Source organism: Bufo bufo, chromosome 6 (assembly GCF_905171765.1).
Source record: "Bufo bufo chromosome 6, aBufBuf1.1, whole genome shotgun sequence".
Lineage (NCBI taxonomy): Eukaryota > Metazoa > Chordata > Amphibia > Anura > Bufonidae > Bufo > Bufo bufo.
This window is the reverse complement of record NC_053394.1, coordinates 150,914,879-151,059,057: the sequence shown is the minus strand read 5'-3', so window position 1 is coordinate 151,059,057 and position 144,179 is coordinate 150,914,879. Positions and strand designations below refer to the sequence as shown.

The 144,179-nt window shown below is 44.3% G+C and overlaps 1 protein-coding gene across 1 annotated transcript; it reads left to right on the top strand.

The window, feature by feature from the left end:
* The first annotated feature begins 29,172 nt into the window (after positions 1 to 29,172).
* LOC121003497 (opsin-5-like) lies at positions 29,173 to 112,622 on the top strand. The gene is made up of 5 exons (XM_040435393.1): positions 29,173 to 29,260; positions 36,513 to 36,675; positions 57,463 to 57,590; positions 80,866 to 81,200; positions 112,008 to 112,622. The coding sequence occupies exons 1-5, from the start codon at positions 29,173 to 29,175 to the stop codon at positions 112,572 to 112,574; spliced, it is 1,281 nt and encodes a 426-aa protein (XP_040291327.1). The 3' UTR covers positions 112,575 to 112,622.
* Positions 112,623 to 144,179: the final 31,557 nt, after the last annotated feature.

Below are 144,179 nucleotides of genomic sequence, written 5' to 3'. Positions count from 1 at the left end.
TGTAATTTTGGTCCCTAATATAGATGGTATAAATTCTGTGGGCGCAGATGCAGCTGGCAGTGTTTGGGTGATATGAGTAGTAGTAGTATTACGTGGGTTGGCTGGTGGGGGTTGTTATTCTTGGTCTGTCTTGGAAACCAATAGATCTCGTCTTGACCCTGCACAGTATATAGCTTGCTGTTTTGGGAAGCCTGTGCTCTTCTAACGTTGTCAGACTGTATTCTGATGATGGCCTCCCTGTGTACCAGCTGCTGCTTCATGGCTGGATAGATCTAACTCGGGGTGGAAAAATCCAACAGAAAATACTCCACATAAAGTCTTCCCCATTTTATCATATGGAGTTAACAAGTGTTAATCCCTGCCCTGTGTTCTGCTGTGAAATGTCCAAACCAGTCTCTCCCAGAAAAAGAGAACCGTCTCGTTACCATCACCTTTTGGACGTGACTCCCTATGAATCAGAGTCCTACTTTTTAACAAGCCTTGGGACATATCAAGGGAAACTAGCAGCTTCTCTAATGCAAAATGTTTCTGTGCATTTCAATGGGGATGTAATCTGCACAGAAATCAACACGTACAAATCTGCTGCTGTGTGAAAATCCGCACCTATTTTCTGACGGATTTTACTGCCACGTGTTAAGGCACCCGAATAAATGGAGTGATTCTGATAGAAGAGGTATATTTTTGTGACTTCTCTGGTAGGTCACGTCCTGTGCATGGGGGTGTAGTGATATCAATAAGTCATCAAACATTATCTACAGCAGTTGGTAGGAGAAAGGTTAAAGGGAACCTGTCATGTTGAAGATGGTGTCTGAGCTACAGGCAGCATGTTATAGAGCAGGAGGAGCTGAGCAGATTGATATATAGTTTTGTGGGGAAATATTCATTCATTTAAATTCCTGCTCCTTCTGGGCTTTGAAGTCCAGGAGTCGGTCCTATCAGTGATTGACAGCTATCTCTGTATACACAGTCATAGGGGGAGCTGTCAATCACTGATAGGACCGCCTCCTGGACTTCAAAGCCCAGAATGAGCAGGATTTTAAAAGTATAAATTACAGGTTTTACTGAATCTTTTCCAATAAAACTACAGTATATATCAATCTGCTCAGCTCCTCCTGCTCTATAACATGCTGCCTGCAGCTTAGGGCTCATGCACACGAATGTTTTTTTGCATTCAGTATACTGGCCGTTTTTTTTAATTCAGTATGCGTTACTTATACTGAACCATTCATTTCAATGGGTCAGCAAAAAAACTGGTGTCTCCATATGCATTCCGTTTCCGTATTTCTGTTCCGTTCAAAGATAGAACATGTCCGATTATTGCCTGCAAATCACATTCCGTGGCTCTATTCAAGTCAATGGGTCCGCAAAAAAAAAAACTAACACATACGGAAGGACTCCGTATCCGTTCCGTTTTTGCAGAACCATCTATTGGAAATTTTATGCCCAGCCCAATTTTTTCTATGTAATTACTAAATACTGTATATGCCATACGGAAAAACGGAACAGAACCGGAAACGCTACTGAAACAAAAAACTGATCCGTTAAAAATGGCCCACAAAACACTGAAAAAGCCATACGGTCCTGTGCATGAGCTCTTACACTGCATTTTCATGGTGACAGGTTCCCTTTAAACAGTAAAAGGACCCGTTATATAATGTGTCTTCAGGAACCCTCTGTACAGGGGTGCAGAAATTCCACACGAATTTCCGTGCGGATTTCTTTGTTTATCAGCACCAAAAACAGCTTGTGTTAATTTTGGGCGCAGATCCCACCCTTGCATTGAAAAAGGAAAAATCCGCACAAAGAATTGACATGATGCAGATTTAAAAATCCGTACGGCAGGTAAGTTTTGGCGCTGAATACAAAAGCAAAGTGTACACGAGATTTGTTAAACCTCATACATTATGCTAGTACTGTAATACATTGCGGTTTTCCTGCATGATAATTCGCACGTAATTCGCAACGTGGACAGGAAACCTTACTGCTCTGTCTTGGTTGGGACCCCGAACTTTGCCTGCTGTGTGCTGACTGGGCAAGTGAAAGAGTTAATATGGGTTATACAGTATATATTGGTCGGTGATTGTTTATGATGTGTCCTGTGCAGTCAAACGTCTAGTGATGTACTTTCCTGCTGTCTGGATTTCTCCCCTGTAATCTTAGCCCTGGGCTGTGGGAATAAACTGATGAAGATTTCTTGTGATTGGAGCCATTGTCTGACAGAGACTGAGGTCTTTATAGTATAAATCCCAGTGCCACATGATTGCTCCTGTCCATAAGGCGGCATCCTGGCACATGGTGGAGCAGCCTCCCAGGGGACTCCTGCTCTCCTCCAGTTCTCTCTGTAGTCCTGCAATGCATGTGAGAGAGCTGCATTATTAGCAGGTTCTGCAATAATCTATAGTACTACCAGATGGAGCGACCCCCCTATATAAATGTATAGGTGTTCTAATGTATGTAGAGTCTAAGCAGACCGCCATCATGTAAAGTCACTGGAACTACCAGGTCAGTCAAGGTGATTAATGAGCGCCCCTCCAGTCCATGGTTGTGTCTGGCATTGCAGTTGGGCTTTAATCACTTGAATACCAGTTACATCTCTTGGACAGAAGGGGCAACGAAGTAGATACCACCTTCTTATTTTGGACAACCTCTTTTATTGCTCCTCTGCTTTCGCCTATATTTAGGGGTAATGACCACTGTTATGAATATAATCTTGGTGCTAATATCATGTGTTCTGTGGTCAGATATAATTCCCCGTGTCCTGTGATTGGTATGATCCAGTCATTACATCAGCTGTGGGTCTAACCAGAATTTGTGGTACAGTCCTTCCATATTAATCATTATCTCACCTCAGAAGGGAAGCACAGCGACAAACCTATCCGCCTACAATATACAATCGTTACATATACAATAGTCCTCTTACAACTCTATGATCTGCCTTATCTGGGAAAGACCTGTTCATCATCCTAAGCCGCCTGGATCATGACTAGCATACTAAAATTACAGTGAAGACTGACACATAAGGAAGGAGAATGGAGAGAACAATTAAGGAATGTAACTCTGCATAAGGCCTCTTTCACACTACCGTTTTTTTTCCCGTCTTGCGGGCCGTTTTTTGCGTTCCGTATACGGTCCGTATACAGAACCATTCATTTCAATGGTTCCGCAAAAAAAAGGAATGTACTCCGTATGTATTCCGTTTCCGTGTTTCCGTATCTCTGTTCCGTGCAAAGATAGAACATGTCCTATATTTGGCCGCAAATCACGTTCCGTGGCTCCATTAGGCTCCATTCACACGTCCGTGGTGTGTTGCGGACCCGCAAATTGCCCGGCACCCCTATAGAAATGCTTATTCTTGTCCGCAAGCTGCGGACAAGAATAGGACATGTTCTATCTTTTGCAGAGCTGCGGACCTGAAGATCGGGGCCGCGCTCCGCAAATGCGGATGCTGACAGCACACTGTGTGCAGTCCGCATCCATTCCTTCCCCATAGAAAATGAATGGGTCCGCACCCGTTCCGCAAAATTGCGGAACGGATGCGGACCCATTTGCAGACGTGTGAATGGAGCCTTAAAGTCAATTGGTCCGCAAAAAAACGGAATGCATCTGGAAATGCATCCGTATGTCTTCCGTATCCGTTCCGTTTTTTGCGGAACCATCTATTGAAAATGTTATGCCCAATCCAATTTGTTCTATGTAATTACTGTATACTGTGTATGCCATACGGAAAAACGGAACCGAAAAACGGAACCAAAACGGAAACACAACGAAAACAAAAAAACGGAACAACGGATCCATGAAAAACGGACTGAAATAGCCATACGGTAGTGTGAAAGAGGCCTAACAAAGATTATTGATATGTCTCAGGGAGTGTGGGTGAGATGATGGAGATCCTGTGGATAGAGGATTGTATATCCAGTACAGACTTCTGTGGGGGACAATTACTAAGCATGTTGCACTAGAATTATGGCATAAAATGCTTTGTTTTGTTTTGATTTGCACCAAATATATCAACAGTTTTTTTCCCGAATTTTCACCATAAAAATTGCATCACGCCAGAAATTAATTATTAATGTCAAAGTGGACGGGGCTATAAAATTGGGGTATATTACTCCTCATTTATGATTCTGTTATCGACAGAAATTGCTCAAATTGTTGCTGACAATAAAGCCAGCTTATGTGGTGGTGTTTTTGGTCAAAAAATAAATTAAATAAAAAAATCGCATTTATGGAATAAAGATGTGACTTTTTGTCAAAAAGTCGCATTTATGAAAAGAAAAACCAACTCATCGTGGGAACAAGTGATAGGTAAGTATTAAAACAGGATGCGTATATTTTGTCTAATATAAATTAACTAAACAAGTGTTTTCTCAGTAAATTGACTTTCAACAAAACAATAGCAAAAACGTCCCGAGTCTGAGAAAAAAGTTGAAATGTCGCAAAATATGTTTCAAAAGTCACAAATATGTTTCAAAAGTCGCAAGTGTGGTCTGGCAGAGTTGGCTGAAATGGCGGATTTTGGTTTTAAAAAGTCGCATTTTACTGCTATTGGTGTTAAAATTTCGCAAATCAAGTTTATATTAAAAAAAAATCTTATTTTATAGTGGCGTGCACCTTTTGATATATGAAGCAGGGCTTTTTTTCTGGCGGAACGCACCGGAACGGCGTTCCGCCACCTTTTGACATCGCAGGCTGCGATGTATCAGCGGGGAGGGACTGGGAGGAGGAGCTGGGGGCCGGTACGTTCACTGTGCTCCGGCCCCTCAGCTCCAGTAGAGACTTATAAAATGTGTAATTAAATGAATAATGATTCATGCTGCCCCCTCAGTAGTATAACTTTCAATATATTGTACTCACAGGGCTACTGTTATCGTAATGCAGGCGGCGCAGGCACGTGACGTCAGTCAGTGACGCTGCCGCTCGTCTGCCCGGCCGGCCTGCATTACGATAACAGTAGCCCTGTGAGTACAATATATTGAATGTTATACTACAGAGGGGGCAGCATGAATCATTATTATTTAATTACACATTTTATAACTGTACTGGAGCGGCAATGGGGGGGGGGGGGTCTGTGGATGACACTGTTATGGGGTGGGGGGGTCTGTGGATGGCACTGTTATGGGGTGGGGGGGTCTGTGGTTGGCACTGTTATAGGATGGGGGGGTCTGTGGATGGCACTGTTATGGGGTGGAGGGGGGTCTGTGGATGGCACTGTTATGGGGTGGGGGGGTCTGTGGATGGCACTGTTATAGGATGGGGGGGTCTTTGGATGGCACTGTTATGGGGTGGAGGGGGGTCTGTGGATGGCACTGTTATGGGGTGGAGGGGGGTCTGTGGATGGCACTGTTATGGGGTGGAGGGGGGTCTGTGGATGGCACTGTTATGGGGTGGGGAGGTCTGTGGATGGCACTGTTATGGGGTGGGGGGGTCTGTGGATGGCACTGTTATGGGGTGGGGGGGTCCTGTGGATGGCACTGTTATAGGATGGGGGGGGGGTCTGTGGATAGCACTGTTATAGGATGGGGGATCTGTGGATGCCATCCCCAGATCCCCCATAACAGTGCCATCCCCAGATCCTCCACCCCATAACAGTGCCATCCCCAGATCCCCCATTAACAGTGCCATCCCCAGATCCCCATTAACAGTGCCATCCCCAGATCCCCCATTAACAGTGCCATCCCCAGATCCCCCATTAACAGTGCCATCCCCAGATCCCCCATTAACAGTGCCATCCCCAGATCCCCCATTAACAGTGCCATCCCCAGATCCCCCATTAACAGTGCCATCCCCAGATTCCCCATTAACAGTGCCATCGCCAGATCCCCCATTAACAGTGCCATCGCCAGATCCCCCATTAACAGTGCCATCCCCATCTGGGGGGTTTCTTTGCAGGGCTGGACTTTTATAGCCCCCCCAAATTATACTTGCATCCCTGTTCTCTAAAGAGGCGGTTTTAGCGGGCGGTCCTAGGGGTGGGTAGGGGCGTGGCCAGGGGAGGGGGGTGAGTTCCACCACCTTTTCTCTGAGAAAAAAAGCCCTGATATGAAGTGAAACAAGTCACCACATTTGATTCGTAATGTTAGTATTGTACGCTTTCAGATGCACAATGTCTGTGTACTGCGGCTCCTTTCATGATTTATATATTAGAATGTACAGATGGAGCATCTTGTGAAGTCTCCTGGGAAAGCACTGGCTCTTCTGGTGGGGGTGGGAGTTTCTATCATTCAGAACTTTGTGGAAATATCATTGTCACTGATATTACTGGTGGTACATCACAGCTGGGAACTGAGCCCCCTGTAACATTTGCAGTAAAGTATGTCACTGGCACTATGACTCACATGATATCTAGCACCAAGGGTAATACTACAATGTATTGTTTGGATTCCCCTATTTTTGTCTTTACTTCTGGATTTTGAGTCATAGTAATTCAAGATAGAGCCCTAACTTTCTAGCATCCTGAATGTCTGACCTGCCTAAATAAGTAGTAAATAGTGTTGGGCGAGCATGCTCGGCCAAACACCATTTAGACTCGAGTCTCCTCTATGCAAGTTTGTTGGCTGCTACGCAGCCAATAAACATGCGGGGACATACTGGCACTCACTGTAATGCCGTAGCCATGTTGGTTACCGGCATTACAGTGATTGGCTGGCCGAAACGCGTCATTGCGTGCAATTGTTTGGCTGCTGCAGACAGTGACACAAGCTCTGCTGCATCTGTTGTGTTACATTTGCGCATCCTAAATATCTGTGACATTCAGCGCAATTGTTTGCCCGCTGCTGACAGCGACATTACCTATGTTACATCTCCTGTATAACGCTTACGCATCCTAAATATCTGTGACATTCAGTGTAATTTTTTCACCTCTGGTGACAGCGACATTACCTGCGCTACATCTCCTGTATAACGTTTGCGCATCCTAAATATCTGTGACATTCAGTGTAATTTTTTCACCTCTAGTGACAGCGACATTACCTGCGCTACATCTCCTGTATAACGTTTGCGCATCCTAAATATCTGTAACATTCAGTATTATTTTTTCACCTCTGGTGACAGCGACATTACCTGCGCTACATCTCCTGTATAACGTTTGCGCCTCCTAAATATCTGTAACATTCAGTATAAGTTTTTTGCCGCTGGTGACAGCAATATTACCTGCACTACATCTCCTGTATAACGTTTGCGCATTATAAATATCTGTGAAATTCAGTTTAATTTTTTCGCCGCTGGTGACAGCGACATTACTTGCGCTAAATCTCCTGTGTAACGTTTGCACATCCTAAATATCTGTGACATTCAGTTAAATTTTTTGGCCGCTGGTGACAGCAACATTACCTGCGCTACATCTCCTTTATAACGTTTGCACATCCTAAATATCTTTTCATTCAGTGTAATTTTTTCGCCCCTGGTGACAGCGACATTACCTGCGTTACATCTCCTGTATAACGTTTGCGCATGCTAAATATCTGTGAAATTCAGTGTAATTTTTTCGCCGCTGGTGACAGCGACATTACCTGCGTTACATCTCCTTTATAACATTTGCGCATCCTAAATATCTTTGCATTCAGTGTAATTTTTTCGCCGCTGGTGACATCAACATTACCTGCGCTACATCTCCTGTGTAACATTTGCGCATCCTAAATATCTGTGACATTCAATGTAATTTATTTATCATACACTTACAAAACCTGCGCTTCTGTACGTGTGACATACTTGCAAGCATATATACCATTTAATATGCTGAAGGCGAGCACTAAGGGACGGGGAAGTGGCCGTGCTGCTGATGGTGCATACAGAGGCCGTGACCCTGGGCGCGGTGAAACTTTGCCTGCTGCCAGAGCACAAGAAATACACTCATCCACAATACGTAGCTTCATGTCCCAGTTTGCAGGGCGGCGCAGGACACCACTCTCGAAGTCAGACCAGTGCGACCAGGTGGTCAGTTGGATTGCAGCAGATAATGCTTCCAGTTGGTTAAGCACCACCCTGTCTTCCACAAAGTCCAGTCTCAGTAGCCAAGAGTCTGGTCAACAGAATACTCACCCTGATCCTCCTTCCTCCCACCATGGGGAGTCTTGGCAAACAAGTGATCCCACACTCAGATATTCCGAGGAGCTCTTTTCATCGCCATTCCTCTTGAAGAGGGACATGAGGAGATCTTGTGCACTGATGCCCAAACTCTTGAGCATCCACAGTCAGAAAAATATGACGGTGGGGAACGGCAATTAGTGTTTAACAAGGTGGACGATGAGACACAGTTGCTAATAAGTCAACGGCAATTAGTGTCTCAAGAGGTTCATGATGAGGATGAGACACAGTGTTCAATAAGTGAGGTTCTTGTTAGGTCGACAAATCAGGAGGGTGACAAGAGTGAGGAAGTGGAAGAGGAGGTGGTGGATGATGAAATCACTGACCCAATCTGGGAAGGTGGCAAGCCGAGCGAGGACAGCAGTACAGAGGGGGACAGATCCGCAACAGGCTGGAAGAGGCAGTGGGGTGGCAAAAGGGAGAAAGCGGGCCACACAAAACAGGCCCGCAACTGTTCCTCCGAGCACCCCCTTGCGGCAATTTTCCCTTGCCAAGGGGTAGGTGTTCCGCAGTCTGGCGCTTTTTGAGGAAAGTGCGGACGATAAAAGAATTGTCATTTACAACCTGTGCCGTACCAAAATGAGCAGGGGCAACCTCACCACCACCAGCATGATTCGCCACATTGCATCAAAGCACCCAAATAGGGGGGCCAAACATCTGGGTCCACAATCAGTGTCTGCAGGTCACACCACTGCCTCCTCTTCCCCTGTGTTACGTGCTGGCCAATCCTCTGTCCAAGACGCAGGCCCGGATGCCTCCCACCCTGCACCTGGACCTTCGCAAGCACCATCAGCTAGCACATCCACTTGTGTGTTCCAGCGCAGCGTACAGATGTCCATACCCCAGGCCTTTGAATGAAAGTGCGAATACCCAGACACCCACCCACAGGCCATAGCACTAAATGCTCATTTCTCAGTCCCCAGCCGCCACTATTTTTCCCAGTGTGCCGTCCCCGCCTTACACCAGCATGTGTCCCGTAACATCACCCATGCCCTGACCAACGTAGTTATTGGGAAGGTCCACTTAACGACTGACACATGGACAAGTGCTTTTGGCCAGGGATGCTACATTTCCCTGACGGCACACTGGGTGAACGTTGTGGAGACTGGGAGCGAGCCGTACACTGGGATGGCACAGGTGCTACTGACGCCAAGGATTGCGGGCCCTACTTCAATCAGGGTTTCCGCCACCACATACATTGGTGGCTGCAACCCCCCTTCTCCACCTCCTCCTCCACTTCCACCTTTGAATTCTCATCTTGCAGCACCAGTCAGCCATCAGTCAGTAGCTGTAAGCAGTTTAGCACTGCAGTGGGGAAACGGCAACAGGCCGTGCTTAAACTGATCTGCTTAGGTGACAAATAGCACACTGCCGCAGAGCTGTGGCAGGGTATAAGGGAACAGACTGAGCTATGGCTCTCGCCACTCAACCTACAACCAGGCATGGTTGTGTCTGATAATGGCCGTAACTTAGTGACGGCTTTGGAGCTCGGCAAGCTCACACACTTACCATGCCTAGCCCACGTGTTAAAACTTAGTGGTTCAGCGGCTTCTCAAAACCTACCCCAATTTGCCTGAGCAGGCCCTCTCCCTAATGTTTTAGATGGTCAGATCAGCAGCAGACCCTCACCCCTAATGTTTTAGAGGGTCACCAGCAGGCCATCAATCATAATTTTTCAAGGGTGTGTATGATGCCCTCCTTTATGTGTAATAAAGGGTGTATTGGAGTGTCGGTTCCTTGTAATTTTTGGCAGCCCTTTCTCTTAGTGCATAAGCTTTATGAGTGTAGGAGTCCCACTGCCTGAACAATTGTACCACAATGTGAATGATATACAGGTTGTATCGGAGTGTCTCTTCCTTGTAATTTTTGGCAGCACTTGAACTTTATATACAAGTAAATATACAGGAAAGAATGTTTCCTAACAATTTTTCCTCTAAAATCGATTTTATCTTTGGTCTGTAAAAGTGGCGTACTACTCGGACAACATTGTTCCTGTCACGCCCATGTTTATGGTCGTGACTCCTGATCCGCATGCTGTTGCCTGCGGTTTGGTTTTATTGTCAACCACATGGTGAGGGCTGCTTGTATGTTGCCTCACGTGTGGTTGCCGCTGGCAACATGATTGTACTTGCCAGTATAGCAGCCTGAGCTGTTGCTAGGTAGCTTGCTGTCAAGTGCATGCGGTTACACCTGGTTGGGTGTGTGTGTGCGTATGTCTGCACTTTCTATGTCTGGTGTGCACGAGGTTTATGTATGTGTGCACTGTGACACTTCCCTTCACTTGTGGCTGCCCGTGGCAACGTGTGGTATTGTGTACATGTGGTGGCAGTGTCTCGGCCTTCTGGCTGACTCCCAGGACATGGTTGCCACGCATGTCGTTGCCTGCGGTAACAGCTGCAGTGTAATTGTTTATTGTACACTTCCGCTTTAAGTGGCTTTTTCCCTTGCCTGGTGTAGAAAGGGTTAACTCCCTTCTTAGTGTGTGAACATTGGGTGTGTATGTGGGTGTGGCCACTTGGGGCTATTTAGCTCCTGCTGGATGCCAGACTCTGAGGGGTACTTCAGCCATGGTTAGCTGATGTCATCATCCTGGTTTATACCATCTGCCAGTGAGGGCCACCCTTGTGGTCATAAACTTTATGTCTCATGTTAGATGATGTCTTTATGGTCTATCTGTTTATTGCAGCTATGGTTTCCTGGGTTCCTGTGTGATGTGTGGTGTGTGCTGTGTCCGTTTGTATTGTTGTGGACAGCAGCACTTGTACATGGGTTCCAGGCTGTGTGTCTGTGGCAGGTAGGTGTTGTACTAGTTGCATTTACCTGCCATTGCCATAAGCTGTTTATGTTCCCCTTTCTTTGCAGCTTGGCCAGTGAGACTCCTGTTCCTCCGTATCTAGGAGGAACAGGTCGTCTTACCCTGCTCCTAGTTCAGGGCCACCCTGAGGGCTAGTAGGGACCCCAAGGTTTCCGGTGTATGAGCCCTCCCACCATCAGGGTTGGCTCATACGGCTAGGAGTCAGGGTCAGTATTAGGGACGCGATAGGAGGTGACCTGCTCCCTGATCCTGTGGTCCTGGCCGAGCAGCGACCAAACATCTTCTGGCATCGCACGGCTGAGGGTTTTACCCATTCTCAGCCGTGACAGTTCCCAGCAGCAACCTGGGAGTCCAAGATGCATCCAGACATCCTCTTCATGCTGTTCCCGAACCATTTCAGTGGTGTTTCCATAAATTTCTGACCTTTTCCTATAAACCAGACATTCTCCCCTCTTCAGAGCAGGGGGTGCCTGGTTTAATGCTTGGGTTCTCCCATTGACTTCCATTGTGCTCGGGTGCTCTGTAGAGCACCCGAGCATCCCAAAGTGTTCTACTCGAGCACCCGAGCACTTTGGTACTCGATCAACACTAGTAGTAATACATCCAGGCCTCCTGCAGCTAGAGAAATGTGGGATTCAAGAAGCTGGGTGTCATGGAAGCTATTTTGATGTCACCCAGCATCTGAAAAGAAGTCCTATATCACACAGAGGATTTTTGGGGGAATTTGGTTGGTTTCAATTTGCTGTTTGTATAGACAGAGTTACATTTGCCTCCTGTATATTTTGTGTCACAGGTGTCTGGCACATTAAAGGGGTATTCCGGTTATAAAAAGTTATCTGAGAAGAGAAGACAGCCAGGACATGGAGAGTGGCAGCAGGAGAGGTAAGTATTACAGTCTGATCTGAGGTCTGATATGGAGGTCTAATGGCAGTTTGGAGATGTCTAATGGGGATCTGGAGTTGTCTATGGGGGGTCGGGAGGTCTGATTGGGGGTCGGGAGGTCTGACTGGGGGGGTCTGGAGGTCTAATGGGGGTCTGGAAGTCTGATATGGGTGTCTAGTCTGAGGTCTGATATGTGGGTCTGGAGGTCTATTGGGGGTCTTATATGGGGGTCTGAAGGTCTAACGGGGGTCAGATATGGGGGTCAGGAGGTCTAATGGGGGTCTGGAGGTCTGATATGGGGGTCTGGTCTGAGGTCTAATCGGGGTCCTATATGGGGGTCTGGAGGTCTAATGGGGGTCTTATATGGGGGTCTGGAGGTCTAATGGGGGTCTTATCTGAGGTCTGATATTGGGTCGGGGTCTAATCTGAGGTTTAAAACTGGGGTCTTATATGGGGTCTGACATAGAGGTCTAAAGGGTTTGGTCTGAGATGGGGGGATCTCATTTAGGGTTTTACATGGGGGTCTGATCTGAAAGGAAGGGGGGATTTTTTTTGTTGGTTGGTTTCAATCAGCTGTTTGTATAGACAGAGTTACATTTGCCTCCTGTAGATTTTGTGTCACAGGTGTCTGGCACATTAAAGGGGTATTCCGGTTATAAACAGTTATTCTCCAGCTGGGACTCCAATGATCTAATAGTTATCCCATATCCATATTTTTTTTAGTAAATACAATTGTTTGTTCTTCCCCCCCTCTTATATGTTTCCATTAGAAGTGATAGTCAGATGGCTGTTTACATGAAGGTCAGCCATTTATGCTGATTTTTAGGTCAGCATAAACCTTGTTTACATTTCCGTGTCCATTTGACGTCTGTGAAAAAGTAAGCCTGTGGTTTATCCGTGAAGGATCCGTGTTTGGTCCGGGTGTGTGTTTTCTGTCCCCCGTGAGTCATCCATATTCTACAGACAAAGCTCAGTTGAAAATTCATTTCAAGCGCATTTCTTAGCAACAATCCATGAATAGGGATGGGCAAACTTGTGTTTTACAAGTTTAAGTTCGGGGTTTAGGTTTTATTACAATTCCGATATGGATTCCGTTACCATGGGCCATAATGGAATTCTATGACGGAATGCACCACAGAAGCATGCAGCGACCGGGCCGCAAGGGGCAGTATGAATGCTATGGTGGGCCAATGGGGGTAGTAGTAGTTTTACTCACAGTTCTGTAGAGCTCCCTGGACAGGCGTGCAGTGTAGGGAAGGGCAGCACCAGTTCCTTCGGGGCACACTCTGGTGTACAGGGATTCCCACCAGATGGTGGTTGAGGTGCCCTTGGTGGTGTGGTTTTTAGGTGCTGTGGAGGCAGGGTGCCTATTGTCCGTGACACCAGCACCGTAAAGTTGCAATTGGAGACAGTGGCATGGAGAGGGGGGGCCAGAAGCAATGAGCGCTTCCATCGATACAGATGGAAGTGCTCATTGCTTTTTCCTTTATAAGATGCAGTGCATCTTATAAAGGGAATACTAGTAGTGAGCGCTTCCATAATGGATGCGCTCACTAGTCTGAAGGAGGAGGGGGAGAGAAGCGCTGTACAGTACTTACCCCTCCTCCTGCTTGCTCTTCTCAGGGTCCGCACTGCTGTGTCCTAGCTGACTGCACCGTCAGGACGTACAGAACGCACTCTGATCTGACGCTGCAGGGGGTCAGGTGACTGCAGCGTCGGCCCTGAGAAGAGAAGACAGCCAGGACATGGAGAGTGGCAGCAGGAGAGGTAAGTATTACAGTCTGATCTGAGGTCTGATATGGAGGTCTAATGGCAGTCTGGAGAGGTCTAAAGGGGATCTGGAGTGGTCTATGGGGGTCGGAAGGTCTAATGGGGGTCTGGAAGTCTGATATAGGGGTCTAGTCTGAGGTCTGATATGTGGGTCTAGAGGTCTATTGGGGGTCTTATATGGGGGTCTGAAGGTCTAACAGGGGTCAGATATGGGGGTCAGGAGGTCTAATGGGGGTCTGGAGGTCTGATATGGGGGTCTGGTCTGAGGTCTAATGGGGGTCCTATATGGAGGTCTGGAGGTCTAATGAGGTCTTATCTGAGGTCTGATATTGGGTCGGGGTCTGATCTAAGGTTTAAAACTGGGGTCTTATATGGGGTCTGACAGAGGTCTAAAGGGTTTGGTCTGAGATGGGGGGATCTCATTTAGGGTTTTACATGGGGGTCTGATCTGAAAGGAAGGGGGAATTTTTTTGTACTAACGCACAAAATAAAGGGTTGTTTTTGTACTGACTCACTATCTGTGTGGTAACAGTATTTTTAGGGGGACTGTTTCTGCAGGAAAGTATTGGGGAGCACAGTGAACACAGTATTGGGGGTGGCAGGATGGGGCGTTGAGAAGGTAGGAGGATGATGGACAAGTAAGAAAATAAGATGTCTGTTTGTTAAACTCTGCAGAGACGAGTCACCATGGCAGTCTGGTCTAAGAAGAGGAAAGAGAATATCTACATCAGAGAAGAGAAGTCACTGGATGTAAGAGGTATGTGGCGCTGTATTACCCTGTATGTTCTGTATCGCTGTATGTAATGTTTTCCAAGTATGTCTTTAACCACCTCAGCTCCCCTAGCTTAAACACCCTTAATGACCAGACCACTTTTTACAATTCTGCACTACACTACTTTCACGGTTTATTGCGCGGTCATACAACTTACCACCCAAATGAATTTTACCTCCTTTTCTTCTCACTAATAGAGCTTTCATTTGGTGGTATTTAATTGCTGCTGACATTTTAACTTTTTTTGTTATTAATCAAAATTGACCGAATTGTTTGCAAAAAAATGACATTTTTCACTTTCTGTTGTAATTTTTTTTTTTAAAAAACTACATTTCTATATAAATTTTTCTCTAAATGTATTGTTCTACATGTCTTTGATAAAAAAAAATGCAATAAGTGTATATTTATTGGTTTGCGCAAAAGTTATAGCGTTTACAAACTATGGTACAAAAATGCGAATTTCCGCATTTTGAAGCAGCTCTGACTTTCTGAGCACCTGTCATGTTTTCTGAGGTTCTACAATGCCCAGACAGTAAAAACACCCCACAAATGACCCCATTTCGGAAAGTAGACACCCTAAGGTATTCGATGATGGGCATAGTGAGTTCATAGAAGTTTTTATTTTTTGTCAAAAGTTAGGTGAAAATGATGATTTTTTATTTTTATTTTTCTTACAAAGTCTCATATTCCACTAACTTGTGACAAAAAATAAAAACTTCCATGAACTCACTATGCCCATCACGAAATACCTTGGGGTGTCTTCTTTCCAAAATGGGGTCACTTGTGGGGTATTTATACTGCCCTGGCATTTTAGGGGACCTAAAGCGTGAGAAGAAGTCTGGAATCCAAATGCCTAAAAAATGCCCTGTGAAATCCTAAAGGAGGATATTTATCTCACCCAGCATGGGTATATGTAAAAATACACCCCAAAACACATTGCCCAACTTCTCCTGAGTACGGCGATACCACGTGTGACACTTTTTTGCAGCCTAGGTGCGGAAAGGGGCCCAAATTCTAAAGAGCACCTTTAGGATTTCACAGGGCATTTTCTACGCATTTGGATTCCAAATTACATCTTACGCTTTAGGTCCCCTAAAATGCCAGGGCAGTATAAATACCCTACAAGTGACCCCATTTTGGAAAGAAGACACCCCAAGGTATTCCATGAGGGGCATGGCGAGTTCCTAGAATTTTTTATTTTGTTTGCACAAGTTAGCGGAAAATTATGATTTTTTTTTTTTTTTCTTACAAAGTCTCATATTCCACTAACTTGTGACAAAAAATAAAATTTTACATGAACTCACCTTACTCCTCACGGAATACCTTGGGGTGTCTTCTTTCCAAAATGGGGTCACTTGTGGGGTATTTATACTGCCTTGACATTTTAGGGGCCCTAAAGCGTGAGAAGAAGTCTGGAATCCAAATGCGTAAAAAATGCCCTGTGAAATCCTAAAGATACTCTTTGTAATTTGGGCCCCTTGGCCCACCTAGGCTGCAAAAAAGTGTCACACATGTGGTATCGCCGTACTCAGAAGAAGTAGGGCAATGTGTTTTGGGGTGTATTTTTACATATGCCCATGCTAGGTGAGATAAATATCTCTCTAAAAGTCAACTTTTCCCTTTTTTTTTATACAAAGTTGTCATTTTAGAGAGATATTTCTCTCACCCAGCATGGGTATATGTAAAAAGACACCCCAAAACACATTGCCCAACTTCTCCTGAGTACGGCGATACCACATGTGTGACACTTTTTTGCAGCCTAGGTGCGCAAAGGGGCACAAATTCCAATGAGTACCTTTTAGGAGGGCATTTTTAGGCATTTGGATTCCAGACTTCTTCTCACGCTTTAGGGCCCCTAAAATGCCAGGGCAGTATAAATACCCCACAAGTGACCCCATTTTGGAAAGAAGACACCCCAAGGTATTCCGTGAGGGGCATGGCGAGTTCCTAGAATTTATTTATTTTTGGCACAAGTTAGCGGAAAATGATTATTTTTTATTTTATTTTTTTCTCTTACAAAGTCTCATATTCCACTAACTTGTGACAGAAAATAAAAATTTTTATGAACTCGCCATGCCCCTCACGAAATACCTTGGGGTGTCTTCTTTCCAAAATGGGGTCACATGTGGGGTATTTATACTGCCCTGGCATTTTAGGGGCTCTAAAGCGTGAGAAGAAGTCTGGAATATAAATGTCTAAAAATCTTTATGCATCTGGATTCCGTGAGGGGTATGGTGAGTTCATGTGAGATTTTATTTTTTGTCACAAGTTAGTGGAATATGAGACTTTGTAAGAAAAAACAAAAAAACTATAAAAAAAAAAAACAATTTCCGCTAAGGCCTCTTTCACACTTGCATTGTCCGGATCCGTTGTGTACTCCATTTGCCGGAGGTGCCCGCCGGATCCGTAACAACGCAAGTGAACTGAAAGCATTTGAAGACGGATCCGTCTTCAAAATGCGTTCAGTGTTACTATGGCAGCCAGGACGCTATTAAAGTCCTGGTTGCCGTAGTAGTAGTGGGGAGCGGGGGAGCAGTATACTTACAGTCCGTGCGGCTCCCGGGGCGCTCCAGAATGACGTCAGAGCGCCCCATGCGCATGGATGACGTGATCCATGCGATCATGTCATCCATGCGCGTGGGGCACCCTGACGTCACTCTGAAGCGCCTCGGGAGCCGCACGGACGGTAAGTATACTGCTCCCCCGCTCCCCACTACACTTTACCATGGCAAACAGGACTTTAGCGTCCTTGCAGCCATGGTAACCATTCAGAAAAAGCTAAACGTCGGATCCGGTAATGCGCCGAAACGACGTTTAGCTTAAGGCCGGATCCGGATTAATGCCTTTCAATGGGCATTAATTCCGGATCCGGCCTTGCAGCAAGTGTTCAGGATTTTTGGCCGGAGCAAAAAGCGCAGCATGCTGCGGTATTTTCTCTGGCCAAAAAACGTTCCGGTCCGGAACTGAAGGCATCCTGATGCATCCTGAACGGATTTCTCTCCATTCAGAATGCATGGGGATAATCCTGATCAGGATTCTTCCGGCATAGAGCCCCGACGACGGAACTCTATGCCGGAACAAAACAACGCAGGTGTGAAAGAGCCCTAACTTGTGACAAAAAAAATAAAAATCTTTCTGAACTCGCCATGCCCCTCAAAAGTGATCTTTTTATAGCGCCGCAGCGATTTTACAGTGTTTTTGCAGTGATCAGAAAAAAAATAATTCTGTCACTGCGGTGGGGCGGACTTAACGCAAGTGTGCGCACAAGATCAAGCCTGATCGGGCGAACACTGCGTTTTTTGTAGAGCCTATAGAACATGTCCTATTCTTGTCCGCAATTGCGGACAAGAAAAGGCATTTTCTGCATAGTTCTGGCAATGTGCGGATCCGCAAAATGCGGAAAGCACATTGCCGGTGTCCGTGTTTTGCGGATCCGTGGATCCGCAAAACACATACGGGCGTCTGAATGGAGCCTTACAGGGGGGTGATCAATGACAGGGGGGTGATCAGGGAGTCTATATGGGTTGATCACCCCCCTGTAAGGCTCCATTCAGACGTCTGTATGTGTTTTGCGGATCCGCAAAACACATACGGACGTCTGAATGGAGCCTTACAGGGGGGGTGATCAATGACCGGGGGGTGATCAGGGAGTCTATATGGGGTGATCACCCCCTTTGATCACCCCCCTGTCATTGCGGATACACGGATCCGCAAAACACATACGGATGTCTGAATGGAGCCTGACAGGGGGGTGATCAGGGAGTCTATTATGGGGTGATCAGGGGTTAATAAGTGACAGGGGGGGGGGTGTAGTGTAGTGGTGTTTGGTGCTACTTTACAGAGCTGCCTGTGTCCTCTGGTGGTCGATCCAAGCAAAAGGGACCACCAGAGGACCAGGTAGCAGGTATATTAGACGCTGTTAACAAAACAGCGTCTAATATACCTTTCAGGGGTTAAAAAAAATCGGATCTACAGCCTGCTAGCGAATGATCGCCGCTGGCAGGCTGTAGATCGGCTCGTTTACCTGCAGTTCCTGTGAACGCGCGCTCCTGTGTGCACGCGTTCACAGGAAATCTCGCGTCTCGCGAGATGGCGCGTATATGCGTCTAGGAGGAATGAATCGACCGCCTCCGGACCGCAATCCTGCGTTAGGCGGTCCGGAGGCGGTTAAAGGGGTTGTCCGCTTTTTTTTTGTATGAGCATTGCCTTCTCTGCTCTGTTTACCTGCTCATCACTGCAAATTCTACGGCGAGCAGGTGAACAGAACAGAGAAAGCAGCTCTCATATGAGCGCTGCCCTCTCTTCAAACAGCTGGGGGCACAGAGGGCATTACTACTATGGAGGGGGCACAATGGGCATTTCTACTATGGAGGGGGCACAGAGCCAAATGGCATTGTTACTGTGAAGGGGGCACAGTGGGCATAATTACTGTGAAGTGGGCACAGTGGGCATTATTACTGTGAAGGGGGCACAGTGGGCATTATTACTGTGAAGGGGCAAAATGGGGATTTCTATGGAGCGGGCATTACTAGCACAGTAGGCATTACTGTGAAGGGGCACAATGGGCATTATTACTATGAAGGGGGCACGGTGGGCATTATTACTATAAAGGGGGCACAATGGGCATTATTACTATAAAGGGGACACAATGGGGATTATTACTGTGAAGGGGCACAGAGGGCATTACAACTGTGAAAGGGGCACAGAGAGGGCATAACTACTGTGAGGGGAACACAATGTGGGCATAACTACTGTGAGGGGGCACACATCTGTACAAAACTACTGTGAAGGTTGTACAATGAGGGTAATACTACTGTGAGGGAGTACAATTTTTTTTTTAAGTATGGGGGGGGGGGGGGGGCGCCAGAGAAAGGACCCGCCCCGGGTGCCAAACACCCTAGGCACGCCACTGATTGGAGGATGGCAAAGAATGAGAGGAGAGTCAGTGAGTTGCTGAACCAAACTAGAACTTTACTTACTAAGTTGTCTTGAGGTAGATATCCAATATCAGTTTGCTTTCATATAGAAGAAGAATCCAGTCACTTTAGCTTTGGTCTCTACATGTCCTCCCTTCTCCTCCACTAACCTCTAATCTGACTTCCTGTTGACTGAGCCTGCTAATTTATAGGTGGTGAGATATCACCACCTAGTGACGTGTGGATGAAAAGCAATAACCAGCCTGTTGAAAGGAATTTGCAACTATTACAGAGATAGTTGACATTATTAGGACATGGAATATACAAAAGCTTATAAGTTTCCACTTTCAACCCCTTAAGGATCGGGCTCATTTTCACCTTAAGGACCAGGCCATTTTTTGCAAATCTGACAGGTGTCACTTTATGTCGAGATAACTTTTAAACTCTTTTACTTATCCATGCCATTCTGATACTGTTTTCTCGTCACATATTGTACTTTTATGACAGTGCTAAAATGAAGTTAAAAAAAATCATTTTTATTTATAAAAAAATACCAAATTTACCAAAAGTTTGGAAAAATGTGCAAATTTCCAAATTTCTATTTCTCTACTTTTATAATAGATAATAATACCTCCAAAAATAGTTATTACTTTACATTCCCCATATGTCTACTTCATGTTTGGATCATTTTGTAAATTACATTTTATTTTTTGGGGACGTTAGAAGGCTTAGAAGTTTAGAAGCAAATCTGAAAATTTTTCTGAAAATTTCCAAAACCCACTTTTTAAGGAGCAGTTCAGGTATGTAAGCCTCACAAAGGGACTTCAGAATAGAAACCACCCAAAAATGGCCCCATTTTAGAAACTACACCCCTCAAGGTATTCAAAACTGATTTTACAAACGTTGTTAACCCTTTAGGTGTTCCACAAGAATTAATGGAAAATGGAGATTCAATTTCAGAATTTCACTTTTTTGGCAGATTTTCCATTTTTTTTTTTGATTAATCAAATTTTATTAAAGTTTTCAGATTAAACTTTACAAAATAACAAAACCCCAAGTAGGAGCGCCATGACAATTTATGACAGTATTGGTACAATATGTCAAGACATCAAGAACATACATAAAGTGCACAATCTTATCAAATTTATACCATCCTGTCAGATTTTCCATTTTAATCATTTTTATTTCCCGCTAACAAAGCAAGGGTTAACAGCCAAACAAAACTTAACATTTATTGCCCTGATTCTGTAGTTTACAGAAACACCCCATATGTGGTCATAAACTGCTGTACGGGCACACGGCAGGGCGCAGAAAGGAAGGAACGCCATAAGGTTTTTGGAAGGCAAGAGTTTGCTGGACTGGTTTTTTGACACCATGTCCCATTTAAAGCCCCCGTAATGCACCCCTAGAGTAGAAACTCGAAAAAGTGACCCCATTTTGGAAAGGTGGCAGTTTTGTTGGTACTATTTTTGGGTACATATGATTTTTGGTTGCTCTATATTACACTTTTTGTGAGGCAAAGTAACAAAAAATAGAAATTCTGAAATTGTGGAACACCTAAAGGGTTAACAAAGTTTGTAAAATCAGTTTTGAATACCTTGAGGGGTGTATCACTTTTTTGGAGTTTTTACTCTAGGGGCTTCAAATGGGACATGGAGTAAAAAAAACAGTCCGGCAAAAACTACCTTCCAAAAACCATATGGCGTTCCTTTCCTTCTGCGCCCTGCCGTGTGGCCATACAGCAGTTTATGACCACATATGGGGCGTTTCTGTAAACAACAGAATCAGGGCAATAAATATAGAGTTTTTTTGGCTGTTAACCCTTGCCTTTAATAGATTAAAATTTAAAATTTGCCAAAAAATAGCTGTTTTGGCACCGTTTTTATTTTTTATTATTTACAACATTCATCTGACAGCTTAGATCATGTGCTATTTTTATAGAGCAGGTTCTTCCTGACGCAAGGATACCTAATTAAATGTATTTAAGTTTTACACAATAATATCATTTTTGAAAATAATTTTAGTGTCTCCATAGTCTGAGAGCCATAGTTTTTTTTATTTTTTGGGCGATTGTCTTAGGTAGGGGCTCATTATTTGTGGGACGAGATGACGGTTAGATTGGTACTATTTTAGGGTGCATACGCCTTTTTGATCGCTTGCTATTACACTTTTTGTGATGTAAGATTACAAAAAATTGCTTTTTTTACACCTTTTTTATTTTATTTTTTTAACGGTATTTACCTGAAGGGTTAGGTCATGTGTTATTTTTATAGAGCAGGTTCTTACGGATGTGGCGGTACCTAATATGTCTACTTTTTTTTATTTTTTTTTATGTTTAACATAAAAAGCATTTTTGAAACAAAAAAAATCATGTTTTAGTCCGAGAGCCATATTTTTTGGGCAATTGTCTTAGGTAGGGGCTCATTTTTTGCGAGATGAGGTGACGGTTAGATTGGCACTATTTTGGGAGGCATACGCCTTTCTGATCGCTTGTGGTTGCACTTTTAGTGATGTAAGGTGACAAAAAAATGGTTTATTTAGCACAGTTTTTATTTTATTTTTTTGATGGTGTTCATCTGAGGGGTTAGGTCATGTGATATGTTTATATAGCCGGTCTATACAGACACGGCGATACCTAATATGTCTACTTTTCTTTTTTTCCCTATTTTTTTCAATTTTTTTTTAACTTTATTTTGGGAAAAGGACTTTTCATTATTTACATTATTTATTTTGTAAAACTTTATTTAATTTTTTTATTTAACTTTTTTTTTTACACTTAATTTTTTGGCCCACTCTGGGACTTCAACTTTTGGGGTCTGATCCCCTTTACAATGCATTTCAATACTTCTGTATTGGAATGCATTGGCTGTATGAGTAAGGCTGGGTTCACACGAGCGTGTCCGGATTAGGTCCGGATGCGTCCCGGTGTGTTGCGGCAAACCCACGCGAGTAGGAATGCAATTGCAGTCAGTCTGTGGTACCCAGACCCGAACTTCTTCACAGAAGTTCGGGCTTGGGATCGGTGTTCTGTAGATTGTATTATTTTCCCTTATAACATGGTTATAAGGGAAAATAATAGCATTCTGAATACAGAATGCATAGTAGGTGATCAATTGAGGGTTAAAAAAAAATAAAAAAATTAACTCACCTCCTCCGCATAGTTCCCGGTCTCTTCTTTACTTCTTTAATGATGAGCTGTCGGCTTAAGGACCTTTGGTGACGTCAGATCACATGCTCCAATCACATGGTACATCACCACGGTGATGGACCATGTGATTGGAGCATGTGATCTGACGTCACCAAAGGTCCTTTAGCCGACAGCTCATCAGAAGAGACTGGGAACTACGCGATCAAGAGGAGAAGGTGAGTTAATTTGTTTATTTTTTTTAACCCCTCCAGCGCTATTTTACTAAGCATTCTGTATTCAGAATGCTATTATTTTCCCTTATAACCATGTTATAAGGGAAAATAATACAGTGAATAGACTGTCACCTAGCAACCATGCGTGAAAATCGCACCGCATCCGCACTTGCTTGCGGATGCTTGCGATTTTCACGCAACCCCATTCACTTCTATGGGGCCAAGTGATGCGTGAAAATCATCGCTCATCTGAACAGCCCCATTGAAATGAATGGGTCCGGATTCAGTGCGGGTGCAATGCGTTCACCTACCGCATTGCACCCGCGCGGAAATCTCGCCCGTGTGAACGCAGCCTAATACAGTGTGTATTACTCATATAGCTTCCTGCCTGTGAGATCCAGGGGGCTGGATCTCACAGGCTCTCCACCGGGAGGGAAGCCACGATGCCTAAGGAAGACATCGCGCTGCCATCCTTGCCATTGGGTCCCCATTACAGCAGCACGGGGACCCGATGGCTTCCACAATCGCCGCCGAAATGACCAGTAAACGCTGCAAACCGCAGGTCTGAATTGACCTGCGGTTTGCAGCGATCGCTGATACGGGGGGGGGGGGGGGGGGGCACAGGACCCCCCCTCGGCATTGTCACAGGGTGCCTGCTGAATGATTTCAACAGGCACTCTGTTCCGATCACCACCCGCCGCGCGGCGGTGATCGGAAATACACAGGGCGTACAGGTACGCCCTGTGTCCTTAAGGACTCGGACATCAGGGCGTACTTGTACGCCCTGTGTCCGCAAGAGGTTAACACGTAGTGGGACACTAAAAGCATTTAAGAGGAATTCCGTTTTGCATTCCATCATAATAGAAGTCTGTAGGCCGCATAACGGATCCATCTGGTTTCCTTTATGCAGGAGTCCTCTTAAAGGCATTCTGTTATGGATTCCGTCATAGACTTCCATATCGGAATTCTAATAAAACCCAAACTCGAACTTGTAAAGCACAAGTTCGCTCATCCTTATCAGATGTTAAAAATCGGATGGTACGTGTGTAGTCCACAGATGTGCACAGCACACGTCAGTGAAAAATGGAAATGTGAACAAGGTCTAACGGATGCAATCATTGACCGATGAGCAAATTATCTTTAGCTTTCACACTGGACAATAACAGGGAAAGGATAGGTGGCAAGATAGGACAAGGAACATCCCCTAGTGCTTACTCAGCTCTATCTATGGCAGTCCCATTGAATGGAATAGAGCAGTGGTCACATGTGCACAACTATTTCATGAATACAGGGGACCCTCATTGCTAATAGGTAGGGTCCCAGCTGTCAGGCCCCCAGCGACCCTATATTTATAATCATCCTGTGGATAAGTGATACCGTAAATTATTTTTGTGGGACAGTCCCTTTAAGTTCTACTGTATACAGCTGTATCTATAATCAGTAATAATATATAGGCCTGTCTTGTTGACTGCGGTGATGATGATGATTTTCTTCTGTAATCAGCCATGACGAGCTTAGACTGGATTGTGCAGATAATTTGCTGCCAGAAGATGCCACAAGCAGCCCTCAGTGGTGACAATTCCATGGGTAAGGGCTCCTGCACACGACTGTGTTTTGAGGTCCGGATCCTGGCTGAGTTTATGCCACCGTTCATTTTTTAACTTCTGTAGGAATGTCCTATCCTTGTTCACAAAGCAGACCTTTTTGCAGGGCTGCGGAATGGCTGTGTGGATGAGGACAGCACATGGTGTTCTGTCTGCATCTTTTTTGGCCACATTGAAATGAATGGGTCCGAATCCAATCCGCAAAAAATGTGGATTGGATGCAGAAAAAAATAAGGTTGTGTCTGAGCCCTAGGTTTCTGCTTCTCTCACTAGAACGCAGGAGACCATCTGCAGCGTACTCAAGTTGTGTGCAGTAGGTGTTTCTGGGTGATGTAGTGCAATATACACTAACCTGGTACGGCTGACTCTCTGCAAGGGCAGGTGATGGTATAAATTGTTCGTGACGCCAGTGCCAAGTAAACGGTGGCACGCCGTTTGCGGATGCAGGAATAAATTGAGGAAACGTAGTATTAAAACAGAACTCCAACTTTAGTAGTTTTCAAGCAGAGACAATATTGGAATCGCAGTTCCTTGGCATACAGTCGATTTTGCAATTCGGTCGATGCAGGCAATTCAGTTACAGCAAGGTGATTACAGAGTGTTGAACACAGGACTTGCAGCACAGGAGCTTGCACTCTAATTCTGTCTGATCCTGGAATATAGCATATCTTCACCAAGGCCCATTAACCTAGTTCTGGCTTTATATCCTTGGCTATAGCTTTAATCAGTACCTCCTCTGTCTTTCTGAGTACCTCTTGCTTTCCTGATCTTTGCCTCTCTGTCTCTCTCAGCTTCTGGAAACTTCCTCAGGCTCTTGATCTAACATATTCCTGTTTCTGCATATGGGAATTCAGGAGGGAATCTTCTCCTGGACAGCAGGCTTCAGGCCTGGACTTGTCTCAGACATTGTCTAATCTCCAACTGTAGATTACAGACACTAGACTCCGTCTGACTTCTACTTCCCTGTCTGGGCCTTATATAAACTAGGGCTCTCTAGCTCCCTCTATTGACTAGAAGCTGGAATGACACCCCTAGCAGGCCTGTACATGCAAGTGTCATAGTAACAGGGAAACACACAGCATTGCATTACATGACATTTTATAAAACTGACATATACCAACTTCTCCATAATTAAGGAGGGACGACAGCACACCAAGTGACACTTTGGTAGTGACGGGTATTACAGTTCCCGTACACTACATACCCCACTGCTTTAAGCTGAGTACGACCTCGTACTCCATCATGGGTCGCCCAACTGGAATCTCTACCTGAAATAGAAAATAGAGACATGCAGGCATACATACATGTAATTCATCTGCATTTACATTTACATCAGGTCCAATTGGCAAAAGTGAAGGGTAGTGACAAGGGGCGTCGTTCTCTTCTCTCAGGATAGTGAATGGAACGGGGGCGCTGACCTGGCACAGCGTAACATTATAACCAGGATAGTCCATGACAATGAATAAGTCCATGATAGAACAGCAAAATAGATAAAACAGCATAAAAGTTCTTGGAAGCTCAAAGAACAAACATGAGTCCGTACCCAGGTCATTTTCATATTAAATCACAGAGGCTCTCATGCGGTGGAGTCCATCTCTGGGCACAATACTTTTAAAAGAATAAGAATCTCAGAGGCTCAGGTACTTTTGAGTCTGTCTCCGGGCACGGTTCCTTAGTATGAAGTTGCACAATAAAAGGACAGCAAAGACAAGTGCTGTAAGACCCCTGATCAATCTGAAAAGGGGGTGAAGGGTAAAAGGTGCAACTAAAGGAACAGGCACAACTTGGCGTGGGGTAGCAAAAGCAGGCAGGAGGTCCTGGAAACAAACGTGGCCTTGCTGACTTTGTGATTTCAGTGGTCAACACCTACCACTGAGCCGTGGACAAACTGGCAGCCGCAACAAAGGGCCAGAAACATAGGACTCCTGTCCTGGAAGGGTTAACATCAAACTTCTGCAGTGAAACAAATCAAAGGCCTAGCAGGCTGATTACAGTGGCATATCATATCCACTTGGCTCCGCTGGCAGGTATCGTCTGTAGTAGTCCTCTACAGGAGGATGTGCCCACATAACTGTATCAGGGGGCAGCTGTAGGGTAAAGGGGCCCCTAATAGGTATTGGCCCCATAGGCCTAGGGGTGAACCCTCTGGTGGACCGTGCCGGTCCTTGCATGATCACTGCAGGGTGTAATGGGCTTGGCACCGCCGCAGCAAGCGGTCCGGTGCTCTGTGTGCAGCAGTTTACGGCAATCGCGGGTCCGGTCTGGGGCACTGACGGAGCGGTGGCAACAGAAGGCGGTCTACGGGTGGTGACAGGCACCCTTACCTCATCCTTCCTCGGCGGTGTCTGGATCCTGGCGGTGTATGTCTTGCGCAACTCCCGCAACTTCTCCTCCAGCCGGACGATCTGCTCACCGATGCTCTCTGTGTCGGAGTCGCTGTCATCTGCTGGCGGCGCAGGTACAGTCACCGATGACGCGGACTCGGCCTCTGCAGGTTCTGGCAATGCGTCTGGTCTCCGTCCCATCCGGATGTTCTGAAAGGCAGCACTAAGTCCTTTTAACTGTTCCAGCTCTGATATGGTCTTATCCCGACGAGGCAGCTCGGGGGAAGGATAGGGGCTCACCCATTTCTCCAACACGGTTGGCTGCCAGAAGACATTAGGCCCAATGAAGGAGCTCCGCTCCTGAAAGGCGTTATGGGCCGGCTCTGGAGAGCGTTCCGGTTCCCGCTCGCAGCCAGAGTAGTCTTCTCCTTCTTCTGCCTCCCAGTCCTCAGGAGCTCGCTTGGGACGGGTCACGGCAGTTGCATAAGGGCCTCGTAGGCTCTCGGCAGGGGTGTACTCCACTTCCTCTCCCTCGCGGAGGCTGTGCTGGTACGAAGGGAGGTAGTCTCTTTTGACAGACCTTCAATTAACATAGAGGTCTCTGCCAGTTAGATAGTCCGGAATAAACCCGTAGCCACGGGATTTGTCAAATGACAGCACCACTCCCTTTCTCCTTTCCAGGCGGGGTTGGGTGTGCGTATGCTTCTCATGTATGGTCTTGGTTAGTTCCTCATAGACGATTTTAGTCTTTGTATTCCGCTTTATAGCGGCCTTTCGGATCTCCGCCATCAGGGAGGACCATTTGAAAGATGGTTGGAAAAAGTCCCTCCACGAGCCATAGCAGGGCTCGGGTTCTTTCTCCCTTGGGCGGCAGGCGGGTTGCTCCGGTCCCGGAGAGTAGGCCGGTGGAGCCTCCTCTGGCTCTACACCAACATTAGACATCTTTGCAATTTCAGGTGCGGACATTGCAGCAACGCTCTGTTCACTTTTCAACATGCTCGATCCTTCTGAGGAGAGCGATAGGGTCGCGTCAATTAGAGTAGCCAGCTCCTCCCACTGCACTGGGGAGCCGCCCCCCAGGTATTCCAGTATATGGAAGGCGGTGTCCATGCTGGCAGACATGCAAATGTCCAGATAAGCCGTGGCGCCTGCCCTTGACCTTCTTCCCGCTTTTTCCTCAGAAAGGCGCCAATCTTTCCCGCCTTTTCGGGATGAAGGTGACGCAGCAGTAAATTCAGCAAGCCCGGCAGCCATCTTTGGGTATAAACGCTGTCTATTCACTGACAGCAAGCAGGATTGCAAAAAGTCCACAAAACCACACTCCAATGCGGCGGTTTTCTTCCTCTGTGCAGCGCAACACTGCACAGCGCTTTTTAGAAGTTTTGGGTACACTTTGGGTATGATTTTCAGTCCACAAAGTCCACTTGCAATAAACAGGCAAATTGTCACTTTGGTCACAGGGCAACTGTATAAGGCACAAAGTTCACGCTTCTTGCACTAGAAAGCGTGCGAATCCTGTTCGTGGAACGCCAAAAGAGAGGTGCAGCGTACTCAAGTTGTGTGCAGTAGGTGTTTCTGGGTGATGTAGTGCAATATACACTAACCTGGTACGGCTGACTCTCTGCAAGGGCAGGTGATGGTATAAATTGTTCGTGACGCCAGTGCCAAGTAAACGGTGGCACGCCGTTTGCGGATGCAGGAATAAATTGAGGAAACGTAGTATTAAAACAGAACTCCAACTTTAGTAGTTTTCAAGCAGAGACAATATTGGAATCGCAGTTCCTTGGCATACAGTCGATTTTGCAATTCGGTCGATGCAGGCAATTCAGTTACCGCATGGTGATTACAGAGTGTTGAACACAGGACTTGCAGCACAGGAGCTTGCACTCTAATTCTGTCTGATCCTGGAATATAGCATATCTTCACCAAGGCCCATTAACCTAGTTCTGGCTTTATATCCTTGGCTATAGCTTTAATCAGTACCTCCTCTGTCTTTCTGAGTACCTCTTGCTTTCCTGATCTTTACCTCTGTCTCTCTCAGCTTCTGGAAACTTCCTCAGGCTCTTGAGCTAACATATTCCTGTTTCTGCATATGGGAATTCAGGAGGGAATCTTCTCCTGGACAGCAGGCTTCAGGCCTGGACTTGTCTCAGACATTGTCTAATCTCCAACTGTAGATTACAGACACTAGACTCCGTCTGACTTCTACTTCCCTGTCTGGGCCTTATATAAACTAGGGCTCTCTAGCTCCCTCTATTGACTAGAAGCTGGAATGACACCCCTAGCAGGCCTGTACATGCAAGTGTCATAGTAACAGGGAAACACACAGCATTGCATTACATGACATTTTATAAAACTGACATATACCAACTTCTCCATAATTAAGGAGGGACGACAGCACACCAAGTGACACTTTGGTAGTGACGGGTATTACAGTTCCCGTACACTACATATCTCTGCATATAAACCTTGCTGGAATTCATTTGCATTTGCCGTGCTGTTCAATTAAAGCCTTTGCTCCCTGTTATCAGCAGTTTCGGGCCGAGCAGAGGATGCTTAAACACCCAGTGATTCTTCTTATATCATGGAGCTCAGCTGCCCGTCATTTATCATTTCTGTCTAATTCTTGCTTTCTTCTACTTTGCAGATGGAAAATGGATCCGACGCATCAGAATTTCATTCTTCAATATCAAAAAACAGCGACCACATTTTGGGAGTCGTGTACTCGCTGTTTGGTAAAGTATCCTCTGCTCCTTGCTTTATTTCCTTCTTATTTTGTGGTTGGGGAGCCTGTAAACAATTTTTGCAGCTTTTTGGTTTTGCTGCTTTTTTTTTTTTAAATTGACACAATTTTCAAGGTTAAAGGGGTTTTCCAGGACTTTAATACTGCTGACCTATCCTCAGGATAGGTCATCAGTATCTGATCGGTGGGGGTCCAACACCTGGGACCTCCCCCAATCAGCTGTTTGAGAAGGCGTCAGCAGTCCTGTGAGCACCACAGCCTTCTCCGTGCTTACATTGTATAGCGGCTGTGCTTGGTATCGCACTCAGCCTCATTCATTATGTACGGTGCTGTGCTTGGTAAGCTGGGAGAAGGCCGCTGCCCGTAAGTCCATTCGGCAGCCCCATGGACAAGAATAGGACTTTTCGCTAGATGGGGAAAAAAAGGCAGCATGCTCACAGCTGTGATGAACAATTTGCAGACTGCAAAGCACTGACGGCCATGTGCATGAGGCTTAAGGCTGGGTTCACACTTGAGCGTTTTACAGCGCGTTCAAACGCACTGTAAAACGCTCAACACATGAAAACCAATGCTTCCCTATGGCCCTGGTTCTCACTTGAGCGTTTTACAGCGCGCTGAAAAACGCCCTACGCTCAAAAAAGTACTTGAGCTTCTTTGGGGCGTTTTTTCGCGCGTTTGCAGCCATAGGACACTGCTGTTAATCACACAAACGCGCGTAATACGCGCGTTAACTGTGGACAAAAACGCGCGACAAAAACGCGCTACACAAACACGCGTTAAACGCGCATATCAAATACGCTCAGGTCTTTTTTATGCGCGTTTTATGCGCGTTTTTTGCAATAGTAAACGCGCGTTTGACGCGCGTTTGTGTGATTGACTACAGTGTCCTATGGCCACAAACGCGCGTCAAAACGCCCCAAAGAAGCTCAAGAACTTGTTTGAGGCTGGGTTCACACTTGAGCGTTTTACAGCGCGTTCAAACGCGCTGTAAAACGCTCAACACATGAAAACCAATGCTTCCCTATGGCCCTGGTTCTCACTTGAGCGTTTTACAGCGCTGAAAAACGCGCTGTAAAACGCCCTACGCTCAAACAAGTACTTGAGCTTCTTTGGGGCGTTTTGACGCGCGTTTGTGGCCATAGGACATTGCAGTCAATCACACAAACGCGCGTCAAACGCGCGTTTACTATTGCAAAAAACGCTTGTCAAAAACGCTCGTCAAAAACGCGCGTCAAAAACGCGCGTTAAACGCGCATATCAAAGACGCTCAGGTCTGAACCCAGCCTAAGCGTAGGGCGTTTTTCAGCGCGTTCAAACGCGCTGTAAAACGCTCAAGTGAGAACCAGGGCCATAGGGAAGCATTGGTTTTCATGTGTTGAGCGTTTTACAGCGCGTTTGAACGCGCTGTAAAACGCTCAAGTGTGAACCCAGCCTAAGGCTGGGTTCAGACCTGAGCGTCTTTGATATGCGCGTTTAACGCGCGTTTTTGACGCGCGTTTTTGACGAGCGTTTTTTGCAATAGTAAACGCGCGTTTGACGCGCGTTTGTGTGATTGACTGCAATGTCCTATGGCCACAAACGCGCGTCAAAACGCCCCAAAGAAGCTCAAGTACTTGTTTGAGCGTAGGGCGTTTTACAGCGCGTTTTTCAGCGCTGTAAAACGCTCAAGTGAGAACCAGGGCCATAGGGAAGCATTGGTTTTCATGTGTTGAGCGTTTTACAGCGCGTTTGAACGTGCTGTAAAACGCTCAAGTGTGAACCCAGCCTTAGGCCAAGTTCACATTTCAGTTTTTGGTCAGTTAGGCCTACTCAGAGATAAGGTATAAGGCTGGGTTCACACTTGAGCGTTTTACAGCGCGTTCAAACGCGCTGTAAAACGCTCAACACATGAAAACCAATGCTTCCCTATGGCCCTGGTTCTCACTTGAGCGTTTTACAGCGCGTTTGAACGCGCTGAAAAACGCCCTACGCTCAAACAAGTTCTTGTGCTTCTTTGGGGCGTTTTGACGCGCGTTTGTGGCCATAGGACACTGCAGTCAATCACACAAACGCGCGTTTAGGCTGGGTTCACACTTGAGCGTTTTACAGCGCGTTCAAACGCGCTGTAAAACGCTCAACACATGAAAACCAATGCTTCCCTATGGCCCTGGTTCTCACTTGAGCGTTTTACAGCGCTGAAAAACGCGCTGTAAAACGCCCTACGCTCAAACAAGTACTTGAGCTTCTTTGGGGCGTTTTGACGCGCGTTTGTGGCCATAGGACATTGCAGTCAATCACACAAACGCGCGTCAAACGCGCGTTTACTATTGCAAAAAACGCTCGTCAAAAACGCGCGTCAAAAACGCGCGTTAAACGCGCATATCAAAGACGCTCAGGTCTGAACCCAGCCTAACTATTGCAAAAAACGTGCATAAAAACGCACGTTAAACGCGCATATCAAATACGCTCAGGTCTGAACCCAGCCTAATGGAAAGACCTGCACCTCTTCTGTGTTTTTGACCCGCACCTGGTTTTGGCTCTCAATAAGGCCCCATTCACACGTCCGCAATTTCATTCCGCATTTTGCATAACGGAATTGTGGACCCATTAATTTCTATGGGGCCGCACGATGTGCAGCCCGGCTCCGGAAATGCGGACCCGCACTTCCGGGTCCGCATTTCCGAAAAAAATAGAATATGTCCTATTCTTGTCCGCAATTGCGGACAAGAATAGGCATATTCTATTAGTGCTGGTCGATGTGCGGTCTGCAAAATGCGGACGGACGTGTGAATGGACCCTAACTGATGTAAATAACTGAAGTGTGAACCTGGCCTAAGGGTGCCTTCAACTTAGGCCTCATGCACACAACCGTTGTGTGCTTTGCGTTCCGCAAATTGCGGATCCGCAATACACGGATTGCGTCCGTGTGCGTTCCGCATCTTTCAGTTGTTGACCTCTGAGCATTCACCATGCATTGCTTAAACAATCAACATTATCACTTCTCACACAAGACTGGTGATTAGAGATGAGCGAATTTCAGATTTTGAAATTCGTTTGCGATTTGTTTACTTGTAAAAGCAGAATTGCGTTATGGATTCCGTTACCACGGACCATAACACAATTCTATGACGGAATGCATAACGGAATAACGGAATGCCTTTAGAGGCATTCCGTTATTCGTTCCGTCATAGTAGAAGTCTTTGGGCTGCATAACGGATCCGTCCTGTTTTCATTATGCAGGAGACGACTCCCCTGCATACCGTTATGCATTCCGTCATAGAATTGCGTTATGGTCCATGGCAACAGGATCAATAACGCAATTCTGCTTTTACCAGTAAACGAATCGCAAACAAGTTTCATAAGCGAAAATTCGCTCATCTCTACTGGTGATGACTGATAGCTGGAGTCCAAACTGATCACCAGAACAGGAGCCCCGTTTTAATTGAGTGGTGGTCAAACATGCACTGTGCCTCTCCATTCAAAGTCTATAAGGGCTCATGCACACGACCGTGCCGCTTTTTGCGGTCTGCAAATTGCGGATCTGCAAAAAAACGGATGCCGCCCGTGTGCCTTCCGCAATTTGCGGAACAGAACAGGCGGCCCATTGTAGAAATGCCTATTCTTGTCCGCAAAACGGACAAGAATAGGACATGTCTCAGAATTTTTGCGGGGTCACGGAACGGAGCAACGGTTCCGTATACGGAATCAAAGTACGGTCCGTATACGGAACGCAAAAAACTTTCGTGTGCATGAGCCCTTAGATTGATGGAGATAATTAGGATGAGTTTTCACTTCAGTTATTTGGTCAGTTATTTCCATCACTTAGGCCTCTTGCACACGACCGTATGGCTTTTTCAGTATTTTACGATCTGCAAAAACCGGATCCGCCAAAAATATGTCTGTGTGCATTCCATTTTTTGCAGAACGGTACAGCTGGCCCCTGATAGAACAGTACTATCCTTGTCCGTTTTGCGGAAAAGAATAGGACATGCTCTATCTTTGAACGGAACGGAAAAACGGAGTACCATCCATTTTTTTGGCGGATCAGGTCTTGGGTTCAGGTCTGGAGACTGGTTAGGCCACTCCAGGACCTTGAAATACTTCTTAGGCCTCCTGCACACGAACGTGTGGGCCCCGTGGTCGTGCTGTGGCCCGCAAAATGCGGGCCGCAATGCACGAACACCCGCTGTGGGGCATCCGCAACGGATCGCGGACCCATTCACTTTAATGGGTCCGCGATCCTTCCGTTCCGCAAAAAGATAGGACATGTTCTATCTTTTTGCGGAACGAAAGTAAGGGACGAAACCCCACTGAAGCACTTCGTAGTGGTTCCGCAGGGTTCCGTTCCGTGCTTCCGTTCCGCACCATTCCGCATCTTCGGATTTGCGCACCCATTGAAGTGAATAACGGTGCCCGTGTATTGCGGATCCGCAAATGCGGTTCGCAATACGGCAACGGGACACCTACGGTTGTGTGCAGGAGGCCTTACAGAGCCACTCCTTAGTTACCCCGGCTGTGTGTTTCGGGTCAGTAATTTTCCTCACTCAGGCTGGGTTCACACCAGAGCGTTCTGAAAGGAGCGCTCTGTATGCGCGATTGTACGGGCGTTTACAAGCGCGCATACAGAGACAAGCAAACACACATTGTCGCGCGTTCCCGAAAGTCTATGTACGGGAACGCGCTACAAACGCCCGAAAAAACGCTCATGCACTTGTTTGAGCGTCGGGCGTTTTACAGCGCGATCGTACGCGCTGTAAAACGCCCAGGTGAGAACCATTCCCATAGGGAAGCATTGGTTTCTCCTTGTTGAGCGTTTTACAGCGCGTAGGAACGCGCTGTAAAATGCTCAGGTGTGAACTGAACGTTAAGGGGAAAAAATTCCTTCCCGACTCCAATCAGGCAATCAGAATAAGGGCTTGTTCACATGACTATATGGCTTTTTCAGTGTTTTGCGGGACGTTTTTAACAGATCCGTTTTTTGTTTCAGTAGTGTTTCCAGTTCCATTCTGTTTTTCCTTTCCGTTTTTCCGTATGGCATATACAGTATCCAGTAATTACATAGAAAAAAATGGGCTGGGCATAACATTTTCAATAGATGGTTCCTCAAAAATGGAACGGATACGTAAGACATAAGGAGTACATTCCATATGTGTTCCGTTTTTTTTTGCGGAACCATTGACTTGAATGGAGCCACGGAACATGATTTGCGGGCAATAATAGGACATGTTCTAAACTAAAAAATGGAAACGGAATACATACGGAATACATTCAGTTTTTTTGCGGAACCTTTGAAATGAATGGTTCCGTATACGGAACTAAAAAAATGGCCCGTATACGGAACGCAAAAAACGTTCGTATGAACGAGCCCTAACTCCCTGGATTAACGACCCCTCTCTAGTAACTGTAGCCTGTAATATTATTACACTCCAGAAATACACTCTTGAATTCCTTTATTGTACTCACCATCACCACCTCCTCAGGCAGAGAGTTCCATATTCTCACTGCTCTTACCGTAAAGAATCCTCTTCTATGTTTGTGTACAAACCTTCTTTCCTCCAGACGCAGAGGATGTCCCCTCGTCACAGTCACAGTCCTGGGAATAAATAGATGATGGGAGAGATCTCTGTACTGACCCCTGATATATTTATACATAGTAATTAGATCTCCCCTCAGTCGTCTTTTTTCTAAAATGAATAACCTTTTTTTTTATAATCTTTCTGGGTCCTGTAGTCCACCTATTCCAGTTATTACTATAGTTGACCCTCCTCTGTACCCTCTCCAGTTCTGCTATGTCTGCCTTGTTCACAGGAGCCCAGAACTGTACACAGTACTCCATGTGTGGTCTGACCAGTGATTTGTAAAGTGGTAGGACTATGTTCTCATCACGGGCATCTATGCCCCTTTTGATGCAACCCATTATCTTATTGGCCTTGGCAGCAGCTGCCTGACACTGGTTTCTACAGCTTAGGCTTATTGCACACGACCGTATGGCTTTTTCAGTGTTTTGCGGTCCGTTTTAAACGGATCCGTTGTTCCGTTTTTTGTTTCCGTTGTGTTTCCGTTTCCGTTCCGTTTTTCCGTTCCGTTTTTCCGTATGGCAAATACAGTATACAGTAATTTCATAGAAAAAAATGGGCTGGGCATAACATTTTCAATAGATGGATCCGCAAAAAACGGAACGGATACGGAAGACATACGGATGCACTTCCGTATGCATTCCGTTTTTTTGCGGACCCATAGACTTTAATGGAGCCACGGAACGTGATTTGCGGCCAAATATAGGACATGTTCTATGTTAAAACGGAACGGAAAAACGGAAAAACGGAAACGGAATGCATACGGAGTACATTCCGTTTTTTTTGCGGACCCATTGAAATCAATGGTTCCGTATACGGACCGTATACGGACCGCAAAAAACGGCCAGTAAACGGGAAAAAAAAACGGCCGTGTGAAAGAGGCCTTAGTTTGCTGTTCACTAAAATTCCTAGGTCCTTTTCCATGTCAGTGTTACCCAGTGTTTTACCATTTAGTATGTACGGGTGACTTGCATTATTCCTTCCCATGTGCATAACATTACATTTATCAGTGTTAAACCTCATCTGCCACTTATCTGCCCAAGCATCCAGTCTATCCAGATCCCTCTGTAGTAGTATACTGTCCTCTTCAGTGTAAATTACTTTACACAGTTTAGTGTCATCTGCAAAAATTTATATTTTACTGTGCAAGCCTTCTACAAGATCATTAATACATATATTGAAGAGAATAGGGCCCAATACTGACCCCTGTGGTACTCCACTAGTGACAGTGACCCAATCTGAGTGTGTACCGTTAATAACCACCCTCTGTTTTCTATCACAGTGTGCTCAGCTATCTCAGTCAGTCCTATAGACTTTGAATGAAGCATACTTTACTCCTGCTCCATTCAAACTCCACTGCAATCATGCAGTAAGGAGGAATGGGGACTCAGAACACCCATTCTTGTTTTTGTGGAGGTCCTCGTGATCATACATTTATTACTTATCCTTTAGCAAAACTGCTTTAGGTCATTTTTAACATGGAGTGGATAAGATGCAGATTTTTCATTTGGATTTTGCAGAAAGTCTGCAGCACAATGCATCAGCAGCAAAGAAAAAAACCCTCCGGAACTGGATTTGAAATTCACATCATTTCAATTTATATTTCACTGTTTGGAAAATCCATGGCAAATGCAACTCATGAAGATGGTGCAGGAATTTCGTTGATTCTTCCATGTCTCCTCTTTGTAGGATTCTTCTCCCTCTCTGGGAACTCGGTGCTGCTGGTGGTGGCTTATCGGAAACGTTCCATGCTTAAGCCGGCTGAATTCTTCATTGTAAACCTTGCGATTAGTGATCTGTGCATGACAGGGACACTCTTCCCTTTGGCCATCCCATCACTGTTTGCTCACAGGTAAGATGTGTTATTTGTCTTTGAATACAGCGACACAAAAATAAATAAATTTAAAAAATCTGTATTTTTAACCCTTTCAAGACCAAGCCATTTTTCCCCTTCGTGACCAGGCTTGATTTTGCAAATATGACGTGTCACTTTATGCGCTAATAACTTTGGAATGCTTTTATTTATCCAAGCCATTCTGAGATTGTTTTCTCGTGACATCTCGTACTTAATGTTAGGGGTAAATTTGGGTCAATAAATTTTACCTTTATATTATAAAAAATCCCAAATTTACTGAAAATTTTGGGAAATTTTTTTTTTTCTAAATTTAAATTTCTACGCATTAAAATCAGATAGTGATACCTCATTAGATAGTTTTTACTTAAGATTCCCTATATGTCTACTTTATGTTGGCATCATTTTGAAAATCACATTTAATTTTTTTAGGACGTTAGAAGGCTTTGAATTTAAGAAGCAATTTTTCAACTTTTCTATAAAATTTTCAAAACCAGCTTTTTCAAGGACCAATTCAGTTCTGAAGTCACTTTGAGGTCCTTACATAATAGAAACCACCCATAAATGACCGCATTTTAGAAACTACACCCCTCAACTTACTTAAAACTGGTTTTACAAACTATGTTAACCCTTTAGGTGTCCCACAAGAATTAAAGGAAAATGGAGGTGAAATTGACAATTTTCAGTTTTTGTGCAGATTTTTAATTTTAATCCAATTTTTTTGTTCGATAACACATCAAGTGTTAACAGCAAAATGAACCTTAATATTTATTACCCTGATTCTGCAGTTTAAAGAAACACCCTATTCATGTTCGTAAACAGATTTAGGCCTCATGCACACGGCCGTTGTTTGGGTCCGCATCCGAGCCGCCGTTTTTGCTGCTCGGATGCGGACCCATTCAGTTCAATAGGGCCACAAAAGATTCGGACAGCACTCTGTGTGCTGTCCGCATCCGTTGCACCGTTCCGTGGCCCCGCAAAAAAAATATAGCATGTCCTATTCTTGTCCGTTTTGCGGACAAGAATAGGCATGTCTACAATGGGCCGCCTGTTCCGTTCCGCAAATTGCGGAAGGCACACGGACGGCTTCCGTTTTTTGCGGATCCGCGGTTTGCGGACCGCAAAAAACGGCACGGTCGTGTGCATGTAGCCTTATGGGCACACAGCAGGGTTCAGAAGGAAAGGAGCAACATATGGATTTTTGGAGAGCAGATTTGCTGGAATAGCTTTTGAGTGTCGTGTCATATTTAAAGGCACAATAAGGCACCTCTACAGTAGAAAGCGTCCAAAAGTGACTCCATTTTGGAAACTACACCCCTCAAATAACTCATTGAGGGGTTTACTGACAACTTTGCCTCAGAAGCATTTCATAATATTTAGAAACACATGGCTGTAAAAACGAAAAATTATATTTTTTACAAGAAAAATTCACCAAAAAGCCCAATTTGTTCACATTAACAAGGGATAACATGAGAAAATGCACCCCATAATTTGTTACCCATTTTCTGCTGAATACGATAACACCCCATATGTGGTTGTAAATTGCTGTATTAGCAGACGGCAGAAGTCAAAAGGAAAAGAGTGGCATCTGCATTTTCTAACATAAAATTTGCTGAAATAGATTTTAAGGGCCATAACTTTTTTTATTTTTTGTTGACTGAGCTGTGTGGGGACTAAGTTTTTACGGGGTGAGCTTTAGTTTTTAATGGTAACATTTTTGGGTACATATGACTTTTTGATCGCTTTTTATTTAATTTTTTATGAGGTGAAGTGGCTGATATTGCAATTCTGCCAGTGTTTTTTATTTTTAGTTTTTATGGGGTTCTCCATGTGGTATATTTGATAAGATGGTTGTATTCTGTGGGTTGATATGGTTCTGGCGATACCAAATTTATATTGTTTTATTCATGTTCTACCACTTTTATATCATAAAAATCACTTTTTCAAAAAAAAAAAATTTGTTTTGCATCACCAAATTGAAGGCCCATAACTTTTTGATTTTTCCATCAATGTAGCTGCGTGAGAGCTTGTTTTTTTTTCAGGATAGGCTGTAATTTTTATTGGTACAATTTTGCTGTATATATGGCTTTTTGAGTGCTTTTTTTTTTTGGTGAAGCGGGCAAAAATTAATTAAAGAGCTGCCATGACATTTAAATACGTGCTATCTGCACGGGGTATGTGCAGATAACACGTATAAGGCCGTATGGCAGCCGGGAAGGGCTTAAGAGAGAGATTTTACTGTGTAAAAGTAAAGAAAAAATACATTAAAGGGATTTTACGAGACTTTTTAACTGGATATGTCAGTATCGGATCGGTGGGGAACTGACACCCGGGACCACCGCCAATCAGCTGTTTGAGAAGGCACTGGCGCTCCTGTAAGCACCTCAGCCTTATTGCAGCTTTCCCTAGGCCATATGACATCATGTTTATCGGTCATATGGCCTAGGCGCAGCTCAGCCCGATTCAAGTGAATAGGGCTGAGCTGCAATACCAAGCACTGCTGCTATACAATCTGCTTGGTAAGCTGCGAAAAGGGCACAGTGCTTGCAGGAGTGCCGGTGCCTTCTCAAACAGCTGAGTGGTGGGGGTCCCAGTGTTGGATCCCCACCAATCAGATACTGATGACCTATCCAGTGGATAGGTCATCAGTTAAAAAGTTTTTAGAAAACCCCTTTAAATAAAAACTAAATGCATTTGGTAATGGCATACTGATCCACAGAATAAGGCCTCATGCACATGACAGTTGTTTTTTGCGTCCGCAAATTGTGCGTCCGCAAAAAAACGGATGCGGCATCCGTTTTTTTTGGAGGATCCAGTTTTTTTCACAGATCCCTTGTAATAAATGCCTATCCTTGTCGGCAAATGTGAAAAAAGTAGGACATGCACAATTTTTTTTGCTGAAGGGAAACACGGACAAGGAACACAAACGGATGAACTATCAGCATTTTTTTGCTGACCCATTGAAATGAATGGGTCCCCATCCTATCCGTCGTGTGCATGAGGCCTAAAATGAACACACCACATGGTGAATGCCAGAAAAAAAAAAAAAAGACTGAATAGCTGTTTTTTTTTTTTCATGCTGTCAACTACAAAGATTTTTTTTAAAGTTACACAATACATCAGATGTGCCCCAAAATGGTACCATTAAAAAATGCAACTCTATGGCAAGAAAAACAAGCCCTCATATGGCTATGTTGCCAGAAAAACAATGAAATGCGCAGATGAAAAAGCAACAAAAAATAAATAAAAATGTATTAAAGTGGTTGTGCCAACATTAAAATTTATTTTAACATAATTCTGCATGTTAGTTACTTTTTACAAACATCACTTCAGCTGTGAGCTATCCTCTTTACTTCATTATAATGCCGCCCTCTGGTGTTTAATCCAACCTACTGAGCTGGATGAGCATGGTTTCACGTGCTCATTTCCATCCTTGAACTTCCACCAGCCATATCTACTGTTATATAAAAGCTGTGGTAGTTACAGGGAATAGCTGCAGCAGAAAGGACATGTCCCTTGTGCTGTTATAGGGAGAGCTGCAGCAGAAAGGACATGCCCCCCGAGCTGTGATAGGGAGAGAGCTGCAGGAGAAAGGACACACCTCCTGAGCTGTCAGCTTGAAAAATTACTAGCAGAGCAATTAGAGCAATGAATGGAGTTATTGTACACACAGTAATCACTCAATATTTCTGCACATTGTTAATGCACTGGATGCAGAAGGGCCATGCCCGCACATGGGCAGTGCTGGCATAGTGTTCCTTCCCTGTGCTGGCATCACCTCAGGGAAGGAACTGCGCATGCGTGAGCTCGCGCACCGCAAGATTACGGCGATCAGACTTCGTAAGCAAGAAGGAGATTCGTGGATACAGGCGGTGCTGGGCTCCTTCACAGGGGGGCATAGCTAGGCTCCAGAACGGTTAGTACAGCCCCTTGGGCTCCTTATCAGGCTGATATATATATATATATATAAAATCATTTTTTACACTCAATAAAACCACACAGAGATATGGGACAGGTATATTGCGGACATGCTAGCAGCAATCTAGCCGTGCATGTCCGCATCTCTATAGGGTAAAAAGAGGTGACAGAATCCCTTTAATATAGAGAGAGAAAAAAAAAGAATCAGCACGAAAGTATCAAATAAAATGGCTGTATCATTATTCTAAAAATTAAAAAAGCACAACTTCTGACACAAATAAATTGTATTTATCCAAATTATATTTTTTTACAATGTACAACCCCTCCATCCACCCCTACATACAGGGTAATACAGCGCCACATACCTCTTACATCCAGTGACTTCTCTTTGATGTAGATGTTTAATATCGCACACAGGGGAACCCTGCCTGGGAAGGATTTACAATATATATAAACACACAGCCTTATTTGGCTTATAATCTCTCTTGTCCCAGACACTAAAACGTAACCTTTAATCCATTTGTTAAAATAATTTGAAAACATGAGCAAACTTAAAGGGTTAAAACTATCTGATACCCTATGAGTGCTGTAATCCAGGGAAGCACCTACACGGATACAGGCGGGGGTGCATCTCCCCGCACTGCGTTCCCTGAGGGACACTAGCTGTCCTCATTATTGTATAAACAGTACATTGTTGCAATTAGTCACAAACTGCTAGAAGGCCCCTTTCACACGGGCATTGCGGATTGGAGCCGGATGGGTTCAGGGTACGTTCAGGGAAAATGCTGCGATTTTGACACTAAAACAAGTCAGTTTTCACTGCGATTGCGTTCCATGTTTGCGTTTTTTCCGCGCGGGTGCAAAACATTGTAATGCGTTTTGCACGCACGTGAGAAAAATCGGCATGTTTGGTACCCAGACCCGAACCCGGACTTCTTCACAGAAGTTCGGGTTTGGGTTAGGTGTTGTGTAGATTTTATTATTTTCCCTTATAACATGGTTATAAGGGAAAATAATAGCGCAACCCGGCTTCTCTTCTGTCTTCTTCTTTGAGTAATAGGACCTTTGATGACGTCACTGCACTCATCACATGGTCCATCACATGATCTTTTACCATGGTGATAGATCATATGATGGACCATGTGATGAGCGCAGTGACGTCACCACAGGTCCTTTTCCTGTGCACAGCAAAGAAGAAGACAGAAGAGAAGCCGGGCTGCGCGATCAAGTGGATTAAGGTGAGTTATATTATTTTAATTTATTTTTTAACCCCTCCAGCCCTATTCTACTATGCATTCTGTATTAAGAATGCTATTATTTTCCCTTATAACCATGTTATAAGGGAAAATACACTGCGTGCAGAATTATTAGGCAAATGAGTATTTTGACCACATCATCCTCTTTATGCATGTTGTCTTACTCCAAGCTGTATAGGCTCGAAAGCCTACTACCAATTAAGCATATTAGGTGATGTGCATCTCTGTAATGAGAAGGGGTGTGGTCTAATGACATCAACACCCTATATTAGGTGTGCATAATTATTAGGCAACTTCCTTTCCTTTGGCAAAATGGGTCAAAAGAAGGACTTGACAGGCTCAGAAAAGTCAAAAATAGTGAGATATCTTGCAGAGGGATGCAGCACTCTTAAAATTGCAAAGCTTCTGAAGCGTGATCATCGAACAATCAAGCGTTTCATTCAAAATAGTCAACATGGTCGCAAGAAGCGTGTGGAAAAACCAAGGCGCAAAATAACTGCCCATGAACTGAGAAAAGTCAAGCGTGCAGCTGCCAAGATGCCACTTGCCACCAGTTTGGCCATATTTCAGAGCTGCAACATCACTGGAGTGCCCAAAAGCACAAGGTGTGCAATACTCAGAGACATGGCCAAGGTAAGAAAGGCTGAAAGACGACCACCACTGAACAAGACACACAAGCTGAAACGTCAAGACTGGACGACCACCACTGAACAAGACACACAAGCTGAAACGTCAAGACTGGGCCAAGAAATATCTCAAGACTGATTTTTCTAAGGTTTTATGGACTGATGAAATGAGAGTGAGTCTTGATGGGCCAGATGGATGGGCCCGTGGCTGGATTGGTAAAGGGCAGAGAGCTCCAGTCCGACTCAGACGCCAGCAAGGTGCAGGTGGAGTACTGGTTTGGGCTGGTATCATCAAAGATGAGCTTGTGGGCTTTTCGGGTTGAGGATGGAGTCAAGCTCAACTCCCAGTCCTACTGCCAGTTTCTGGAAGACACCTTCTTCAAGCAGTGGTACAGGAAGAAGTCTGCATCCTTCAAGAAAAACATGATTTTCATGCAGGACAATGCTCCATCACAAGCGTCCAAGTACTCCACAGCGTGGCTGGCAAGAAAGGGTATAAAAGAAGAAAATCTAATGACATGGCCTCCTTGTTCACCTGGTCTGAACCCCATTGAGAACCTGTGGTCCATCATCAAATGTGAGATTTACAAGGAGGGAAAACAGTACACCTCTCTGAACAGTGTCTGGGAGGCTGTGGTTGCTGCTGCACGCAATGTTGATAGTGAACAGATCAAAACACTGACAGAATCCATGGATGGCAGGCTTTTGAGTGTCCTTGCAAAGAAAGGTGGCTATATTGGTCACTGCTTTGTTTTTGTTTTTGAATGTCAGAAATGTATATTTGTGAATGTTGAGATGTTATATTGGTTTCACTGGTAAAAATAAATAATTGAAATGGGTATATATTTGTTTTTTGTTACTGTGCATAATTATTAGGCAACTTAATAGTCACCTGCACACACAGATATCCCCCTAAAATAGCTAAAACTAAAAACAAACTAAAAACTACTTCCAAAAATATTCAGCTTTGATATTAATGAGTTTTTTGGGTTCATTGAGAACATGGTTGTTGTTCAATAATAAAATTAATCCTCAAAAATACAACTTGCCTAATAATTCTGCACTCCCTGTAGTAATGATCGGGTCTCCATCCCGATAGTCTCCTAGCAACCGTGCGTGAAAATCGCACCGCATCCGCACTTGCTTGTGGATGCTTGCGATTTTCACGCAGCCCCATTCATTTCTATGGGGCCTGCGTTGTGTGATAAACGCACAATATAGAGCACGCTGAGATTTTCACGCAACGCACAAGTGATGCGTGAAAATCACCGCTCATGTGCACAGCCCCATAGAAGTGAATGGGTCCGTATTCAGTGCGGGTCCAATGCGTTCACCTCACGCATTGCACCCACGAGGAAAACTCGCCCGTGTGAAAAGGGCCTAATGTGATTCTTGTGAGGCACCACTATCCTCAGTTAGATTGTGTTGGAACTACTGTAATAGCTTGCACTGATAACGGTATACAGAGTATAAAACCTAACACCTGCCCCCCAACATGTTTCGCCAGCTACTCTGTCTTCATCCGGGTATCAGGCAGACATATTGAGTGATTACTGTGTGTACAATAACTCCATTCATTGCTCTAATTGCTCTGCTAGTAATTTTTCAAGCTGACAGCTCAGGAGGTGTGTCCTTTCTCCTGCAGCTCTCTCCCTATCACAGCTCGGGGGGCATGTCCTTTCTGCTGCAGCTCTCCCTATAACAGCACAAGGGACATGTCCTTTCTGCTGCAGCTATTTCCTGTAACTACCACGGCTTTTATATAACAGTAGATATGGCTGGTGGCAGTTCAAGGATGGAAATGAGCACGTGCAACCATGATCATCCAGCTCAGTAGGTTGGATTAAACACCAGGGGGCGGCATTATAATGAAGTAAAGAGGATAGCTCATAGCTGAAGCATGTTTGTAAAAAGTAACTAACATGCAGAATTATGTTAAAATAAATTTTTCATGTTGGCACAACCACTTTAATACATTTTTATTTATTTTTTGCTTTTTCATCTGCGCATTTCAAAAGCCATACCCTTTCACACGGGCGAGTTTTCCGCGCGGGTGCAATGCGTGAGGTGAACGTATTGCACCCACACTGAATCCGGACCCATTCATTTCTATGGGGCTGTGCACATGAGCGGTGATTTTCACTCATCACTTGTGCGTTGCGTGAAAATCGCAGCTTGCTCTATATTGTGCGTTTTTCACGCAACGCAGGTCCCATAGAAGTGAATGGGGCCGAGTCAAAATCGCAAGCATCCGCAAGCAAGTGCGGATGAGGTGTGATTTTCACACATGGTTTCTAGGTGACGATCGGGATCATTATTATTTTCCCTTATAACATGGTTATAAGGGAAAATAATAGCATTCCTAATATAGCATAATAGCATTCTTAATTCTATATGAAAGAATAAAGTTACGTTAAAACCAAGCACACCATTGTTTTTCGTGTGAAATTCCCAATAAGTTTGATGTGTCACATGACCCTCTTCCTATTGAAAAAACAAAAGTTGGATTCAAAATGGCCGACTTCAAAATGGCCGCCATGGTCACCACCCATCTTGAAAAGTTTCCCCCCTCACATATACTAATGTGCCACAAACAGGAAGTTAATATCACCAACCATTCCCATTTTATTAAGGTGTATCCATATAAATGGCCCACCCTGTACTATCGAGATATGCACATGGGCATAGCAGCTTAGGGAAAGTGTTTTAGGGATTGCTAGGAGGTGACCCCTTTGTTCCCTAGCATTTGGGGCCTAGTCAGTTGTTTTGTTTGCTTTGCTGTGTTCTGTTTCCTTCCCTCATCTTACCTATCGTGACATTATAACCCGCCATACCGTCATTTTGTTCCCGTGCTGTTTGCAAAATGGAAGCTATTGATGCTTTGGTTGATCGCATGCAGGGATTGTCTTTGGAGGTAGCTGACCTCCGCAATTCGGTTGCATGGTGTCAGAGTACTTTGGCGTCTGGCTGGAAACCAGGTCTGCCTGGAACCTAAGGTCGCTCTCCCTGATAGGTTTTCCGGTGGAAGTTATAACTTTGTTCGGTTCAGGGAGTCCTGTAAATTGTATTTTCGTCTGAGTCCGATTTCATCTAGAGACGAAAACCAAAGAGTAGGGATTATTATTTCTCTGCGAAAAGGTGACGCTCAGTCTTGGGTTTTTTCTCTGCTGACCAGTTCACAATCCCTCCGGTCGGTGGATGAATTTTTCGGAGCCCTGGGCCTGATTTATGATGACCCAGACCGGGTATCTATGGCTGAATCTAAGTTGCGCAGCTTGTGCCAGGGAGAACGTACTGCTGAGTCATATTGTGCTGAATTTAGAAGATGGGCGACTGACTCGGAGTGGAATGATCCTGCACTCCATAGTCAGTTCTGTCAGGGGCTATCTGAGAGATTAAAAGATGCCCATATTCGTATCCTACCTGTAGTACCCGATTCCTCCTGCCATGGTGGTGCTAGACTCTGGAAATTTAGAGTTAAAGGTATTTGTTGACAGTGGCGCAGGGGTTAATCTTATTGATTTTCAATTTCTTCAGAGTCATGGTTTTAAAACGAGCACATTAAGCAAAGAGATACCAGTCTAACTCATATTGTTCAGGATATTCATTTAAGGGTGGGTGATTCTCATGTTGAGTTCATTTCTTGTTTTGTTATGAAAGTTTGCCTGCTCCGATGGTTCTGGGTTTACCATGGTTGATAAAACATAACCCTACCATTGACTGGCAAATAAGACAAATCAGTAATTGGAGTGAATTTTGTATGAACAACTGTCTTAGTGCCTCTATTTCGGGGTGTCCACTAAGGTGTTGCCTCAGTTTCTTTCCGCTGTATTCTCGGAGGGTGGAGCTCAGGAGTTGCCCCCTCTCCGAGAGTATGATTGTCCGGTCAGTCTTATCCCCGGAGCAAAATTGCCAAAATCTCAGTTATATAATTTTTCTCAACCCGAAAGAGTAGCTATGCTGAGAGTTTGGCAAAGGGACATAATAGACCATCTAAGTCTCCTATGGCCGCTGGCTTCTTTTTCGTAAAGAAGAAGGACGGATCCCTTAGACCGTGCCTAGATTTCTGGGAACTGAATCTCATTACTGTCCGTGATCCTTATCCCCTTCCCTTGATTCCGGATCTATTTGATCAGATTGTTGGTGCCAAGGTGTTTTCTAAGTTGGATTTAAGAGGAGCTTATAATCTGATCAGAATAAGGGAAGGAGATGCATGGAAAACGGCCTTCAATACCCCCAAGGGTCACTTCGAGAACCTAGTCATACCCTTTGGTTTAACTAATCTCCAGCAGTCTTTCAGCGCTTTATCAATAAAAATTTTCATCATTTGGTGGGGAGGTACGCTGTTATTTACCTCGATGACATACTAATTTACTCACCCGATATGAAGACTCATCAGGATCATTTGAGACAAGTGTTATTGATCCTTCGGGAGAATAAATTGTATGCTAAGTTGGAAAAATGTGTGTTTGCTGTTCAGGAGCTGCCGTTTTTGGGGTACTTGTTTTCTGCCTCCAGTTTTCATATGGATACCAAAAAAGTCAGCGCGGTACTGGAATGGGACCGGCCGGAGAATCAGAAAGCTCTGATGCGGTTTTTAGGATTTACTAATTACTACAGAAAATTCATCCTGAATTATTCTACCATTGTCAAACCTTTGACAGATATGACTAGTAAGGGCACTGTCTTCTCTGTCTGGTCGGATGAGGCATTACAGGCTTTTTCTGCTATTAAGAAAGGTTTTGCTTCTGCTCCCATTCTGATGCAACCTGATGTGTCTCAACCCTTCATTGTAGAGGTTGACGCTTCAGAAGTGGGAGTCGGAGCAGTCTTGTCGCAGGATCCCTCTCCTAGCAAATGGCGCCCGTGTGCTTTTTTCTCCAAGAAACTCTCGGCCGCCAAAAGAAATTATGATGTTGGGAATAGAGAGTTGTTGGCCATCAAATTGGCCTTTGAAGAGTGGCGTCATTGGCTAGAAGTGGCTACTCATCCGATTACGGTATTTACTGACCATAAGAATCTGGCTTACCTGCAATCTGCAAAGCGTTTAAATCCTAGGCAGGCTAGATGGTCATTGTTTTTTACCAGGTTCAATTTTTTGGTCAGCTATCGCCCTGGAATTAAAAATGTCAAAGCAGATGCGTTGTCACTTAGCTTTGATTTTGGCTGATGGGGTGGTGGTTTCCGCTCTTTACCCCGAGCTGGAGATGGAAGTGTTGGGGGCTGAAAAGGAGGAACCTGATTCTTGTCCTCCAGGCAAGTTGTTTGTTCCTTCTGAACTGCGATACAAGGTGTTCAAGGAACATCATGATACTGTCCTTGCGGGACATCCTGGAAGTAGATCCACTATAGATCTTATTTCCCGGAGATTCTGGTGGCCAGGGTTGCGTAAAGGTGTTGAGGGTTATGTAGCAGCTTGTGAGACCTGTGCACGCGCGAAGGTGGCTCACACTCGGCCATCAGGATCTCTTCTTCTTTTGTCCATCCCATCTCGTCCTAGGACGCATTTGTCCATGGACTTCATTACTGATTTGCCGAGTTCCTCTAGGAAAACTGTGATTTTGGTGGTAGTGGACCTCTTCAGCAAGATGGCTCACTTTGTACCATTATCCGGTTTGCCCAATGCGAAAACTCTCGCTCAGGTTTTTATTGATAACATTGTGAAATTACATGGCATTTCCCCACAATTTGTTTCCAGGTTTTGGAGGGCGTTTTGTTCTCGTCTGGGTATTCAGTTGTCTTTCTCTTCGGCTTTTCATCCTCAGTCGAATGGTAAAACTGAGCGCACTAACCAAAACCTGGAGACCTATTTGAGGTGTTTTGTCGCTGAGAATCAGGATGAGTGGTCCTCGTTCTTGTCTTTAGCTGAGTTTGCCTTGAATAACTGTAGGCAGGAGTCAACTGATAAGTCACCATTTTTTGGCGCATATGGTTTTCACCCTCAGTTTAGTACTTTTTCTGGGACCGAATATTCTGGGATACCGGAAGAGGAGAGATTCTCTTCCTCTTTGTCATCTATCTGGCGGAAGATTCAAGTTAATTTGAAAAAAATGGTTGAAAGATATAAACGGATGGCTGACAAGAGACGTATGACTGGTCCGGACCTGTGTGTGGGTGATTTGGTGTGGTTGTCCACTAAAAACATTAGGCGGAAGGTACCCTCTTGGAAATTAGGTCCAAAATTTATTGGCCCTTACAAAATCTCGGCCATTGTCAATCCGGTGGCGTTTCGTCTGGAACTTCCGCAGGCCTGGAAGATCCATAATGTGTTTCACAGGTCCTTGTTGAAGAAATATGTGGAATCTGCGGAACCATCTCCTTTGCCTCTTCCTCCTGTTTTGGTTGATGGTAATCTGGAGTTTCAGATCTCTAGAATTCTCAACTCACGTGTTCTTCGGGGTTCCCTTCAGTACCTGGTGCATTGGAGGGGATACGGTCCCGAGGAAAGAATGTGGGTTCCGGCTACCGATGTTAATGCTAGCCGCCTTGTGAATGCCTTTCACAGGGCACACCCGGATAAAGTTGGGCCTGGGTGTCCGGAGGTCACCCGTAAAGTGGGGGCACTGTCACGCCCTGCCCTGTTTGTGTTCTGAGGAGATCTGTCAGAGTTGCTGCATGTGAATCGATCTGTTAGTTTGTTTTGTTGTTGGTTTGAGCAGAATCCCACCTTCTCCGAGGTGTTGCTGCAGCGTACTCAAGTTGTGTGTAGTAGAGTTTCTGGGTGTAGTAGTGCAATGACACTAACCTGAGACGGCTGACTCTCTGCATAGGCAGGTGATGGTAGAAATTGTTCGTGACGCCAGTGCCAATTAAACGGTGGCACGCCGTTTGCGGATAGCAGGAATAAATTGAGGAACACGTGGTATTAAAACAGAACTCCAACTTTAGTAGTTTTCATGCAGAGACAATATTGGAATCGCAGTTCCTTGGCATACAGTCGATTTTGCAATACGGTTGATGCAGGCAATTACAGATTTAGCAAGGTGATTACAGAGTGTTGAACACAGGACTTGCAGTACAGGAGCTTGCACTCTATTTTTGTCTGATCCTGGAATATAGCAATTCTTCACCAAGGCCCAATAACCTAGTTCTGGCTTTATATCCTTGGCTATAGCTTTAGAAAGTACCTCCTCTGTTATTTTTAGTACCTCTTGCTTCTCTGCAGTTTGCCTCGGTCTCTCTCAGCTGCTTCCTCAGGCTCTTTAGCTAAGATATTCCTGTTTCTGCATATGGGAATTCAGGAGGGAATCTTCTCCTGGACAGCAGGCTTCAGGCCTGGGCTTGTCTCTGACATTGTCTAATCTCCAACTGTAGATTACAGACACTAGACTCCGTCTGTCTTCTACTTCTCTGACTGGGCCTTATATAAACTAGGGCTCCCTAGCTCCCTCTAATGACTAGAAGCTGGAATGACACCCCTAGCAGGCCTGTACATGCAAGTTTCACAGTAACAGGGAAACGCATAACATTGCATTACATGACATTTTATAAAACTGACATATACCAACTTCTCCATAACTAAGGAGGGACGACAGCACACCAAGTGACACTTTGGTAGTGACGGGTATTACAGTCCCCGTACACTACATACCCCACTGCTTTAAGCTGAGTACGACCTCGTACTCCATCATGGGTCGCCCAACTGGAATCTCTACCTGAAATAGAAAATAGAGACATGCAGGCATACCAACATGTAATTCATCTGCATTTGCATTTACATCAGGTCCAATTGGCAAAGGTGAAGGGTAGTGACAAGGGGCGTCGTTCTCTTCTCTCAGGATAATGAATGGAACGGGGGCGCTGACCTGGCACAGCGTAACATTATAACCAGGATAGTCCATGACAATGAATAAGTCCATGATAGAACAGCAAAATAGATAAAACAGTATAAAAGTTCTTGGAGGCTCAAAAACAAACATGAGTCCGTACCCAGGTTATTTTTCTATTAAATCACAGAGGCTCTCATGCGGTGGAGTCCATCTCTGGGCACATTTCCTTTAAAAGAGCAAAAATCTCAGAGGCTCAGGTTCTTTTGAGTCTGTCTCCGGGCACGGTTCCTTAGTATCAAGTTGCACAATAAAAGGACAGCAAAGACAAGTGCTGTAAGACCCCTGATCAACCTGAAAAGGGGGTGAAGGGTAAAAGGTGCAACTAAAGGAACAGGCACAACTTGGTGTAGGGTAACAAAAACAGGCAGGAGGTCCTGAACACAAACTTGGCCTTGCTGACCTTGTGATTTCAGTGGTCAACACCTACCACTGAGCCGTGGACAAACTGGCAGCCGCAACAAAGGACCAGAAACATAGGACTCCTGTCCTGGAAGGATAAACACCATAATTCTTTGGTGCAATAAATCAAAGGCCTAGCAGGCTGATTTACAGTGGCATATCATAACCACTCGGCTCCGCTGGCAAGTATCGTCTGTAGTATTCTTCTACAGACGGGTGTGCCCACATAACAGTGTCAGGGGGCAGCTGTAGGGTAAAGGGGCCCCTAATAGGTATTGGCCCCATAGGCCTAGGGGTGAACCCTCTGGTGGACCGTGCCGGTCCTGGCATGATCACTGCAGGGTGCAATGTGCTGGGTACCGCCGCCGCAAGCGGTCCGGTGCGCTGTGTGCAGCAGTTTACAGCAATCGCGGGTCCGGTCTGGGGCACTGACGGAGCGGTGGCAACAGAAGGTGGTCTGCGGGTGGAGACAGGCACCCTTACCTCGTCCTTCTTTGGCGGCGTCTGGATCCTGGCAGTCGCGATCTTGCGCAGCTCCCGCAACTTCTCCTCCAGCCGGATAATCTGCTCACCGATGCTCTCTGTGTCGGAGTCGCTGTCATCTGCTGGCGCCGCCGGCGCAGGTACAGTCACCGATGGTGCGAACTCGGCCTCTGCAGGTTCTGGCGATGTGTCTGGTCTCCGACCCATCCGGATGTTTTTGAAGGTATTTTGAAGTCCTTTTAAATTCCCCATCTCGTGCAGGGTCTTCTCCCGACGAGGCAGCTCAGGGGAAGGATAGGGGCTCACCCATTTCTCCAACACGGTTGGCTGCCAGAAGACGTTAGGCCCAATGAAGGAGCTCCGCTCCTGGAAGGCGTGATGGGCCGGCTCTGGAGAGCGTTCAGGTTCCCGCTCGCAGCCAGAGTAGTCTTCTTCTTCTTCTGCCTCCCAGTCCTCAGATGTTCGCTTGGGACGGGTCACGGCAGTCGCATAAGGGCCTCGTAGGCTCTCGGCAGGGGTGTACTCCACTTCCTCTCCCTCACGGAGGCTGTGCTGGTAAGAAGGGAGGTAGTCTCTTTTGACAGACCTTCGATTCACATAGAGGTCTCTGCCAGTCAGATAGTCCTGGATGAACCCGTAGCCACGGGATTTGTCAAATGACAGCACCACTCCCTTTCTCCTTTCCAGGCGGGGTTGGGTGTTCGTATGCTTCTCATGTATTGTCTTAGTTAGTTCCTCATAGAAGATCTTGGTCTTTGTATTCCGCTTTATAGCGGCCTCTCGGATCTCCGCCATCAGGGAGGACCATTTGAAAGATGGTTGGAAAAAGTCTCTCCACGAGCCATAATAGGGTTCGGGTTCTTTCCCCCTTGGGCGGCAGGCGGGTTGCTCCGGTCCCGGAGAGTAGGCCGGTGGAGCCTCCTCTGGCTCTACACCAACATTAGACATCTTTGCAATTTCAGGTGCGGACATTGCAGCAACACTCTGTTCACTTTCCAACATGCTCGATCCTTTTCTGGAGAGCGAAAGGGTGGCGCCAATAAGATCAGCCAGCTCCTCCCATTGCACTGGGAGGCCGCCCCCCAGGTATTCCAGTATATGGAAGGCGGTGTCCATGCTGGCAGACATGCAAATGTCCAGATAAGCAGTGGCGCCTGACCTTGAACTCCTTCCCGCTATTTTCTCAGAAAGGCGCCAATTTTTCCCGCCTTTTCGGGATGAAGATGACGCAGCAGCTATTTCAGCAAGCTCAGCGGCCATCTTTAGCAAGAAACGCTGTCTATTCACTGACAGCAAGCAGGAATGTAAAAAGTCCACAAAACCACACTCCAATGTGGCGATTTTCTTCCTCTTGGTAGCGCAACACTGCACAGTGCTTTTTAGAAGTTTTGGGTACACTTTGGGTATGATTTTCAGTCCACAAAGTCCACTTTCAATAAACAGGCAATTTGTCACTTTGGTCACAGGGCAACTGTATAAGGCACAAAGTTCACGCTTCTTGCACTGGAAAGCGTGCGTATCCTGTTCGTGACGCCAAAAGAGAGGTGCAGCGTACTCAAGTTGTGTGTAGTAGAGTTTCTGGGTGTAGTAGTGCAATGACACTAACCTGAGACGGCTGACTCTCTGCATAGGCAGGTGATGGTAGAAATTGTTCGTGACGCCAGTGCCAATTAAACGGTGGCACGCCGTTTGCGGATAGCAGGAATAAATTGAGGAACACGTGGTATTAAAACAGAACTCCAACTTTAGTAGTTTTCATGCAGAGACAATATTGGAATCGCAGTTCCTTGGCATACAGTCGATTTTGCAATACGGTTGATGCAGGCAATTACAGATTTAGCAAGGTGATTACAGAGTGTTGAACATAGCAATTCTTCACCAAGGCCCAATAACCTAGTTCTGGCTTTATATCCTTGGCTATAGCTTTAGAAAGTACCTCCTCTGTTATTTTTAGTACCTCTTGCTTCTCTGCAGTTTGCCTCGGTCTCTCTCAGCTGCTTCCTCAGGCTCTTTAGCTAAGATATTCCTGTTTCTGCATATGGGAATTCAGGAGGGAATCTTCTCCTGGACAGCAGGCTTCAGGCCTGGGCTTGTCTCTGACATTGTCTAATCTCCAACTGTAGATTACAGACACTAGACTCCGTCTGTCTTCTACTTCCCTGACTGGGCCTTATATAAACTAGGGCTCCCTAGCTCCCTCTAATGACTAGAAGCTGGAATGACACCCCTAGCAGGCCTGTACATGCAAGTTTCACAGTAACAGGGAAACACATAACATTGCATTACATGACATTTTATAAAACTGACATATACCAACTTCTCCATAACTAAGGAGGGACGACAGCACACCAAGTGACACTTTGGTAGTGACGGGTATTACAGTCCCCGTACACTACATTGCTCTTTAGGTAATTGGTGAGACTATTTATTCCTCCCTCTCCCTATAGCCTTTGCGGGTTATAGTTCTGCTTTGTGTGAGCTCTGGAAGTTTGGTGGATGGTCTGCTCTAACACATCTCTAGATAAGTCATTCTCCCTTTTTCCTTCTGTGTCTGTTTTGACTAGGCCTCTAGGGTGATGCTAGCTCCTTCGTTTGTTGAAGGAGCTGGGTGCCTCTTTCCCTCTTCCCTACAGCTGAGGGTTTGGTTCAGTGTGTTATAGTCTTAGGTATGTGGGCATGTGCATATCTACCATTGAGATATGCACATGGGCATAGCAGCTTAGGGAAAGTGTTTTAGGGATTGCTAGGAGGTGACCCCTTTGTTCCCTAGCATTTGGGGCCTAGTCAGTTTTTTTGTTTGCTTTGCCGTGTTCTGTTTCCTTCCCTCATCTTACCTACCGTGACACTTTGGTGACGTCACTGAGCTCATCACATGGTCCATCACCATGGTGATGGACCATGTGATGAGCTCAGTGACGTCACTAAAGGTCCTTTTCCTCCCAGGTCATCAAAGAAGACGAGCCGGGCAGTGCGAACAAGTGGATGAGGTGAGTTTAATAAAAAAAATATTAACCCCTCCATCCCTAATTTACTTAGCATTCTGTATTAAGAGTGCTATTATTTTCCTTTATAACCATGTTATAAGGGAAAATATTAAAATCTACAGAATACCTAACCCAAAGCCGAACTTCAGTGAAGAAGTTCGGGTTCGGTTCTGGGTACCACATTCAGTTTTTTCTCATGCGTGTGCAAAATGCATTGCACTCGCGCAGAAAAAACCTGAAGAACGCAACACAATCGCATACAAAACTCACCCCACTCGCAGGCAAAATCGCACGATTTTCCTGCGACGCACCGGCATCCTATCCGGCCCTCACACGCGAGGCCTTAGTGTCTGGGACAAGAGTGATTATAAGCCAAAAAAGGCTGTGTGTTTATATATTTGATGTAGATGTTCTCTTTCCTCATCTTCTCCTTTCAGACCTTCAGACCAGACCACAATTTTTCAGCCCTTTCTCGTCTCTGCAGTTTGACAAACAAAATCTTAGTTTACTACTTTTCCATCATCCTCCCATCATCTGGACAAATCATCCTACCACCCCCAATACTGTGCCGCTGTGCTCCCCAATACTATACTGCAGAAACAGATAAACCCCCTGATAATAGTAGTACCATGCAGATAGTGCCCTTCAATAATTATTGGCACACAGTACCCTAAAATAACTGCGCCCAGCAAAAGTGCCCCTGACACTAATAGTGTAAACATACCATTCCCCAAAAATAATTGTGGTAAGCTCATAGTGTGCCAAGGTGCCCCCACAGTAATAGTGCTTCCAAAAGTCCCACCAATAGGAATAATTCTCTGCTAGAGCACACATGGTAGTATTAGTGCTCCTACAGTGCCCCCAACATGTCCCCACTGTGCCCCAGAAGTAATAATGCTCCCATAGTGCCCATACTAGTAATTATGTTGCCCACAGACCCCCAGTAGTAATAAAGCCCATCATAATGCCCCCCAGTAGTAATAATCCTCCTTATAATGTGCCAGTGCAGAAAATACCCCCTTTTAATGCCCCCAGTTGAGCTAATGTCCCTATAGTGCCCCCATAATGTGCCAGTATAAAATACCCCTATATAGTGCCCCCAGTAAATGCCCCATAGTGCTCCTCTTCCCCCTTCTTCCTAGTGCCCCCATAATGTACCAGTATAAAATGCCCCATATATAGTGCCCCAGTAGATGCCCTCAGTGTCCCCCATAATTTGCATAAAATATCCCTTCTTAGTGCCCCCCATAGATGAGCCCATAGTACTCCTCTCTACCCTTCCCCACAGTACCCACCATAATGTGCCCCAGTATAAAATACCCCTATACAGAGCCCCCCATATAAAATAACCCTTCTTTGTGGCCTCAGTTGAAGCCCCCATAGTGTTCCTCTCCCCCTTCCCCCATATAAAATACCCCTTTTTTGTGGCCTCAGTAGATGCCCCCTAGTGCCCCCAATAATGTGCCAGTAAGAAGTGCCCCCATAGTGCCACCCAATAATGTGCCACGAAAAAGTGCCCCAATAATGTGCCAGTAAGATGTGCCCCCATAGATTCCCCCAATAATGTGCCAGTAACAAGTGCACCCATAGATGCCCCCAATCATGGGCCAGTAACAAGTACCCCCATAGATGCTCCCCAATCATGTGCCAGTAACAAGTACCCCCATAGATGCCCCCAATCATGTGCCAATAACAAGTGCCCCCATAGATGCCCCCTAATCATGTGCCAGTAACAGGTGCCCCCATAGATGCCCCCAATCATGTGCCAATAACAAGTGCCCCAAATCATGTGCCAGTAACAAGTACCCCCATAGATGCCCACCTATCATGTGCCAGTAACAAGTACCCCCATAGATGCCCCCAATCATGTGCCAATAACAAGTGCCCCCATAGATGCCCCTCAATCATGTGCCAGTAACAGGTGCCCCCATAGATGCCCCCAATCATGTGCCCCCATAGATGCCCCCAATCATGTGCCAATAACAAATGCCCCCATAGATTCCCCCCCAACCATGTGCCAGTAACAAGTACCCCCATAGATGCCCACCAATAATGTGTCAGTAACAAGTACCCCCATAGATGCTCCCCAATCGTGTGCCAGTAACAAGTACCCCCATAGATGCCCCCAATCATGTGCCAATAACAAGTGCCCCCATAGATGCCGCCCAATCATGTGCCAGTAACAGGTGCCCCAATCATGTTCCAGTAACAAGTGCCCCCATAGATGCCCCCCAATCATGTGCCAGTAACAGGTTCCCCATAGATGCCTCCCAATCATGTGCCAGTAACAGGTGCCCTCATAGATGCCCCCCAATCATGTGCCAGTAGTAGTACCATATAAAAAAAATAAACACTTATACTTACCTCCATCAGGCGATGCAGGCCTCTTCCGGTCTGTGTCCCGCGCTGTACGGCTCAGGCGGCGTGATGACGTCATTGCACCAGGCCTGCAGCCTATCAGAATAACGGGGAAGGAAGACGCCTCTTCCTCCTCTGCCCCGCCGCAGCACTTCCATCTGTATCGCTGTCCTGAAGACGGCGATACAGATGACTATGGAGATGAGCGCTTCCACAATGGAAGTGCTCATCTCCCTGTGCCCTGCCGCAGTCCCCCACATCAGCAACTGGGTCCAGGGCAGCTGCCCTTTTTGCTCCGCGTTAAAGACGGCCCTGATTACAAATGTTTGTCATTGTCCTTTAAAGGGCTTCTGTCACCCACTAAACTCATTTTATTTATTTTTTTGTGTAGACGCCCTACTTGCGGGTAGAAAGGTAATTAGCATATCATAAAAGTACGTTTTTTGCTAAATCTACTGAACAAAAATTATTAATAACATAATGTATGGCAATATGGCAGGATAGGATATTATAAGTACGCAAAAAAAAATAATATATGAGTTTAGTGGGGTGACAGAAGCCCTTTAAGATATGTTCACAGAACTTATTTTAAAATTCCATTTCCCACAATGTAATATCGCGGGGCTGCTTGCTGCTGTATTGTACCTCTGTGGTCAAAATGTGAATTAATGGTGACCGACATGTGAATTATACATGCTAGTGTGGTCTGTTCTACATAACAGATACAGCACAGTCATGACTCCTGCTGGTCACAAGTAGAACTGCAATGTACTAACCAGTGAGCACCGAATCCAGCAGCCCACATATTGACACCGCCTATGCTACTATCAGCAGGGGCCACAGGCCAGCACCTGTCATTCAGATGGTCTCCCCACAATTGCTTCACTGTTTTTCTCATATTCTACAGAATTACAACGCTTCCTCCTCTCCTCAGGTGGCTATTTGACAGACTGACCTGCAAATATTATGCATTTTGTGGAGTTCTGTTTGGTCTCTGCAGCCTGACGAATTTGACAGTTCTGAGCTCCATCTGCTGCATGAAGGTCTGTTACCCCCAATATGGTAGGTGACTGCAAAGGTTTCATCAGTTTGTACTGTTGGTAGATCAGATGTGTACGCTGCCAACTTCAATGTCTTCCCATTGTTCGAGATGTATTAATAATCTTACCCTTGTTTCTATTCCTTGTATCCAGTCTAAAGCCTTATTCACACGTCAGTGTTTCACGGACGTGTGCTGTACGTGTTCTCCACGGACAGCACACGTCCCATTTATTTCAGGCTCCATTCACACATCCGCTATTCCATTCCACATTTTGCGGAACGGAATTGCGGACCCATACATTTCTATGGGGCCGCACAACGTGTGGCCCCGATCCGGAATTGCGGACCCGCACTTCCGGGTCCGCAATTCCGATCCTGAAAAAAATAGAACATGTCCTATTCTTGTCCGCAATAGCGGACAAGAATAGGCATATTCTCTTAGTGCCGGCAATGTGCGGTCCGCAAAATGCGGGACGCACATTGCCGCTGTCCGTGTTTTGCGGATCCGCGGATCCGCAAAACACAAACGGATGTGTGAATGGACCCTTAATGTGTGTATTCAGACATCAGTGTTTTAGCACGGTCCGTGGGTCAGTGATTTCCACGGATCCATCACGTCCATTATAGTCTATGGGTCCGTAAAAACCAAGAGATGCTTTGAAAATTATTTTTCAGCTGTTCAGTGTCAGTGAAACACGGATGGGACACGGACAGCAAAAAACGGACCCAACACGGATCCTTCATGATTGCCTCACTGACCATCTTCTCACGTATTTGAGCACTAACACGTGTGAATGAGGCTTAAGGCCTCGTTCACATTTTCTTATCTGTTTCACGTCCGTGAAAAAAATCAGTCCGTGTTGCATCTGTGAAGATGTCTGTGTGCATCTGTGTTTGGTTTATGTGTCTGTTTTTTACCTTCCTTGTATTCCACACATGCTGCTCAGCTGAGAATTATATTCCAGAGGATCTCCTATCAGTCGTCGATGCGATCCATGTTGTGTCTGTGATTTTCACAGACTTGAAGACATCAATGGGCATGTTTGGTCCACATCATGGATCAAAGTAAGGCATGTCTCCGTGAATCCCCGATCAGTAAAACAACATACTGATATGTGAACAGACACATTCAAATCAATGGGTACATGTACGGTCCGCGTCAGTGAAAAACGGAAATGTGAACAAGGCCTAACAACAGTCTGTGAGCTAAATACATCAGAGGCAGAAATCTCTCTACAGTTTTTCAGTGTAGACTAGTGTCTCAGCTGTTAAGATCACAAAGCATCATTGAGACTGGATACAATTGTAACAAACCCTCAGCTGTCAGAAGTATCTAGTTAGGACAGGTTTTCAGTCTCCGGATAATATTATTTGCTTAGAGCAAGCAGAGATCTTGAAAACTGTGAAAAAAAATAACAGAAAGTTTATTATAAGGTTGCAGAACCTTTCCCATAGTTAAAGGAGTTGTCTCACTTCAGCAAATGGCATTTATCATGTAGACAAAGTTAACCTGTTAGGCCTCTTTCACACGGGCGTTGTGGGAAAATGTGCGGGTGCGTTGCGGGAACACCCGCGATTTTTCCGCGCGAGTGCAAAACATTGTAATGCGTTTTGCACTCGCGTGAGAAAAATCGTGCATGTTTGGTACCCAAACCCAAACTTCTTCACAGAAGTTCGGGCTTGGGATCAATGTTCTGTAGATTATATTATTTTTCCTTATAACATGGTTATAAGGGAAAATAATAGCATTCTGAATACAGAATGCAAAGTAAAATAGCACTGGAGGGGTTAAAAAAAATAAAAAAAATGTTTAACTCACCTTAGTCCACTTGATAGCGCAGCCGGCATCTGCTTCTGTATTCTTTCTTTAGGACCTGGGTAAAGGACCTTTGATGACGTCACTCCGGTCATCACATGGTACGTCACATGATCTTTTACCATGGTGAATCATGGTCATCAAAGGTCCTGTAACTGTATTTAATGCTCACCATAGGTCCTTCAACAAAGGAGACACAAGGAGATGCCGGGCTACGCGAGCAAGTGGATTAAGGAGAGTTAAATTTTTTTTATTTTTTTTTAACCCCTCCAGCGCTATTTTACTTTGCATTCTGTATTCAGAATGCTATTATTTTCCCTTACAACGATGTTATAAGGGAAAATAATAATGATCGGGTCTCCATCCCGATCGTCTCCTAGCAACCGTGCGTGAAAATCGCACCGCATCCGCACTTGCTTGCGGATGCTTGCGATTTTCACGCAACCCCATTCACTTCTATGGGGCCTGCGTTGCGTGAAAAACACAGAATATAGAGCATGCTACGATTTTGAAAATCACTGCTCATGTGAAAATCACTGCTCATGTGAACAGCCCCATAGAAATGAATGGGTCGGTATTCAGTGCGGGTGCATCCGTGCGGAATACTCGCTCGTGTGAAAGGGGCCTTACAGACACAGGGCTTACAGTTATGCCATGATGTCCTGGTACTTAAGGACACAGGGCGTACCTGTACGCCCTGTGTATTTCCGATCACCGCCGCGCGGTGATCGGAACAAGGTGCCTGCTCAAACCATTGAGCAGGCACCTTGGGTCAATGCCCAGGGGGTCCTGTGACCCCCCCGTGTTGGCAATCGCAGCAAACCACAGGTCAATTCAGACCTGCGGTTTGCGGCGTTTACGGGTAGTTCCTGGGGGGTAATCAGCGGTGCCATCGGGTCCCCGTACTGCTGAATTGGGGACCGGATGGCATGGAAGGCAAGGCGATGCCTTCCTTAGGCATTGGCGCTGCCTTCCGGTGGAGAGCCTGTGAGATTCAGCCCCCTGGATCTCACAGGCAGGAAGCTGTATGAGTAATGCACACTGTATTACTCATACAGCCAATGCATTCCAATACAGAAGTATTGGAATGCATTGTAAAGGGGATCAGACCCCCAAAAGTTGAAGTCCCAAAGTAAGACAAAAAATAAAGTGAAAAAAAAAGTTGAAAAAATAAAGTCCCCCCCCCCCAAAAAAATGTAAAGTTTCAAGTAAAAAAAAAGTAAGGCGTATGCCCACCAAAATAGTACCAATCTAACCATCACCTCATCCCGCAAAAAATGAGCCCCTACCTAAGACAATCGGCGAAAAAATAAGCCCCTAAAATAATAAACATGATTTATTTTTTGTTTCAAAAATGATATTATTGTGTAAAACTTACATGAATAAAAAAAAAGTATACATATTACGTATCGCCGCGTCCGTAATAACCTGCTCTATAAAAATATAACATGACCTAACCCCTCAGGGGAATATCGTAAAAAAATAAAAATGGTGTAAAAAAAGCAATTTTTTGTTACCTTACATCACAAAAAGTGTAATAGCAAGCGATCAAAAAGTCATACGCACCCCAAAATCATCACAATCAAACCGTCATCTCATCCCGCAAAAATCATACTCTACCCAAGATAATCGCCCAAAAACTGAAAAAACTATGGCTCTCAGACTATGGAGACACTAAAACATAATTTTTTTTGTTTCAAAAATGAAATCATTGTGTAAAACTTACATAAATAAAAAGAAAAGTATACATATTAGGTATCACGCATCCATAATAACCTGTTTTAGAAAAATACCACATGACCTAACCCCTCAGGTGAATGTCGTAAAAAAAAAAAAAAAATGGTGTAAAAAAAACAATTGTTTGTCATCTTACATCACAAAAAGTGTAATAGCAAGCGATCAAAAAGTCATACGCACCCAAAATAGTGCCAATCAAACCATCATCTCATCCCGAAAAAAAGAGCCCCTACACCCAAAAAATTAATAAAACTATGGCTTTCAGAATGTGGAGACACTAAAGAATCATAAAAAAAAAATATGCTTTGTTATGTAAAACTGAAACAAACAACCAAAAAAAGTCATATTTGGTATTGTCGCGTTCGTGACAACCTGCTCTATAAAAATACCACATGATCTAACCTGTCAGATGAATGTTGTAAATAAAAAATAAAAACGGTGCTATGTCTTGTTACCTTGCCTCACAAAAAGTGTAATATAGAGCAACTAAAAATCATATGTACCCTAAAATAGTACCAACAAAACTGCCACCCTATCCCGTAGTTTCTACTCTAGGGGTGCATCAGGGGGGCTTCAAATGGGACATGGTGTCAAAAAACAGTCCAGCAAAATCTGCCTTCCAAAAACCGTATGGCATTCCTTTCCTCCTGCGCCCTGCCGTGTGTCCGTACAGCAGTTTACCACCACATATGGGGTGTTTCTGTAAACTACAGAATCAGCCATAAATATTGAGTTTTGTTTGGCTGTTAACCCTTGCTCTGTAACTGGAAAAAAATTATTAAAATAGAAAATCTGCCAATTCTTGTGGAGCACCTAAAGAGTTAACAAAGTTTGTAAAATCCGTTTTGAATACCTTGAGGGTTGTAATTTCTAGAATGGGGTCATTTTTGGGTGGTTTCTATTATGTAAGCCTCACAAAGTGACTTCAGACCTGAACTGGTCCTTAAAAAGTGGGTTTTTGAAAATTTCTGAAAAATTTCAAGATTTGCTTCTAAACTTCTAAGCCTTGTAACATCCCCAAAAAATAAAATGTCATTCCCAAAATTATCCAAACAAGAAGTAGACATATGGGGATTGTAAAGTAATAACTATTTTTGTAGGTATTACTATGTATTATAGAAGTAGAGAAATTGAAGCTTGGAAATTTGCGAATTTTTCAAAATGTTTGGTAAATTTGGTATTTTTTTATAAATAAAAATAAATTTTTTGACTCCATTTTACCAGTGTCATGAAGTACAATATGTGACGAAAAAACAATTTCAGAATGGCCTGGATAAGTCAAAGCGGTTTAAAGTTATCACCACATGACCAAGTGACACTGGTCAGATTTGCAAACAATGGCCTGGTCCTTAAGGTGAAAATGAGCCCGGTCCTTAAGGAGTTAAAGGGGTTTCTAAGACTTTCCTCTGGATAGGTCATAAGTATCTGATTGGTGGGGGTCTGACACCAAGAAACCCCACCGAACAGCTGTTCGAGAAGACTCCAGGGCTTCTCTCAGCCCATCAAGCACATCATCATACTTTGTACAGCGGTTGTGCTTGGTAGCGCAGCTCAGCTCCATTCACTTCAATAGGGCTGAGCTGTGCGTAGGCCATGTGACCGAAGCAAAAACATTGTGCTGGTGCCTTTTCAAGCAGCTGATTGGTGGTGGTCCCGGGTGTAGGACGCCCATCCATCAGATACTGATGAACTATCCGGGATATCTGGGAAAACCCCTTTAATACAAGGCACTTACTAGTGATGAGCGGCTGGGGCAATATTCGAATTCGCAATATTTTGCGAATATTTGTCCTAAATTTGCGAATTTGAGAATGCTCCATTATTTTCTTGATTGCGAAAATCGGCAATGTAATATGCACGCGCAATACAGGCGTGGGTCACTTTTGCTACATTTTTCAAGCTGAGACTGGAGAAAATGGTTGGCACGGCAGAACATTACAATAGCTTTATATGCAGATAGTGCTCCAATATATTCACGACTGTGCAAATCTGCAATTAATGATGCACATATTTTTGCGCAATATGTACAACTTCACATTTTAGCAGGTCTGACTACATATTACTGATTGGTGCACTGAGTATTGTTGTGAACTTGTGACATCACAGCACTATGTCTGTAGCATGTATGTATGGACAGCAGAACCTATCAGCTACACTATATCAGGATATAACCTACACTGACTATCTCCCACTAACTATCTGTAATATATATATATATATATATATATATATATATATATATATATATAAGCTAACTAACTATCTATGTAATGTAATTACACAGCAAAGCACAGAGCACAGCAATAACACTGCTGTCTCTCTCAGAACTCCATAAAACTACAGAAAATGGCTGCTGGGGAGGTTCTTATATAGTAAGGGGTAGGCATCTTTCCTATTGGTTGCTAGGGATGTTGCTAAGCTCAGACAAAGACATTGCAGCCTTCTCATTGGCCCACAAGCAAGAAGCAGGGAGGGATCATGGGTTCAGATGAAAAAAAATCTAGAATATTCACAAATGCGAATATATAGCACTATATTCTAAATCAGGCATGCTCAACCTGCGGCCCTCCAGCTGTTGAAAAACAACAACGCCCATGATTCCCGGACAGCCTACAGCTATCAGCCTACAGAAGGGCATGGTGGGAGTTGTAGTTTTACAACAGCTGGAGGGCCGAGGTTGAGCATCCCTGTTCTAAATTATCGCAAATTCTCAAAGTGGCGATATTCGCGATTAAAATTTGCAATTCTAATATTTGCGCCCAACAGTAGCACTTACTAGTGTATTTTCATTGTCCATATTTCCTCCTTTGCTGACTTGATTCATTTTTCCATCACATTATACACTGCCTGTATCCAGGGGTCACGACCACCCAGCAATCCAACAGTGGTGGTCGTGCTTGCACACTACAGGAAAAAGCGCCGGCCTTTCTCGTGTCCTGGACCATAGGAGTGCACACAGGCACGCATGCGCAGATGCTCCCATTCTGGCCACCTCATGTCAGTGCTGCGGCAATGGCTGTTATCCCTAGAAATGAGCCGTGTATAATGCGATGGAAAACTGATTCGAGCCAGCAAAAGAGGCAATATGGACAATGACAATACATTAGTAAGTGGCTTGTATTAACATTATCTACATGATAAATTCAGTGGGGTACATACAGGGGTCGAAGTTGCGACCGGGCCCGGCACTCCATGGGGCCCGGCCGCCTGTGGACCCCTGGCCCCTGCAGTAGTGCGTGCCACTCAGACTCAGGTGGGCCCGCGCCCGGCAGCTGCGGCGGCAGGTGACAGGGAGATGAACGCTTCCATTGTGGAAGCGCTCATCTCCATAGTGATCTGTATCGCCGTCCTCAGGACAGCGATACAGATTGCAGTGCTGCGGCTGGGCAGGGGAGGGAGGCGTCTCCCTTCCCTGTTCCTCTGATAGGCTGCGGGCCTTGTGCAGGCGGCGCGATGACGTCATTGCGCCGCCTGAGCTGTACAGCGCGGGACACAGGCCATAAGAGGCCTGCATCGCTGCTAAGAGGTAAGTATAAGGGTTTATTATTTTTTTTTAATACTGGACTTTATTTGGGACATGAGGAGACACTTGATACTGGAAAATTGGGGGACGACGGGGGAGAAGGTTGGCACTTGATACTGGAAAAAGATAGGGGGGGGGAAGGTTGGCACTTGATACTGGAAAAAGATGGGGGGGGAGGTTGGCACTTGATACTGGAAAAAGATGGGGGGGGAAGGTTGGCACTTGATACTGGAAAAAGATGGGGGGGGAAGGTTGGCACTTGATACTGGAAAAAGATGGGGGGGGAAGGTTGGCACTTGATACTGGAAAAAGATGGGGGGGAGAAGGTTGGCACTTGATACTGGAAAAAGATGGGGGGGAAGGTTGGCACTTGATACTGGAAAAAGATGGGGGGGGGGGAGGTTGGCACTTGATACTGGAAAAAGATGGGCGGGGGAAGGTTGGCACTTGATACTGGAAAATGAGGGGGGGAAGGTTGGTACTTGATACTGGAAAAAGATGGGGGGGAAGGTTGGCACTTGATATTGGAAAATGAGGGGGGGAAGTTTGGCACTTGATACTGGAAAAAGATGGGGGGGAAGGTTGGCACTTGATACTGGAAAAAGATGGGGGGGGGAAGGTTGGCACTTAATACTGGAAAAAGATGGGGGGGAAGGTTGGCACTTGATATTGGAAAATGAGGGGGGGGGGGGGGTGGCACTTGATACTGGAAAAAGATGGGGAGGGGAAGGTTGGCACTTGATACTGGAAAATGAGGGGGGGGGGGAGTTGGCACTTGATACTGAAAGATGACGGGGGGAAGGTTGGCACTTGATACTGGAAAATGAGGGGGGGAAGGTTGGCACTTGATACTGGAAAAAGATGGGGGGGAAGGTTGGCACTTGATACTGGAAAATGAGGGGGGGGGAGTTGGCACTTGATACTGGCACACGGGGCGGTTGGCACTTGATACTGGCACACGGGGCGGTTGGCACTTGATACTGGCATAATATTGGGGGCACTATTGGGGACCACAGGGCACAGTATTGGGGTAGTAGGATGTTTTGTCCAGAAGATGGTAGGATGATGGAAAAGTAGTAAACTAAGATTTTTTTTTTGTCAAACTGCAGAGATTAAAAACGGCGTAAAAATAGTGGTCTGGTCTGAAAGGAGAAGACGAGGACAGAGAACATCTACATCGAAGGAGACGTCACTGGATGTAAGAGGTACGGGCGCGATTTATGGGTGGGGCTGTGTGTGTGTGGTTTGAGGGCGGGTGGGGACACAGGGGCCCCATAATCTCCTATTGCCCGGGGAAATGCCCCTCCCGAGACCGGGGGGGGGGGGGGGGCCCCATGGATCAGTTTCGCACCGGGGCCCCATGGATTGTGTGTACGCCACTGTAAATGCTACTTGCTGAAGTGAGACAACCCCTTTTAAACAGTCGCTGTACTTTCACACAATGTCATTTTATTTAATAGAGACTGGTGTAACTAGGAAACTTTTAAATCACTTCATTTATAAAAATATGCCTGCATCTACCTGAAAAAAGTCATGGCCACTAGAGGTCTCACTTCCACCTAACTTGCAGTCCACTGCCTGTTGTCAGGGTGGGTTCACATCACATTTTTGTCTTACATTTAACATATACAAAAAACTTAAAGGGGTTATCTAATCTCTATAATGATCACCAGAATACATCACCCGCAATCCGAGGGAGGCTGGTGACCATCGTGGCCTGCTATTTGCTGCTCCCCCCGGAGAGATGCAGGGGGACACGGGTGTCAGGGAGCAGGTAAGTATGGTCTAGTTGGGGGTCATTATAGGGATTGGATATCCTCTTTAAACGTTAAACGGATGCCTCAGACAGATGCCATACAATGACATCCATCACCATAGAGTTTCAGTGTACTACACTTTTGCATCCTTTTCCCCCCCCAATATATATGTTAAATCTAGGGCAAAAAAGTGATGTGAACCCAGCTAAAGTGTGATATCTCCTTATCTGTGAGCTACGGACCTGAAAACAAACATAGTGGGCAGTAATGGAAAGGATGTTACAGCAGTATATTTTTCACAGAAGGGAGACATCCCCTGCTGCTGAGTGAAATGCATCTAGCTGTGCAGAAGAAACAGGGAACAACTTGTCCTCAGGCACATGAAGAGCAAGATCTGCACCTCCATGGACCAATACCAGTTTGCTTACAGAGCTATTATTTCCCCTTATAACATGGTTATAAGGGGAAATAATAGCATTCTGAATACAGAATGCATAGTAAAATAGCGCTGGAGGGGTTAAAAAATTAAAATAAAAAATTAACTCACCTTAGTCCACTTGATCGCGCAGCCGGCATCTCTTCTGTCTCCTTCTTTGCTGATTGCAGGAAAAGGACCTGTGGTGACGTCACTCCGGTCATCACATGGTCCATCACATGATCCATCACCATGGTAAAAGATCATGTGATGACCGGAGTGACGTCACCACAGGTCCTTTTCCTGCAATCAGCAAAGAAGGAGACAGAAGAGATGCCGGGCTGCGCGATCAAGTGGACTAAGGTGAGTTTAATTATTATTATTTATTTTTAAACCCCTCCAGCGCTATTTTACTATGCATTCTGTATTCAGAATGCTATTATTTTCCCTTATAACCATGTTATAAGGGTTGAGAACCTAGAGAGATGGAGTAAGAACAACAACCTCATACTCAATACCAAGAAAACAAAGGAGCTGATTCTGGATTTTAGGAAGAAACGAAAGGGACACCATCCTATTAGCATAAATGGTGGAAACATGGAGATAGTTCAAAGTTTCAGATTCTTGGGAGTTCATATTAGTCAGGACCTGTCATGGATAAAAAACACAACAGAAATTACCAAAAAAGGCCTTCAGAGTCTGAAGAAAGCACAACTCCCAAAACAGCCGCTAGTAAATTTTTACAGGTGCACCATAGAATCTGTTATCACATACTGCATTACAGTGTGGTACTCCGGCTGCTCTTCTGAGGACAAGAAGACCCTCTAGCGCATCATCAGAATGGCTGGCAGAATCACTGGTACTCAGTTACCATCACTGGATGACATCTTCACTGCTCTTTGCAGCAACAGGGCAAAGATTATCTGTGGGGATCCAACTCACCCCAGCCACAGCCTTTTCACTCCCCTATCCTCCGGTAGGCGTCTTAGAGCCCTACATGCCCGCACCACTAGGCTTAAGAACAGCTTTTACCCCAAAGCAAGCAGTCTCCTAAGGCCTCTTTCACACGGGCGAGTTTTCCGCGCGGGTGCAATGTGTGAGGTGAACACATTGCACTCGCACTGAATCCGGACCCATTCATTTCCCTGGTGCTGTGCACATGCATTGCGTGAAAATCACAGCATGTTCTATATTGTGCGTTTTTCACACAACGCAGGCCCCATAGAAGTGAATGGAGCTGCGTGAAAATCGCAAGCATCCGCAAGCAAGTGCGGATGAGTGTGAAGATATGCGTATTGTGTGGCCTGTAATTGTACCATGTAATTTGTCTATTGGGTAATTTTCATGGGTTTATTGTCTAGAGATAATTAACCACCTCAGCTCCCCTAGCTTAAACACCCTCAATGACCAGACCACTTTTTACAATTCTGCACTACACTAGTTTCACGGTTTATTACGCGGTCATACAACTTACCACCAAAACGAATTTTACCTCCTTTTCTTCTCACTAATAGAGCTTTCATTTGGTGGTATTTCATTGCTGCTGACATTTTAACTTTTTTTGTTATTAATCGAAATTTACAGAATTTTTTGCAAAAAAATTAAATTTTTCACTTTCAGTTGTAAATTTTTTTAAATAAAACTACATTTATATATAAATTTTTCTCTAAATTTATTGTTCTACATGTCTTTGATTAAAAAAAATGTAATAAGTGTATATTTATTGGTTTGCGCAAAAGTTATAGCATTTACAAACTATGGTACAAAAATTAGAATTTCCGGCATTTTGAAGCAGCTCTGACTTTCTGAGCACCTGTCATGTAGGTTCTACAATGGCCAGACAGTAGAAACACCCGACAAATGACCCCATTTCGGAAAGTAGACACCCTAAGGTATTCGCTGATGGGCATAGTGAGTTCATAGAACTTTTTATTTTTTGTCACAAGTTAGCGGAAAATTATGATTTATTTATTTATTTTTTCTTACAAAGTCTCATATTCCACTAACTTGTGACAAAAAATAAAAACTTCCATGAACTCACTATGCCCATCACGAAATACCTTGGGGTGTCTTCTTTCCAAAATGGGGTCACTTGTGGGGTAGTTATACTGCCCTGGCATTTTAGGGGCCCTAATGCGTGAGAAGTAGTTTGAAATCCAAATGTGTTAAAAATGCCCTGTGAAATCCTAAAGGTGCTCTTTAGAATTTGGGCCCCTTTGCCCACCTAGGCTGCAAAAAAGTGTCACACGTGGTATTTCCGTACTCAGGAGAAGTAGGGCAATGTGTTTTGGGGTGTATTTTTACATATACTCATGCTGGGTGAGATAAATATTTCTCTAAAAGACAACTTTTCCCATTTTTTTATACAAAGTTGTCATTTGACAGATATTTATCTCACCCAGCATATATGTAAAAAGACACCCCAAAACACATTGCCCTACTTCTCCTGAGTACGGCGATACCACATGTGTGACACTTTTTTGCAGCCTAGGTGAGCAAAGGGGCCCAAATTCTAAAGAGCACCTTTAGGATTTCACAGGGCATTTTTAACACATTTGGATTCCAGACTTCTTCTCACGCATTAGGGCCCCTAAAATGCCAGGGCAGTATAAATACCCCACAAGTGACCCCATTTTGGAAAGAAGACACCCCAAGGTGTTCCTTGATGGGCATGGTGAGTTCATGGAAGTTTTTATTTTTTGTCACAAGTTAGTAGAATATGAGACTTTGTAATAAATAAATAAATAAATAAATCATAATTTCCCGCTAACTTGTACCAAAAAAATATAAATTCTAGGAACTCGCCATGTCCCTCACGGAATACCTTGGGGTGTCTTCTTTCCAAAATGGGGTCACTTGTGGGGTATTTATACTGCCCTGGCATTTTAGGGGCCCTAATGCGTGAGAAGTAGTTTGAAATCCAAATGTGTTAAAAATGCCCTGTGAAATCCTAAAGGTGCTCTTTAGAATTTGGGCCCCTTTGCCCACCTAGGCTGCAAAAAAGTGTCACACATGTGTAATCTCCGTACTCAGAAGAAGTAGGGCAATTTTTTTTGGGGTGTATTTTTACATATACCCATGCTGGGTGAGAGAAATATCTCTCTAAAAGTCAACTTTTCCCATTTTTTTTTATACAAAGTTGTCATTTTAGAGAGATATTTCTATCACCCAGCATGGGTATATGTAAAAAGACACCCCAAAACACATTGCCCTACTTCTCCTGAGTACGGCGATACCACATGTGTGACACTTTTTTGCAGCCTAGGTGGGCAAAGGGGCCCAAATTCCTTTTAGGAGGGCATTTTTAGACATTTGGATTCCAGACTTCTTCTCACGCTTTAGGCCCCTAAAATGCGAGGGCAGTATAAATACCCTACAAGTGACCCCATTTTGGAAAGAAGACACCCCAAGGTATTCCATGAGGGGCATGGCGAGTTCATAGAAGATTTTTTTTTTGGCACAAGTTAGCGGAAATAGATTTTTTTTTGTTTTTTTCTCACAAAGTCTCCCTTTCCGCTAACTTGGGACAAAAATTTCAATCTTTCATGGACTCAATATGCCCTTCAGCGAATACCTTGGGGTGTCTTCTTTCCAAAATGGGGTCATTTGTGGGGTGTTTGTACTGCCCTAGCATTTGAGGGTCTCCGCAATCATTACATGTATGGCCAGCATTAGGAGTTTCTGCTAATCTCCTTATATTGAGCATACGGGTAATGAGATTTTTTTTTCCGTTCAGCCTCTGGGCTGAAAGAAAAAATTAACGGCACAGATTTCTTCATTCGCATCGATCAATGTGGATTAAAAAAATCTCTGCCAAAAAAAAAAAAGGAGGGGAAAGGCGTCTGCCAGGACATAGGAGCTCCGCCCAACATCCAAACCCACTTAGCTCGTATGCCCTGGCAAACCCGATTTCTCCATTCACATCAATCGATGTGGATGAATAAATCATTGCCGGGATTTTATTTTTATTTTTTATATATACAAAGTGTTTGCCAAAGCATATGAACACCGCCCCTCAGCTCATATGCCTCGGCAAACATATCTTTTTTACTGCAGAGGAGAAATCTCGTCTTGCAGCACCGCATACACCGACTTTTGCGTAATCTGACAGCAGCGCAATGCTTCTGTCAGAATGCACATCAGTGCTGCAGCTCGTTCATCGGTTGGTCCACCTAGAAGGTAAAAAAAAAAAAAAGAAAAAACCAGGCCGCAACGCAATAAATTTATTAACATTAAGTTTATATAACATTTGAACGGAACATTAACTTTTATAAACTTTATTTAACTTTTTGAACAGAACATTAACTTTTTTGCTTACCGGTGATTATTATTTTTTTTTTTACCTCTCCTTCCCCATGGGACAATGTGCAAAGCGCAAATCGCCCAGAGATGTGGCGAAGTACATTATGCACTTTGTCCCAGGTGAAAGGAGAGGTTTGCAGCAGCTCTGTGTGAAAGGGCCCTAAGACCCCTGTGTGCCTGTCCTGTGTCACGCAATCCCTATGCTAAGTGTGTACCTGTGTGTGGTACTTCCGGAAACACTCCCCTAAGCATAGGGCAGGGTGGTCAGGGCAGTCAGAACAGAAATAGCGGGTGTCACACCTTATTCCACTCCTGCTACAGACACAACACTTTTTCGGGGTGGCGCTTGGGTTGAGGTACCAGAAACGACACTGGGGAAATGTCGCTTGTGTAGACGGCTCACTACACTGGTGGATGGGGCCACAGAAACTCCTGGATACAGGAGGTTCTCGATGATCTCTTCCTAAAATTTGAGGAAGGATCCTGTTCTCCCAGCCTTACTGTAGAGAAGAAAACTATTATATGCAGCCAATTGAATCAAATATACAGACACCTTCTTATACCAGCGTCTGGGGTGTCGGGAAACTAAATAAGGAGCCAACATCTGGTCATTGAAGTCCACCCCTCCCATGAGCAAATTATAGTCGTGGACTGAGAGGGGCTTTTCAATGACACTGGTTGCCCGTTCTATTTGTATTGTCGTGTCTGCGTGAATGAAGGAGAGCATGTAAACGTCACGCTTGTCTCTCCATTTCACCGCGAGCAGTTCTTCATTACACAAGGCAGCCCTCTCCCCCCTTGCAAGACGGGTGGTAACGAGCCATTGGGGGAAGCCCCGGCGACTAGGTCGCGCGGTGCCACAGCAGCTGATCTGTTCTAGGAACAAATGCCTGAAGAGGGGCACACTTGTGTAGAAATTGTCCACATAAAGATGGTACCCCTTGCCAAATAAGGGTGACACCAAGTCCCAGACTGTCTTCCCACTGCTCCCCAGGTAGTCAGGGCAACCGACCGGCTCCAGGGTCTGATCTTTACCCTCATAGACACGAAATTTGTGCGTATAGCCTGTGTCCCTTTCACAGAGCTTATACAATTTGACCCCATACCGGGCGCGCTTGCTTGGGATGTATTGTTTGAAGCCAAGGCGCCCGGTAAAATGTATAAGGGACTCGTCTATGCAGATGTTTTTCTCAGGGGTATACAAATCTGCAAATTTGGTGTTAAGGTGGTCTATGAGGGGCCGAATTTTGTGGAGCCGGTCAAAAGCTGGGTGGCCTCTGGGATGAGAGGTGCTGTTGTCGCTAAAGTGCAGGAAACGCAGGATGGTCTCAAATCGTGTCCTGGACATGGCAGCAGAGAACATGGGCATGTGATGAATTGGGTTTGTGGACCAATATGACTGCAATTCATGTTTTTTTGTCAGGCCCATGTTGAGGAGAAGGCCCAGAAAAGTTTTAAATTCGGAAACTTGGACGGGTTTCCACCGGAAAGACTGGGCATAAAAGCTTCCCGGGTTGGCGGCTATAAATTGAGTGGCATACCGATTTGTTTCTGCCACGACTAAGTCCAAGAGCTCCGCAGTCAAGAACAGCTCAAAAAACCCCAGTGCCGATCCGATCTGAGCTGTCTCAACCCGAACTCCAGACTGGGCGGTGAAAGGGGGAACTACAGGTGCGGCTGAAGTTGGGGACTGCCAATCAGGGTTTGCCAGCACCTCAGGGACTCTAGGGGCTCTACGGGCCTGTCTGTGCGGTGACTGCGACGGGGGAACTAATGCACGTGCCACCGTACCAGCTTCAACTGCCCTTCTGGTGCTCGCCACGTCACCATCTTGTACGGCAGTGCTGGTACTAGGTCCAGGATGGGCTGCGCTGCTGGTGTATGCCTCACCACGTAATCCGACAGCGCCAGCCCCACTCTGCTGCTCTTGAAGCGGATCCTGCGCAACCTGTGGTCTAGCAACACGGGGCCGGGTACGCCTGATGGTATCAGGGACCTCAACCTCCTCGTCCGAACTTTGGGTCAGACTGCCACTGCTTTCTACAGGTTCGTATTCTGACCCGCTGGATTCGTCAGATGAGGGTTCCCATTCCTCATCCGACTGGGTCAGAATCCTGTAGGCCTCTTCAGAAGAATACCCCCTGTTTGCCATTTGGACTACAAAATTTTGGGACTACCCAAGAAAAAAAGCAAGCCTGTCTTACAAATGGGAGGCTAGCGAAGTACCGGAAGCCGCTGCGATTGATAAAAAATATCAAAACTGATTTTTTTTATCGCTGCAGCGCTTGAAAAGTGATTGTGCAGTGATCAAAAAAATTTTTTTTTTTGTCACTGCGGCGGGGCGGGCGTGGGTGAACGCACGTGTGGGCGACCGATCAGGCCTGATCGGGCAAACACTGCGTTTTGGGTGGAGGGCGAACTAAGGTGACACTAATACTATTATAGATCTGACCGTGATCAGTTCTGATCAGTTACAGATACTATAAAAGTACCAATGCTGATTAGCGATACGCTAATCAGCGAATCAGTGACTGCGGTGGGCTGGGCGCTAACCGACGCTAACTACCTAACAAAGGGGCCTAAACTATCCTAAACCTAACCTTCAATACTAGTGGGGAAAAAAAGTGACAGTTTACATCACTGATCACTTTATTCCCTTTCACTAGGTGATTGACAGGGGTAATCAAGGGGTAATCAAGGGGTGATGGGGGGTGATCTGGGGCTAAGTGTAGTGTTGGTGTGTACTCACAGTTATGTGTGCTCCTCTGCTGGGACCAACCGACGAAAAGGACCAGCAGAGGAGCACAGAAGCCATTTAACACATTATATTTATAAATATAATGTGTTAACTGGCTTGTGATTAGATTTTTTGAAAATCACCAGCCTGCCAGCGACGATCATTGGCTGGCAGGCTGGTGACGAAATACTCCTCTAACTTTTGCCGGCCGGTAATGCGCATGCGCGGGCCGGCTGTGAGCGTAATCTCGCGTCTCGCGAGATGACGCGCCGGTGCGTCCAGGAGGAATGAATCAACCGCCTCCGGAACGCAATCCTGGCGGTTAAGTTATACAGTGTCTGGACTAATTATCTCCAGGCAAACAAAGGGAGAGACCTGTGAAGATATGCGTATTGTGTGGCCTGTAATTGTACCATCTAATTTGTCTATTGGGTAATTTTCGTGGGTTTATTGTCTGGAGATAGTTAAGTTATACAGTGTCTGGACTAATTGTCTCCAGGCAAACAAAGGGAGAGACCAAACTGTAAAGCATATACTATTGGTTGTTTCTTGCCTCCCCCTGGGAAGGCCCCCCCTTGCAGGGGGTACAGTATGAATACAAGTTCTGTTCAATAAAAAGAGAGTCTTTTTACACCCTTCATCACGTTTCGGCTGATGTTTGGGTACCTGTGATGTGTGTGGGAGTGATACTGCTGAGATTACTGGCTGTTATACCTTGGGAATCTACCGAACAAGCAACCGAACGGAGGGCTATACTCACTGCGTGCTTTTCCGTTCAGGTAAACCAGACAAACCAGACGCTACTACTACCGGGTTCATTACAATTGGTGACAGCAGTGGCATCTACTAAAGAGAACCACATTAAAAGACCTGCTGGAAGCTCGAGGCATTGCGGCAAGTAACAAGTCGAAAGCTACACTAATGCAGAGTGACAGAGCCAGCAATATGGAGAGAGGAAATACGGAACCAGATGAGCTGGAAAAGAAACTGCAGATGTTTATTCGGCTGCTAGGACCAAATCCCTCGGAAGGGGCTGTGGTACAGGTGATTGCGGACACCCACAGTGCACATGTAGCGCAGCAATCCAGAACTGGGTCAATGCAAGGGGACTCGCTACATTCCTCTGGATTTACAAATGGATATCCTAAAAAGGTAAATCATGCTGCTTTTAAAAATTTTGATGACAACGGAGCAGATATTGACGGCTTTTTAAAAGACTTTGAACGCCAATGCATGTTAGAGGGAATGGAGGAAGAAAGATGGGTCTCAGTACTCAGCAGCAAGTTAACTGGGCGGGCGGCAGAGGCTTATAGAGCAGTACCGGACGAGGACATTCGGAATTATCAAAAGATAAAGGAGGTACTGTTGTCACGATTTTCCGTCACCCCAGAGGCGTATTGCCTGAAATTCAGAGAATTAAAAAAGACTGGGAAAGACTCTTTCACCAAATGGGCCTGCAGGTTAAAGAGGGCAGCACATAACTGGCTGCAAGGATCCCAAGCTTCAACGTTGAAGGATGCTTTGCAGCTCCTCACGTTGGAACAATTCTATGATGATCTGGAGAAGGATCTCAGGCATTGGATGAGATAAAAAAAAAAAAACAGTAGAAGAAGCAGCAAAATTGGCGGATGAGTATCAGGACACCAGACGGTCGGAAGTCAAAGAGGTACGAGCCAGCTCCAAACCGTTTGTCCCTTTTTCCCCAATACAAAAGCCCGTACCCTACCAAGCAACTACAAACCCCAGGCATCAACCCAAAGTGTGTTTTCTGTGCAACCAACCTGGGCACATTAAGCCCCATTGTCCACTCAGAAACAGAGGGGGCTCACCAGCTGCACATCCTTACAAGGCCACCGCTCACTGTTATCTGCAGGAGCCTAATGTCAACCCTGCGTCCAGTGAAGAACAGTGGAACATTTTGTACAAGGCCAATACGGCACAGGCGAAAACTGACAACCAGAATCATCACCGACAGTGGGTTACCGTAGATGGGGAGGATGCCGAAGCTCTACGAGACACTGGGGCCACAATTACACTCATTCAGCCTCACAAAATTTGGCCGTCTGCCCGCACCAACCGCACGGTGGCAGTTCGAGTAGCAGGGGGAGCTATCCACAAGCTTCCTACAGCAAGGGTGCTTTTGAATTGGGGCACCGGCAGTAAACAGATGGATGTGGGCATTATGCAAACTTTGCCGGCCGAAGTATTGTTGGGGAATGATGTGGGTTGCCTTGCATCCCATTTGGCTGGCCAATCTCCAATGAAAGGGTTACCCGTTACTACCAGGGCTCAAGCACGGAGGGGAGAACCTGCGCACCCGGAGGAACCTCAGGTAGGACATTCGTCCCTATTGCCCCCCTTGACCCCTACTCCCTTTTGGGATACCCCAGCAGGGTTTGAGCAGGCTCAGAGGGGGGATTCCACCTTAGCAGGTTACAGGAGGGAGGCAGAGAGACCCATGGAAGAGCAGGGGGGAGAACGGTTTAGTTGGGAAAAGGGGCTGTTGTATAGGATAACGGGGGGAGTCAGGAAGGGAGATACCCAAGTAGTTAAACAGCAACTAGTAGTTCCCCGGAAGTTTAGGGCAGAACTGCTAAAGCTTAGCCACGATATTCCGTTGGCTGGGCATTTAGGAGTGACCAAAACGAAGGATAGGATAACGCAGACCTTATTTTGGCCAAAACTTCTCAAGACATTAAACTATACTGTAGGACATGTGAGATATGTCAGCGGACAGGTAGGAGGGGGGATCGCCAGCGGGCTAAACTTAATCCTCTCCCTATTATTGACGAACCCTTTAGCAGGGTAGCCATTGATTTAGTAGGGCCGCTCCGCAAATCGGCCACATCTGGAAAGAGCTACATCCTCACGGTGGTAGAATTTGCTACTCGGTATCCGGAGGCTGTGGCTCTGTTCAATATAGAGGCCGAAACCGTGGCAGAAGCCCTAATAAAGATCTTCACCCGAGTAGGATTCCAGAGGGAAATTCTATTGGACAGAGGGACTCAATTCACGTCCCATCTGACCCAACAATTATGGAAAAGTTGTGGCGTGAAACTCCTGTTCAGTACACCCTATCACCCGCAGACGAATGGACTCTGTGAACGGTTCAATGGCACTCTGAAACAGATACTCCGAACCTTCACAGCGTCCAATCCTCACTGGGAAAGATTCCTACCTCACCTCCTGTCTGCTTACTGGGAAGTGCCCCAGGCATCCACGGGGTTCTCCCCCTTCGAACTTCTTTACGGAAGAAGAGTTCGAGGACCCATGGATCACATACGGGAGCACTGGGAGGGCAATACAGGAGAGGAGGGGGTACCTATCGTCCACTATGTGCTGGAGTTTCGGGAATGGTTGAAGGCGCTCACCGAATCTGTTCGGGAACGCCTGCAGACGGCTAAGACACGCCAAAAGAGATGGTACGATAGGGGTGCCAGAGATAGGGTCTTTGACATAGGTCAGCAAGTCTGGGCTCTGAAGCCGGTTAAGCAGGACAAATTACAGGCCTCTTGGCAAGGCCCTTTTAAGGCAGTAGAGAAGCTAAGCGACACTACGTACATAGTGTACAAGAGTTCAGATGAGAGGTTCAGACGTGCCTTTCATGTGAACATGTTAAAACCATATTACGAACGGGCAGAGGATATAGCGGCGGTGCGCGCGCCGGCAGGGGAAGATAGTAAAAACTTACCCCTGCCAGATTTACTCACCACTGACCCTATCTTTATAGACCAATTGCAAATAGACGAGGGGTTAAACCCCGAGGAGAAACAGCCTCTCAATTACTACAGGGATACAAGGAGATGTTTTCTGCTCTCCCGGGGTGTACCTCTGCTGCAGTCCACCGAGTAGAGACTCAGGGAGACACCCCCCTGCGACAACAGCCTTACCGTATCCCTGTAGCTGTTCGAGATAATATGTTAGCAGAGATACAAGAGATGCTGCAGATAGGGGTGATAGAGCCATCCCAAAGTCCTTGGGCCTCTCCGGTAGTACTGGTGCCAAATCGAGACGGTACGACTCGGTTTTGCGTAGACTACCGGAAGCTCAACGACCGCACTATAACAGACGCATACCCCATGCCTAGAATTGACAAGTTACTGGATAAGATGGCTGGGGGTCATTACCTAACCACTCTAGATTTATGCAAAAGCTACTGGCAAATCCCTCTGGAGCCAGCAGCCATTTCCAAGTCGGCATTCGTCACTCCATTCGGGCTATACCAATTCAAGGTTATGCCCTTTGGAATGAAGAATGCGCCGGCTACCTTTTAGAGAATGGCTGACAGACTTCTGGAGGGGTTTCAGGACTTCTCATGTGCGTACTTGGATGACATTGCCATTTATAGTCGCACATGGGAATCCCATCTAGAACACGCAGCCAGGGTCTTAGAGCGCCTTCAGACCGCCGGACTAACATTGAAACCGGACAAATGCCATCTACGAATGGCGGAGGTCCAATATTTAGGGCATAAAGTGGGGTCAGGTAAGCAGCATCCCGAGCTGGCCAAAGTAGAGGCCATTGCTAATTGGTATTAGCATTCTTAGGAACGGCAGGGTATTACCGGAAATTTGTCCCAGAATATAGCGCTCTGGCCAAACCCCTGACTTACCTAACCAAAAAAGCCCTTCCCAAGCTCGTAACCTGGTCTCCGGAGTGCGCAGAAGCGTTCCAGCAACTAAAGTTAGCCCTCAGCAAGGCACCTGTGTTGGCAGCACCAGACTATAACAAAACCTTTCTTGTGCACACAGATGCCTCCATGTATGGGCTGGGACCTGTGCTGAGCCAGGTGGGGGAAGATGGGTTGGAGCACCCAGTGGCGTATCTCAGCAGGAAACTTTTACCCCGGGAGGTCAGCTACGCCACTGTGGAAAAATAATGCTTAGCTCTGGTGTGGGCCTTAAAGAGGCTCCAACCCTATTTGTATGGTCGCCCCTTTACGTTGATGACGGACCACAATCCGCTTGTATGGTTGAACCGCGTCTCAGGGGACAATCCAAGACTATTACGCTGGAGCCTGGCCTTACAACCGTACAATTTTACTATGCAGTACAGGCCAGTGAATGTGAATGGATTGTCCCGTCAACCAGACTTGGACACATAAAAACTTTCATTCTTCGGACATCTCTGAGCCAACCCGACAGGGTCTAGGGGGATATGCCGACCCATGGACTTAGGGGGAGCCGTGTGAAGATATGCGTATTGTGTGGCCTGTAATTGTACCATGTAATTTGTCTATTGGGTAATTTTTGTGGGTTTATTGTCTGGAGATAATTAAGTTATACAGTGTCTGGACTAATTATCTCCAGGCAAACAAAGGGAGAGACCTGTGAAGATATGCGTATTGTGTGGCCTGTAATTGTACCATGGAATTTGTCTATTGGGTAATTTTTGTGGGTTTATTGTCTGGAGATAATTAAGTTATACAGTGTCTGGACTAATTGTCTCCAGGCAAACAAAGGGAGAGACCAAACTGTAAAGCATGTACTATTGGTTGTGTCTTGCCTCCCCCTGGGAAGGCCCCCCTTGCAGGGGGTACAGTATAAATACAAGTTCTGTTTAATAAAAAGAGAGTCTTTTTACACCCTTTATCACGTTTCGGCTGATGTTTGGGTACCTGTGATGTGTGTGGGAGTGATACTGCTGAGATTGCTGGCTGTTATACCTTGGGAATCTGATACCGGCGGATTAACCCCTTCTATGCCACGGTCCGCGCTGACCGCGACATAGAAGGGGTTTGTGTCGGGTGACTGAGCGCATCGAGTTCCCGTGCTGCTGTGGCTGGGACTTGATGTGTCAGAAGGAAGCCCGATGCCGTGCAGAGGCTGCCCAATGCCTTGCATGGCATCGGGACCTGCCTTCTATGGGTGCTGAGGAGATCCAGCCTCAGGATGAGTCTTCTAGGCAACCTGTTTGTGTACTACTCATTGTAATACATTAACAGGCAATGCATTACAATACAGATGTATTGTAATGCATTGCAGAGGGGATCAGACCCCCAAAAGTGAACATCAGTAGTAAAGTAAAGAAAAAAAAAGTAAAAAAAAAAAGTGTTTTTGATAAAATTTATAAAGTAATAAAAAACTGAAAAAAAAAAAAAGGTATCGCTGCGTCCGTAATGACCGGCTCTATAAATATATCACATGATCCACCCTGTCTGATAAACACCATTAAAAAATTATAAAAATGGTGTAAAAAAGAAAAACACATTTTTGTCACCTTACATCACAAAAAGTGCTACACCAAGCGATCAAAAAGGCGTATGTCCCACAAAATGTTATCAATAAAACGGTCACCTCATCCCGCAAAAAATGAGCCCCTACCTAAGATAATCACTCAAAAAATAAAAAAACTATAGCTCTCAGAACATGGAGACACTAAAACATAATTTTTTTGTTTCAAAACTGCTATTATTGTGCTAAAGTAAAATACATTAAAAAAAAATATATTATATATATATATATATATATATATATCTACACATATTAGGTATTGCCACGTCCGTAACAACCAGCTCTATAAAAATATCACATGACCTAACCCCTCAGGTGAACATCGTAAAAAAATAAAAACTGGGTAAAAAAAAAAGCAATTTTTGTCACCTTACATCACAAAAATTGCAGCACCAAGCGATCAAAAAGGCATATACCCCCCAAAATAGTACCAATCAAACCGTCACCTCATCTCGCAAAAAATGCATTCTTACCTAAGACAATTGGTAAAAAATAAAAAAGCTATGGCTCTCAGATTATGGATACACTAAAATATCATTATTTCGGTTTCAAAAATGCTATTATTGTGTGAAACTTAAGTAAAGAAAAAGTATACATATTAGGTATTGCCACGTCCGTAACGATCTGCTCTATAAAAAAGTCACATGACCTAATCCCTCAGGTAAACTCTGTAAAAATAAATAAATAAAAACTGCGCAAAAGCGTATGGTTTTCTGCCCCGACGTGTGTTTTATGTGTGATAGTAGACTTGATCTGTGTTTCTTCTCTTTTTCCAGGTAATAAATTTTCTTCATCCCATTCTTGTGCCTTGCTGCTCTGTGTCTGGGCTTACGCCTTTGTGTTTGCTAGTGCTCCCTTGGCAGACTGGGGAAGTTATGGTCCTGAACCATATGGAACTGCCTGCTGTATAGACTGGAAGGCGGCCAACCAAGAGCATAGAGCCATCTCCTACATCGTGTCTCTGTTTGTCTTCTGCTACATTATTCCCTGCACGTTAATCCTAATCTCCTACACCCTCATTTTGCTCACTGTGAAAGGGGCGAGAAAAGCCGTACAACAGCACTTGTCCCCGCAAAATAAAGGAAGCAGCGTCCACAGGCTCATAATTAAGGTGAAAGATCATAGAAAATTTTACATAAAATATAAACCTACACAATGTGCTCATTTGTTTACATACATCCTGCATTATACTTCAAAGCTGCAGAATAAGTATGGAATGCATGCAAACAGTGGGGAAGATTTACAGTCCTGATCAAAAGTTTAAGACCACTTGAAAAATGGCAAAAAATCATATTTAGCATGGCTGGATCTTAACAAGGTTCCAAGTAGAGCTTCAACATGCAACAAGAAGAAATGGGAGTGAGACAAAACATTTTTTCAGCATTCAATTTAATGAAAAACAACGAATAAACTGAAACAGGCTGTTTTTCAGTTGATCAAAAGTTTAGGACCACACCTCCAGAAAACCCCTAAACCCCCCCAAAACAGAAATCCAACTTCCAAACATGAACTCAGTAATGAGTAGCTCCGCCGTTATTGTTGATCACTTCCAAAATTCATTTCGGCATGCTTGATGCAAGCGTTTCCATGAGGTGAGTGGGAACATTTCTCCAAGTGGTGAAGACGGACGCACGAAGGCCATCTACTGTCTGGAACTGTTGTCCATTATTGTAAATTTCCCTTGCCATCCATCCCCAAAGGTTCTCAATTGGATTTAGATCAGGGGAACACGCAGGATGGGCCAAAAGAGTGATGTTATTCTCCTGGAAGAAGTCCCTTGTTCTGCGGGCATTGTGTACTGTAGCGTTGTCCTGTAGAAAAACCCAGTCGTTACCACACAGACGAGGGCCCTCAGTCATGAGGAATGCTCTCTGCAACATCTGGACATAGCCAGCGGCCATATGACGCCCCTGCACTTCCTGAAGCTCCATTGTTCCACTGAAGGAAAAAGCACCCCAGACCATTATGGCGCCCCCTCCACTGTGGCGCGTAGAAAACATCTCAGGTGGGATCTGCTTGTCATGCCAGTAATGTTGGAAACCATCAGGACCATCAAGGTTACATTTTTTCTCATCAGAGAATAAAACTTTCTTCACTTTTGAATGTCCCATGTTTGGTGCTCTCTTGCAAAGTCCAAACGAGCAGTTCTGTGGCGTTCAAGGAGGCGAGGTCTTTGAAGACGTTTTTTGTTTTTGAAGCCCTTCAGTCTCAGATGCCGTCTGATGGTTATGGGGCTGCAGTCAGCACCAGTAAGGGCCTTAATTTGGGTCGAGGATCGTCCAGTGTCTTGACGGACAGCCAATTGGATCCTCCGGCTCAGTGCTGATAAAAAAAATTTGTGTCTTACACTTGACTTTTTTGTTCCATAACCCTCAGCAGTCTTACTGCTTCCCACCTCAACAGCGAAGGCGGGCTGTGAGAGACCCTGCTTATGCAGTTCAACAACCCGACCACGTTCAAAAAGGGAGAGTTTTTTTGCCTTTGCCATCACAACGTGTGACTACCTGACAGAAAATGACAATGAATCCACATCTTTGCACAGATTTGGCCTTTTAAAGGCATGTGGTCCTAAAATTTTGATCAGATGAAAAACAGCCTGTTTCAGTTTAATCGTTATTTTCAATTAATTGAATGCTCAAAAAAAAAATTTTCTCACTCTCATTTCTTCTTGTTGCATGTTGAAGCTCTACTTGGAACCTTGTTAGGATCCAACAATGTAAAATATGATTTTTTGCCATTTTTCAAGTGGTCTTAAACTACTGTAAAGTAGAACTGGCTTAGTTGCCCATAGCAACCAATCAGATTAATTTTCCAAAGGAGCTGTGAAACATGAAAGGTGGAATCTAATTAGTTGCTACGGGCAACTAATCCAGTTCTACTTTACACCAGTTTGATAAATCTCCCACAGTGTCTCCACCAGCAGAATACAGAATGCAACTCTGGAAGTTAACACAGGATGTAACTCAAGATCAGTAATATATGTACTGTACACAGTGACTCCATCAGCAGAACAGTGAGTGCAGCTCTGGAGTATATTTATTTTACGCACTTATATAGCACTGACATATTCCGCAGCACTTTACAGACATTAGCATTAAGTTGTCCCCAATGGGGCTCACAAAAAACGGAGTACCCAGAGGAAAACAACGAAGACACGGGGAGAACATACAAACTCCATGCAGACGTTGTCCATGGTCAGATTCGAACCTAGGACCCGAGCGCTGCGAGGCACCAGTGCTAACCACTGAGCCGGTTCTGCCCTAGTATAACATATGCTGTAATTCAGAATCAATACATGATAAGTAATGTATGTACAAAGTGATTCCACCAACAAAATAGTGACTGCAACTCAATCCACAAGATAGGCAATAACTAACTGATCCGTGAGGGTCTGATCACTGGGACTCCCACCAATGCCAAGAACGGCGATCCTGGTCCCCCGATCTAATGGAGTGGCAGGCCAAGCATGCTCCCTGCCTTCCATTAATTTTCTATAAGAACACAAGAAAAAGCTGAGCGCCTTACTCGCCATAGTCACGATTGGTGAGGTTCCCAGCGATGGGATCCTCACTACTATCAGGTATTTTTGCTTTATAAGACGCGCTTTTCCCCCCCAAAAGTGGGGGGAAAATGTCTGTGCGTCTTATAAAGCGAATACTAGTGAGCGCTTCCAATATGGAAGCACTCTCTAGTATGCATTAGGTGCAGGGAGCGGGTGAATCGCTATGAGCGCTGCCGGCAACCACCCTCCCTAGTGTTCTTCTCGGGAGCCGCGCTGCAGTGCAGGTCCTGACCATGTACAGTGTCAGCACTCAGTGTGCGTACTGTGACCCGATGCTGTTGGTGACAGTGCAGTGCGGGCCGGAAAAGACAAGGGATTGCGACTACAGGAGCGATTGCCAGACTTGGAGAGGAGTGGCGTAGCAGGAGAAGTGAGTAAAAAAAGTTATTTTATCTCTGATCTGAGGTCTGATGGGGGTCTGGCATGGAAGTCTCATATGGTTCTGGCATAGAAGTCTGATCTGAGATCTGATGGCGCTCTGACATGGAAGTCTGATCTGAGGTCTGATGGGGATCTGACATGGGGGTCTGACATGGAGGTCTGATGAGAATTTGACATGGAGGTCTGATGGGGGTCTGAACTAAGTTCCTGATTTGGGGGTCTGATCTGAGGATCTGATGTGAGGTTTGATGACTTTTTTTCTTATTTTCCGCCTCTAAATTCTTGGTGCGTCTTATTATCAGTTGCGTCTTATAATGCGAAAAATATGGTAGTTATCCTCTATCTTGTAGATATAGTATAACTTCAAAGCTTGGCACAACCCCTTTAATTGTGTAGCTATGTAAAATAGTTTTCACAGTTGGACACATGCTATAATAAAAGGAGACCTCGGTAACTATAGGATATCTCCACCCCACAGTCCACATATAAATTATGGGATCAGGCTGAATTTACACCATTAACACCTACATATTAAATACACCCCTCTTATTTGCAGAGAGACTCTACACTAAATATAACACCTATATAAATAAAATAAAATAAAAAATATATATATACACTAATATACATATTGTGGGGATCCGCTCTGGTAGGCAGTGGTAGCGAGTGCAGTATAGAGGCAACACAGACCGGTCTTGGTGTAAAACACGATGCTTTGTTTATTCACACGGTGCAAACAAGGTGAAAGACGGTGCAGTTCATATGGAGGGTGGTCACACACAACAGCAAAATTATAGTTCAATCACAGCAAGTCCCTGCTGCAGGCTACTTGAGGCCTGTTTCTGTCACATAAGGCAAAGTCTATTTAAAGCCAGGAGTAATGTCACCTTTTTCTCCTTGGTGAAGTAAGTCCCTGGGTCCGGCTTCTAGCCACGGAACACGGATCCCTCCTGGCTTCAGCTGCGGATTCCCGCACACTCCTTTACAGGCCTCAGCACACAGCCCAGCTTACCTCCACTTCTTACTCTCACAGCCAGAGAACAAAGAAGCTCCACATTGCGCACCACACCCTTGTTGCTGGTCGGGTTTTAACCCTTCCTGCAAAACCTGGCCTGGACCGTGGGGAGACAGGCACCCACCCGCATATCTGCCTGCTCCCAGTAAGAGCTGGCCCGGATCCGCTGTGTTAACAGCATAACCGCTGCAAAATGCACTTTTCCGGCTCTTTTCCGGTGGCACGTACCTCCCGTCTACCACCACCCCAGGTACTCTCCTACAATATATATATAAATATATATATATATACTGTATATATACAGTACAGACCAAAAGTTTGGACACACCTTCTCATTCAAAGAGTTTTCTTTATTTTCATGACTATGAAGGCATCAAAACTATGAATTAACACATGTGGAATTATATACATAACAAACAAGTGTGAAACAACTGAAAATATGTCATATTCTAGGTTCTTCAAAGTAGCCACCTTTTGCTTTGATTACTGCTTTGCACACTCTTGGCATTCTCTTGATGAGCTTCAAGAGGTAGTCCCCTGAAATGGTCTTCCAACAGTCTTGAAGGAGTTCCCAGAGATGCTTAGCACTTGTTGGCCCTTTTGCCTTCACTCTGCGGTCCAGCTCACCCCAAACCATCTCGATTGGGTTCAGGTCCAGTGACTGTGGAGGCCAGGTCATCTGGCGCAGCACCCCATCACTCTCCTTCATGGTCAAATAGCCCTTACTTTCAAAGTTTTCCCAATTTTTCGGCTGACTGACTGACCTTCATTTCTTAAAGTAATGATGGCCACTCGTTTTTCTTTACTTAGCTGCTTTTTTCTTGCCATAATACAAATTCTAACAGTCTATTCAGTAGGACGATCAGCTGTGTATCCACCTGACTTCTCCTCAACACAACTGATGGTCCCAACCCCATTTATAAGGCAAGAAATCCCACTTATTAAACCTGACAGGGCACACCTGTGAAGTGAAAACCATTTCAGGGGACTACCTCTTGAAGCTCATCAAGAGAATGCCAAGAGTGTGCAAAGCAGTAATCAAAGCAAAAGGTGGCTACTTTGAAGAACCTAGAATATGACATATTTTCAGTTGTTTCACACTTGTTTGTTATGTATATAATTCCACATGTGTTAATTCATAGTTTTGATCCCTTCAGTGTGAATCTACAATTTTCATAGTCATGAAAATAAAAAAAACTCTTTGAATGAGAAGTTGTGTCCAAACTTTTGGTCTGTACTGTGTATATATATATATATATATATATATATATATAGTCCTATTCATATATATTGGTATAACATAACTAAAAACAATCTAAAAATATTTCAAGAGGAACCAATCGCCACAATGAATGAATAAATAGTTTACATGATACATACAATATAAATATATGAATAGCCCTTATGTCATTATATCCTTAATAAATTAAGTAAAAGATATTTAAGCCAATATTCTGATAATACAAATACAATAGGTATGATAACCAACCAACTAATGGCACATTCTGGAAGTGCGAGCCCACTCAGAAGTCTATGCGTTTCACTGTGCAGCTTCTTCTGGAGGTCCTGACTAAACTATAAAGTGTAGGCTCATATATAGATGGTCATATAAAAAAAATTTTTGCAGATGCTACTTACAAAATGGTGCCTGAGAATGGCGTGCACGTCAATGAAGGCTGGAAGAAGGCATGGCATTGGTGGGATTAGCGCAAAATGCATAGTTCTGCCTCAGCGCACACCCCTAAATGCCGTACATCATGACACTATGCCTCCCAGGTGCACACAGCAATCAGCGCTATCTTACTTGTGGGAAAGTATTATATAATGTTCAATTCCTAGTAAATTAACATACTTAGGCTACTTTCACACTAGCGTTGCTAGAATCCGACAGGCAGTTCCGTTGCCGGAACTAACAAGTTTCTTAACTACCTACGGATGAGCGTCACCAGTTTTGACGATCTGCTACAAAGGGTCTCTTATCGCATCGAAAGACAGGACACCATTTTCCGTCAAAGTATTTCACCTGCAGAACGGTTAATGCTTACCATGAGGTAATTATGAATTTTTTTAAAAAATTATATTTTGCTAGTAAATGTTATTTTTGTATACTTTTTTAACGTTGCTTTTCCGGGTTCAAAGCTTAACCCAGACATATTTCCCTACCCCATGGTACGAAAATTTTCTGTATTTGATACTGTACTTAATTGCGCAGGCCAAGGACTTTGGAGGCTAAGCATTAGTATTGTTCACTGTGACTTCACCGGCTCCTATGGTCAGGCTTTACCCCTATCTCGACCATTAGAGACGTTGACTTCACTGTGAGCAATGCTAGCCAGAAGCATATGCCTATCGTTTTTCCATCACTGGATTTCCAAAAAATGTCCTTTGCCCTGTGAGAATAACCACAAAACAAAGGAAAGCATTTGAGCATTTAACGGTGGTATGGCAAGTTTAAGGTCCCAAACAAGGCCAGCCAAATTATATAGCTTGTATTTTTTGGGGGGCTTTTATTTACATATTTACAAATTTTTATTTACACTTTTTTCTGATCGATTTATGGCAACAGGAGAGAGTTTGACGTCTCTCCATTATCAGTTTCGGCTAGGAATAGCCACAGTTTCCTTGATTGTTAAAGATACCTGCCGTGGTTTGTGGGAGCAGTTGCATGCAGAGTTTACACCTCATCCAAGTAGGCAACAGTACGAAATTTCCGAAAATTTTTGGGAGGTGTGCCAGTTTTCTAACTGTCTTGGGGCAGTGGACTGGAAACATGTACATATCACAAGCCCCAGCTCCTTAACCTACCTTAACCAGCTCCCGACCGCCTAACTCAGGGATGCGTCCTGCGGGCGGCCGGGTTATTCCTCCTGGACGCATCGGCGCGTCCTCTCGCGAGACACGAGATTTCCTGTGAATGCGCGCACACAGAAGCGCGCGTTCACAGGATCGGAAGGTAAACAAGTTCATCTACAGCCTGCCAGCGGCGATCATTCGCTGGCAGGCTGTAGATGCGATTTTTTTAACCCCTGAAAGGTATATCAGACGCTGTTTTGTTAACAGCGTCTAATATACCTGCTACCTGGTCCTCTGGTGGTCCCTTTTGCTTGGATCGACCACCAGAGGACACAGGCAGCTCTGTAAGTAGCACCAAGCACCACACTACACTACACCCCCCCCCTGTCACTTATTAACCCCTGATCACCCCATATAGACTCCCTGATCACCCCCCTGTCATTGATCACCCCCCTGTAAGGCTCCATTCAGACGTCCGTATGTGTTTTGCGAATCTGCGGATCCGCAAAACACAGACACTGCGGATCCGCAAAACACGGACATCGGCAATGTGCTTTCCGCATTTTGCGGATCCGCACATTGCCAGAACTATATAGAAAATGCCTTTTCTTGTCCGCAATTGCAGACAAGAATAGGACATGTTCTATAGGCTCTACAAGAAATTTATTTTTTCTGATCACTGCAAAAACATCGTAAAATCGCTGCGGCGCTATAAAGATCACTTTTGAGGGGCATGGGGAGTTCCTAGAAGATTATTTTTTTTTGGCTCAAGTTAGCGGAAATTGATTTTTTCTTTTTTTTTTCTTACAAAGTCTCATATTCCACTAACTTGTGACAAAAAATAAAATCTCACATGAACTCACCATACCCCTCACGGAATCCAAATGCGTAAAATTTTTTAGACATTTATATTCCAGAATTCTTCTCACGCTTTAGGGCCCCTAAAATGCCAGGGCAGTATAAATACCCCACATGTGACCCCATTTTGGAAAGAAGACACCCCAAGGTATTTCGTAAGGGGCATGGCGAGTTCATGTAAAATTTTATTTTTTGTCACAAGTTAGTGGAATATGAGACTTTGTAAGAGAAAAAAATATATATATCATTTTCCGCTAACTTGTGCAAAAAAAAAAATATTATAGGAACTCGCCATGCCCCTCACGGAATACCTTGGGGTGTCTTCTTTCCAAAATGGGGTCACTTGTGGGGTATTTATACTGCCATGGTATTTTAGGGGCCCTAAAGCGTGAGAAGTAGTTTGGAATCTAAATGCGTAAAAAATGCCCTGTGAAATCCTAAAAGTACTCATTGGAATTTGGGCCCCTTTGCGCACCTAGGCTGCAATAAAGAGTCACACATGTGGTATTGCCGTACTCAGGAGAAGTAGGGAAATGTGTTTTGGGGTGTATTTTTACATATACCCATGCTGTGTGTGAGAAATATCTCTGTAAATGACAACTTTAAAAAAAAATGTATACAAAGTTGTCAATTTACAGAGATATTTCTCTCACTCAGCATGGGTATATGTAAAAATACACCCCAAAACACATTGCCCTACTTCTCCTGAGTACGGCGATACCACATGTGTGACACTTTTTTGCAGCATAGGTGCGTAAAGGGGCCGAAAGTCCAACGAGTACCTTTAGGCTTTACGGGGTTGCTCACAATTTAGCCCCGCCCAAAATGCTAGAACAGTAAACACACCCCACAAATGACCCCATTTCAGAAAGTAGACACCCCAAGGTATTCGCTGAGGGGCATATTGAGTCCATGAAAGATTGAACTTTTTGTCACAAGTTAGCGGAAAGGGAGACTTTGTGAGAAAAAACAAAAAAATATCAATTTCCGCTAACTTGTGCCAAAAAAAAAAAACTTCTATGAACTCACCATGCCCCTCACGGAATACCTTGGGGTGTCTTCTTTCCAAAATAGGGTCACATGTGGGGTATTTATACTGCCCTGGCATTTTAGGGGCCCTAAAGCGTGAGAAGAAGTCTGGAATCCAAATGCCTAAAAATGCCCTCCTAAAAGGTACTCATTGGAATTTGGGCCCCTTTGCGCACCTAGGCTGCAAAAAAGTGTCACACATGTGGTATCGCCATACTCAGGAGAAGTAGGGCAATGTGTTTTGGGGTGTATTTTTACATATACCCATACTGTGTGTGAGAAATATCTCTCAACTTTGTATAAAAAAATGGGAAAAGTTGTATTTTACAGAGATATTTATCTCACCTCTAACTTGTGACAAAAAATAAAAACTTCCATGAACTCACTATGCCCATCAGCGAATACCTTAGGGTGTCTACTTTCCGAAATGGGGTCATTTGTGGGGTGTTTCTACTGTCTGGGCATTGTAGAACCTCAGGAAACATGACAGGTGCTCAGAAAGTCAAAGTGCGTAAATTCACATTTTTGCACCATAGTTTGTAAACACTATAACTTTTACCCAAACCAATAAATATACACTTATTGCATTTTTCTTTAATCAAAGACATGTAGAACAATAAATTTAGAGAAAAATTTATATAGAAATGTAGTTTTCTTTGAAAAATTGTACAACTGAAAGTGAAAAATGTCTTTTTTTTTTTGCAAAAATTTCGGTCAATTTTGATTAATATCAAAAAAAGTTAAAATGTCAGCAGCAATGAAATACCACCAAATGAAAGCTCTATTAGTGAGAAGAAAAGGAGGTAAAATTCATTTGGGTGGTAAGTTGTATGACCGAGCAATAAACCGTGAAAGTGCAGAATTGTAAAAAGTGGTCTAGTCATTAAGGGGGTTTAAGCTAGGGGAGCTGAGGTGGTTAATTACAAAAAATATTTTTCCATTATATTAATGGCCATCACTGATGCCCAGTACCGATTTGTGGCAATCGATGTTGGGGCTTAAGGCCGAACCAATGATTCAATGGTCTTCAAAAATTCTGACATGGGGCGAAGGGTATACAATAGACAATTTTATTTTCCACCTCCTCAACCTCCACCAGGTACTGATGCTCTCCCCATGCCCTTCGTTTTGGTTGGTGACGAAGCGTTTCAGATATGTGGCAATCTAATTAAACCTTATTGCAGCCGCGGATTAGACCGAAGCAAATGCATATTTAACTACTGCCTGACTAGGGCCAGAAGAATGGTGGAATGCGCACTCCGCATTCTGGTGGCTAAATGGCATATTTTCACCAAACCCATTTAACTAAAAATAGAAACTGTTGAGGAGGTAGTAAAGACATGTGTGGTGTTACACAACTACCTCCTCATAAAAGAACCACTACATGTCGAACAGATCCCTGAAGACAGCGATTTGGCCAGTATTGAAAATTTTGGACCGCGGACCACTGTAGCAGTTTCCAGGATGAGAGACTCATTTGCTGAATATTTTTGCTCCGCTGCAGGTAGAGTGGACTGGCAGGACCAAATGATGTAAATTATTTGTGGGAGGTTTTCATGAAAAATTGATGTAATTTGAATATATTCTAGATGTAGTTTAGTTGCGTGGTTATGGAGGTGGGTGGATACAGTAGTGTGTTTATTGATTTTCAAAACCTGTTTTGTAAAAATTAGTTTCAGTTTATTAAACTTTTTTTATACCATATACTGAGTCTTTATGCATATAATTGATCTCCCCACGCTGGAGGAGCGATACATACTTGTGTCGCTCCACCAGCATTGGGAGATCATTTGAGGCCTCTCTTCTCCACACTAGTCTTCTCTTGTCAACATACTCTCCCTGCGCTGGAGGAGCGACAAATACTTGTGTTGCTCCACCAGCGTAGGCAGAATATGTGAGCACTAGAGCCCTCTATCTCCCCACGCTGGAGGAGCGACAAATACTTGTGTTGCTCCACCAGCGTAGGCAGAATATGTGAGCACTAGAGCCCTCCATCTCCCCACGCTGGAGGAGCGACAAATACTTGTGTTGCTCCGCCAGCGTAGGCAGAATATGTGTGCACTAGAGCCCTTCATCTCCGTACGCTGGAGGAGCGACAGATACTTGTGTCACTCCGCTAGTGCAGGGAAAATTTAAGGGTTCAAAAAGAACCCATTTTTGATCCCCAACTTAAAAAAAACATTAAAAAAACAAACAAAGACAAATAGATTTTCAAAAATATATAACATTTATTAAGAACATATATTTTTTTTTTGAAAAAATAAATAAATAAAAAACAATATTTAAAGTTGTCTAAAAACAGGCCTGGGAAGACTAGAAGAGTGGGGGGTGGAGGGCATTGCGCAGGTTGGGACCCCTCTGTCCTGTTGCTGTTCTGCCACTGTGGACAAATAAGTGCACTTTGGGGCAAGTGCAACAGTGGGAGTATGTAAAGTGGAGGATGGGGCAGGAGATGGAGTTTGCCGAGCTAGGGAAGAGGGAGTAGTGAAAGAGGTTGGAGGATAATAATTAGAAGGAGAAGGTGAAAAAGGGTGAGAAAATAACTCAGGTGTTTGGGACTGGGATGGGGCGGCTGGAATGGGGGATAGGGCTGGGGAAAGCATGTGGGCGGTGTTGCACCTGTCACAAGGTGCAGTCCACTTGTCTTTTGGCCTCAAACAATTGGTCGGGCGTAAACTGTTCCATCACGGGGACTAACAAATTCAAATACAGTTGCACTGGACTCATTTGCGACGTCAACACCGCCCCCTCCTGAAGACAACTCAAATTATCCTCCAATATGGCAACTCTATTTGTGAATACCATCAAGGACTCGTAAACGAGCCTCGTGAGATCCTCGTAGTCCGCCTGACGGCTCCTACCAGCCCTCTGGCGACTCATGATGGCCTCAAATAATGGGGCTAATCGGGCCATCGTTGCGTCGCCAGGACGCGGAAGTAGGGGAACATCAGAGTCCTGACCAGTTGCTTGAGCAGGACGAGAGGGGCCCGCGGTGGCCAGCTCACCAGGCACCGCCTCCTGAGGAACTTCGGGCGCCCGAGTACTGCTTGGTGTTCTGTAAAGTAAAGAAAAAAAAACACAATTAGCTATTGGATTTCAGTGGAGAACCTCTGGAATAGAGGTGAGCAAAGCGACTTCTGATGCTACATAGGAAGTTGCATTGCAAAAACATTTCATACAAATACTGTACATAGATAGAGCCCATACATTCTATTAGTGTACAGAGAAGTATCTATGTACAGTATGACATTTTTGGGGGAAAGCAACTTCAGATGTATAATCTAAAGCACGCTTCGCTCATCTCTACTCCATAAAATACTATGTGGATGTCCAAGACAGAGTGCCAAAGACAGTCTGCCTGGGCCATACACATAGATTGGATAACATAATTCAGAATCTCTATAAACATAATCTCTTACCTTCGCAGCTCTAGGGTTCTTCGTAGGAACCCCAAGGCAGAATGATAGCCATATTCCCGCCTTGAGGTTGCTCCCAAACCACTTGGGGCCCGAAGTTCCTCGTTCTAATCTTTCTTATAGCACTCCCTGATGGACCGCCACCGAACCATGATTGTTGCCCCTGGAAAACAAAAAAACAAAAAAAAAAGGTTAGTTTTTAAAATACATGATTTTGTGACATCAAAAATGGTTTACTATTTAATTGATCTAGCCACGACGATGAAAATACAGTTGTGCTCATTAGTTTACATACCCTTGCAGAATTTATGATTTCTTAACCACTGTTCAGGGAATATGAATGATAACACAAAAACTTTTCTTTCACTCATAGTTAGTTGTTAGCTGAAGACATTTATTGTCAAACAACTGTATTTACTCTTTTTAAATCATAATCACAACACAAACTACCCAAATGACCCTGATCAAAATGAAATACTGTATACTTATGGCACTGCTCCCGTTGCCTGTCTCCGAGGTCCTCCCAATTTGGCACAATTGCCTCACCGATTTCGTGCCAGAGGAGCCGGGTTGCGGCTAGAAGTTTTTTATTCCCCAAAAGTGGGGAAAATTGGCTTCTACCTCACAGTTTTGTTTTTTTTTGCCTTCCTCTGGATCAACTTGCAGGATGACAGGCCGAACTGGATGGACAAATGTCTTTTTTCGGCCTTATGTACTATGTTACTATGTTACTAAGTCACATTATTATGACAACCTACTAATATTCAGAGTAACTGATGTGCGCAGCATGCTGGGAATGACTCAGTAAGGTCCTGGTAGACTGTCACAGGTATCTGGAGCTATGCTGACTGCAGTGCATCCCACAGAGGGGGGGAGGATCCATAGGACGAACATGACAATTAATGTGCTCCCACAGATGCTCAATTGGGTTCAAGTCTGCAGAATAAGGGGGCGAGGGTAGTACTTGGAAGCTTTGGTCATGTTCTTCCAATCAATGTTGGACATTCCTAACTGTGTGACATTTCGCATTGTCTTGCTGGAAGATCTCATCTGCCACAGGGAAGAAGATCAGCATGTATGGGTGTATGTCAGTCAGAGATGCTCAACCTGCGGCCCTCCAGCTTTTTCAAAACTACAACTCCCAGAATGCCCTAGTAGCTGTAGACTACTGGGAATTGTAGTTTTGCAACAGCTGGAGGGCCGCAGGCTGGGCATCCCTGGTGTATGTGATCTGCAAGGATGGATTCATACCCAAATTGATTAAGAGTGCCTTCGACATGGATGAGTGGGCCCGGAGAACGCCACAAAAACATTCCCCAGACCATAATGCTGCCACCGCAAGCTTGTGTTCTTCCAGCAATGGTTGTAGGGTGTTTGTTCTCTGATGTTTCTTGCCTGACACACCAACATCCATCCGTTCAATGAAGCAAAAAACGTGACTCATCGGAGAAGGCAACCTTCTGCCAATCCACGAGAGTCCAATTCCGAGACTGCCAATGCATCTTCGTTAGCAGAGGTGCAGTGACAATACATCTGCTTCAGAACCCTATACGCAGTAGGGTTCACTGAACTGTTGTTTTAGACACACGTCTGGTAGCCCCTTGGTTCATTTTAGCGGTGAGCTGCTCCATTGTAGTGTGTTGGTTCACCTTCATAGCTGACATTCATATCTCACATCAGAATAATGGGACTCGACTGTGTGTAATAACTATTAATGTGCAATAGTGCTCCCCAAAGTGCAGGTGATAAAGTACATAAATGACGCAAGTCCACATAAGAGATTCTTACTAAATATACACTCACCTAAAGAATTATTAGGAACACCATACTAATACGGTGTTGGACCCCCTTTTGCCTTCAGAACTGCCTTAATTCTACGTGGCATTGATTCAACAAGGTGCTGATAGCATTCTTTAGAAATGTTGGCCCATATTGATAGGATAGCATCTTGCAGTTGATGGAGATTTGAGGGATGCACATCCAGGGCACGAAGCTCCCGTTCCACCACATCCCAAAGATGCTCTATTGGGTTGAGATCTGGTGACTGTGGGGGCCATTTTAGTACAGTGAACTCATTGTCATGTTCAAGAAACCAATTTGAAATTATTCGAGCTTTGTGACATGGTGCATTATCCTGCTGGAAGTAGCCATCAGAGGATGGATACATGTTCTCATTCTGTTTACGCCAAATTCGGACTCTACCATTTGAATGTCTCAACAGAAATCGAGACTCATCAGACCAGGCAACATTTTTCCAGTCTTCAACAGTCCAATTTCCGTGAGCTCGTGCAAATTGTAGCCTCTTTTTCCTATTTGTAGTGGAGATGAGAGGTACCTGGTGGGGTCTTCTGCTGTTGTAGCCCATCCCCCTCAAGGTTGTGCGTGTTGTGGCTTCACAAATGCTTTGCTGCATACCTCGGTTGTAACGAGTGGTTATTTCAGTCAACGTTGCTCTTCTATCAGCTTGAATCAGTCGGCCCATTCTCCTCTGACCTCTAGCATCCACAAGGCATTTTTGCCCACAGGACTGCCGCATACTGGATGTTTTTCCCTTTTCACACTATTCTTTGTAAACCCTAGAAATGGTTGTGCGTGAAAATCCCAGTAACTGAGCAGATTGTGAAATACTCCGACTGGCCCGTCTGGCACCAACAACCATGCCACGGTCAAAATTGCTTAAATCACCTTTCTTTCCCATTCTGACATTCAGTTTGGAGTTCAGGAGATTGTCTTGACCAGGACCACACCCCTAAATGCATTGAAGCAACTGCCATGTGATTGGTTGACTAGATAATTGCATTAATGATAGAACAGGTGTTCCTAATAATTCTTTAGGTGAGTGTATATAAACTGCTCAAAAAAATAAAGGGAACACAAAAATAACACATCCTAGATCTGAATTAATTAAATATTCTTCTGAAATACTTTGTTCTTTACATAGTTGAATGTGCTGACAACAAAATAACACAAAAATAAAAAAATGGAAATCAAATTTTTCAACCCATGGAGGTCTGGATTTGGAGTCACCCTCAAAATTTAAGTGGAAAAACACACTACAGGCTGATCCAACTTTGATGTAATGTCCTTAAAACAAGTCAAAATGAGGCTCAGTAGTGTGTGTGGCCTCCACGTGCCTGTATGACCTCCCTACAACGCCTATGCATGCTCCTGATGAGGTGGCAGACGGTCTCCTGAGGGATCTCTTCCCAGACCTGGACTAAAGCATCTGCCAACTCCTGGACAGTCTGTGGTGCAACGTGACGTTGGTGAATAGAGCGAGACATGATGTCCCAGATGTGCTCAATTGGATTCAGGTCTGGGGAACGGGAGGGCCAGTCCATAGCATCAATGCCTTCGTCTTGCAGGAACTGCTGACACACTCCAGCCACATGAGGTCTAGCATTGTCTTGCATTAGGAGGAACCCAGGGCCAACCGCACCAGCATATGGTCTCACAAGGGGTCTGAGGATCTCATCTCGGTACCTAATGGCAGTCAGGCTACCTCTGGCGAGCACATGGAGGGCTGTACGGCCCTCCAAAGAAATGCCACCCCACACCATTACTGACCCAATGCCAAACCGGTCATGCTGGAGGATGTTGCAGGCAGCAGAACGTTCTCCACGGAGTCTCCAGACTCTGTCACGTCTGTCACATGTGCTCAGTGTGAACCTGCTTTCATCTGTGAAGAGCACAGGGCGCCAGTGGCGAATTTGCCAATCTTGGTGTTCTCTGGCAAATGCCAAACGTCCTGCACGGTGTTGGGCTATAAGCACAACCCCCACCTGTGGACGTCGGGCCCTTATATCACCCTCATGGAGTCTGTTTCTGACCGTTTGAGCAGACACATGCACATTTGTGGCCTGCTGGAGGTCATTTTTCAGGGCTCTGGCAGTGCTCCTCCTGTTCCTCCTTGCACAAAGGAGGAGGTAGCGGTCCTGCTGCTGGGTTGTTGCCCTCCTACGGCCTCCTTCACGTCTCCTGATGTACTGGCCTGTCTCCTGGTAGCGCCTCCATGCTCTGGACACTACGCTGACAGACACAGCAAACCTTCTTGCCACAGCTCGCATTGATGTGCCATCCTGGATAAGCTGCACTACCTGAGCCACTTGTGTGGGTTGTAGACTCCGTCTCATGCTACCACTAGAGTGAAAGCACCGCCAGCATTCAAAAGTGACCAAAACATCAGCCAGGAAGCATCAGAACTGAGAAGTGATCTGTGGTCACCACCTGCAGAACCACTCCTTTATTGGGGGTGTCTTGCTAATTGCCTACCTATAATTTCCACCTGTTGTCTATCCCATTTGCACAACAGCATGTGAAATTGATTGTCACTCAGTGTTGCTTCCTAAGTGGACAGTTTGATTTCACAGAAGTGTGATTGACTTGGAGTTACATTGTGTTGTTTAAGTGTTTCCTTTATTTTTTTGAGCAGTGTATATATGAGATTGTCTACTAGCGATTGATAAATAATTCATATATGTGAATATGATGTATTAAATACCTATATACGATCATAAAAAATGTGTACAAAAACAACAAATAAAAAATACATATCATATAAAATACATTAATAATTAACTTTTCTTTTTAGCCACATTATCATATTACTAACAATAACATAACATTATATTTATTTTGAGCCAAAATACACTATTATCAATAACATAACATTCTGTTGATAGTAATAATTTGCCTTCAAAGCAAAAAACATTTTTTTATAATCTTTTTATTTATAACAACAAAAATGACAACCATATCAATTGCAATAAACATCAGATTTTTGATTACTCAATATAAACCCCTGTCAAGTAAAACCACTACATAAAACATAAACCCCATAGTACTCCTGGTGGAGCAAAGTACACACAAAAAACAACTCTTGCAACCACCTACCATAAAGACCACACTTTAGACCATACTTCTGGTTTATTTTTGGGAAGTATATCTGATCTTTTCATATGCCTTCACAAAGCTGAGCCAATTGTTAATATCAGGAGCAGCTCTGGCCATCCACCCTCGTGCTATAATCACTCTGGCCAACATACACACCATGGAGATAAGCTTGAAACTATGGACTGAACCCTCTATATTCCCTAATATAGCCACTTGAACAGTAAAAGGCAATTGTACCCCCATCCTATTTTCGACAATTCCATGCACTCCCTGCCAAAATACCTGAACATGTCTACAATACCAGCAAAGATGCATGAAGTCGGCGAACTCGTGGTCCACCCTAGGGCAACCCGAGTGGGCCCCCCATGCATCCTTGCTATTCGAGCAGGGGATAGATATAGCCATTGTACGAAATGAAACTGATTTACAGTATAATTAGTGTTTATTGAACTTCTGCTCATATTCCTATAAATCCTGTCCTAATCTGTCTGTGCTAGTCCAGGGGCCTCACGTCTTCATCTCGCCCTACTAGGAAATGACACCCTACCTGCCATGCCATGGATCAATGCCCTGTATATATGTGATAGTTTAATCCTTGGTCAATATTTCTGTTAAATTATTATATTTTACTGTAAATAATAAAGATTGGCCTGTGAGAGTATAAGCAGAGTGAAATTGTCTATATCTAAACCAATTAATCTTACTAATACCTTCTGAATAGGAAATCTCATCTAATGTAAGAATAGCCCACTCCCTGAAAAGTTGAGAAATGCAATTAATACCCGAATTTGTCCAAAACGTATCTTGTAATAATCAAAAACTCACCCAAGTGAACATTCCCCCAAAGTGGCGTGAAATCGAATGCAGCAGTAACTTCTAATAGCTTTTTCGTGTAATCCCACACTTTTATAAAAGAAGATACACCATGGCACAGCATGTAGGTCCCCTCCTTTGCTTCAATTGTCCAGAGTCCAGTAGCACAAAGCAAAATTAATTATTGTCTTTTTTATGATTTGTATATTTTTTATCGTGTTTATATTATTATTTGTTGTTTTTTGTGCATTTATTATAATCACATATCAATATTTAATTTACTATATTCACATATATGAATTATGAATTATTTATTAATTCTTGGTCTCAGTAGGCAATCTCACATAGCTTGTTCATTTTATATACTTTATGTGGACTTTTCTGTAATTTATGCACTTTATCACTTGCACCTATTGCACTTTAATAGTTATATTATTTTCACCTTTTGTCACTTTTCATTTCTTTTTTCATTAATAGCACTTTATGGGATCCATTATCAAATGTAGTATGTTAATGTCAGCTGTGTAGTAGACAGGATGACATCCGTGTGCATCTGTCCCCTGATAGAACAGTACTATCCTTGTCTGTTATGCGGACAATAATAGGACATGTTCTATGTTTGAACGGAACGTAAATATGGAAATACGGAAATGGAAGGCATATGGAGTACCTTCCGCTTTTTTTGCGGATCCATTGAAATGAATGGTTCCGTATACGGAATGCAAAAAACGAGAAAAAAAAACGTTTGTGTGCAAGAGGCCTAAACCTGAGGTGCACATTAGTTAGGCTTATTGCACACGAACGTGTGCGCTCCGAGGCCGTATTGTGGACCGCATTTGCGGATCCGCAATACACGGGCACCATTCCGTGTGCATTCACTTCAATGGTGCGGAACAGAAGCACGGAACGGAACCCTGCGGAGTGCTTCCATGGGGTTTCGTCCCGTACTTCCGTTCCGCAAAAAGATAGGACATGTTCTATCTTTTTACGGAACGGCCGGATTGCGGACCCATTAAAGTGAATGGGTCCGCGATCCGCTGCGGCTGCCCCACGGTGGGTGTTCGTGCAGCACGGCCACGGGGCGCACACGTTCGTGCGCAAGAGGCCTTAGGTCCATCTTACAGTCCGGAAAATAAGATATATGTGGGTCAATAGAGGGGGACTTGACATGACATTTTTCACCTTAAGGACCAGGCCATTTTTAGCTAATCTGACATTTGCCTTTGGCTGTGCGGGCATGCTAGGAGGTGTAGTTTTGCAACAGCTGGAGGCACACTGGTTGGGAAACACTGGCCTAGGAGACCCAGCCCTGGGGCTGAATCTCCTGGGCTTCCGTAGCTGGCAGTCCCGACGCCTGTTCAAGGCATCGGGGCTGCCATAGCAACCCTCGGTTCCCCGTCACCGCAGCACGGGGACCCGATGGGGATGTACAAGCTGCCGCAAACCCCCTGTATGTTGCAGTCAGCATGTTTTCACCGATGCTGGCAGATACAGCAGGAGCCCGGCTGTCAGTATCAGCCGGGCCCCTGCTGCTGATCGCGGCAGCAGTTGTGGGGCAGTGCGTTTACCCTAGTGCGTTAAATACCTGCAAGTTAGGACTAGCATTCTCGTCCAAGGTCCTGAACCTGTTAATTGTATGACTGCCTTTTACTTAATTTATTATGGATATTACTATCAATGACATAACTATATTAATTAACCATATCATCAAGAAACATTGGGGCATTTTTGGAGGGGGCCTTGGTAAAATTCCTGAATTCAGGTCCCCACCCCTTTTCTCTTATCGCAGATCAAGAAATCTGCGTGATCAATTGGTGAGAGCAGACATCGGCCCTGGTCCTAGAGTGACACAGAGCACATTGACCCAGCGGAGTCAGGGCAGTTTCCCTTGTCTCAATTGTAGACGTGCAATTCCAACTTTGTTATTTATGTTTTAACCTGTCCTTGCAAACTACTGTATGTGGGCGAGACATCTACAGATCTGAAGACTCGCCTCAATAACCATCGTTATACGATCAGGAAAAAACTTCAAGATTTGCCCATTCCCAAAATTTTTCTGATTTTAATTATTCAGAGAGTGAGTTGAAATGCTGGATTATTGATCACATCCCTCCACCTAGGAGAGGAGGTAAAAGAATTTTGCTATTAAAGAAAAGGAGCCGTTTTGGATTCATACGTTGAATTGCCTTAAAGCAAACCTGTCACCTGGATTTTATGTATAGAGCTGAGGACATGGGTTGCTAGATGGCCGCTAGCACATCAGCAATACCCAGTCCCCATAGCTCTGTGTGCTTTTATGGTGTAAAAAAACCTATTTTATACATATGCAAATTAACGTGAGATGAGTCCTGTACGTGAGATGAGTCAGGGACTCATCTCAGGTTAATTTGCATATGTATCAAATCGGTTTTTTTAAACAATAAAAGCACACAGAGCTATGGGGACTGGGTATTGCGGATGTGCTAGCGGCGATCTAGCAACCCATGTCCTCAGCTCTATACACAAAATCCCGGTGACAGGTTCCCTTTAAACCCAATGGTCTTAACATTGACTATAACCCTGGGATGTATGCATAGAGGATTGGTTGCCCCATGATGGCAATGCGTATATGTTTTCTTCTACATCCTGAGTGGGTGGATGCTTTCTGAACACAAGTAAGCCATATTAACATATATTTATGTTTTTTTCTTTGTTTTTACAGAATTTTGGATGAATGAGGTGGAGCCATATGGAAAAGGAACATGCATGCCCTGCGGAATAATATTGTGTTCCCATGCTATCATGATTGGATTGTTTTATTTTAGTTAATTTCCAGGTTGTGTCATTGTGCATCTATTATAATGTCCCAGTGTTTCCAGGGGATCCCTGTTTCTGGCTGCGTTAGGAGGCTAATATGGGGCGGTTTTGTATTGCACGATTTGCATGGCAGTGCCGATCGTGCTTACATTGCATGCCCATTGAGGAGGAGGGTGTACCCTTCTGACAAGGAGTATCCCCTCCCTACCTTTTTCCTTCTACATGCCGTTATCATATTGTAAAATAACTCTGGGCAATCTTGCCAATATCCAATATGGCGCTGTCCGTTATGACATCACATGGGCATGCGCTCTATGATTTACTTCTTGTGACTTGCTGTGTTATGGCCGGAGGAGGGGGAGGCGAGCAATACGCATGCTCCACTGACGGCATCGAGTCACATACTCCTGACGCAACCTGGCGCCTGCGCATTGTAAGTTATAACACGCCGAGTGTGGCGGCCGATCGCATGTGGTTCGCAGTATATCTGATGGGTATGTTTATGTTTTATTCCAATGTCCCACCCACTGTCATCTTATTATCATTATTATGATACACAGCACCTGTGTCTAATTGGTTTCACTTATCGATTACATCGATTTTTGTAGGTATATTCACTGTTAATTCATTTCATATGCAATTATATCTTTGTGACTGTAATCATGTATCACATTTAGTTGCTCTTCACTTGAATTTATTATGTATTATGGTGATTTTTAACATTATCATGTATATTGATTGCTCCACCTTTTAATCATGTAATTATCTCTTTTATGAATTGTTTCAGCTCTTTATATCTTGCACTTCACTTGTGTTCTTTGCTTGAGAAAGGCTCTGTGCTTGAGCCGAAACGTACCACATGGGTGAATAAACCACCGTTTTTTCTACTGGATGTATTGGATTATATTGTATGTACGGTATCATGTAAAATATTCATTCATTCATTGTGGCAGTTGGTCCCTCTTATCATGTTTTTAGATTTATTTTAGACGGTTTATTGGGGTTTAGGGTTATATCGATAAAATCATTTATTATGATACATATATTTGGAGACTTATTTTTTATATGGTCCAAGAGAATATATGGGTGTTATATCAAGTCACACCATGTTGTCTCAACTTTCTCTTGGTGGGATGTATACATATATACAGTCAGGTCCATAAATATTGGGACATCGACAGAATTCTAACATTTTTGGCTCTATACACCACCCCAATGGATTTGAAATGAAACGAACAAGATGTGCTTTACCTGCAGACTGTCAGCTTTAATTTGAGGGTATTTACATCCAAATCAGGTGAACGGTGTAGGAATTGCAAGAGTTTGCATATGTGCCTCCCACTTGTTGAGGGACCAAAAGTAATGGGAAAGAATAATAATCATAAATCAAACTTTCACTTTTTAATACTTGGTTGCAAATCCTTTGCAGTCAATTACAGCCTGAAGTCTGGAACGCATAGACATCATCAGACGCTGGGTTTCATCCCTGGTGATGTTCTGCCAGGCCTCTACTGCAACTGTCTTCAGTTCCTGCTTGTTCTTGGGGCATTTTCCCTTCAGTTTTGTCTTCAACAAGTGAAATGCATGCTCAATCGGATTCAGGTCAGGTGATTGACTTGGCCATTGCAGAACATTCCACTTCTTTCCCTTAAAAAACTCTTTGGTTGCTTTTGCAGTATGCTTTGGGTCATTGTCCATCTGCACTGTGAAGCGCCGTCCAATGAGTTCTGAAGCATTGGGCTGAATATGAGCAGATAATATTGCCCGAAACACTTCAGAATTCATCCTGCTGCTTTTGTCAGCAGTCACATCATCAATAAATACAAGAGAAGCAGTTCCATTGGCAGCCATACATGGCCACGCCATGACACTACCACCACCATGCTTCACTGATGAGGTGGTATGCTTAGGATCATAGGAACAACATCCTATGGACAGATGAGACCAAGATCAACTTGTACCAGAGTGATGGGAAGAGAAGAGTATGGAGAAGGAAAGGAACTGCTCATGATCCTAAGCATACCACCTCATCAGTGAAGCATGGTGGTGGTAGTGTCATGGTGTGGGCATGTATGGCTGCCAATGGAACTGCTTCTCTTGTATTTATTGATGATGTGACTGCTGACAAAAGCAGCAGGATGAATTCTGAAGTGTTTCGGGCAATATTATCTGCTCATATTCAGCCAAATGCTTCAGAACTCATTGGACGGCGCTTCACAGTGCAGATGGACAATGACCCAAAGCATACTGCAAAAGCAACCAAAGAGTTTTTTATGGGAAAGAAGTGGAATGTTCTGCAATGGCCAAGTCAATCCCCGGACCTGAATCCGATTGAGCATGCATTTCACTTGCTGAAGACAAAACTGAAGGGAAAATGCCCCAAGAACAAGCAGGAACTGAAGACAGTTGCAGTAGAGGCCTGGCAGAGCATCACCAGGGATGAAACACAGCGTCTGGTGATGTCTATGCGTTCCAGACTTCAGGCTGTAATTGACTGCAAAGGATTTGCAACCAAGTATTAAAAAGTGAAAGTTTGATTTATGATGATTATTCTGTCCCATTACTTTTGGTCCCTTAACAAGTGGGAGGCACATATGCAAACTGTTGTAATTCCTGCACCGTTCACCTGATTTGGATGTAAATACCCTCAAATTAAAGCTGACAGTCTGCAGGTAAAGCACATGTTGTTTGTTTCATTTTAAATCCATTGTGGTGGTGTATAGAGCCAAAAATGTTAGAATTGTGTCCATGTCCCAATATTTATGGACCTGACTGTATTTGTGGACTTCTCTGCCCAACAGCACATTGTATACAACAGGGGTAGGCAACCTCCGGCACTCCAGCTGTTGTAAAACTACAACTTCCAGCATGCATACTGGCTCTGCTCTTCTAAGAACTCTCATAGAAATTAATGGATCATGCTGGGAATTGTAGCTGGAGCGCTGAATATACAATGATGATTCTCCTTTAACCCTTTCCGGACCTCCACCATACATGTACGGTGCAAGTCCAGTTTATAAAGAAGGTGCCATAACTGCCAGGTTTCTGTTGTTTTACACAGCAGAGGTCCGGGGTAATGTCTGTGATTTGCGGTAATGCCGATCGTGAACATTTAACCCCTCAGATGCTGTGGACAAGTGGGACCACGACAAATGGAATCGCTAACACCAGTATTAAACCACCAGAAAAACTATATAAATGTGGTATTGCCATAATCGTACTGACCTGGAGAATGAAGGTAACAGGTAGGGTTGAGCGAATTTCTCTCTTCGGATCCAAGATCCGAAGTCGATTTGTTCCCCAACTTCGTGTTGTACAGCATTAAAATGTATGCGCTGCGTGGAGGCAAAAGTTGTTAACTTTGGGCTTCGGTCCTACAACTTTAAAAACATTCTAAGGGTACTTTCACACTAGTGTTTTTGCTGGATTCAGCAAAAATGCTTCCATTACTGATAATACAACTATCTGCATCTGTTATGAACGGATCCGGTTGAATTATCTTTAACATACCCACGACGGATCCGTCATGAACACTATTGAAAGTCAATGGGGACGGATCCGTTTTCTATTGTGTCAGAGAAAACGGATCCGTCCCCATTGACTTGCATTGTTAATGATGCGGTTTGCTCTCCGGTATGAGAACGGAACGGAATGTATTTTGGAGCACTCCGTTCTGTTCAGTTACATTTTGTCCCCATTGACAATGGGGACAAAACGAAATAGTTTTTTTCCGGTATTGAGACCCTATGGAGGATATCAATACCTGAAAATATTAACGCTAGTGTAAAAGTAGCCTTAGACAGCAATGCGAAGGTGGCACCTTGGTAACAAAGCCGACTTCGGAATGCTGTTTTAAAATGTTTTTAAAGTTGTAGAATCGAAGCCTGTAGTTCTGCGCCAAAGTCGACTTCGGACTTCACAAATTTTGCCTCGGCGCAGCACATTTATTTTAATTGTGTACAGAGCCAGGTCTCCGTACAGCAGTAAAACAATGTTGAGGAACGAATCTTGGATACGAATCGCGATTCGCTCACCCCTAGTAACAGGTCATTTTTTCCGCGTAAGGAATGATGTAAAAACAAAACCTATAAAACTGTGGCAGAATTGCGTTTTAGTTTTCCAATTCCACCCCATTTGGAATTTTTTTCCAGCTTCCCACTACATTATATGCAATAATAAATGGCACCAATAAAAATTACAACATATCGTGCAAAAAAACAAGCCATTATACGGCTATGTGAACAGGAAAAAAAAAAAAAAAGGGCAAGCCTCCGGGAAAACAGGGGGTTAGAAACAAAAATGCAATAATGGAAAATCTCTGGGGGCTGCAGGGGTTAAATTTGGCAGAAAAGGTCTTGTCATTGTGGTACGGGTTTATCTTGCGTTTTCGTTTTCTTTGCTTAACTCTTTTATATTTTATAATGAGAAGACACAGACTGCATCTGACCCAGGACTTGTAATTATAACGCTTCTCTCACAGTTCAGATCTCATTAGAATTACAGCAAAAAATAATTAAACCAACAAAAGCGGCTGCAATCTATGTCTCTGCCGTGCACAACATGGAAATGTAATGAATGAATTTCACTGTAATTATAGATTTAGCAAAATGTGATAAACTTGCAGCAACGCTATTAAACTATAAATTTAAAGAGAGCAAAAAACATGCAGGATCCACATACAATTACACAATAGAGTGAGTTACTTTAACTGATTTTCTATTAATTAAAGGCTATGGACACCTTTGTGCACTTAACATCAATAACCCAATATCTTTACGCAGCACATCATAAAATTGCACTTGTTTGTTTACTGGTATCAGCTCTGCTTCACATGCTCTCAGAAATGCTCTGATATGAGTTTTGCTCAGTGTTGTCATCTCCTGTGAGAATCTGTGGGCGTTCCTGTGGATTTCACATGCACCAGCACAAGCTCTGTTGCCCCGCCCCCACATCCTGTTACACAGCACAGCTAGCAGCCACTTACATATAGGCTGCTGGAACTACCAAGTGACTTGGTAGTAAGATTTCATTCCAATCCACAACATGGTGAGTCTTATAGTATGCTACAGCTTGTAATCAGCAGATCTATTTTTCACTTTCCATTCTGTAGAAAGTCCATTATTTGTAGACACAATAGATATTTCTGCTGGTAACCTTAGTGCAGCGATCTACAGTCAGAACCATGGCCTAATAAGCAGGATATAGATCTCATTACTGACAGCTCTCACTACATGCACTCTCTTCTGAATACAGTATTGTGTGCAGTCCGCACAGTGAACTGTCAATTGCCCCACACAGAATAGTACAGTGTGACAACTCCATGCTATGTACACAGATAAGTACACGGTGGGGGAAATTTATCAAAACTGGTGTAAAGTAGAACTGGCTCAGTTGCCCATAGCAACCAGATTCCTCCTTTAATTTTCCAATGAAGCTGTGAAAAATGAAAGGTGGAATCTGATTGGTTGCTATGGGCAACTAAGCCAGTTCTACTTTACACCAGTCTGATAAATGATATATATATATATATGAAAAAAATGTCCGCACTCTCAAACACTTTATTCACCCCTGCGATCACACTGTTTTTAGCTCATTCACAGAGTCTCTTTTCAAGCTATGAGCTAAAACGTTGCGACTAGTGTTGAGTGAACTTGTGTTTCAAGTTCGGCGTACAAGCTTCAGGTTATCTAAAAATTCTGTTATGGATTTCGCTACCACGGACCATAAGGGTCCATTCACACATCCGCAACTGTTTTGCGTATCCGCAAAACACGGACAACGGCCATGTGTGTTCCGCATCTTGCGGACCGCACATGGCCGGCACTATGACAGAAATGCCTATTCTTGTCCGTGGCTGCGGACAAGAATAGGACATGCTCTATTTTTTTGTGGGGCCGCGGAACGGAAGTGCAGATGCGGACAGCACATGGTACTGTCTGCATCTTTTGCGGCCCCATTGAAAATGAATTGGTCCGCACCCCTTCCGCAAAATTTTGGAACAGATGCGGACCCATTATACGGACGTGTGAATGGACCCTTAGTTATGGTCCATGGTAGCAGAATCCATGACGGAATTCTTACATGAACTGAAACCAAACCTTGTACGCCAAACTTGAAATACAAGTTCCCTCATCCCTAGTTGCGACCACAGGGGTAAATAAAGTATTTTTCTTTTCACACATTTTTTGTGAGAGTGCTGCCATTTTTTTAAATTCTTATAGTGTCCTGGATTTGTTGCTGAATCCATTGGCCTGCACCTCCATATTGATATTTGGCCTGATGTGCTGCCATTGTTAAATATATATATATATATGTATATATATATATATATATACACTCACCTAAAGAATTACTAATACGGTGTTGGAACCCCTTTTGCCTTCAGAACTGCCTTAATTCTACGTGGCATTGATTCAACAAGGTGCTGATAGCATTCTTTAGAAATGTTGGCCCATATTGATAGGATAGCATCTTGCAGTTGATGGAGATTTGAGGGATGCACATCCAGGGCACGAAGCTCCCGTTCCACCACATCCCAAAGATGCTCTATTGGGTTGAGATCTGGTGACTGTGGGGGCCATTTTAGTACAGTGAACTCATTGTCATGGTCAAGAAACCAATTTGAAATGATTCGAGCTTTGTGACATGGTGCATTATCCTGCTGGAAGTAGCCATCAGAGGATGGATACATGTTCTCATTCTGTTTATGCCAAATTCGGACTCTACCATTTGAATGTCTCAACAGAAATCGAGACTCATCAGACCAGGCAACATTTTTCCAGTCTTCAACAGTCCAATTTTGGTGAGCTTGTGCAAATTGTAGCCTCTTTTTCCTATTTGTAGTGGAGATGAGTGGTACCCGGTGGGGTCTTCTGCTGTTGTAGCCCATCCGCCTCAAGGTTGTGCGTGTTGTGGCTTCACAAATGCTTTGCTGCATACCTCGGTTGTAACGAGTGGTTATTTCAGTCAACGTTGCTCTTCTATCAGCTTGAATCAGTCGGCCCATTCTCCTCTGACCTCTAGCATCCACAAGGCATTTTTGCCCACAGGACTGCCGCATACTGGATGTTTTTCCCTTTTCACACCATTCTTTGTAAACCTTGAAATGGTTGTGCGTGAAAATCCCAGTAACTGAGCAGATTGTGAAATACTCAGACCGGCCCGTCTGGCACCAACAACCATGCCACGCTCAAAATTGCTTAAATCACCTTTCTTTCCCATTCTGACATTCAGTTTGGAGTTCAGGAGATTGTCTTGACCAGGACCACATCCCTAAATGCATTGAAGCAACTGCCATGTGATTGGTTGACTAGATAATTGCATTAATGAGAAATAGAACAGGTGTTCCTAATAATTCTTTAGGTGAGTGTATATATATTAGGGTTAGTCCTGCAGAATATAAATCTTTTGCTAGAGGTAGTTGTGCATTGTGTGTGTGTATATACAGCATATTACTCTTTTTGTGAGGCAAGGTAACCAGAAAATGGCTGTTCAGGCAGTTTTTATTATTTGTTTTTTACAATGTTACCCTGACAGAGTAAATAATGTGACATTTTTATAGAGCAGGTCGTAACGATGCGGCGATACCAAATATGTCTATTTTTTTAAGTTTATTTTGGATTTACACAATAAAATTTTTTTTTTTTTTAAAAATCATGTTTTGTGTTTCCATTTTCTGAAAGCCATATTTTTTTTCATTTTTTGTGCGATTGTGGTAGGGTCTCATTTTTTTGCTGGAAGAGATGATGGTTTGATTGGTACCATTTTGGGGCACATGAATTTTTGATCGCTTGGTATTATACTTTTTGTGATGTAAGGTGATAAAAAATAGCTTTTTTGGCACATTTTTTATTTTTTACGGTGTTCACCAGATGGGTTAGCACATGTGATATTTTTATAGAGCAGGTTGTTATGGAAGAGGCGATACCTAATATGTCTGTTTTTTGAAAATATATTTTGGTTTCACACAATAAGAGCATTTTTGAAACAAAAAAAATTATGTTTTAGTGTCTCCATTTTCTGAAAGCCATATAGTTTTTATTTTTTGGGCGATTATCTTAGGTAGGGGCTCATTTTTTGGGGGATGAGATGACGGTTTGATTGGTGTACATATTGGGATACATATGACTTTTTTGATCACTTTTTATACTATTGGGAAGTGCGGTGAGCAAAATTGCAATTCCATCATAGTTTTTTTTTTAATGGCGTTCACCGTGAGGTAAAAGTGCGTGATCCTTTTATAGATCAGGTCGTTACGGACGTGGTGATACCAAACATGTTTAGTGTTTTTTATCTTTTACATTTTTAACCAATTATATGTGTGGATATAGGAAGAAGTTAGATTTTTTTTTACTTTTTATTTTCTTTCACTTTTTTTACTTAGACCCACTTGGTTCTTGAAGATCCAGTGGGTCTGATGCATCTCTGGATTTGCGTACCTATTCAAATCAATTGGTCTGCATCCATGATGCAGAATGCACACGGAACAGTGCCCATGTATTGCGAATCCGCATATGTGGGGACACCTACGGTCGTGTGCAGGAGGCCTAAGACACACGGACATTTTCCTCCACGTTTGAGGGAAAAAGTGCATCTTATAGGGTGAAAAATATGGTACTTGTATCAATTCCTCACAGTTTTCAAGATCTCTGCTTGCTGTCATTCAGTAGGATCCTTCATGCTTTACTTTCATGAAATGTGTGATTAGTGTTCTGTAATAGGCCATGGACCTCTATTTCCGTCACATACCCAAAACTTATTTTTTATCCATTGAAAGGAAACAATCAAAATGCCTATTCAATGACAAGCAGAGATCTTAAAAATAGAAAAATTGATACAGAAAGTATATTACAAATTTATAGAACTTTAAATGAGCAATTCAAAAAGTAGCTGAAATCCAGAAATTGTGGTAAAATAAAATATGAATTTGTACTAACCAATTGAATCTATCGCTGCTGTAACGGTCATTGGGTGTGGAACCGCTGGTCGGCAGAAGACGGCAAGCCTGTCCAGAACTCTGGAACAACAGAAGGACCAGTTGGGTGAGTAATGCAGTTCCTGTGCCTGCCTGGAGGTATACCACATGTTGGTTACCACTCTGCCGAATTGTTTTGCCATAAACTCTGTATCTTAGGAGTACATGTGTGTACCACTGGTTCCATTTTTGTGCGTTCTGCCCCTATATCAATGCACTGTTAGTCCATTAAGAGGCCGCACACTTCTTCTGTATTGACCCATTTAGGTATTGTTCCCTGATGAACCCTCTGTTGCATTAAGAGGGGGAAACGTGTTGGGACCTGTGAAATTGGGATACATCTTGTAATTACATCTTGTAATAGGGTCTTTTCAAGGACAGTTCAGTCCTAGGTACGCGGACAGAGTACACCTACCATTAAGGTGTATCTCTGGGCTGAGCAGCTGTGGAGGGAAAGTTTAGGGATAGTTATTCTCTGTAACTCAGTTTCTCAGCCTTTTACCGCCCTTCGTTTACCGTTGATAGCTTTCTACGCACCAATTAGGATGGTTTATCCAAGTTGTAATTTTATTTTATTGTGACTATAAATAAAAATTACGTTTTAGGTCATTGCCCTCAGTGATACAATATACCACATGACCACTGCAGCTAATTAGTGGCCTTGTGCCTTATATCGCTGAGACCAATGAGACAAAGCCCGCAGGGGAGGACCAATGGTGGAAACAAAGTGTTATTAAAATTTTGAGTATGCTTCTTTTATCACAATACCTGTCTTTGGACTTGTTTTTAACTGTAACTCTGAAAATCAAGAGCTGAACTCACAATTCTGCCGGTGGTTTCACTGTGTACATACATTACTTATCCTGTACTGATCCTGAGTTACATTGTGTATTATACTCCAGAGCTGAACTCACTATTCTGCTGGTGAAGTCACTGTTTACATACATTACTTATCCTGAGTTACATTGTGTATTATACCCCAGAGCTGCACTCACTATTCTGCTGGTGAAGTCACTGTTTACATACATTACTTATCCTGTACTGATCTTGAGTTACATTGTGTATTATACTCCAGAGCTGCACTCACTTTTCTGCTGGTGAAGTCACTGTTTACATACATTATTTATCCTGTGCTGATTCTGACTTACATTGTGTATTATACTCCAGAGCTCCACTCGCTATTCTGCTGGTGGAGTCACTGTGTATGTACATTACTTATCCTGTACTGATCCTGAGTTACATCATGTATTATACTCCAGAGCTGCACTCGCTATTCTGCAGCTGACAGTATTCACTATTTGTACATTATACCAGACACTGTACAGTCATCTGACATAGTAAATATATAAGTTTATAATAATATGGAATATTCATCTTTGTCTTTGCAGCTCAGTGTTGCCGTCTGCATTGGGTTCCTCATGGCTTGGACACCATATGCTGTGGTTGCAATGCTGGCGACTTTTGGCAATGCCAGGGATTTGCCGCCTATAGCATTTGCCTTGGCAGCCATGTTTGCCAAGTCCTCTACTTTCTACAACCCCATGGTGTATCTGCTCCTGAAGCCGAACTTCCTGACTGTGGTAACCAAAGACTTGTCTGTGTTTCAGGCCGTGTGTGCAGTGGTGTGTAGCAGCTGCAGGACGCCGGGCAAGAGGGCGCAGTGTTTACAGGACAATGCCAGGGCTCAGACAAAGCTCTCTGGCCCATTCATAGGGAGGCCGGAAATGTGCCGGAGCTGTGTAGGCGCTTTCGAGTGTTTTAGTAATTACCCGCAATGCTTTAGTTTGGACCCTATAAACGCCAACCAACCGGAGCACTTCTCTCTGGTAAAGAGTTCTGCAGCAAACGTGGAAATACCGACCTCAGTGCATCTTGTGGTTTATTCCTCAAGAACAAAGTCCATGGATGCCATGGTTGGGGCAGAGCAGCTGGACTGCATGAAAGACTTTCTGTAATACGGCGTGGTTCTAAGTTTTCATTGTTCCTGTTGTGTTTTGCTGACACAATATTAGGCCCCATTCACACTACCATATTTTTGGTATGCATCCGATCCGCATTTTTTGCGGATCGCACACTGACCCATTCACTTCTTTGGGTCAGAAAACAAAACAGCACACTGTGTGCTGTCCGCATCCGTATGTCCGTTCCACAGTCCCGCAAAAAATATAGAACTTGTCCGTTTTGGGCACAAGAATAGGCATTGTTATAATGGGTCAGCAAAAAAAACTAATGCAACACGGACGTCATCTGTATTTTTTGCAGATCCACGTTTTGCGGAACGCAGTACACATACGGTCATGTGAAGCACCCTTAGGCCTCTGGCACACGACTGTATGTATTTTGCGGTCCACAAAAAAAAACAATGACATCCGTGTGCATTACGTATTTTGCTGAACGGAACAGCTGGCCCTTCATACAACAGTATTATCCTTGTCCATAACGCGGACAATAATAGGACATGTTCTATTTTTTTGGGGCGGAACAGACATACGGAAACACAATGCACATGGAGTAACTTCAGTTTTTTTTGCGGACCCATTGAAGTGAATGGTTCCGCTTATGGTCCGCAAAAAAAACGGAATGGACACGGAAAGAAAATACATTTGTGTGCAGGAGGCCTTAAAGTAAGGCCTCCTGCACACGAAAGTGTGCTGCCCGTTGCAGTATTGTGGACCACATTTGCAGATCCGCAATACACGGGCGCTGTTCCGTGGGCACGGATGTAGACCCATTTACTTCAATGGGTCAGCAAATCCGGAGATGCTGAATGGTGCGGAACGGAACCTTATGGAAGCACTACGGAGTGCTTCCGGGGGGTTTCTTCCCGTACTTCCGTTCCGCAAAAAGATAAAACATGTCTATCTTTTTGCGGAACGGGCGGATCGCAGACCCATTAAAGTGAATTAAAGTGAATGGGTCTGCCCCACGGTCGGTGTTCGTGCATTGCGGCCCACAGCACGGCCAAAAAATATGGATGCTGTCGTGTGCCTTCTGTTTTTTTGCAGATTGGAACAGCTGGCCCCTGATAGAACTAGTACTATACTTGTTCGTTATGCGGACAATAATAGGACATGTTCTATCTTTGAATGGAACGGAAAAGCGGAAATACGGAAACGGAAGGCAAAATATGGAATGTAAACGGAAGCACAGAGCTTGGTGCTGATTTGTGCATGACTAGTAATGAGCCAAAATCAACCTGCAGGTTCTGACTGTGCATGCGCTGCTCTACTTCTGGGTATCCTGAGGATAGGCAATCAATATGACAATCCTGGAAAACCCCTTTAAAATACACAATCACACAATCTCTGATCTTCCCAAGACCTCTTATTTTTGCTCTCATTGTCTGCTCCTCACACAATCATCTCCAAGATTTCTTCTGTAACTACCCCATACTGTAGAACTTGCTACCCCAACACACCAGAGTGTACCCCACCATGAAAACTTCTAATAGCAACCTGAAGACCCACCCCTTCAGTAAAGCCTACAGCCTTGAATAACCCTGCCTCACCTACTTTATTCTGCCATTGCTCTCGTGTGCAGAGTCCTCTCCCCCTCTGTACCCGTCTTGTCACTCAGTTTGTATTTATTGTACTTGTTTTTATATTATGTTATGTATGTAAACCTTTTTTATATGTACAGAATCCCAGAATTATTGGCGCCTTAAAATAATGACATTTTTAACAGCAAGTGAACAATCAGTTCTTCAAGTTGATGAGTGGGAAACAGGAACATGGGCAAGTGCAAGGATCTGAGTGACTTTTAGGCCTCTTTCACACGAGCGTGTCCGGATAAGGTCCGGATGCGTTGCGGCAAACCCGTGCGAGTAGGTACCCAATTGCAGTCAGTTTTGACTGCGATTGCGTTCCGTTGTTCAGTTTTTATCGCGTGGGTGCAATGAGTTTTGCACGCGCGTGACAAAAAAATGAATGTGGTACCCAGACCCAAACTTCTTCACAGAAGTTCAGATTTGGGTTCGGTGTTGTGTAGATGTAATTATTTTCCCTTATAACAGGGTTATAAGGGAAAATAATAGCATTCTGAATGCGGAATGCAGAGTACAATAGGGCTGGAGGCCAAGCAATGGATAGTGCAGGCGCAGGATCTCGCTGCAGAGAAGGAGGACACAAAGGAAGAGCGGGGCGGGCAGAGGAAGAGGCTGGGGCGGGGATATGACGAAAAGAGGCAGAACAGCCTGGGCACCAACGAGGTGAACGCCGCCCTGGGCACTTGCGGGCCCTAATTTACATATGAATAAAAGTCCGTTTTTGCCTTGGGGGAACTTCACAAGCAAACATCAAAGGTACCATTAGAATCATAGACTGCTATGCTAGAGCGCTATGTAAGCTGTCTATAAGGTCACAATCTGGTGACAGACTCCCTTTAACCACCTCAGCCCCCAGAGCTTAAACACCCTTAATGACCAGGCCACTTTTTACACTTCTGACCTACACTATTTTCACCGTTTATTGCTCGGTCATGCAACTTACCACCCAAATGAATTTTACCTCCTTTTCTTCTCACTAATAGAGCTTTCATTTGGTGGTATTTCATTGCTGCTGACATTTTTACTTTTTTTGTTATTAATCGAAATTTAACGATTTTTTTGCAAAAAAATGACATTTTTCACTTTCAGGTGTAAAATTTAGCAAAAAAAACGACATCCATATATAAATTTTTCTCTAAATTTATTGTTCTACATGTCTTTGATAAAAAAAAAATGTTTGGGTAAAAAAAAATGGTTTGGGTAAAAGTTATAGCGTTTACAAACTATGGTACAAAAATGTGAATTTCCGCTTTTTGAAGCAGCTCTGACTTTCTGAGCACCTGTCATGTTTCCTGAGGTTCTACAATGCCCAGACAGTACAAACACCCCACAAATGACCCCATTTCGGAAAGTAGACACCCTAAGGTATTCGCTGATGGGCATAGTGAGTTCATAGAACTTTTTATTTTTTGTCACAAGTTAGTGGAAAATTATGATTTTTTTTTTTTCTTACAAAGTCTCATATTCCACTAACTTGTGACAAAAAATAAAAACTTCCATGAACTCACTATGCCCATCAGCGAATACCTTGGGGTGTCTTCTTTCCAAAATGGGGTCACTTGTGGGGTAGTTATACTGCCCTGGCATTCTAGGGGCCCAAATGTGTGGTAAGTTGTTTGAAATCAAAATCTGTAAAAATTGGCCGGTGAAATCCGAAAGGTGCTCTTTGGAATATGGGCCCCTTTGCCCACCTAGGCTGCAAAAAAGTGTCACACATGTGGTATCTCCGTATTTAGGAGAAGTTGGGGAATGTGTTTTAGGGTGTCATTTTCCATATACCCATGCTGGGTGAGATAAATATCTTGGTCAAATGCCAACTTTGTATAAAAAAATGGGAAAAGTTGTCCTTTGCCAAGATATTTCTCTCACCCAGCATGGGTATATGTAAAATGACACCCCAAAACACATTCCCCAACTTCTCCTGAGTACGGAGATACCACATGTGTGACACTTTTTTGCAGCCTAGGTGGGCAAAGGGGCCCATATTCCAAAGAGCACCTTTTGGATTTCACCGGCCAATTTTTACAGATTTTGATTTCAAACAACTTACCACACATTTGGGCCCCTAGAATGCCAGGGCAGTATAACTACCCCACAAGTGACCCCATTTTGGAAAGAAGACACCCCAAGGTATTCCGTGAGTGGCATGGCGAGTTCCTAGAATTTTTTATTTTTTGTCACAAGTTAGCGGAAAATGATTATTTTTTTTTTTTTTACAAAGTCTCATATTCCACTAACTTGTGACAAAAAATAAAAACTTCCATGAACTCACTATGCCCATCAGCGAATACCTTGGGGTGTCTTCTTTCCAAAATGAGGTCACTTGTGGGGTAGTTATACTGCCCTGGCATTCTAGGGGCCCAAATGTGTGGTAAGTTGTTTGAAATCAAAATCTGTAAAAATTGGCCGGTGAAATCCGAAAGGTGCTCTTTGGAATATGGGCCCCTTTTGCCCACCTAGGCTGCAAAAAAGTGTCACACATGTGGTATCTCCGTACTCAGGAGAAGTTGGGGAATGTGTTTTGGGGTGTCATTTTACATATACCCATGCTGGGTGAGATAAATATCTTGGTCAAATGCCAACTTTGCATAAAAAAATGGGAAAAGTTGTCTTTTGCCAAGATATTTCTCTCACCCAGCATGGGTATATGTAAAATGACACCCCAAAACACATTCCCCAACTTCTCCTGAGTACGGAGATAGCACATGTGTGACACTTTTTTGCAGCCTAGGTGGGCAAAGGGGCCCACATTCCAAAGAGCACCTTTCGGATTTCACCGGCCAATTTTTACAGATTTTGATTTCAAACAACTTACCACACATTTGGGCCCCTAGAATGCCAGGGCAGTATAACTACCCCACAAGTGACCCCATTTTGGAAAGAAGACACCCCAAGGTATTCGCTGATGGGCATAGTGAGTTCATGGAAGTTTTTATTTTTTGTCACAAGTTAGTGGAATATGAGACTTTGTAAGAAAAAAAAAAATCATAATTTTCCGCTAACTTGTGACAAAAAATAAAAAATTCTAGGAACTCGCCATGCCCCTCACGGAATACCTTGGGGTGTCTTCTTTCCAAAATGGGGTCACTTGTGGGGTAGTTATACTACCCTGGCATTTTCCAGGGGCCCTAATGTGTGGTAAGTAGGTAAATGACCTGTGAAATCCGAAAGGTGCTCTTTGGAATGTGGGCCCCTTTGCCCACCTAGGCTGCAAAAAAGTGTCACACATGTGGTATCGCCGTATTCAGGAGAAGTTGGGCAATGTGTTTTGGGGTGTCTTTTTACATATACTCATGCTGGGTGAGAGAAATATCTCGGCAAAAGACAACTTTTCCCATTTTTTTATACAAAGTTGGCATTTGACCAAGATATTTATCTCACCCAGCATGGGTATATGTAAAATGACACCCCAAAACACATTGCCCAACTTCTCCTGAGTACGGCGATACCAGATGTGTGACACTTTTTTGCAGCCTAGATGCGCAAAGGGGCCCACATTCCTTTTATGAGGGCATTTTTAGACATTTGGACTTCTTCTCACGCTTTAGGGCCCCTAGAATGCCAGGGCAGTATAAATACCCCACATGTGACCACATTTTGGAAAGAAGACACCCCAAGGTATTTAATGAGGGGCATGGCGAGTTCATAGAAATTATTTTTTTTTGGCACAAGTTAGCGGAAATTGATATATATATTTTTTTCTCACAAAGTCTCCCTTTCCGCTAACTTGGGACAAAAATTTCAATCTTTCATGGACTCAATATGCCCCTCACGGAATACCTTGGGGTGTCTTCTTTCCGAAATGGGGTCACATGTGGGGTATTTATACTGCCATGGCATTCTAGGGGCCCTAAAGCGTGAGAAGAAGTCTGGAATATAAATGTCTAAAAATTTTTACGCATTTGGATTCCGTGAGGGGTATGGTGAGTTCATGTGAGATTTTATTTTTTGACACAAGTTAGTGGAATATGAGACTTTGTAAGAAAAAAAAAAAAATTTCCGCTAACTTGGGCCAAAAAAATGTCTGAATGGAGCCTTACAAGGGGGTGATCAATGACAGGGGGGTGATCAATGACAGGGGGGTGATCAATGACAGGGGGGTAATCAATGACAGGGGGGTGATCAGGGAGTCTATATGGGGTGATCACCCCCCTGTCATTGATCACCCCCCTATAAGGCTCCATTCAGATGTCCGTATGTGTTTTGCGGATCCGATCCATGTATCAGTGGATCCGTAAAAATCATACGGACATCTGAATGCAGCCTTACAGGGGGGTGATCAATGACAGGGGGGTGATCAATGACAGGGGGGTGACCAGGGAGTCTATATGGGGTGATCACCCCCCTGTCATTGATCACCCCCCTATAAGGCTCCATTCAGATGTCCGTATGTGTTTTGCGGATCCGATCCATGTATCAGTGGATCCGTAAAAATCATACGGACATCTGAATGCAGCCTTACAGGGGGGTGATCAATAACAGGGGGGTGATCAGGGAGTCTATATGGGGTGATCACCCCCCTGTCATTGATCACCCCCCTATAAGGCTCCATTCAGATGTCCGTATGTGTTTTGCGGATCCGATCCATGTATCAGTAGATCCGTAAAAATCATACGGACATCTGAATGCAGCCTTACAGGAAGGTGATCAATGACAGGGGGGTGATCAATGACAGGGGGGTGATCAGGGAGTCTATATGGGGTGATCACCCCCCTGTCATTGATCACCCCCCTATAAGGCTCCATTCAGATGTCCGTATGTGTTTTGCGGATCCGATCCATGTATCAGTGGATCCGTAAAAATCATACGGACATCTGAATGCAGCCTTACAGGGGGGTGATCAATGACAGGGGGGTGATCAGGGAGTCTATATGGGGTGATCACCTCCGTCATTGATCACTCCCCTGTAAGGCTCCATTTAGACGTCCGTATGTGTTTTGCGGATCCGATCCATCTATCAGTGGATCCGTAAAATTCATACGGACGTCTGAACGGAGCCTTACAGGGGGGTGATCAATGACAGGGGGGTGATCAATCACAGGGGGGTGATCAGGGAGTCTATATGGGGTGATCACCTCCATCATTGATCACTCCCCTGTAAGGCTCCATTCAGTCTATATAGGGTGATCAGGGGTGATCAAGGGTGATCAAGGGTGAATAAGGGGTTAATAAGTGACAGGGGGGGGGTGTAGTGTAGTGGTGCTTGGTGCAACATATTACTGAGCTACCTGTGTCCTCTGGTGGTCGATCCAAACAAAAGGGACCACCAGAGGACCAGGTAGCAGGTATATTAGACGCTGTTATCAAAACAGCGTCTAATATACCTGTTAGGGGTTAAAAAAATCACATCTCCAGCCTGCCAGCGAACGATCGCCGCTGGCAGGCTGGAGATCCACTTGCTTACCTTCCGTTCCTGTGAGCGCGCGCGCCTGTGTGCGCGCGTTAACAGGAAATCTCGCGTCTCGCGAGAGGACGCGTATATGCGTCCAGGCGGAATGAATCAACCACCTCCAGGACGCGTCGCTGCGTTCGGCGGTCCGGAGGTGGTTAAGCAGAGAACAAGAGTATATACTATCGTTGGGTCTAAACTTTGCACCCATTACACAATTTGATATATTCAATACAATTCTGGATGTGAATAAATTTGGACGTAACTTGACGGTCTCTAGACATTTCCATGATGTTCCTGCAGCTGCTGATCTCCCGCTGATACAAGAGAGTACACATGAAGAAAACATATACAAGGACTTTATGTTCAATGAACAATTGTCCTTGTGTTGGCTTGCAGGACTTCAGCAGGAGCAGGGAATTCGGGAATTGGCCATTGAGGGCAAGAAATTGAAAACACGTAACCCCCATTTTTATCCTATTATGTCTCGCACCACTAGTATGGATACATTTCAGGAGGTGTTAGAGAAAGAGTTGAGGAGACTACAAAAGGAGACTAATGATGTTAGAACTCAGGATAATTTAACTCGTTCTCAGCTTGAAGCATTGAGGAGATTGTAATCAAGATGGCGGATAAGGGGGGAGCGGTGGTGGTTTTGGACAGGGACGTGTACAGTAAGCAAATGTTGGATATGTTGTCTGATGCATCCACGTACAGAAAACTAGCAAAAGACCCTTTGATGGATTTTAGAAAACAATATTTGATGTTATTACAAAGAGGTCAAAGTATGGGCGTCTGTCACGGCCAGGCCCATGTCCGTGACTTCTTACCGCATGCAGTTGCCGGCGGTTTTGCATGGGTCTTCAACCACGGGTGAGGGCCGCTTGTCTGTGGCCTCACTTGTGGTTGCCGCGGGCAACCAGTGTTGGGGTTTAGCAGCAGAGCAGCCTGAGCGTTGCTAGGCAGCTTGCTGCCCTGGCATGCGGTCACACCTAGCAACCTTTTTGTTAGGTGTGTGTGTTGTGTGCACTGTGTTGTATTTTATTGTGTGCACTTTCCCTTGTATGTGTGTTTCCCTTCTGTGGCATTGGAAGGGTTAACTTCCTTCCCAGTGTGGGTGTGATGTCACTGGGTGTGTCTTACCTTTGGGTGTGGCCACTTTGGCCTATATAAACCCTCTCTCTAGCAGGGCTCAGTAGGTTGCTTCAGTCTTGCTAGCTGAAGCAGTCTCCTGTGCTTTCCATTCCTCTGTGAGAGCCACCACTGTGGTCATAGGTTTAAGTTCAGGTTTTATGTCTTATTAAGTTTATGCTTACCTGTATGTGTCATGTCTGGGTGATGGTCTGTTGGGATTTTCCTATGTTGGTTTGTGCAGCTAATGGTTCTGGATTCTCTGTGTCAGGGATCCAGTCAGCAAGGCTGTGGCAGGTTGGTTGAGCTACTGAGTTCACCTGCCATTTCCATTAGTCTGTTTATGTTTCCCCTTTTTCCCAACAGCTTGGCCGTTGAGACTCCTGCTCCTCCGTGCCTAGGAGGAGTGGGTCGTCTTACCCTGACTCCTAGCGCAGGGACCGGACGGAGGGTGAGTTAGGGATCCGAGGTTCCTGCGCATGGGTCCTCCTACCTTTAAGGTCGGCCCATGCAGTTAGGAGTTAGGGTCAGGGTAGGGACGCTGTTAGGAGGTGACCTGCTCCCTATCCTGTTCTCCTGGCCGAGTAGGCCATAACATCACCTGGCTGCACACGGCTGAGGATTTCCCCCATCCTCAGCCGTGACAGCGTCTTTGAGGACGCAGAATACAGGTATCTGTGTGTGGATGCACCGGTAACACCAATAATGCATGCCCTGCCCAAGGTTCACAAGCAGATCCACCCTCCCCCCTTGCGGCCAATAGTATCAGGGATAGGGTCCCTAACAGAGCGCCTGGGCAATTGGTTAGATAATATTCTACAGCCAATGGTCAGGCGCGTACCGGGGTTTGTGAAGGAAACTGGCTCTAGATGGCAAGGTGCACCAACCAGATGTCGTACCCTGATCACCAAAGAACAAATGTAAAGTAGAAAGGATGGGCACTCATATATCTGATCCACAGAGCTAGCAAAGCGACAGTAATTTATTAATAGTATATATGCAAACAGATGACAGTATACAGATATATACACTTGTCACCATACACAAATAATGATATATAACCTATACAGAGCTATAACCCCAAAATAGGTATTAAAAAAATAAATATGAATATGAAATAAAATATCAAATATCAGTCCACTGTGTACCGGGGTTTCTAAAGGGATACAGCAGATGTCCTAAGAGCTATGTAAAATTTAAAATGGCGGACAGAATACAAATGGGTCACGGCGGACGTCGTGGCCTTATACCCATCTATTCCCCACAGGGTCGCTTTGTTGGCTATGGAGTTTCATCTACATAAATATACAAGACACAATGATGACTTCATTGATTATGTGTGTGAAATTGCGGAATTTCTACTTCATATTTAATGATGGGTATTATCTCCAGATACGTGGAGTGTCAATGGGGGCGAAATTTTTCGCCCTCATTGGCAAATTTGACAATGGCCTATTGGGAGGAGAAGTACATTTATAGTTCGGGTAATCCTTTTGGCTCTGGACTGGTCTGGTACGGCAGATACATCGATGACCTGCTCCTTATATGGGCGGGCGATGTGTCTGCCATGCCGGACCTCCAGGGTTACTTGAACGACAATGAATATAACTTGCACTTCACGTGTAATATGGAGAATACAAGCATCAACTTTTTGGATTTAACATTAACTGGCCATCCAGGTGAAGTAGTGAGTACACGAACCTTTAGAAAGGATACAGCTGGTAATTCCATTCTCAATGCCAAAAGTCATCATCCACCACGTCATTAAGGCGATCCCTGTGGGTGAATATATTCGGGCTTTGAGAAATTGTAGTTCTGTATCCGCATTTGAGGAAGAGAGGAAAAAGCAGAAATTATCCAGATTGGATGCTCCGTAGAGGTAAAAGTATAGCATCGCAGAGAACGAGATTTAATATGCTTTTTGGTAGTGTCGATGGTCACAAACATGAGAAGAATCGGGTGAAGGGAAGAGAGGAACAGGGTCGTGATAAGCAGGATGGGATGCCCACTCTGGTACTAACATACAGTAAACAATTTAATAAAATACGAAGTATATTAAACAACTGTCTGCCAATTCTATATGACGATCAGATATTATATGATGCACTGAAATCTGGATGTCATGTGGTTCCAAGAAGAGCTCCGACCCTGTCAAATACCCTGTCGCCTTCTCTCTTCTCTTCAAAAGTGAATGTTAAAAATAAGGGGAGCAGCTGGTTGAGTTACAGGGGCTTCACCAAATGTGGTGGTAGCCCGTGTAAGACATGCAGCTATGTTGTCCCAAAGAAAAATTTTGACAATTTTGATCATTCTCTCACCTTTGTGATAAAAAGTTATATCAACTGTAACACCAAAGGTGTCGTTTATGTCATCTGCTGCACTGAATGCGATCTAATGTATGTGGGAAGCACTATACGAAAATTCAAAAATAGAATACTAGAACATCTTAATTATATTGCAAATCCCACTGCAGTGAACATTTCTAATGTGGCCAGACATTTTGTTCAGGTTCATGCCCGCCGAACCAGATCCTTTTGTGCTTTTGCGGTGGAGAGAGTAAGTGTACCAACACGTGGAGGAGACCACCGCAAGAAACTTCTCCTCCGCGAAGCATATTGGATCTTCAGGCTTAACGCGAGGGTTCCTGCGGGCCTGAACCTGAAGAAAGAACTCATGTATGTATATCAATAACTGGAAATTTATGCCATAGATTCAGCCCAAAATTACTTATAGGGATCCTGATGTAGTCATGTATAGCGTGGTTTTAGGCCATAAGTGGTTAGTTACCATGTTTTGATTTGAATATAATGTAATATGTTGCCGTTCACACTGTGCGTTTTGTTTCTTAGCCATGGTATTGGAGCCCGTATATGAAGCTGTTTCATTGTGATCCAGAGATCTAGAATTGGTAAGGGTTAACCGGGTGGGAGACGAAATCCCAGTGTGAAAGGCACGTGAAATTTAATGTGTATATGGGTAACAGGTGTTATCATGATGGAGTGACCATTGGAACATTTCTTCCCCTCCCCTCGTTTTGGGAGGAGGGGTTAGTTAACATTTAAATAAAGCTCTCCATCGTGATACAGTGTTACGAATAAGGACGATATGTCTGAAACGCGTTAACGAACACTGCATATGATGTGAATGTGTCTGCTGTCAAATATTATGAAATAAAGGAGAAGTTTTTAAGAGGATGAATATTGCATTCCGAAGCCGCCTTTCTTCATTTTTTGCATCTCCAAAACAGCAGGTCTTGTGGAGTGGTTAGTACCTACTAAAAGTGGCCCAATGAAGAGTAACCAGTGAACTGGCAATAGGGTCATGTCCAACAAGGCTCATCCATGTGTATGGCGTGTGAAGGTTAGCCCATCTGGTCCAATTCTATCATAGCCAGCATTACATTTTTCAGCAGTTTGTATTGTTGCACAGATTGTTACTAAAGTTAAGGCCTCTTGCACACTGGCATGTGCAGCCTATTGCCGTATTACGGACCGCAAATCCGGAGATGCGGAATGGTGCGGAACCCTACAAAAGCACTACGGAGTGCTTCCGCGGGGTTTCGTCCCGTGCTTCCGTTCCGCAAAAAGATAGAACATGTCCTATCTTTTTTCGGAACGGCCGGATCGCGGACCCATTCACTTGATCCGCTGCGGCTGCCCCACGGACTGTGCTCTTGTATTGCAGCCCGCATTTAGCGGGCCGCAATGCGGCAACGGGCCGCACACGCCAGTGTGAAAGAGGCCTAATGCTGGCTATGACAGAAAGGTGTCCGAAAACTTGCTGCATATGGGGCTATGTAACCGTGTAGTACACATTATATTGTGACTGATCGATGTATGTGTGTATGTTCATTTCTTGCTTACAAGTGTACTCTACAAGATTGATTAACCATGCCAGCATTATATGGATAAATTACACACAGCTTGATGTCACTATGATTCTGTGGAAAAAAGGCCAAGCAGAGGCACATAGCATTATAAATCATGATAATGCCGTGCGCTCCTGCAAGTCCAGAGCGGAGGATCACACTCGCACACAGAGCGCGATTCCCGCAGTGGACTTGCTAGTGTGAAACAGCCCATACTGTTACATGATTTAAGGGCTGGTTTGATATTATGCAAATAAATCACCATATACTGAAAAGCTCTGCAAATTTTTAACTGACTATTTCAATTCATCATTTTCAAGATTTCCGCTTGCTGTCAGTGAATAAAACAATCTTGTTTGCATTTAAAGTCTAAAAACCTATCTTGGCCCTACATATCAGAGCTCTCTCAAGATTTAAGTTTTTATGTTACACATGTTTAATATATTTTTGGGGAATTTTTTTAAATTTTTATGTCGCTGGCCATATTAAGAACATAAAAATATATAATAACTATGTGTAGAAGGTACACGTCCCTAGTTAACAAACAGAGCAAATATTGAAAGGGGACGTTAAAAGGGCAAAAATAATAAAGAGTTTATTAGTGCTACAGGGATGGGGGTGAATGCCTACATTGATCATGAGACATAGTTACAAAACCGTCTATCCAGCTGATACAACCAATGTAATGTTAATCAGGATCCAGCCAGACCTAGGTTAATTGGAGGATCCCTGTAGTGTAGCTACCAGATAGACGGACTGATATGTTAAAAATATATATAGATCCACCGCACAGAAAACAATTGTAGTACTCTGAGATTCAGTGGGGATGTCACTCAGTAGTAACCTATGCTGATGGACTATAGGCGAAGTGGTATTGTCACTGAATTGGTCAATATGTTGATAACCTCAACAACCATCAGGACCATACCACATACAGCGCACATCTACCACTAACCAGAGACAGTGGTATCACTGGGCAGTGAGGGATAGTATAAGGAGCGGCTGTGTGTAATGCCGTGCCTCCGATCCCTATCTCCAATGTGGATGTGTATAATCACAGGTGAACGGCTATTGCTGCCGAGGCGCATGCAGCAGACAGCCCACCCGTGCGAACTGAACTGCGGCTCAGAGCTGTTGCCGTCGGAGTACACGCAGCAAACAACCCGCCCGCATGTGTTGAACTACGGCTCAACGCGTTTCCATGCACTTCATCAGTGCACTTCTTCAGGAGCCAGCGTATCTATGACACATTCGCCTGCCTAAGCCGATACCCTAGTCTGGGAAACGGCGAATAATATGAGGCTTATTAGTGAGTACCCCCGAGTCCTAGTGTAGATCTCGGTGCACTGTTTTTAACAAACAAGGTCTCGGCATTGTAATGGCCGCAAAGCGGCCACGCCAACACTGTGATTTAAAGGGGCAGTACCCCGCCCCCTGGACACACCTCCTGCCGGCAGCCAATCCACCGCAGGGGTATGCATGATGGGCTGGTTGACTGACAACAACGGAGGAATGAGGATGTATCCAGGGGGTCAGCGCACAAGCGCTGCATGGTAAAAGTATAATAGGGAAAATCAACTGCGACTTTATATATATGAACAGGTAGCAATGTATAATATGCAAATCGGTGATCAAAAAACAATCAATAGATAAGTAAACCACTACTAGGGTAGATAAATAAACAAAATGACGTCAGGTGACATCTAGGTATTGGACAAATAGCCCTATGAGATTACATATATCACTCATATAGATTAAAAAAATGAATGAATATGCATATATACTTGTCCTCAACATCTAGACTGTCTGGCACTGGCACTGGCAGTCTTACTGCGAACATCAGTACATATGTTGATGCCATTTTGAGACCCTTCGTTACCAGCCTGCCTTCCTATGTGAGAGATACGATGGATGTGCTGGCTAGGTTAAATGGCATCCACTGTAAAAAAGGTACACAGCTAGCCAGTCTAGATGTTGAGGCCCTCTACAGTTCCATTCCTCACCATCTTGGATGTAGAGCGGTCCTCTCATTTTTGCAACAGAGGGGTGAACATCTACGGGGGCATAATGCATTCATCATGGAGCTTTTGGAATTCATTCTAACACGCAATGTGTTTTTATTTGACGGCAAGAGTTTCCACCAGCTCAGGGGAGTCGCTATGGGCAGTCCTTGTGCCCCTACTTTTGAGAATCTCTTCCTGGGCTGGTGGGAAAGAGAACTGGTTTTCTCAGAGGATATGGAACACTTTACTGGTGCTGTCCCCCTATGGATTAGATACATCGATGATGTGCTGATCCTATGGGGGGCCAGCACCAGTTTGTTCCATGACTTTGTGGCGGTGTTGAACACCAATGAGTTGGGTCTATTTTTCACCTCAGAGATCAATTAGAGGCAGATCTCATTTTTGGATCTAACCATTGCACTCAATACCACTGGTGACATTGTGACCAGTATGTATAGAAAATCTACTGCCACGAACAGTTTACTAAGATGGGAAAGTGGGCACCCGAAGGCACTGAAGAGAGGCATTCCTAAGGGGCAATATTTGAGAGCCCGTAGGAATTGCTCCCAGCTGACTGATTTCAGAAAGGCTGCGGGTGACCTTCGTGACAGATTTCGATCTCGAGGATATCCGCTTTACTTACTCAAACAGGCCCATCAACATTCCTTGAGCCTCAATAGAGATTCGCTACTATCCCCAAAACAAAAACTGCAAGGGGGTGATGATGTGCGGATCATTGGAACGTTTGATGGTGCACATGACCAAGTACGTCACGTACTAACAGAATATTGGGATATTATTAGATCTGACTCGGATATAGGCCATCTTATTCCTGAGAAACCAGCAATTACTTTCCGCCGGAGCCAGAACTTGCGGGATATTTTGGTTCACAGCCTGTACCAGAGTCCCAGACAATATACTTGGCTACACAAGCCTATCTCAGGTACTTTCCCATGTGGAAATTGCAAGTTCTGTGGTTACATTAATAAAAACAAATCATTCACCGGCTCTACATCTGACAGAACTTACTTCATTAGACCCTTTGTGAATTGTAAATCCACTGGTGTGGTCTATTTAATGACTTGTAGATGTGGCCTAAAATATGTCGGTAAAACGATACGCGAGCTAAGACGGCGTATTGGGGAACATATATCTGATATTAACAACTCTCAAGATACTCCGATCGCTCGTCATGTGGATGAGTTCCACAGTGGCCATGCTTCAGTCATTAAATTCCAGGGCATTGACATGGTTAAGAGAACACCGCGAGGAGGAGATTTAGACCGCATCCTCCTACAAAAGGAGGCACAATGGATCTTTAGATTGGGGACCACTAAACCCAATGGGTTGAATGATGCAATTTCCTTTGTCCCATTCTTATAATAGTTCTGGGCTCCATTGTGGTTTACTGTGCTCATTCTTTGTCCTCCTATGTATACTATACTACGCTATGGTTGCCCCTGCTAGACCTTTTTCACACAAATAGTAATCATGAGTTGCACTAGTTATAGTGGATGTCGTACTATACTACTTACTTACTCACTGTGGACACATTGTACCAGTGTAGGTGTGATCCGCTATTTATGGACAAGTATATATGCATATTCATTCATTTTTTTAATCTATATGAGTGATATATGTAATCTCATAGGGCTATTTGTCCAATACCTAGATGTCACCTGACGTCATTTTGTTTATTTATCTACCCTAGTAGTGGTTTACTTATCTATTGATTGTTTTTTGATTACCGATTTGCATATTATACATTGCTACCTGTTCATATATATAAAGTCGCCGTTGATTTTCCCTATTATACTTTTACCATGCAGCGCTGGTGCGCTGACCCCCTGGATACATCCTCATTCCTCCGTTGTTGTCAGTCAACCAGCCCATCATGCATACCCCTGCGGTGGATTGGCTGCCGGCAGGAGGTGTGTCCAGGGGGCGGGTTACTGCCCCTTTAAATCACAGTGTTGGCGTGGCCGCTTTGCGGCCATTACAATGCCGAGACCTTGTTTGTTAAAAACAGTGCACCGAGATCTACACTAGGACTCGGGGGTACTCACTAATAAGCCTCATATTATTCGCCGTTTCCCAGACTAGGGTATCGGCTTAGGCAGGCGAATGTGTCATAGATACGCTGGCTCCTGAAGAAGTGCACTGATGAAGTGCATGGAAACGCGTTGAGCCGTAGTTCAACACATGCGGGCGGGTTGTTTGCTGCGTGTACTCCGACGGCAACAGCTCTGAGCCGCAGTTCAGTTCGCACGGGTGGGCTGTCTGCTGCATGCGCCTCGGCAGCAATAGCCGTTCACCTGTGATTATACACATCCACATTGGAGATAGGGATCGGAGGCACGGCATTACACACAGCCGCTCCTTATACTATCCCTCACTGCCCAGTGATACCACTGTCTCTGGTTAGTGGTAGATGTGCGCTGTATGTGGTATGGTCCTGATGGTTGTTGAGGTTATCAACATATTGACCAATTCAGTGACAATACCACTTCGCCTATAGTCCATCAGCATAGGTTACTACTGAGTGACATCCCCACTGAATCTCAGAGTACTACAATTGTTTTCTGTGCGGTGGATCTATATATATTTTTAACATATCAGTCCGTCTATCTGGTAGCTACACTACAGGGATCCTCCAATTAACCTAGGTCTGGCTGGATCCTGATTAACATTACATTGGTTGTATCAGCTGGATAGACGGTTTTGTAACTATGTCTCATGATCAATGTAGGCATTCACCCCCATCCCTGTAGCACTAATAAACTCTTTATTATTTTTGCCCTTTTAACGTCCCCTTTCAATATTTGCTCCATATTAAGAACATCCCTAAAGTACTGTACTCAAATTTTCACACTGGCCACTAAGCCTAATAATAAGCTGACATTTTTTGCAGTCATCTAATTATCATCACAGGCAGGATTACAATGACCAATACTATATATATATATATATATATATATATATATATATATATATATAAAATTTTTATTTTTTTACATAGAGGGTGGAGTAGAAAACTACCCCAAGTCAATAATAGGAGCTCAGCCATTAAACCTGATCAGCTCCAAAGCAGGAGTTGGGAACCTGCTCTTCTCTCCCTCAACTCTAGGAAACCATGACCTTTTTCCCAGTTTGAAGAAACTTCCAATACAGTTATGCTGCACAGTTCCCTTGTTGCTTACACCTGTCATCGTGAAAATGAGAAATAAGCTGCAGGCAACTTGTTATAGAGCAGGAGGAGCTGAGCAGACTGATATATAGATTTGTGGAAAAATATTCTGTATAAGGCCCCATTCACATGAACGTATTTTTGGTCTGCATCCGATTCGCATTTTTTGCAGATTGATTGCAGACCCATTCATTTCAATGGGGCATAAAAATTCGGACAGTACACCTTGTGCTATTCGCATCTAAATATCTGTTTCGCAGTCCCACAAAAAAGATGTCTGTTTTGCGGACAAGAATCTACAGAATCATACTGACAGCTTTATGTCACTATGATTCTGTGGAAAAAAGGCCATGCAGAGACACATAGCATTATAAATCATGATAATGCCGTGCGCTCCTGCAAGTCCAGAGCGGAGGATCACACTCGCACACGGAGCGTGATTGCCACAATGGATTCGCTTGTGTAAAACAGCCCTATATATATCAATCTGCTCAGCTTCTCCTGTTCTATAAACTGCTGCCTTAGGGTGCATTCACACGCCAAATCCGTCTAGCGGACTGCAAACCGCAGAAGGGCTTCTATGTGCTTCCGGATCCCTACGGTAGTCCCGCAAAAAATGGGACATGTACTACCCTTGGCAGAAACTTGCGGATCACGGACCCCTTAAAGCCAAACCAAAGCCAAGACCGCAAAACAGACATGCCTGTGTGAATTGGAAGATCAATGCTAGATTAGGTGAGCTAGTATTTCAAAAACTGCCAACTTTGTGGTGTTCGCTCGATAGTATACTGAGAATGATGTGATCGAGGAAAAACATCCAGCGAAAGATGATCCTGTGGACATAAACAACTCAATGACGGAAGGGGTCAGAGGAATCATGCTGACGAACAGGAGGTGCACAGCTAAATACTATGCTTGTGCTTCAATGACGGTGTCCTAAAGAACAACCTGTCATTCCTTAGCATGGATGGGCACATAACCAATCTGAACAACATTACTGTCTAAGGGAAATAGAAAGGCAAAGCTTCAGTGGGTGAAAGAATGCAAAAATGTGTTCACTGGGAAGTGGAAAAACATTGCCTGGTCAGATGAATCCAGATTTCTGTTGTGTCACACTGATGGAAGGGTTAGAATTTGGCACAATCAGCATGAATTGACGACCCCTTTATGTCAGGTGTCAACAGTTTTCATTGTCGTCTTACAGCAGCAGCACCCACAGGGATTTCTAATCCTCCTGAAAGCATAGGACAGGAGATGTCAATTAATCAATGAAAATGCAGATCCTATAAAACTGCCTAACTTAGACCCTCCTATTGTAGGTTTTTTCTGTCCTTCCTTCTGGTGAAGGTGGAGATGTTGGGAAGTATTCATTTATTATTTTTCTATTATATTGTTCCCTCCGTTCGCACTAGAGGCTGAGAGTTAGCAGCCTTAAGCATGCTTGTTATTACATTATTATACGGCGCTTGCTTCAGCAAGCCACAATAATATGCAGGATTAGCTCCGGTATCTTGACCCCTGTCTCTTTAAGAGACCAGGGGTTACCTTGGCTGATGGCGACGCATCCCTCTGGTGGTTCCGCCGCTCCCCGGCCAGCGCTGGGTGCGTGTGACTGCGCGTACACCGCCTCGCTGGGGGGAGGGAGGGATAAAAACAGCCGGCGTCCGTCATCCACGCCGCTCTGCCGGGATCCTGCCATGCTCCTAACAGAAAAAAAGGTTTTACCTTAGACAGCCAAGATGAGGGGATATCCCTCTTGTAGAGTTTTTTGCAAGTTTTGTCAGGCTTTCTTGTTGGAGCTTTGGTTCTGTGCAACCAATTCTTTATGAGTCTATGACTAAGTTTCTTGTTCAGCATTCTGCTGCCATCTAGTGGATATTTTTCAGTATTACCACTATTAGCTATATTTTGCCTCGTCTTCAGAGAGTATATGTTATAAATATATATATTATTAGCACGTTAGCTGGCAGCTATTAGGGCTAATCTAAGTCTTGCTCTGCTCTATTGTAGAACAATGTCTCAGGCTTCTGAGTATAGAGGCTCCACTGCAAGAAAGTCCGCTGGGAGTGTGTAGTACAGACGGAAATAATAGGCAATGCCGATATCCCTAAAAAATCTAGGGCGTTTAGAGTTGACCCCTTAGTGAAGAGTCTCATGATCAATTAGTGGAAGACACCAGATAAGGGTCCGCTATTCAACAAAAGGTTTAAAACCATGTGTTTAATAGATCACGAGGAAGAAAGACAGTGGGGAGAACCCCCCAAAGTAGATATGGCCATTGTTGTTCAAGCACACGTTGGTTCCAAGCGAAGATGGATCTAATTTTACAGACCCAATGGATAGAATAGATAATGCCCTGCACCGGAATTACCTCTCAGCCTCAGGCCAATCAAAAGCAGCATGAGCTTCTTATACTGTCGCTAAGAACCTTAGATCATGGCTTCTCCGGATGGAGGAGGACATAGATAAAGGTGTGCCCAGAGATGACATCTTGCCATCTTTTAAAAATATTGCTCTGGCTTCTGATTTTCTCTGTGATGTGTCAGTGCAACAAGCGAGGTCTGCTGCACGGTCCATGGCATTATCTACCGCAGGCAGAAGATCCCTGTGGATAAAACCTTGGGAGGCAGATGCCCACTCCAAGAACACACTGTGTGCCATGGAACACCGTCCGAAAAGACTCTTTGGACCTGAGCTAGACACACTCATGGAAAGCTTGTCAGATAAAAAGGGTAAGTCCCTTCCTTATGCTACTAAGAAGTGGTTTTCTTCCTTTCGCACAGCTAATAGAGGCACGAGACACAGAAGAACAGACGGAGCAGAGACATCCGGCTCAAGAAGTGGTATCTCCAGAGGATCTTCTACACAGCGATGCAGGGGCCATGGAAGAGGAGGGACTCCCTCCAAATCCAAGCTGGAGTTCTGACGCCAGAGGTATGCCTATAGGGGGGAGACTGACTCATTTCCATGTGGAATGGGAGAACGTGGTGAAAGATCTATGGGTCATAGATACCATAAAAGAATCGTATCGAGTTGCAAGCCAGACCCCCAGACAAGTATGTCAGAACACAAAAATTACAAGGTCAGAAACAAGGCCTAGTAGAGCAGGCTATAAAAGAGTTCATTCAGATGAAAGTTCTAGAGCCTGTTCCGGAAAGAGAAGTCTTTCACGGAGTATATTCGAAGGGGTTTCTGGTCCTAAAACCTAAAAGGGGGTGTAGGACTATTGTAGATCTAAGATATCTGAACAAATTCATACGCAAGAAGAGTTTCCATATGGAGACAGTTCAGTCCGCACTAAGTCTTCTAGAGCCAGGAGACTACCTTGCTACGATAGATCTAAAAGACACGTATTTGCCCATTCCTATTCACAGAGGTCACCGGAGATTCAGTGGGCGAACTGGCACACGAGGCAGTTACAGTGGAAAATACTGTATTACAGAAATGAGATCGAGACAACAGTTCTCTAGATCAGATGACAATAGTCTCAAGAGAGATGAGAGAGTCCCTAAGGTGGTGGATGGCGTTAAACAACGGCAGGACGTTCGCCCTTTCCATAGGGACAGAGATTACAACCGATGCTTCGGCCACAGGTAGGGGTGCGCACATAAAGGGGCAGAGGGTGAAAGGAACTTGGACTCCAGTATAGAGGCTGATGTCCTCAAATCTCAGAGAAATGACAGCAGTCTACAATGCCCTAATGCAGTTCCACCCTATGGTCCGGGATCAAGCCGTAAGAATAAAATCAGACAACATAACCACCGTTACGTACCTGAATCGTCAGGGAGGTACCAGATTCTTATCCCTCCTCAAGGAGGCCAATATTCAAAAGCTATCGGCTGTACATGTCAGAGGAAAGCACAAAGTAGCTGACAGATTAAGTAGCGATCTACCCCTCCCGGGAGAGTGGTCATTGAACCCATAAATATTCACACAGCTCGTGGGTCGTTGGGGTCGACCCCAGATAGATTTAATGGCTACTAGGGACAATGTGAAAGTACCTCTATTTTGCTCCCTATTCAGGGAGGACAACCCCTGGGTGCTAGATGGAACTTCACACTGCCCTTCATTTTTTTCGCCCATTCCCATGATCCCAAAGGTCTTGCAGAAGATCAAACGGGACCAGGTCTCAATGATCCTAGTCTGTCCATAATGGCCCAAAAGGGCATGGTTTACCCCACTGATGGTGATGAGCAAGAACACCTTCTGGAAGCTACCACAGATTCCGCACTTAGTAACTCAGGGCGACAGATGTTGTCCGCAGTTACACCACCTGCAACTGATGGCCTGGATGTTGACTGCCCCCTTTGAACTGAACAGGGTTTGTCTGAGGTGGGGGTAAGAACTCTGCTACAATCCAGAGCTCGCTCTACAAACAAGGTATACCTAAGAATCAAGAAAGCGTTTAATCTCTGGTGCGGAAGTAGTGGAGTAGCATCCCAGTCCCCCACAATCCAGGATATCCTGAATTTCCTGCAGCAAGGGTTCGAGAAGGGCTTAAGGCCTAGTACGATTAAAGTCCATATATCAGCCCTATCGGCTTCATTGGGAAAGAAGTTATCCCAGGAGCCTCTAATACAGAGTTTTGTCAAGGCCGTAAAGAGGATTAAGCCGCAAGTTATCGACCCAATCCCAAAAATGGGACCTCTGCGTAGTTCTAGAGCAGCTATGTAACGCTCCCTTTGAACCTCTTCTAGAGGCAGAGATTACATTTTTGTCCATGAAGGTCTGTTTTCTAGTAGCAATCACTTCAGCCAAGCGGGTAAGATCCAGGTCTTGGCATGTGCTGAACCCTACACAATTTTTCTTCAGGATAGAGTATTACTAAGGACTCTACCTTCTTTTCAACCGAAAGTTCCTTCTTTTACTAATCTAAATGAGCAGATTGAATTGGCAATTTTTTCCCCCGGATCCGTCTTAAGAGGAAGAGTGTAAGCTTCACTCGCTGGATGTAGGAAGAGCATTAAAAATTTATGTCCAAAGGACAAAAGAGTTTAGGAAGATAGAGCACCTGTTTGTATCCCATTCGGGTAAGAAAAGAGGGGAAAAATTTACAAAAGCTTTAATATCCAAATGGATAAGAGAAGCTATCACTATCTGCTATGAGCAGAATGGCTTGGAAGTGCCTAAACCCATTAGGGCTCATTCCACTCGCGCTGTAGCCACATCATGGGCAGAGAAGAAATCTGTTTCCATAGACCAGATCTGTAAGACAGCGTCCTGGAGCTCATCCAATACGTTTGCGAAGCACTACAGGCTGGATATGAGACAAGCAGGAGAGATGGCTTTTGGCAGAGCGGTAATACAGTCCGCGGTATAATGGAGAGCCCTCCATGTAGGATTAATTGCTAAATCCCCGTGGGTGCTGCTGCTGTAGGACGACAAGAAAAGTGTAATTTTTCTTACCGTAAATTTTCTTTCCTTTAGTCCAAAGCAGCAGCACAGACTCACCCGCCCAATTAAATGATCTTAAAAAAAGCTGACCTTGAGTAGAATTACACAATAGGAGGGTCTAAGTTAGGCAGTTTTATAGGATCTGCATTTTAATTGATTATGGTAATTGACATCTCCTGTCCTATGCTTTCATGCATGTCCCACCTCTCAACTGCATCCACGTCAGTACAGTATACAATGGTGAAGAAGGGAGCTGTCAACTCCTTGCCTATCCATTCCCCTGCATGCAGGGGGTTTGCAGGTACCCTTCGCATCTCCATCGGGTCCCCGCCCTACAGTGGCAGGGACACAATGGCAGAGAAGGCAAACCCGATGCCTTCCATAGGCATCGAAGCTTGCCTTCTACAGAAGCATGTGAGATCCAGCCCTTATGCATACAAGCTGACATGCAATGTATTACAATACAGGATGTATTGTAATACATTGCAGAGGGGATCAGACCCCAGAAGTTGAAGTCCCAGAGAGGGACAAAAAAAAAAAGACAAAAAAATGTATTTTACATGATAAAAAAAAAATTCACATAAGGCTACTTTCACACTTGCGTTTGGGGCTCCGCTTGTGAGATCCATTTGAGGGCTCTCACAAGGGGCCCCGAACGGATCCGTTCATCCCCAATGCATTCTGAATGGATAAGGATCCGTTCAGAATGCATCCGTTTGGCTCCGTTACGCCTCCATTCCGCTCTGGAGGCGGACACCAAAACGCTGCTTGCAGCGTTCTGGTGTCCGCCTGGCCATGCGGTGCCAAACGGATCCGTCCTGACTTACAATGCAAGTCAATGAGGACGGATCCGTTTGACGTTGACACAATATGGTGCAATTGCAAACGGATCCGTCCCCCATTGACTTTCAATGTAAAGTCAGGAGTCCCTATTAATATACCATCGGATCAGAGTTTTCTCCAACCCGATGGTATATTTTAACTTGAAGCGTCCCCATCACCATGGGAACGCCTCTATGTTAGAATATACCATCGGATTTGAGTTAGATCGTGAAAACACAGAGTGATAGGGACGCTTCAAGTTAGAATATACTAAGAACTGTGTACATAACTGCCCCCTGCTGCCTGGCAGCACCCGATCTCTTACAGGGGGCTGTGATCCGCACAATTAACCCCTCAGGTGCCGCATCTGAGGGGTTAATTGTGCATATCATAGCCCCCTGTAAGAGATCAGGTGCTGCCAGGCAGCAGGGGGCCAGACCCCCCTCCCTCCCCAGTTTTAAATTCATTGGTGGCCAGTGCGGCCCCCCACCCTCCCCAGTATTAAATTCATTGGTGGCCAGTGCGGCCCCCCTTCCTCCCCAGTATTAAAATTCATTGGTGGCCAGGTCGGGCCCCCCCTCCCTCCCTCGTATTAAATTCATTGGTGGCCAGTGCGGCCCCCCACCCTCCCCAGTATTAAATTCATTGGTGGCCAGTGCGGCCCCCCTCCCTCCCCAGTATTAAATTCATTGGTGGCCAGGTCGGGCCCCCCTCCCTCCCTCGTATTAAATTCATTGGTGGCCAGTGCGGCCTCCCCTCCCCCCCCTATTATTGGTGGCAACGGAGAGTTCCGATCGGAGTCCCAGTTTAATCGCTGGGGCTCTGATCGGTTACCATGGCAGCCAGGATGCTACTGCAGTCCTGGCTGCCATGGTTACATAGCAATTTTAGAAGCATTATACTTACCTGCGCTGTCTGTGGCCGGCCGGGCGCTCCTCCTACTGGTAAGTGACAGGTCTGTGCTATAAGCCACCAATGCTTTTAATACTGGGGAGGGAGGGAGGGGGGCCGCACTGGCCACCAATGCTTTTAATACTGGGGAAGGAGGGGGGTCTGGCCCCTGCTGCCTGGCAGCACCCGATCAGGGGGCTGAGATCCGCACAATTAACCCCTCAGGTGCGGCACCTGAGGGGTTAATTGTGCGGATCACAGCCCCCTGTAAGAGATCGGGTGCTGCCAGGCAGCAGGGGGCAGTTATGTACACAGTTCTTAGTATATTCAGATCTGAAAAAGCTGTTATGCAGACGAACCCGCACTGAACGGATACCATCGTTTGCATTTATAGGTACGGATCCGTCTGTGCAGATACCAGACAGATCCACAACTAACGCAAGTGTGAAAGTAGCCTTAAAAAAAAAAAAAAATCCCAAAACAAAACACATAAAATTGTAAAAATAAAATAGGAAAAAAAAGAAAACCAGACATATTGGATATTGCCGCGTCCGTTACAACCGACTCTATGAAAATATCACATGTTCCAACCCCCTCACCTGAACGCCGTAGAAAAAATAAAATAAAAACTGTGCTAAAACAATAATTTTTTTGTCACCTTACACCACAAAAAGTGCAATACCAAGCGATCAAAAAGACGTATGCCCCCCAAAATAGTACCAATTAAACCGTCACCTCATCCCGTAAAAAATTTGCCCCGACATAAAACAATCGGGCAAAAAAAAAACAAAAAACTATGGCTCTCAGAATAGGCAGACTATAATACCTGAATACTCAAAAGAGTCAGACATTTTGTGTTCATAGGGTGGAAGTTTTCATCCCGCTTAACCCCTTAGGGACCGGGCTCATTTTCACCTTAAGGACCAGGCCATTTTTTGGAAATCTGACCAGTGTCACTTTAAGTGCTAATAACTTTAAAACGCTTTGACTTATCCAGGCCATTCTGAGATTGTTTTTTCGTCACATATTGTACTTCATGACACTGGTAAAATGAAGTCAAAAAAATTTGCAAATTTCAAAGTTTCAGTTTCTCTACTTCTGTAATACATAGTAATACCCCAAAAAAATTGTGATGACTTTACATTCCCCATATGTCTACTTCATGTTTGAATTATTTTGGGAATGATATTTTATTTTTTGGGGATGTTATAAGGCTTAGAAGTTTAGAAGCAAATCTTTAATTTTTCAGAAATTTACAAAAACTCAATTTTTAGGGACCAGTTCAGCTCTGAAGTCGATTTGCGAGGCTTACATAATAGAAACCACCCAAAAATGACCCCATCTAAGAAACTACACCCCTCAAGGTATTCAAAACTGATTTTGCATACATTGTTAACCCTTTATGTGTTGCACAAGAGTTATTGGCAAATGGGGAGGAAATTTGAGAATTTCATTTTTTTGTCAAATTTTTCATTTTAACCCATTTTTTCCACTAACAAAGCAAGGGTTAACAGCCAAACAAGACTGTATCTTTATTGCCCTGACTCTGCCATTTACAGAAACACCCAATATGTGGCCGTAAACTACTGTACGGCCACACAGCGGGCCGTAGAGTGAAAGGTGCGCCGTTTGGTTTTTGGAAGGCTGATTTTTATGGACTGGTTTATTTACACCCTGTCCCATTTGAAGCCCCCTGATGCACCCCTAGAGTAGAAACTCCCTAAAAGTGACCCCATCTAAGAAACTACACCCCTCAAGGTATTCAAAACTGATTTTACATACGTTGTTAACCCTTTAGGTGTTGCACAAGAGTTATTGGCAAATGGGGATGAAATTTGAGAATTTAAATTTTTTGCCTAATTTTCAATTTTAACCCATTTTTTCCACTAACAAAGCAAGGGTTAACAGCCAAACAAGACTGTATCTTTATTGCCCTGACTCTGCTGTTTACAGAAACACCCCATATGTGGCCGTAAACTACTGTACGGCCACACAGTAGGGCGTAGAGTGAAAGGTACGCCGTTTGGTTTTTGGAGGGCTAATTTTGCTGGACTGTTTTTTTGACACAATGTCCCATTTGAAGCCCCCCTGATGCACCCCTGGAGTAGAAACTCCATAAAAGTGACCCCATCTAAGAAACTACACCCTTCAAGGTATTCAAAACTGATTTTACTAACTTTGTTAACCCTTTAGGTGTTGCACAAGAATGGAAAATAGAGACACAATTTCAAAATTTCAAATTTTTGGCAGATTTTCCATTTTAATATTTTTTTTTCCAGTTACAAAGCAAGGGTTAACAGCCAAACAAAACTCATTATTTATGGCTCTGATTCTGTAGTTTACAGAAACACCCCATATGTTGTCGTAAACTGCTGTACGGGCACACGGCAGGGCGCAGAAGGAAAGGAATGCCATACGGTTTTTTGGAAGGCAGATTTTGCTGGACTGGTTTTTTGACACCATGTCCCATTTGAAGCCCCCCTGATGCACCCCTAGAGTAGAAACTCCAAAAAAGTGACTCCATTCTAGAAACTACGGGATAGGGTGGCAATTTTGTTGGTACTAGTTTAGGGTACATATGATTTTTGGTTGCTCTATATTACACTTTTTGTGCAGCAAGGTAACAAGAAATAGCTTTTTTGGCACGTTTTTTTTTTTGTTATTTACAACATTCATCTGACAGGTTAGATCATGTGGTAATTTTATAGAGCAGGTTGTCACGGACGCGGCGATACCTAATATGTATACAATTTTTTTTATTTATGTAAGTTTTATACAATAACTTCATTTTTAAAACCAAAAAAATGTTTTAGTGTCTCCATAGTCTAAGAGCCATAGTTTTTTCAGTTTTTGGGCGATTATCTTGAGTAGGGTCTCATTTTTTGCGGGATGAGATGACGGTTTGATTGGCACTATTTTGGGGTGCATATGACTTTTTGATCACTTGCTATTACACTTTTTGTGACGTAAGATGGCAAAAAATTGCTTTTTTTACACTGTTTTTATTTTTATTTTTTTACGGTGGTCACCTGAGGGGTTAGGTCATGTGATATTTTTATAGAGCCGGTCGATACGGACGCGGAGATACCTAATATGTATACTTTTTTTTTATTTATGTGAGTTTTACACAATGATTTCATTTTTGAAACAAAAAAAAAATCATGTTTTAGTGTTTCCATAGTCTAAGAGCCATAGTTTTTTCAGTTTTTGGGCGATTATCTTGAGTAGGGTCTCATTTTTTGAGGGATGAGATGACGGTTTGATTGGTACTATTTTGGCGTACATGCGACTTTTTTGATCACTTTTATTACCTTTTTGGGAAGTAAGGTGGGCAAAATTTCAATTTTCTCATAGTTTTTATTTTTTTATTTTTATGGCGTTCACTGTGCGGGGAAAGTAACATGACCGTTTTATAGATCAGGTCGTTATGGACGCGGCGATACCTAATATGTGTAGTGTATTTAATTTTTTTTATTTTTATTCAGTGATAAATGTTTTTTTTTTATCTTAACTTTTTCACTTTTTTTTACATTTTTTGACCCAGACCCCACTTGGTTCTTGAAGATCCAGTGGGTCTGATGTCTGTATAATACCACAACTTCGCAGACGGGGAAGGGTAAGCACAGGGCTGAGGGCGGCTGTCGGGGGGCTCTCTCCCTCTCCATCAGGGGGCTGCAAAGGCACAGCAGCCCCCCGATGGAGAGGGAGGGAGCTCCCTGACCAATGACAGTTAACTTTTTCCATACAGCGGTCCGTACGGACCGCGGTATGGAAAGGGTTAAAAGGCTGACATCTGCACAGATGTCAGCCGTTTATACCGGGGTGCCAGCAATGTGCTGGCACCCTGGTATACCCACTAGAAGCCAACGATCATTCATGGGGAGGCGGGCGGGGGATCACGATCCCGCCTGCCGCACCGCCTGCCTCCCGCAACGCCCCCACCGCCTGCGACACCCCCCTCGCACCACCCGCCGGCATCAAATCATGCAGGGGTGCAGGGGGGGGGGGGGGTGAAAAATATTGATTTTAGCCACTCTAAAGTTTCTGATCCCCGCGGTCCCTGAAACTGCAAAAAGCGCAGCAAACCGCAGGTCTGAATTGACCTGCGGTTTGCTGCGATCACCGACACGGGGGGTCACATGACCCCCCCTGGCGTTGTCACAGGATGCCGGCTGAATGATTTCCGTTTAACCCCTGGGGCGCCGGAATGCCTATTTAAAAGTTAGGACGTACCGGTACGTCCTTGGTCCTTAAGGACTCGGGAAATAGGGCGTACCGGTACGTCCTATGTCCTTAAGGGGTTAACTTGATTCCATTGATAAATAAGCTAAGGTCAAAAATAACAACATGGCTTCAGCTATCTCTATCGAAAGCTGATAAAGTATCTCTAATTAAGATGGTGATTCTCCCCCAGTTATTGTATGTCTTCAAGAATTCTCCAGTTTGGATTGGGGATAGATTTTTTAAATTAATAGAAAGAATTATTAGGGACTTACTTTGGGGGCGGAAACGCGTAAGACTTAAATTAGACTACTGGTATAAACCCTTGGAGAGAGGAGGAGTTAATCTCCCTTTCTTCAGGGGTTATTTTTTTAGCCCCGTGATAGTTCAGTTTTCTCCGTGAGTGGATTGTTATCCCCCACTCTGCAAGTATTTAGTGAATAGATCTCCATATGACAATTTTTTTACGCTGTTGGAGTCTGATCAATTGACCGACTCCGACAGAGAATTTAAATCCGCCAGGAATTTGTTTATGAAGTCATGGTATTCGATTAGACTTTGGTGTGGAGTGAAAGGTTCAATTGGATGCACTCCGTTGTGGTACAACAAGCACTTGCAAACTTTAGTTGAATTAAAGAGGACCTTTCATTAAAATAAAAAATCTAAACTAAGTATGCTGACATGGAGAGCGGCGCCCAGGGATCTCCTTGCACTTACTATTATCCCTGGGCGCCGCTCCGTTCTCCCGGTATAGGCTCCGGTATCTTCAGATTTTCGGCTTAACTGGGAGGAGCCTGCTCTTGTTCTCCTTCGGGGGCGTCTCCTTCTCCCAGGCTGGAGTGCTTGGCCAATTGCAGTGCTCAGCTCATAGAAAAAAAACTCTCAGGCCATGAGCTGAGCGCTGCGATTGGCCAGCGCTACAGCCTGGGAGAAGGAGACGCCCAGGAGAACAAGAGCAGGCTCCTCCCGGTTGAGCCGAAAATCTGAAGATACCGGAGCCTATACCGGGAGAACTGAGCGGCGCCCAGGGATAATAGTAAGTGCAGGGAGATCCCTGGGCGCCGCTCTCCATGTCTGTATACTAAGTTTAGATTTTATATCGTAATGAAAGGTCCTCTTTTAGTAGAGATTTATATTGGCAAAAAGGTAATATTTTGTATGTGACACAGGTAGTAGGAAGTGGGGATATTGTTTCATTCACGGTATTATCACAAAGACAAAAATCACAGAAATTATCATGGTTTCGGTATTTACAGCTAAGATCGGCACTTTTAGGTATTAAAGAAAAAAACTGGCTTGAAATTCACACCTGTACACAATTTAATGAATTGATAGAGAACTTGGGGCAAAGGATCAAGATTTCTCAACTTTATAAAAGCTTAATTACAGCACGATTTGGTGATATTTAGTCCCCAGGACAGAGGGCTTGGCAAAATGAATGTTTAATGACACACCTGGAGGATCAGGAGAAGTTAGCTCAGGATCTAAAAGTGGTTTCACATAATTTTAATCACGTTTTGGTGCAGTTTAATATCCTACATAGACTTTATGTTACTCCTCTCTGGCTTAATAGATGTGGTATTAGGAATCATTCTAATTGCCCTAGGTGTGATGCTCCTGATGTAGATTATCTGCATATGTTCTGGTTTTGCCCAGAGCTGAAACAATATTGGGAGACTATTCACGACTACATAGAGAGAAAACTGAATGTGCGGATTCCTTTTACTGCTGAATGTTGGGTATTGGGGGATCTTGCCAAGGTGGGCTGTCACCAATATGAAAAAAATCTTCTGTTCAAAATAATGTTTCTGGCAAGACTTTCTGGCAAGACTCCTAATAGCACGCTCTTGGTTTGCGCGAGATGCTCCTAGTATTAATACATGGTTAAATTTGGTAAATACCAACAAGAGATATGAACACATTTTGAATAAGCAAAGAGATACCGAGATAAAATGGAGTAGAATTTGGGGAGAATGGAATCTATAGAGCTCCCTCTGCTCTCCATCCTTCTCCATCATTCCTCGGTCGTGTTACGGACGGCCGGTGGCGAAGAAGGACACATCATGGGATGGGAGGGGGAGGGAATTGAGGGGGGGTATTTGGGATGGAAAATTATGTTAATATTGATATGTGTTTATAAAATTGTTTGTTAATTTTGGAATAATAAAGAAAGTAAAAAAAAGAACAGGCAGACACTAAAACATGATTTTTTTGTTTTAAAAATGCTTTTATTGTGTAAAAATTAAATAAACTTAAATAAACTTAAACTTAACCCTTTCATGACCAAGGGTCATTGATGCCCCAGTGCCCAGGTGAAAATTTACAAATCTGACATGTGTCCCTTTATGTGGTAATAACTTTGGAACGCTTTTACTTATCCAAGCCATTCAGAGATTGTTTTCTCGTGACACATTGTACTTCATGACAGTCATAAATTTGAGTCAATATATTTCACCTTTATAAAAAAATCCGAAATTTATCAAAAATTTAGAAAAATTGGCAATTTTAAAAATTTCTATTTCTCTGCTTTTAAAACAGAAAGTGATACCTCATAAAATATTTATTACTTAACATTTCCCATATGTCTACTTCATGTTGGCATCATTTTGTAATTGTCATTTTATTTATTTAGGACGTTAGAAGGCTTAGAAGTTTAGAAGCAATTATAAAAAAAAAAAAGAAAATTTCCAAAATCCACTTTTTAAGGACCAGTTCAGGTCTGAAGTCACTTTGTGAAGCTTACATAGTGGAAACCCCCCATAATTGACCCCATTGTAGAAACTATACCCCTCAAGTTACTCAAAAACTGATTTTACAAACTTTGTTTACCCCTTTAAGGCCTCTTTTTAGACGGGCGTTGCGGGAAAAGGTGCGGGTACGTTGCGGGAACATGCGCGATTTTTCTGCGCGAGAGCAAAACATTGCAATGCGTTTTGCACGCGCGTGAGAAAAATCGCGCATGTTTTGGTAATAGCATTCTGAATACAGAATGCATAGTAAAATAGCGCTGGAGGGATTAAAAAATAAAAATAAAAAATTGAACTCACCTTAATCCACTGTTCGTGCAGCCCGGCATCTCTTCTGTCTTTAACTGTGAGCAATAGGACCTT

What these genes read in the sequence shown, in the direction of transcription:
- LOC121003497 (XM_040435393.1), top strand. Translation starts at nt 29,173, where the DNA reads ATGGAAAATGGATCCGACGCATCAGAATTTCATTCTTCAATATCAAAA. An exon ending in AGTCGTGTACTCGCTGTTTG is followed by an intron (nt 29,261 to 36,512) that starts GTAAAGTATCCT and finishes TCCTCTTTGTAG; the next exon opens with GATTCTTCTCCCTCTCTGGG. An exon ending in CCATCACTGTTTGCTCACAG is followed by an intron (nt 36,676 to 57,462) that starts GTAAGATGTGTT and finishes TCCTCTCCTCAG; the next exon opens with GTGGCTATTTGACAGACTGA.